At 36.8% G+C, this 133,916-nt stretch overlaps 4 protein-coding genes, 1 long non-coding RNA gene and 4 pseudogenes across 5 annotated transcripts; all 9 read left to right on the forward strand.

Annotated features, from left to right (window-relative positions):
• The first annotated feature begins 19,516 nt into the window (after positions 1 to 19,516).
• Positions 19,517 to 20,503, forward strand: LOC133248730 (olfactory receptor 9K2-like). The gene has a single exon (XM_061419057.1). It carries the CDS (start codon positions 19,532 to 19,534, stop codon positions 20,501 to 20,503), a length of 972 nt encoding a protein of 323 aa, XP_061275041.1. The 5' UTR covers positions 19,517 to 19,531.
• Positions 20,504 to 49,823: 29,320 nt separating this feature from the next.
• Positions 49,824 to 50,810, forward strand: LOC133248914 (olfactory receptor 9K2-like). The gene has a single exon (XM_061419187.1). The coding sequence runs from the start codon at positions 49,854 to 49,856 to the stop codon at positions 50,808 to 50,810; it is 957 nt and encodes a 318-aa protein (XP_061275171.1). The 5' UTR covers positions 49,824 to 49,853.
• Positions 50,811 to 54,237: 3,427 nt separating this feature from the next.
• On the forward strand, positions 54,238 to 55,226 carry LOC133248731 (olfactory receptor 9K2-like; annotated as a pseudogene).
• Positions 55,227 to 75,541: 20,315 nt separating this feature from the next.
• LOC133248915 (endogenous retrovirus group K member 25 Env polyprotein-like) lies at positions 75,542 to 78,297 on the forward strand (annotated as a pseudogene).
• A 1,265-nt stretch (positions 78,298 to 79,562) lies between these two features.
• On the forward strand, positions 79,563 to 80,554 carry LOC133248732 (olfactory receptor 9K2-like; annotated as a pseudogene).
• Positions 80,555 to 84,269: 3,715 nt separating this feature from the next.
• LOC133248733 (olfactory receptor 9K2-like) lies at positions 84,270 to 85,256 on the forward strand. The gene has a single exon (XM_061419058.1). The coding sequence runs from the start codon at positions 84,285 to 84,287 to the stop codon at positions 85,254 to 85,256; it is 972 nt and encodes a 323-aa protein (XP_061275042.1). The 5' UTR covers positions 84,270 to 84,284.
• A 10,517-nt stretch (positions 85,257 to 95,773) lies between these two features.
• LOC133247750 (uncharacterized) lies at positions 95,774 to 101,800 on the forward strand. Its single transcript, XR_009736479.1, has 2 exons — positions 95,774 to 95,971; positions 100,746 to 101,800. It is a non-coding gene; the product is annotated as an uncharacterized LOC133247750 (long non-coding RNA).
• A 5,985-nt stretch (positions 101,801 to 107,785) lies between these two features.
• Positions 107,786 to 108,807, forward strand: LOC133248916 (olfactory receptor 9K2-like; annotated as a pseudogene).
• Positions 108,808 to 113,006: 4,199 nt separating this feature from the next.
• LOC133248917 (olfactory receptor 9K2-like) lies at positions 113,007 to 114,280 on the forward strand. The gene has a single exon (XM_061419188.1). It carries the CDS (start codon positions 113,037 to 113,039, stop codon positions 114,006 to 114,008), a length of 972 nt encoding a protein of 323 aa, XP_061275172.1. The 5' UTR covers positions 113,007 to 113,036; the 3' UTR covers positions 114,009 to 114,280.
• Positions 114,281 to 133,916: the final 19,636 nt, after the last annotated feature.

Raw genomic sequence — 133,916 nt, forward strand, 5'->3', positions numbered from 1 at the left:
CAGCAGTAGATTAGATCTAACAGAGGAATGGATCGGTGCTCTAAAAGACAGATCATTCATAATCACACAAGATGAACAGGAAAAAAAGAGAAAACAAATTTTTGAAAAATGAGAAGGGTTTAAGGGACCTTTGGGATGACATCAGGTCTATCAGCATTCACATTATAGAGGTTCCAGAAGGAAGAAAAGAGAAAGGAGTCGAAAACTTATCTGAAGAAAAAAGTGGCTGAAATAGTCCCTACCTGGGGAAGGAAAAACACCCAGGTCCAAGAAGTACTGAGTTTCAAATAAGACAAACTCATAGACCCACACCAAGACACATTTTAAAATTAAAATGCCAACTATTAAAGATAATGACATGAAAGTCTCTCAGTTGTGTCCAACTCTTTGTGACCAATACTGGAGTGGGTAGCCTTTCCCTTCTCCAGGGGATCTTCCCAACCCAGGGATCGAACCCAGGTCTCCCTCATTGCAGACAGATAATTTACCAGCTAAGCCACAAGAGAAGCCCACTAAAGATAATGGAGACTCTTAAAAGTAACAAGACAAAAGAAAGTAATTATGTTCAAGGTAACTTGCATTAGAGCATGTGCTAACTTTTTAACAGAAAATAGGCCTGCCAGAAAGAAATAGCATGGGCATGATATAATCAAAATGATAAAAGGAAAAACCTAGGACTTAAGAATACTCTACCCAACAATGTTATCATTAGGATTTGAAGGAGAGAGCGAGATTTCTACAAAGAAAAGCTAAATTATTTAAGTATCACTAAATTAACTTTACAAACAATGATAAAGGACTTTAAGTGAAGAAGAAAAGGCCACACTAGAAATGGGAAAATTAAGAAAGAAAAAAATCTCATTGGTAAAGAAAAACAAAAGTAGTATATCAGCCACTTATAAAAGTAAAATCAGTAAAAGTAGTAGATCAACCATTTATAAAGCTATAGTAGGAATGTTAAAAGTAGAAAAATAATTCATACTCACAATATGTAATAAAGATACACAAAATAAAATGTGTAAAATATGATGTCAAGACCATTAAATATGGAACATGAATTAAAAATGTAGGGTTGTTAGAATGCATTCAAACTTAAGATATCATCAACTTGAAATAATTATATGTACAGAGAGAGATATCTATAGATAGGTAGATAAACAGAAATGTAGTTTAAAGTGTTATTATATATGAACCTCATGGTAAAAACAAATAAAAATCTTACAACACATATGCACACCAAACAAAGAAAGGAATCCAAAAATAGCTCAAAAGATAGTCATTAAATCACAATGGAAAGGAGCAAAAGAATAAAGGAATGAAAAGCAACCAGAGAATAATTACGAAATTGCCATAAGTATAAACATATCCATAATGACTTTAAATATAAATCGACTAAATGCTCCAATCCAAAGAGATAAAGTGGCTGAAATGATACAAAAACAAGATCTTATATATGCTGCCTACAAAAGACTCACTTCAGATCTAAAGATAGACTGAAAGTGTAGGGATGAAAAAAGGTATTCCATGCAATTGGAAACAAACAAAAGTTGAGGTGACAATACTTATATCAGACAAAACAGACTGTAAAGCAGAGATAGTAACAAGACAAAAAAGAACATTACAGAGTTATTAAAGTATCACTTGTGAAAGAAAATATAACAATTATAAATATATATATATATATATATATATATATATATATATGTATCCAGTGTCACAGCAACTAAATATACAAAGCAAATACTAACAAACATAAAGGGATAAATTGACAATAACACAATAGGAGTAGGAGATGATAACATCCCACATATGTCAAAGGACAGATCATCCCAAAATAATATCAATCAGAAAACACTGATCTTAAATGACACCTTAGATGAGAAGAAATGTATATGTGTATATATAGATATAGAGATAGAGATGATATAGATATAGATACGGAGGGCAAGGAAACCCACTCCAGTATTCTTGCCTGGAGAATCCCATGGGCAGAGGAGCCTGACAGAATCCATAGGTTTGCAAAGAGTTAGACACGACTGAAGCAACTCAGCACGCATAGATATAGATATTTGCTGGTGGTGGTTTAGTCAATAAGTGGTGTCCAACTCTTGTGACCCCTTGGACTTGTAGCCCACCAGACTCCTCTGCCTGTGGGAATTCCATGCAAGAATACTGGAGAAGGTTGCCATTTCCTTCTCCAAGGCATCTTCCTGACCCGGGATCAAAACCACATTCCACTACCTTTCAGGCAATTCTTTACTGCTGAACCACCAGCGAAGCCTATACATATATATATATATATATATATATATACACACACACACACACACACACACACACACACACACACACACACGCATATATATACTAAAAAGCCTCTTATGAAAGTGAAAGAAGAGAGTGAAAACGCTGGCTTGAAACTCAACATTCAAAAAATGAAGATCATGGCATCCGGTCCTATCACTTCATGGCAAATGTATGAGGAAACAATGGAAACAGTGACAGATTTTATTTTGGGGGGCTCCAAAATCACTGCAGATGGTGACTGCAGCCATGAAATTAAAACACGCTTGCTCCTTGGAAGAAAACCTATGACCAACCTAGAAAGCATATTAAAAAGCAGAGACATTACTTTGCCAACAAAGGTCCATATAGCCAAAGCCATCATTTTTTAGAGTCCCTTGGACTGCAAAGAGATCAAACCAATCAATTCTAAAGGAAATAAGTCCTGAATATTCATTGGAAGGACTGATGCTGAAGCTGAAACTTCAATACTTTGGCCACCCAATGCGAAGAACTGACTCATTCGAAAAGACCCTGATGATGGGAATGATTGAAGGCGAGAGGAGAAGGGGACGACAGAGGATGAGATGGTTGGATGGCATCACTGACTCAATGGACATGAGTTTGAGCAAGCTCTGGGAGTTGGTGATGGACAGGGAAGCCTGGTGTGCTGAAGTTCATGATGTCGCAAAGAGTTGGACATGACTAAGCAACTGAACTGAACTGATATATGTATCTGTGTGTGTGCATGTATATATATGTTATATATAAATTCACACCTTTTTCAAGTGTAACATATATATACACATATATATAACATATATATATATATATATAAAACATATATAAATTCACATGGTTTTCAAGTGTACACAGAGCATTCTTCAGGACAGTTCAAATACGAGGTCACAAAACAAGTCTCAGTATATTTAAGAAGATTGGAGTAATATTAAGCATCTTTTGTGACTACAGTAGTATGAGACTAGAAATCAACTATGGGCTTCCCTCGTGGCTCAGTGGTAATGAACCTGCCTGCAGTGAAGGAGATGCAGGACAACCAGGTTCAATCCCTGGGTTGAGAAGATCCCTTGAAGGAGGGCATGGCAACTCATTGCAGTATTTTTCTGGGAAAAATCCCATAGACAGAGGGACTTGGCAGGAGATGGTACCTAGGATCATAAAGAGTCAGACAAGACTGAAGTGAATCAGCATGAATGCATGCAGAAATCAACTATAATAAAAAATACAAATACATGTGGAGATGAAGCAATATGCTACTAAGTAACCAATGAGTCAGTGCAGAAATCAAGAGGAAATCAAAAGTAACGGGAGACAAACAAACGTGAGAAACAATGATGCGAACTATGGGAAGCAGATAAAGAAGTCCCAAGAGGGAAGTTTGTAATGGTACAAAGAAAGAAAAATCTCAAAGAAACTATCTAATCTTATACCTAAAGGAATTTTAAAATAAAAAAAAAGAAGAAAAAATAAAGACTACTACAAAGTGAGTAGTAAGAAAGAAAGAAAGGATTAGAACAGATAAATAAAATTGAGACTAACAAATAATAGAAACAAATGAAACAAAGATCAGTTCTTTGAAAAGATAAACAAAATTGATAAACTTTTGGTCAGACTCATCAGAAAAAAAGAGAACTCAAACATACAAAATCTGAAACCAAAGAGAAAAAATTACAGACAAACCACAGAAATATGAAGAATTAGGTGCTCACTGCTCAGTCGTATCTGACTCTGTGACCCTTTGGATTGTAGTCCACCAGCCTACTCTGTCAGTGGAATTCTCTAGGCAACAATACCGGAGAGGGTTGCCATGCCCACCTTCAAGAGATCCTCCTGACCCAGGGGTTGAACTCACATTTCCTGTGTCTCCTACATTGCAAGCAGATTCTTTACTGCTGAGCCATCAGGGAAGTCCCCCCCAAAATAATAAAACATTACTAAGAACAAGCATATGCCAATAAAATTAACAACTTAGAAGAACAAATTCCTAGAAATGTATAATCTCCTAAGACTATATCAAGAAAAAAGAAAAAAAATGAACAGATTACCAGTAATTAAATTTAATCAGTAATAACAACCTCCCAACAAGCAGGATTCCAGACCAGACACTTTCACAGGTGAATACTACTGAACATTTCAAGGAGTGTTAACACCTATCCTTCTCAAACTATTCCAAAAAATTGAAGAGGAAGGAACAACTTTCAAACTCATTGAATGAGGCCAATATCATCACCCTGATGACAAAACCAGGCATGACACCATAACAGAAGAAAAGTAAAGGCCAACATCACTGTTAAATATAGATGCAAAAATCTTCAACAAGATATTAACAAAAAATTTTCAACAATAGATTAAAAGTACCATACACTATCTTCAAATAGGATTTATCCACAGCATGCAAGGATGAGTCAGTCAACAATTCAGTCAATATGATCACCTCATCACCAATTGAAAATAAAAAGTTATATGATCATCTGACTAGATACAGAAAAATATTTTGACATGATTCAACATCCATTGTCCCTAAAATGATCAACAATGAAGATCTAGAGTAATCATATCTCAGCATAATAAAGGCCATATGTAATAAACCCCCAACCACCCTTATGCTTAACAGTGAAAAGTTGAAGGTACTTCTTCTAACTTAGGAATGGGCAAGATGATCAGACAAGGAAAAGAAAAGTAATCAAATTTGGAAAGAAAGAAAGAAACTGTTAGTGTTTGCAAATGATATGATGCTCTACACAGAAAATCCTAAAGATATCAGCAAAAAAACTATTAGACTTAATAAACAAATTCAGTAAAATTACCAGATAAAAAAGCTTAATATACAGAATTCTGTAGTGTTTCTATATACTAACCATGAACAAGAAAGAATTTTTTAAAAATCCAATTTATAATTGCATCAAAAATAATAAAGCATCTAAGTTTAAATCTAACTAAGGAGGTAAAAGATCTGAACTTGGAAAAATGTAAGACATTGATAAAAGAAATTGAAAACACAAACAAGCAGAAAGATACACTGTACTCACAGATTGGAAGAATTAATAGTTAAAATGACCTACACAAGAAAACCTACAGATATCCAGTGCAATCCCTATTTAAATGCTAATGGTATATTTAAACAGGATACAACAAGTAGTTCTGAAATTTGTATGGAAGCACATTAATAAAATTTTCCAAATTGCCAAAATTATCTTAAGAAAGGACAAAACTGGAAATATTGTGATCCTTTATTTCAACCTATACTACAGAGGTAAGTAATCAAAACAGTATAGTACTGGCACAAAAATAGACACATAGATCAGTGGAAAAGAATAAAAATCCCAGAAGTAGGTCCAGGCTTATATGTCAATTAATCTGTAATAAAGGAGGCAAGAATACACAATGGGGAAAAGGCAGATTCTTCAATACATGGTGTTAAGAAATCTGCATAGCTACATGCAAAAGAATCAGATTGATTTACTTCCTCATACTGTATACAAAAATAAACGGAATTGGACCTAAAATAGGATCTGAAACCATAAAATTCTTGGAAGAAGCCATAGACAGTTTGTTCTTTCACCTCAGTATATGCAATATATTTTTAATCTGTCTCCTCTGGCAAAGGTAACAAAAATAAAAATAAATGAGACTACATCAAGACAAAAATCTTTTGCAGAATGAAGAAAACTATCAATATAATGAAAGGGCAACCTACTGAAAAAGAGAAAATATTTGTAAAGAGTATATCTGATAAAAGGATAATATCCAAAAAACAAAAAACTAATGCCAACTTCATAAACAAAGCAAAAATGTAAGAAAACAACTTGATTAAAAAGCAGGCAGAGGACCTGAATAGCCATTTTTCAAAAAAACATACCCATGACCAATCAGTTCAGTTCAGTTCAGTTCAGTTGCTCAGTCGTGACCAATTATTTGCAACCCCATGGACTACAGCACGCCAGGTCTCCCTGTCCATCACCAACTCCCAGAGTTTACTCAAACATGTCCATTGAGTCAGTGACGCTATCCAACCATCTCATCCTCTGCCATCCCCTACTCCTCCCGCCTTCAATCTTTCCCATCTTCAGGGTCTTTTCTAATGAGTCAGTTCTTTGCATCCAGTAGCCAAAGTATTGAAGTTTCAGCTTCAGCATCAGTCCTTCCATTGAATATTCAGGATTGATTTCCTTTAGGATGGACTGGTTTGATCTCCTTGCAGCCCAAGGGACTCTCAAGAGTCTTCTCCAACACCATGGTTCAAAAGCATCAATTCTTTGGCGCTCAGCTTTCTTTCTAGTCCAACTCTCACATCCATACATGACTACAGGAAAAACCATAGCCTCGATTAGATGGAACTTTTTTAGCAAAGTAATGTCTCTGCTTTTTAATATGCTGTCTAGGTTATCATAACTTTCCTTCCAAGGAATAAGTGTGTTTTAATTTCATGGCTGCAGGCACCATCTGCAGTGATTTTGGAGCCCAAGAAAATAAAGCCCGTCACTGTGTCCATTGTTTCCCCACCTATTAGCCATGAAGTAATTGGGACCAGATGCCATGATCTTAGTTTTCTGAATGTTGAGTTTTAAGCCAACTTTTTCAATCTCTTCTTTCACTTTCATCAAGAGGCTCTTTATTTATTTATTTTTTATTTATCTATTATTCTTTTTTTAAATTTTATTTTATTTTTTAACTTTACATAATTGTATTAGTTTTGCCAAATATCAAAATGAATCCACCACAGGTATACATGTGTTCCCCATCCTGAACCCTCCTCCCTCCTCCCTCCTCATACCATCCCGCTGGGTTGGCCCAGTGCACCAGCCCCTAGCATCCAGTATCGTGCATCGAAGCTGGACTGGCAACTCGTTTCTTACATGATATTTTACATGTTTCAATGTCATTCTCCAAAATTTTCCCACCCTCTCCCTCTCCCACAGAGTCCATAAGACTGTTCTATACATCAGTGTCTCTTTTGCTGTCTCGTACACCAGGTTATTCTTACCATCTTTCTAAACTTCATATATGTGCATTAGTATACTGTATTGATGTTTTTCCTTCTGGCTTACTTCACTCTGTATAATAGGTTCTGGTTTCATCCACCTCATTAGAACTGATTCAAATGTATTCTTTTTAATGGTTGAGTAATACTCCATTGTGTATATGTACCACTGCTTTCTTATCCATTCATCTGCTGATGGACATCTAGGTTGCTTCCATGTCCTGGCTATTATAAACAGTGCTGCGATGAACATTGGGGTACACGTGTCTCTTTCCCTTCTGGTTTCCTCAGTGTGTATGTCCAGCAGTGGGATTGCTGGATCATAAGGCAGTTCTATTTCCAGTTTTTTAAGGAATCTCCACACTGTTCTCCATAGTGGCTGTACTAGTTTGCATTCCCACCAACAGTGTAAGAGGGTTCCCTTTTCTCCACACCCTCTCCAGCATTTATTATTTGTAGACTTTTGGATCGCAGCCATTCTGACTGGTGTGAAATGGTACCTCATAGTGGTTTTCACTTGCATTCCTCTGATAATGAGTGATGTTGAGCATCTTTTCATGTGTTTGTTAGCCATCTGTATTTCTTCTTTGGAGAAATGTCTATTTAGTTCTTTGGCCCATTTTTTGATTGGGTCATTTATTTTTCTGGAATTGAGCTGCAGGAGTTGCTTGTATATTTTTGAGGTTAGTTGTTTGTCAGTTGCTTCATTTGCTATTATTTTCTTCCATTCTGAAGGCTGTCTTTTCACTTGCTAATAGTTTCCTTTGATGTGCAGAAGCTTTTAAGGTTAATTATGTCCCATTTGTTTATTTTTGCTTTTATTTCCAATATTCTGGGAGGTGGGTCATAGAGGATCCTGCTGTGATGTATGTCAGAGAGTGTTTTGCCTATGTTCTCCTCTAGGAGTTTTATAGTTTCTGGTCTTACATTGAGATCTTTAATCCATTTTGAGTTTATTTTTGTGTATGGTGTTAGAAAGTGCTCTAGTTTCATTCTTTTACAAGTGGTTGACCAGATTTCCCAGCACCACTTGTTAAAGAGATTGTCTTTAATCCATTGTATATTCTTGCCTCCTTTGTCAAAGATAAGGCATCCATATGTGCGTGGATTTATCTCTGGGCTTTCTATTTTGTTCCATTGATCTATATTTCTGTGTTTGTGCCAGTACCATACTGTCTTGATAACTGTGGCTTTGTAGTAGAGCCTGAAATCAGGTAGGTTGATTCCTCCAGTTCCGTTCTTCTTTCTCAAGATCACTTTGGCTATTTGAGGTTTTTTGTATTTCCATACAAATTGTGAAATTATTTGTTCTAGCTCTGTGAAGAATACTGTTGGTAGCTTGATAGGGATTGCATTGAATCTATAAATTGCTTTGGGTAGTTTACTCATTTTCACTATATTGATTCTTCCAATCCATGAACATGGTATATTTCTCCATCTATTAGTGTCCTCTTTGATTTCTTTCACCAGTGTTTTATAGTTTTCTGTATATAGGTCTTTAGTTTCTTTAGGTAGATATATTCCTAAGTATTTTATTCTTTCCATTGCAATGGTGAATGGAATTGTTTCCTTAATTTCTCTTTCTGTTTTCTCATTATTAGTGTATAGGAATGCAGGGGATTTCTGTGTGTTGATTTTATATCCTGCAACTTTACTATAGTCATTTCTGGTGGAGTCTTTAGGGTTTTCTATGTAGAGGATCATGTCATCTGCAAATAGTGAGAGTTTTACTTCTTTTCCAATTTGGATTCCTTTTATTTCTTTTTCTGCTCTGATTGCTGTGGCCAAAACTTCCAAAACTATGTTGAATAGTAATGGTGAAAGTGGGCACCCTTGTCTTGTTCCTGACTTTAGAGGAAATGCTTTCAATTTTTCACCATTGAGGATAATGTTTGCTGTGGGTTTGTCATATATAGCTTTCATTATGTTGAGGTATGTTCCTTCTATTCCTGCTTTCTGGAGAGTTTTTATCATAAATGGATGTTGAATTTTGTCTAAGGCTTTCTATGCATCTATTGAGATAATCACATGGTTTTTATTTTTCAATTTGTTAATGTGGTGTATTACATTGATTGATTTGCAGATATTGAAGAATCCTTGCATCCCTGGGATAAAGCCCACTTGGTCATGGTGTATGATCATTTTAATGTGTTGTTGGATTCTGATTGCTAGAATTTTGTTAAGGATTTTTGCATCTATGTTCATCAGTAATATTGGCCTGTAGTTTTCTTTTTTTGTGGGATCTTTGTCAGGTTTTTTATTAGGGTAATGGTGGCCTCATAGAATGAGTTTGGAAGTTTACCTTCCTCTGCAATTTTCTGGAAGAGTTTGACCAGGATAGGTGTTAGCTCTTCTCTAAATTTTTGGTAGAATTCTGCTGTGAAGCCGTCTGGACCTGGGCTTTTGTTTGCTGGAAGATTTTTGATTACAGTTTCAATTTCTGTGCTTGTGATGGGTCTGTTAAGATTTTCTATTTCTTCCTGGTCGAGTTTTGGAAAGTTGTACTTTTCTAAGAATTTGTCCATTTCTTCCACGTTGTCCATTTTATTGGCATATAATTGTTGATAGTAGTCTCTTATGATCCTTTGTATTTCTGTGTTGTCTGTTGTGATCTCCCCATTTTCGTTTCTAGTTTTATTGATTTGATTTTTCTCCCTTTGTTTCTTGATGAGTCTGGCTAATGGTTTGTCAATTTTATTTACCTTTCAAAGAACCAGCTTTCGGTTTTGTTGATTTTTGCTATGGTCTCTTTTGTTTCTTTTGCATTTATTTCTGCCCTAATTTTTAAGATTTCTTTCCTTCTACTAACCCTGGGGTTCTTCATTTCTTCCTTTTCTAGTTGCTTTAGGTGTAGAGTTAGGTTATTTATTTGACTTTTTTCTTGTTTCTTGAGGTGTGCCTGTATTGCTATGAACTTTCCCCTTAGGACTGCTTTTACCATGTCCCACAGGTTTTAGGTTGTTGTGTTTTCATTTTCATTCGTTTCTATGCAAATTTTGATTTCTTTCTTGATTTCTTCTGTGATTTGTTGGTTATTCAGCAGCGTGTTGTTCAGCCTCCATATGTTGGAATTTTTAATAGTTTTTCTCCTGTAATTGAGATCTAATCTTACTGCATTGTGGTCAGAAAAGATGCTTGGAATGATTTCTATTTTTTTGAATTTACCAAGGCTAGCTTTATGGCCCAGGATGTGATCTATCCTGGAGAAGGTTCCATGTGTGCTTCAGAAAAAGGTGAAATTCATTGTTTTTGGGTGAAATGTCCTATAGATATCAATTAGGCCTAACTGGTCTATTGTATCATTTAAAGTTTGTATTTCTTTGTTAATTTTCTGTTTAGTTGATCTATCCATAGGTGTGAGTGGGGTATTAAAGTCTCCCACTATTATTGTGTTATTGTTAATTTCTCCTTTCATACTTGTTAGCATTTGTCTTACATACTGCGGTGCTCCCGTGTTGGGTGCATATATATTTATAATTGTTATATCTTCTTCTTGGATTGATCCTTTGATCATTATGTAGTGACCTTCTTTGTCTCTTTTCACAGCCTTTGTTTTAAAGTCTAATTTATCTGATACGAGTATTGCTACTCCTGCTTTCTTTTGGTCCCTATTTGCATGGAAAATCTTTTTCCAGCCCTTCACTTTCAGTCTGTATGTGTCCCCTGTTTTGAGGTGGGTCTCTTGTAGACAACATATGCAGGGGTCTTGTTTTTGTATCCATTCAGCCAGTCTTTGTCTTTTGGTTGGGGTATTCAACCTATTTACATTTAAGGTAATTACTGATAAGTATGATCCCGTTGCCATTTACTTTATCATTTTAGGTTTGAATTTATACACCGTTTTTGTGTTTCCTGTCTGGAGAATATCCTTTAGTATTTGTTGGAGAGCTGGTTTGGTGGTGCAGAATTCTCTCAGCTTTTGCTTGTCTGAAAAGCTTTATGATTTCTCCTTCATACTTGAATGAGATCCTTGCTGGGTACAATAATCTGGGCTGTAGGTTATTTTCTTTCATCACTTTAAGTATGTCTTGCCATTCCCTCCTAGCTTGAAGAGTTTCTATTGAAAGATCAGCTGTTATCCTTATGGGAATTCCCTTGTGTGTTATTTTTTGTTTTTCCCTTGCTGCTTTTAATATTTGTTCTTTGTGTTTGATCTTTGTTAATTTGATTAATATGTGTCTTGGGGTGTTTCTCCTTGGGTTTATCCTGTTTGGGACTCTCTGGGTTTCTTGGACTTGGGTGATTATTTCCTTCCCCATTTTACGGAAGTTTTCAACTATTATCTCCTCAAGTATTTTCTCATGGTCTTTCTTTTCGTCTTCTTCTTCTGGAACCCCTATGATTCGAATGTTGTATCGTTTAATATTGTCCTGGAGGTCTCTGAGATTGTCCTCATTTCTTTTAATTCATTTTTCTTTTATCCTCTCTGATTCATTTATTTCTACCATTCTATCTTCTAATTCACTAATCCTATCTTCTGCCTCTGTTATTCTACTATTTGTTGCCTCCAGAGTGTTTTTAATTTCACTTATTGCATTATTCATTATATATTGACTCTTTTTTATTTCTTCTAGGTCCTTGTTAAACCTTTCTTGCATCTTCTCAGTCCTTGTCCCCAGGCTATTTATCTGTGATTCCGTTTTAATTTCAAGATTTTGGATCAATTTCACTATCATTATTCGGAATTCTTTACCAGGTAGATTCCCTATCTCTTCCTCTTTTGTTTGGTTTGGTGGGCATTTATCCTGTTCCTTTATCTGCTAGGTATTCCTCTGTCTCTTCATCTTGTTTAAATTGCTGAGTTTGGGGTGTCCTTTCTGTATTCTGGCAGTTTGTGGAGTTCTCTTTATTGTGGCGTTTCCTCACTGTATGTGGGTTTGTACAGGTGGCTTGTCAAGGTTTCCTGGTTAGTGAAGCTTGTATCGGTATTCTGGTGGGTGGAGCTGTATTTCTTCTCTCTGGAGTGCAATGAAATATCCAGTAATGAGTTATGAGATGTCTATAGTTTTGGGGTGACTTTGGGCAGCCTGTATCTTGAAGCTCAGGGCTGTGTTCCTTTGTTGCTGGAGAATTTGCTTGGTATGTCTTGCCCTGGAACTTGTTGGCCCTTGTGTGGTGCTTGGTTTCAGTGTCAGTATGGAGGCATTTGATGAGCTCCTGTAAATTAATGTTCCTTGGAGTCAGGAGTTCCCTGGAGTCAGGGTTTGGACTTAAGTCTCCTGCTTCCGGTTATCAGTCTTATTTTTACAGTAGTTTCAAAACTTCTCCTTCTATACAGCACCATTGATAAAACATCTACATTAAAGATGAAAAGTTTCTCTACTGTGAGGGTCACTCAGAGAGGTTCACAGCGTTACATGGAGAGGAGAAGAGGGAGGAGGGAGTTAGAGGTGACCCAAATGAGATGAGGTGGAATCAACAGTGCAGACAGTGGGCTAGCCAGTAGTCACTTCCTTATGTGCACGCCACAACTGGACCACTCAGAGATGTTCACTGAGTTATACAGAGAAGAGAAGAAGGAGGAAGTTGACAGAGGTGGCCAGAAGGATAAAAGGGGGGAATGAAAAGGAGGGAGACAGATCCAGCCAGTAATCAGTTCCCTAAGTGTTCTCCACCGTCTGGAACACACAGAAATTCACAGGGTAGAGTAGAGAGGGGTTAGGGTGGAGACACAGGCGACCTGGTGGAGAAAAAGGAGAGTCCAAAGGGAGAGAGAGCAGTCAAGCCAGTAATCTCGCTCCCTAGTGAAAAATGGGTCCTGAAGATTGGGTTCTTAAAGGTACAAAATTGGTAACAAATACATAAAAGCAAAAATTAAAAATCTAGTGTAGAGTTTGGAATTTCAAAAATACGATGTTAAAGAAAAGAAGAAGGAAGAGAAAGAGAGAAAAAATGAACAAACAAAAACAAACAAGGTCGCAAAAATTATAAAGAAAATACAGGTACAAAACTGATAACTAATACCAAAAAGCAAACATTAAAAATCTAGAGTAGAGTTTGGAATTTCAAAAACACAATGTTAAAAAAGAAGAAGAAAAATAAAGAGAGAAAACAAACAAACAAAAACAAACAATGTCGCAAAAATTATAAAGAAATACAGGTACAAAATTGATATCAAATACCAAAAAGCATAGATTAAAAATCTAGAGTAGAGTTTGGAATTTCAGATATACAATGTTATGTAAAAGAAGAAGAGAAAGAAACAGAGAAGAACAAAAAAAAGTCACAGAAATTATAAAAAAAATCTCTAGGTACAAAATTGATAACATATACCAAAAAGCTAAAATTAAAAATCTAGAGTAGAGTTTGGAATTTCAAAAAATACAATATTAAAGAAAAGAAGGGAAAAAAAAAGGTCAAAAAATTATAATATATATATATATGAAGTTTGCTGAAGAAGAAAAAAATAGGGTCTTTTTTTTTGCAAAGTAATAGGTTATAAAAGTGAAAATTAAAGGAACAATAGAGGACTTAAAATTTTTTTTTTTTTAATTAAAAAAAAAAGAATGATCGTAAAAATAGTAAAAATATATCTAGGAATTTCTTTGGTTTTGTTGTGGGTATTGTGGGTTCAGTTCATTTTTGGCTAGTTCCTTGGTCCGACTTATATTTCTCAACATCTGTAGGCCCCTTCCTATGTAGTCCGTAGTAACCACAGGGTTTTGATCTATTGCCTGTAGCTTCCAAGGCGTTTCCCTCCGTTATAACTTCTTCTGTTTGCTGGTCTATTCAGTATCTGGTTTCCGCCCTGACACAAAGGGGATGGTGGAGGACACTTTTTTTTTTTTTTTTTTTTAGGCTTACTTGTTCAGTCGCGCTGTGGGGAGGGAGGGAGGGATGCTGCAAACAAATAACATTGGTGTGCGCTCTCAGTGCCTCAGCCACACTGGGTCTGCCCCCGCCCCGCTCACGGCGCGTGTAGCCTCCCTGCCCACACTGCTCGGGCTCTAGGTTGTTCTGCTGGGAACTATCCGAGGCTGGCCCTGGGTTGCATGCACATCCCAGGTCCAAGCCGCTCAGGTTCAGAGTTTCGGGTAGTCCTCAGAGGCGCAGACTCACTTGGGCCTGCGTTTTGTGCTCTTCCCAGGTCCGAGCAGCTCAGGTGATGAGGTGTTTGGTGAGTGCCAATGCTGTGACTTATCGCCTCCCCCCCACTCGGTTATCTGGGTGTAAAACCGGCTTACCTTCTCAGGCAGATGTTGACCGTCCATACCCCCAATAAGTTTTCGTTAGCAAAGAAGCCTGCTTACAGTTTTATAGATAATGTCTCTCTGGGGCTGCCGATTGCCCCCTTCCGGCTCTGGCTGCCTGTCACCGGAGGGGGAAGGTCTGCAGCCAGCTATCTCTGTTCAGTCCTTTGTTCCGTGAGCGGGCCTGGCAGTGTCTTAGGTTAGCGCTGGCTTTTCACGTGGTAGATATCCCACAGTCTGCTTTGTTAGCCCAAATTATTTCACTCAGATAGCGCTCAGGGTATTCAGGCCAGATTCTTACTCTCAGCGATGCAGCCTATGCCGCGCCTCCCTGCGAGCCCCCGCTTGCTAATGGCGGATGCAGGCATCTGTGCTGCTTCTCCGCTGGGGGAGTTACCATAGGGCTCGCAATCTGCGAGTTTTAATTGTTTATTTATTTTTTCTCCCTGTTATGTTGCCTTCTGTGCTTCCAAAGCTCGGCACAGATTCGACAGTGAGAAGGTTTCCTGGTGTTTGGAAACTTCTCTCTTTTTAAGACTCCCTTCCCGGGATGGAACTCCATCCCTCCCTCTTTTGTCTCTTTTTTTGTCTTTAACATTTTTTCCTACCTCCTTTCGAAGAGTTGGGTTGCTTTTCTGGGTGTCTGATGTCCTTTGCCAGCATTCAGAAGTTGTTTTGTGGAATTTACTCGACGTTTAAATGCTCTTTTGATGAATTTGTGGGGGAGAAAGTGTTCTCCCCGTCCTACTCCTCCGCCATCTTGGCTCCTCCTAAGAGGCTCTTTAGTTCCTCTTCACTTTCTTCCATAAGGGTGGTGTCATCTGCATATCTGAGGTTATTGATATTTCTCCCTGCAACCTTGATTCCAGCTTGTCCTTCATCCAGCCCAGTGTTTCTCATGATGTACTCTGCATATAAGTTAAATAAGCAGCGTGACAATATACAGCCTTGACATACTCCTTTTCCTATTTGGAATGAGTCTGTTGTTCCATGTCCAGTTCTAACTGTTGGTTCCTGACCTGCATTACAGATTTCTTAAGAGTCAGGTCAGGTGGTCTGCTATTCCCATCTCTTGAGGAATTTTCCAGTTTTTTGTGATCCACACAATCAAAGGCTTTGGCTTAGTCAATATAGCCAAAGTAGATATTTTTATGGAGCTCTCTTGCTTTTTTCATGATCCAGCAGATGTTGGCAATTTGATCTGTGGTTCCTCTGCCTTACCTAAATCCAGCTTGAACATCTGAAATTTCATGGTTCACATACTATTGCAGCCTGACTTGGAGAATTTTAGCATAACTTCACTAGCTTGTGAGATGAGTGCAATTGTGCAGTAGTTTGAGCATTCTTTGGCATTGCCTTTCTTTGGGATTAGAATGATAACTGACCTTTTCCAATAAGCCTTAACTAACCTTAGTTAACACTTCAACAATACATGAACCGTGAACTTCCTGACATTCAAGCTGGTTTTAGAAAAGGCAGAGGAACCAGAGATCAAATTGGCAACATCCACTGGATCATGGAAAAAGCAAGAGAGTTCCAGAAAAACATCTATTTCTGCTTTATTGACTATGCCAAAGCCTTTGACTGTGTGGATCACAATAAACTGTGGAAAATTCTGAAAGAGATGGGAATACCAGACCACTTGATCTGCCTCTTGAGAAATTTGTATGCAGGTCAGGAAGCAACAGTTAGAACTGGACATGGAACAAAAGACTGGTTCCAAATAGGAAAACGAGTTCATTAAGGCTGTATATTGTCACCCTGTGTATTTAACTTATGTGCAGAGTACATCATGAGAAACACTGGACTGGAAGAAACACAAGCTGGAATCAAGATTGCCGGGAGAAATATCAATAACCTTAGATATGCAGATGACACCACCCTTATGGCAGAAAGTGAAGAGGAACAAAAAAGCCTCTTGATGAAGGTGAAACTGGAGAGTGAAAAAGTTAGCTTAAAGCTCAACATTCAGAAAACGAAGATCATGGCATCTGGTCCCATCACTTCATGGAAACTAGATGGAGAAACAGTGGAAACAGTGTCAGACATTATTTTTTGGGGCTCCAAAATCACTGAAGATAGTGACTGCAGCCATGAAATTAAAAGATGCATACTCCTTGGAAGAAAAGTTAAGACCAACCTAGACAGCATATTCAAAAGCAGAGACATTACTTTGCCAATGAAGGTTGGTCTAGTCAAGGCTATGGTTTTTCCTGTGGTCATGTATGGATGTGAAGGTTGGACTGTGAAGAAGGCTGAGTGCCGAAGAATTGATGCTTTTGAACTGTGGTGTTGGAGAAGACTCTTGAGAGTCCCTTGGACTGCAAGGAGATCCAACCAGTCCATTGTGAAGGAGATCAGCCCTGGGATTTCTTTGGAAGGAATGATGGTAAAGCTGAAACTCCAGTACTTTCATTACCTCATGCGAAGAGTTGACTCATTGGAGAAGACTCTGATGCTGGGAGGAATTGGGGGCAAGAGGAAAAGGGGACAACAGAGGATGAGATGGCTGGATGGCATCACTGACTCGATGGACTTGGGTCTGAGTGAACTCTGGGAGTTGGTTGATGGACAGAGAGGCCTGGCGTGCTGCAATTCATGGGGTCGCAAAGAGTTGGACACGACTGAGCAACTGAACTGAACTGAACTGAACCTTAGTTAATTTTTTCCTGTTTAAAATTTCTAAAGTACCTTCTCGTCCTAAACTGATGGTGCTTAGTCGCTCAGTCATATCCGACTCTTTGCAACCCCATGGACTGTAGCCACTAGGCTCCTCTGTCCATGGGGATTCTCCAGGAGAGAATACCTGAGTGGGTTGCCATGCCCTCCTCCAGGGGATCTTCCCAGCCCAGGGACTGAACCCAGGTCTCCTGCATTACAGGCAGATTCTTTACCAACTGAGCCACCAGGGAAGCCTAAACGCATTAAACTTTTACTAATATTCAATTGTAATAAGGAAAATATCTGGTCTCACGTCATTTTTGCTCTCTATGCACTTAAGAAACCCAGATAAATTCTAAACATACTTTTTAATTTAAAAACTGATTCCAAAAAAAATGAAAATTGACTTAAAATATTTAAGAAAATGACAATATTATCAAATTTGACTTATTAAATAGAGTAGTATGTCTGTGATTTTAATGTAGTCTTTTAGTGACATTGTAGTTTTAAAGGAATTTTTAAGTAGAGATCCTAATCTCATAAATATATTTACTAAAGATATAAAGATAATTCAATTGAATGCTCATTTCCTCCACTATATTTTCTGTTTGGTATTTAAATATAAGAGAACAGAATTAGCAACCATTATCTGACTTTGAATTTGTGATTTAGAGGGCATTTGTCATAACATGAATTATAGCTATATCAAGAAATACAGGCGATCATAATTTCAAGTGAATTTTTCTCTTTTGAAAATAGCGAGAATAATTTACTACATAGTTTAAAGTATTTATTTATCTAAAATTTGTTTCATGTAGTACAAACATTTAAATCTCTTTTCTATGTCTATGAATATCTATGAGATAATACCGGAAAGTTTTTCTTTGTCAGTGAAGATAATGAAGTCCAGAAACCTTTCCCAAAGGATATGCACAACTAGAGAAGGGAAAGTCCCTTGCTTTTAACTATTATTAGACCATTTGTTTGTGCCTAAGGTTACTTAAGTCCTCATAGACAATAGCCCAAGAATCTGCACTTATGTTACCATAATTGACGTTACGATTGTGTATGTGCCAAGTCACTTTAGTCATATCCAACTCTTTGTGACCCTGTGGACAGTATCCCACCAGGCTCCTCTGTCCAGAGGATTCTCCAGGCAAGAATACTAGAGTAGGTTGCCAAGACCTTCTCCAGGGGATCTTCCCGACCCAGGGATTGAACCGGTGTTACTTATGTCTTCTGCATTAGCAGGCACGTTCTTTACTGCCACACCTCTCCCAGTGGAATCCGTGACAGAGAATGAGTAAAACCTCAGTGCTGAAATATCCTGAGGAAGGTTTCACAGGCTTATAAATAACTAAGTACATCATAAACATCACTGCTGATACTCTAGCTCATGATCATGGACTCTGGACAATACAAGTTGCTGTGGGCTTTAAATAACTGTAATTACCCACTTATCTTTATCTTAAGACACATACAGTATAACAGAATTTAGGAAAGGAATTTTCCTGTCTGTAAGTCAGTGAAGTTTACTTGCATTGTTTAAATAGTGAGATCTCTTAAATTGATGGAGCCTTGGTAGAAAGTCATTCATTGCAGTGTAAAGATTGGAATATTTGCTACCTTCTCTCTGCTTCAAAAAGAGGGCTAAATTATTATGATTTTTAATTGATTATTAATGGAAAAGAAGTATTTATAATGTTACAATAAAAATGTGTGTATTTGGGATAATGGTTTTGACCTGAGCAAAGAATAATATTTCAAAATAGCTTTGGAGAACTTTATCTTCTAAGTGTCATTTTTTTGTGTGTTATTAATTTTAACATACAAATAATAACTATTTTTATTCTGTTTTCAAAGATGGCTACAATAAGGGAAACTACATATATTGAGCTAAAACAAAGTAAAAATATTTTTTATATATTTACTACTGTCATGTAATGAGTCAAAACACTGACATAGCTATCATAATGGCTATAAATACTACCTTAAAAATTAGATTCATTACTCCTATTCATTACTCCTAGATAATATGAAATACTGCTATTTTAAATGAAGAAAATCTCTTACCTATAAATATACTGAGTAGAAATTTAAAATGTGAGTAATTTTAGGCAATAAAATAGGCTAATTTCTTGCAGAAGTCCATGCCACATATAATTTAATAAAATAACCAAAGAGAATCTTTCATTGCTTAATAGAATAACAGTTTAAGAAGCCTAATGACATCTACTTCAAATTCTTGCATGTTCCTGACATTAAAATTTATTTCTATGCAATGTCTCATTAAAATGTAAATAATTTAATTCTACATCTAGAGAGTATTAATAGCACTACAATCAAAGCCACAATTTCATTTATTTTGCTTTGTGCCTTTCAGTAGATTTCTGCCATGGGCCACAGGGAAACAAGCAACCACTCAGAAGTGACTGACTTCATTCTTGTCAGCTTCAGGGTCCACCCAGAGTTCCACATCCTCCTCTTCCTGCTTTTTCTACTTGTCTATGCCATGATCCTTCTAGGGAACGTTGGCATGATGATTATTATTATGACTGATCCCCAGCTGAACACACCAATGTATTTCTTCCTAGGCAACCTGTCCTTCATTGATCTCTTCTATTCATCTGTTATTGCACCCAAGGCTATGATCAACTTCTGGTCTGAGAGCAAGTCCATCTCCTATGCAGGCTGTGTGACCCAGCTGTTTCTCTTTGCCCTCTTCATTGTGACTGAGGGATTTCTCCTGGCAGTCATGGCTTATGACCGCTTCATTGCCATTTGCAACCCACTCCTCTACTCAATTCAGATGTCAACACGTCTCTGTGTTCAGTTGGTAGCTGCTTCCTACTTTTGTGGCTGTATCAGCTCAGTTATTGAGACCAGCATGACATTTACTTTACCCTTTTGTGCTTCTCGGGCCATCGACCACTTTTACTGTGATTACCGTCCACTTCAGAGGATTTCTTGTTCTGATCTCTACATTCCTAATATTGTATCCTTTTTCCTATGCAGCATTATCATTTTGCCTACCATAATTGTCATTACTGTGTCTTATATATATATTGTATCCACAGTTCTAAAAATACGCTCCACTGAGGGGCGAAAGAAAGTCTTCTCCACTTGCAGCTCTCACCTGGGAGTCGTGAGTGTACTGTATGGTGCCATCATCTTTATGTATTTCATCCCTGACAGATTTCCTGAGCTGAGTAAAGTGGCCTCCTTGTGTTACACCCTGGTCACTCCCATGTTGAATCCTTTGATTTACTCTCTGAGAAACAAAGATGTAAAAGAAGCTCTGAGGAAGATCCTAGGGAATAAACTATGTTTATTTAATTCTATATTAACTGAAAATAGAATTAAGTAAATGTAATATAACTGAAAGCACTAAGTTTTATAACAACCTGGGGAAGGACTGATTTAAAAAAAATGTACCCATTAATCTTAGAGACTATTTGAATCCTGTATACTTACTGCTAAAGAATACATTTGTACTATGTTCTGTCTGGCTGTTGATTTTGGAATGAAATGACTTTCTCTGTACTTCATTTCATGTTCATCTTCATTTTGGATAATGATCATGATTGCCTTGTAGTTTGTTTTTAGGAAGTACATATTCCAATTTTACTCCAAACTCTGAGATTGTTGTTTGGGATGTATTGTTTATCTTGAGTCAGTCACATATGTTATGTGGTTATATGTTTACTTGGTAGAGGTAATACAATCTGATGTATTAAGCAAGACAGAACAAAATATTAGATTTACTGAAGAAATCTTTGTGAATGTCTAGTGAGAGAATCAGATAGTCTGTAGTACATAGAGTCTGAAGTGTGAAATGTAAGTAGCACCTAATGGAGAAGGGAATGGCAACCCACTCCAGTATTCTTGCCTGGCAGGCTACAGTCCATAGGGTCACAAAGAGTCGGACATGACTGAGTGATTAACAGTTTCCAAATGGCTAAATGAATGGCACATTTATTTCATGGTTTCTCTGAGTTAAATCATTATTATTTCTCCCTTCATTTGAATATCTACTAAGCTGATAAATTATTTTTGAAAATTCTCCTTTTTCACAAGAAAACTAATAAAAATAAACTAGTACAGATAATTCACATTTTGCTATATATGCCTTAGTGAGAATTCATTCATCAAATTAATATTTATTGAATTTTGATGTACTCTTTGCTTATAAAAATTCATAGGTGTAAATAATTTCTGTACTTGAGATCACACTAATTGAGGGAAAATATCTAAGCAATAGTCATATGGTAAACCCAGTGAATAAAGGCATATGTAGAAATTACAAAGAGAGAGCAGCTTATACAGATGATGATATAAATTACTTTTTTCTACAGGCAGCAGAGAGCACTGGGGATTTTTTTTTTTAAAGATATTGTGTTCTAAAAAAAAATAAAGATATTTTGTTCTAATAGGCATTTTATAAAAATCACATTGGTAACTTGCAGTAGATAAATATTCATGGAAGGAGATAATCACAGAAAATGTGTGATTGTTCAAGTAAGAGGTTATGGTGGCTTTAAGGATAATAGTCTTACACAAGATGGTGAAAAGAGGGAATACCTTTAAAATTATTGATAAACTAAACTGAACACTGATTAATGGATGATAAAATAAGAAATAGGTGGAAGTGAATAATGACTTCTAATGTTTGAGGATCTCTGAGTAAACGCTGCCTCACAAACTGAGGAGGAAAATATGAGTAATAATAGTTAATCATTAAGAGTTAAGAAAATAATGTCAGATCAGACTGAGTTTTCTAATTCTGGTTTTGTTTATGTGCTCCATACTCAACTGTCTTTACTTTGCAGAAACTCCTATTTCTCAGTTTAATATAATTATGACACTAATGTCTAAAAGGTAAAGACTCTGTGCTTCGGATTTAGCTGAAGTGGAACTGAAAAGAATTAGGACTTTCTTTCTTTGAAGGCTTGTTCCATTATAGGACTCAGAATGTTGCATGAAAAATTCTATATTTTACATGCAAAAGAGTGCTAGTAAAATATGCCTAAATAGATTGAAGAGCACATTTATCTAAAACATTCTTATGTCTTTAATCTCATCTTATGACATCCCATTACATTTATAGTTATAGCTGATTGTAGAGTCATAACTAGTAAATTTTATTAAATTAAGTTTTAGAGTTCATGGTATTGAATCCTCACTCAGTTGCTGCTACACTAACAGCAATTATATTTAAAAATTTAGCCTCCTTTTATTATTCTGTTTTTATATAAGAAATATCTAAATAAATTGTTGATTAATAATGATAATGTTTTTATTATAATACATAATAAATATATAATAAATACACATAAATACATTTTCTATTTTCTTGAGTATCTTTCTATTTTTCAGGAGAAAATTAAACCTTTTTTAAAAAAAGATACTTCTGAATCATTGCTCAAAAATGCAAGTTCTCAGATCTAAAAAAGATCTGCTCATTATTTTTTAAAAAACACGTTATTGAGGAAGAATTTGTGTGAAATAAACAGTATGTATTTAAAGTGAACAACTCTATGAGTTTTGGTGTCAATAAAAACACCACATCTTCAAGATACAGAACATTTCCTTCATTTCCAAAAGGTTGATTATGCCTCTTTTCAGGCCATGCTTCCCTCCAAACCCATTTCTAGATAACCAGTGCTTTGGCTGGTTTATAATAGAGTCATACAGTATGTGCTCTTTTCTCTCAGGCTTCTTCATACTCTTCTTCAATTTACTCTGAGTAAATTGATTTTGAAATTTATTTTGTCATGTATAATATTCCAGTTTCCATTACACATGTATACCAATTTTTATGCACTCTTAAATATGGGCAATTGATGTTTGTTAAGCTTTTAGATATTGTGTATACAGCTGTTATAAGTGTTCATATGTGTTTGCCTAGTTTGTTTCCTTTATCTTTGCTGAATTTTGAGACTTGTTATTCTTAGATCTCATAATAAATATATATTTGACTTGAAGAGACTACCAGGGAAATATATAGAAATAAATAAAGAACAAACCCAACAAAATCTACTAAATCTCAGGAAGAATAGTGAGAATCTATGACATTTGAGCCAGGACCCACTCCCTCCCTGCCCTCTCTCATCCCAGCAGAGCTGAAAGTGCACTCAGTCAAGTACAGGCAGGAACATAGAGATCCCTCTGCTCCTGGATCCCAGTCAAAGGTTGCCATCTAAAAAAGATGGTACAGTCAATCCCCTTGATTGTAGTTGCTGCTAACATTACTTGTCCCCTCAAGCTCCACGTTGAAGAAAGTCTAATCAAGGCAAGAGTACCTAAAATGTCTGGTGATCTCTACCCAACCCCCATTCATGGATAAAATCTCTACCCTAAGCATGCCAGGCCAGGAGTACTGGGCCCCAATTCCAGCTGCTCCAGTTCTCTCAAAGGATAGAAATTTTATGCTCAGAATACCATAGGCTAGTGGCCTCCCTCAGAAAACTTCTCCTAAAGCAGGAGTGTCATTCTGAGCTAACTGGGCCACTATTCCTGCTCCAGTGCAGGTTTTACCTAGAACAAAATGTGTACCGTGATAACAGAGGGCTCCATAGCTCTCTGCATGTGAAATGACTCTATCTGTAAAAATGTGTATGAAATTCAAGCTTAAGTGAACTCCAAAACTTAATAAATATTTGGTGATAAGCAATTAAAAGGAGACTGGTGGTTCTATAAGAGCAAAAAGCTAACTGTAGACCAACTAAATGTTTATCAGAAAGAATCAAGGAAGAAAGCAGCTAAAAAAGGTCCTTCTAAAAGTGAAAGAAAGTGAAAGTGAAGTCGCTTGGTCGTGTCTGACTCTTTGCGACCCCGTGGACTGTAGCCCACCAGGCTCCTCCATCCATAGGATTCTCCAGGCAAGAATACTGGAGTGAGTTGCCATTTTCTTCTCCAGGGGATCTTCCTGACCCAGAGATTGAACCCAGGTCTCCTGCATTGCAGGCAGAGGCTTTAACCTCTAAGCCACCAGGGAGCCTTAAAAAAGGTCCTTCTATGGTTGGGTAAGCCTCAAGTTGTGGCCATGCCTCAGCCAATTAGGGCAGTACCCTGCTACCTGCCCCACTTACACAGAATTAGTGGCCCCACCACAGATAGTTATCTCACAGAGTTCACACAAGGGATGCCCCTTGGCTCTGGTGACCTAGAGGCATGGCACTTCCAGACCTCACACATCATCTACACAAGGCCATGCCTTCAAGACTGGGAGAGATAGCTGTTTCATCTGATGTATAGAAACAAACACAGAGAGTCAAGCAAAGCAAGGAGATAGAAGAGTATGTTTCAAATTATTTAACAGATAAAACCTCATTAAAAAGACTTTACAAAACAGAGATAAGTAATCTAGTTGATACAGAGATCAAAGTAATACTCATAGAGACACTGACAGACTTCAAGAGAAAGAAAGGATGAACACAGTGAGAACTTCAACAAGAGACGAAAAGCATAAGAAAGTACCAAACAGTCTTAACATTCAAAAAACTAAGATCATGGCATCTGTCCCATCACTTCATGGCAAATAGAAGGGGGGAAAGTGGAAATAGTGACAAAATTTTCTTTTCTTGGGCTTCAGACTCACTGAGGATAGAGACTGCAGCCATGAAATTAAAAGATGCTTGGTCCTTTTAAAAGAAGGAAAGCTATGACCAACCTAGACAACATATTAAAAAGCAGAGACATCACTTTGCTGACAAAGTGTATAGTATAGTCAGTATAGTCAAAGCTATATTTTTTCCTAAAGTCATACACTGATGTGGGAGTTGGATCATAAAAAAAAAGGCTGAACACTGAAGAATTGATGCTTTCAAATTATGGTGCTGGAGAAGACTCTTGAGAGTCCCTTGAACCGCAAAAAGAGCAAACCAGCCAATCCTAAAGGAAATCAACCCTGAATATTCATTGGAAGAACTGTTGCTGAAGCTCCAATACTTTGGCCACCTGATGTGAAGGCCAACTCATTGACAAAGACTGATGCTGGGAAAGATTGAAGGCAAAAGGAGAAGGGCAGCAGAGGATGAGATGGTTAGATAGCATCACCAACTCAATGAACATGAAATTGAGCAAACTCTGATAAATGGTGGAGGACAAGCAGACTGTTGTGCTACAGTCCATGGGGTCCAAAGAGTCGAACATGACTTAGCAACTGAACATCAAAAACAACAACCAAATAGTAGCCACAGAACTGAAGAATACAATAGCTAAACTGGAAAACAAAGCAGTGACACACTAGATAATTGGAGAATCAGATCAGTAGCCTGTGTTGATGAAAATTCAATTAACCAGTTAAGGAGGAAAAGGACTTTTATTCAAACCCATTATAATCTGAGAGACAGACTCTCAGGGAGCTTTGATAACTATTCCACTTGGTAGAAGTTGAAAACATAGTCAGGTACATCAAATACTGATATTTACATAAAGTTCACCAAAGATACATAGTCCAGATAATCACGTACAAGGCAGAGAGCAAGTCACTGTGACCCCTACACAATTGGGAAGGAACACTAACCTTTTAAGAAGTTACATTGCTTGCTTCAGGAGAAAAGAAGAGGATGATCTTTATGGCAAAGTAGTAGTCATTTCCATCTTTGAGGCCCTCTGGTTAGTGTATAAGGCAGATCCTCATTGCACATTAGGGAGAGAGGTAGGAGGCCAAATAGACACAGAGAGAGAGTTTTATGTTTAATTTTTCTTGTCCTACCTTTAAGTATAAATTTTGTTTTATCACCTGGAATAAAAGACAGAAATGTATCATCCAAAGGAACAGCAAAATACAAAAAGGCAAACAAGAACTTTAAAAAAGAAATTTAAAAAATGAAGAGGACCTATGGAGCAACTTCAAGCAGAATAATCTACACATTCTAAAGATCTTAGATGGAAAACAATGAAAGACTAATAGAATTATTTGAAAAAATAATGACTGAAAATTTCCATTAACTGGAGGCAGAAACAGGTGCAGGAAGCACAGAGTTCTAAGTCAGATAAATGCAAGTCAGATAAAAATACACCAAATACATTATATTTAAAATGTCAAAAGCTTAATATAAATAGGGAATCTTAAAAGTGGCAAGATGAAAGCATCTTGTTATATACTAGTGATAGTGATAGTGTTAGTAATTCAGTCGTGTCTGACTCTTTGCAAACCCATGGACTGTAGCCTGCCAGGCTCCTCTGTCCATGAAATTCCCCAGGCAAGAATACTGGAGTGGATTACCATTTCCTCCGCCAAGGGACCTTCTCAAACCAGGGATCTACCTGTGTGTCTTGCATTTCCTGCACTTGCAGGCAGGTTGTTTACCACTAGTCCCAAAGATGCTTGCTCCTTGGAAGAAAAGCAATGACAAACATAGACAGCATATTAGAAAGCAGAGACATTACTTTGCCTACAAAGGTCCATATAGTCAAAGCTGTGGTTTTTCCAGTAGTGATGTGTGGATGTGAGAGCTGGACCATAAAAAAAGCTAAGCACCAAAGAACTGATGTCTTCAAATTATAGTGCTGGAAAAGACTCTTGAGAGTCCCTGGGACACCAAGGAGATCAAGCTGTCAATCCTAAAGGACATCAACCCTGAATATTCATTGGAAGGACTAATGCTAAAGCTGAAGCTCCAATACTTTGGCCACCTGACACAAAGAGCCAACTCATTGGGAAAGACTGATGCTGGGAAAGATTGAGGGGAGAAGGGGATGACAGAGGATGAGATGGTTGGATGGCATCAATGAACATGAGTTTGAGCAAACTCCAGGAGATGGTGAAGGACAGGGAAGCCTGGTGTGCTGTAGTCCATGGGGTCACAAGACGTTGGACATGACTGAACGACTGAACAACTACTTGGAAAGCCCTGATCAATATGCACACAACAGTTCTAAAAATTTTTCAGTAAAATTCTGAGAAGGTATCTCAAGAATAGACAAATTGAGATGTAATATAATTGGCAACATTTTATTGGAACATAAGTCCATTTTATGTTCATCCTTTCTTGAAAAAGGGAGTGAGCTCTTACAGGACTTATTTTTGATGAGGGAAAGAACCAAAAGAGGGGAGGAAAAACAGATATGACAATGCCAGGGACAGTTTTATCTCAGAAAGCAAGGAAGTCTGGGGCTTTGCATGTTTCTAGTTATTTCTAGCCAACTTCCCCTCCTTACTACCATATGATGGGGATGGAAACCAGGTAACTAAGAAATACTTTGTTGTATTAACCGTTTTTCTGGAAGTTCCATTCTATCACTTTGCCTTATATTTAGTCAAAGTTGATAACAGCCATCAAATGGCACCAAACTGCAGCTGCATCAAGAGTTTGCTTCAGGAGCCAGAACCCTCCAGGTATCCTGAGCAGTTCTGCACACCCTTGCCTGAATCATATCATTGACTTCACAGTAATGGGGCACTTACTTTTAGTGAAAAATATTTTGGAATTCCATGTTATCATGTTAAAGTAGAATCTTAAAGCATTAGGAAATTGATCAGTATATAAAAAGAACATAAAACATTATAACAAAATTTATTATATTCCAGAAATACAAAGTTCATTTCATATGAGAAAATCAACTAAAGTAGCTCAACACACTCATAGAAAACAAGAAGGAAATCATAATATCAATTCAATAGAGGCATAAAAAGCACTTGGCTTCCCAAGTGGCTCAGTGGTAAATAATCTGCCTGCTAATGCAGGAGAAAGGAGACACAGGTTTGATTCCTCGGTTGGGAAGATCCCCTGAAGGAGGAAATAGTAACCCATTCCAGTATTCTTGCCTGGAAAGTCCCATGGGCAGAGGAGCCTAGAAGGCTACAGTCCATATGGCCGCACAGTGTCAGACATGTCTTAGCAACTGAGCACACACAATATAGAGGAGGCAAAATTTTACTTCTGCATTTTAGTGGCTAGCTGATCCTGATAATTAAATTGACATGAGACAGATTAATAGAAGAAAAGCATACAAATTTATTTGATATGTCTAATGTGACACAGGAGCACTTAAAAGGCATGAAGACCCAAAGAAATACAAAACCTATGCAGATGACACCACCCTTATGGCAGAAAGTGAAGAGGAACTAAAAGCCTCTTGATGAAAGTGAAAGTGGAGAGTGAAAAAGTTGGCTTAAAGTTCAACATTCAGAAAATGAAGATCATGGCATCTGGTCCCATCACTTCATGGGAAATAGATGGGAACACAGTGGAAACAGTGTCAGACTTTATTTTGTGGGGCTCCAAAATCACTGCAGATGGTGACTGCAGCCATGAAATTAAAAGACACTTACTCCTTAGAAGAAAAGTTATGACCAACCTAGATAGCATATTCAAAAGCAGAGACATTACTTTGCCAACGAAGGTCGGTCTAGTCAAGGCTATGGTTTTTCCTGTGGTCATGTATGAATGTGAGAGTTGGACTGTGAAGAAGGCTGAGCACTGAAGAATTGATGCTTTTGAACTGTGGTGTTGGTGAAGACTCTTGAGAGTCCCTTGGACTGCAAGGAGATCCAACCAGTCCATTCTGAAGGAGATCAGCCCTGGGATTTCTTTGGAAGGAATGATGGGAAAGCTGAAACTCCAGTACTTTGGCCACCTCATGCAAAGAGTTGACTCATTGGAAAAGACTCTGATGCTGGGAGGGATTGGGGGCAGGAGGAGAAGGGGACGACAGAGGGTGAGATGGCTGGATGGCATCACTGACTTGATGGACGTGAGTCTGAGTGAACTCCGGGAGTTGGTGATGGACAGGGAGGCCTGGAGTGCTGGGATTCATGGGGTCGCAAAGAGTCGGACACGACTGAGTGAATGAACTGAACTGAACTGAAATGTTTTGTTGGAGAAGGAAATGGCAACCCACTCCAGTATTCATGCCTGGAGAATCCTATGGACAGAGGAACCTGATAGTCTATGTTTATAGTCCATAGGGTTGCAAAGTCTTGTTCCTGACTTTAGGGGAAATGCTTTCAATTTTCCACCATTGAGGATAATGTTTGCTGTGGGTTTGTCATATATAGCTTTTATTACGTTGAGGTATGTTCCTTCTATTCCTGATTTCTGGAGAGGTTTTATCATAAGTGGATGTTGAATTTTATCAAAGGCTTTCTCTGCATCTACTGAGATAATCATATGGCTTTTATTTTTCAATTTGTTAATGTGGTGTATTACATTGATTGATTTGCGGATATTGAAGAATCCTTGCATCCCTGGGATAAAGCCCACTTGGTCATGGTGTATGATCTTTTTATTTATTTATTTATTTCTTCTTCCCATCCTGAACCCTCCTCCCTCCTCCCTCCCCTACCCTCCTTCTGGGTCGTCCCAGTGCACTAGCCCCAAGCATCCAGTACCGTGAATTGAACCTGGACTGGCGACTCGTTTCATACATGATATTATACATGTTTCAATGTTATTCTCCCAAATCTCCCCACCCTCTCCCTCTCCCACAGAGTCCATAAGACTGATCTATACTTTGCTGGATTCTGATTGCTAGAATTTTGTTAAGGATTTTTGCATCTATGTTCATCAGTGATATTGGCCTGTAGTTTTCTTTTTTTGTGGCATCTTTGTCAGGTTTTGGTATTAGGGTGATGGTGGCCTCATAGAATGAGTTTGGAAGTTTGCCTTCCTCCGCAATTTTCTGGAAGAGTTTGACTAGGATAGGTGTTAGCTCTTCTCTAAATTTTTGGTAGAATTCAGCTGTGAAGCTGTCTGGACCTGGGCTTTTATTTGCTGGAAGATTTCTGATTACAGTTTCAATTTCCATGCTTGTGATGGATCTGTTAAGATTTTCTATTTCTTCCTGGTCCAGTTTTGGAAAGTTGTACTTTTCTAAGAATTTGTCCATTTCTTCCACGTTGTCCATTTTATTGGCTGATAGTAGTCTCTTATGATCCTTTATATTTCTATGTTGTCTATTGTGATCTCTCCATTTTCATTTCTAATTTTATTGATTTGATTTTTCTCCCTTTGTTTCTTGATGAGTCTGGCTAATGGTTTGTCCATTTTATTTATCCTTTCAAAGAACCAGCTTTTGGCTTTGTTGATTTTTGCTATGGTCATCTTTGTTTCTTTTGCATTTATTTCTGCCCTAATTTTTAAGATTTCTTTCCTTTCACTAACCCTGGGGTTCTTCATTTCTTCCTTTTCTAGTTGCTTTAGGTGTAGAGTTAGGTTATTTACTTGACTTGTTTCTTGAGGTGTGCCTGTATTGCTATGAACTTTCCCCTTAGGTTGCTTTTACAGTGTCCCACAGATTTTTGGTTGTTGTGTTTCCATTTTCATTTGTTTCCATGCATATTTTGATTTCTTTTTTGGTTTCTTCTGTGATTTGTTGGTTATTCAGCAGTGTGTGGTTCAGCCTCCATATGTTGGGATTTTTAATAGTTTTTCTCCTGTAATTGAGATCTAATCTTACTGCATTGTGGTCAGAAAAGATGCTTGGAATGATTTCAATTTTTTTGAATTTACCAAGACAATATTTATGGCCCAGGATGTGATCTATCCTGGAGAAGGTTCCATGTGCGCTTAAGAAAAAGGTGAAATTCATTGTTTTTGGGTGAAATGTCCTATAGATATCAATTAGGTCTAACTGGTCTATTGTATCATTTATAGTTTGTATTTCTTTGTTAATTTTCTGTCTAGCTGATCTATCCATAGGTGTGAGTGGATATTAAAGTCTCCCACTATTATTGTGTTATTGTTAATTTCCCCATTCATACTTGTTAGCATTTGTCTTACATATTGCTGTGCATGTACCTAGGGACACCTTATCTTTGACAAAGGAGGAAGGAATATACAGTGGAGAAAAGACAATCTCTTTAACAAGTGGTGCTGGGAAAACTTGTCAACCACTTGTAAAAGAATGAAACTAGAACACTTTCTAACACCATACACAAAAATAAACTCAAAATGGATTAAATATCTAAACATAAGACCAGAAACTATGAAACTCCTAGATGAGAACATAGGCAAAACACTCTCCGACGTACATCACAGCAGGATCCTCTATGACCCACCTCCCAGAATATTGGAAATAAAAGCAAAAATAAACAAATGGGATCCAATTAAAAACAAAAGCTTCTGCACAACAAAATAAACTATAAACAAGGTCATATAAACACTGATGAAATCAAAGAGGACACTAATAGATGGAGAAATATACCATGTTCATGGATCAAAAAAATCAATATAGTGAAAATGAGTATACTACCCAAAGCAATCTATAGATTCAGTGCAATCCCTATCAAGCTACCAATGGTATTTTTCACAGAACTAGAACAAAAAATTTCACAATTTGTATGGAAATACAAAAAACCTCGAATAGCAAAAGCTATCTTGAGAAAGAAGAATGGAACTGGAGGAATCAACCTGCCTGACTTCAGGCTCTACTACAAAGCCACAGTCATCAAGACAGTATGGTACTGGTACAAAGACAGAAATATAGATCAATGGAACAAAATAGAAAGCCCAGAGATAAATCCACTCACGCATAGACACCTTATCTTTGACAAGGAGGCAAGAATATACAGTGGAGAAAAGACAATCTCTTTAACAAGTGGTGCTGGGAAAACTGGTCAACCACTTGTAAAAGAATGAAAGTAGAACCCTTTCTAACACCATACACCAAAATAAACTCAAAATGGATTGGAGATCTAAATGTAAGACCAGAAACTATAAAACTCTTAGAGGAGAACATAGGCAAAACACTCTCTGACATACATCACAGCAGGATCCTCTATGACCCATCTCCCAGAATATTGGGAATAAAAGCAAAAATAAACAAATGGGACCAAATTAAACTTAAAAGTTTCTGTACAACAAAGGAAACTATAAGCAAGTTGAAAAGACAGCCTTCAGAATGGGAGAAAATAATAGCAAATGAAGCAACTGACAAACAACTAATTTCAAAAATATACAAGCAACACCTACAGCTCAATTCCAGAAATAAACGACCCAATCAAAAAATGGGCCAAAGAACTAAATAGACATTTCTCCAAAGAAGACACACAGATGGCTAACAAACACATGAAAATATGCTCAACATCACTCATTAACAGAGAAATGCAAATTAAAACCACAATAAGGTACCATTTCATGACAGTCGGAATGGCTGTGATCAAAAAATCTACAAGCAATAAATGCTGGAGAGGATGTGGAGAAAAAGAAACCCTCTTACATTGTTGGTAGGAATGCAATCTAGTAAAGCCACTATGGAGAACAGTGTGGAGATTCCTTAAAAAACTGGAAATAGAACTGCCATATGACACAGCAATCCCACTGCTGGGCATACACACTGAGGAAACCAGAATTGAAAGAGACATGTGTATCCCAATGTTCATCACAGCACTGTTTATAATATCCAGGACATGGAAGCAACCTAGATGTCCATCAGCATATGAATGGATAAGAAAGCAGTGGTACATATAAATAATGGAGTATTACTCAGCCATTAAAAAGAATACATTTGAATCAGTTCTAATGAGGTGGATGAAACTGGAGCCGATTATACAGAGTGAAGGAAGCCAGAAAGAAAAACACCAATAGAGTATACTAACGCATATATATGGAACTTAGAAAGATGGAAACGACAACCCTGTATGAGAGACAGCAAAAGATACACAGATATATAGAACCGTCTTTTGCACTCTGTGCGAGGTGGGGGGAATGATTTGGGAGAATGGCATTAAAACATGTATAATATCATATAAGAAACGAATTGCCAGTCCAGGTTTGATGCATGATACAGGGTGCTCGGGGCTGGTGCATTGGGATGACCCAGAGGGATGGTATGGGGAGGGAGATGGGAGGGGAGTTCCGGATGGGGAACACGTGTACACCCGTGGTAGATGAATGTTGATGTATGGCAAAACCAATACAATGCTGTAAAGTAAAAATAAATAAATAATAAAATTAGAGATAAACTAAACTGAATATTAAAAATGGTTGATAAAGTTAAAACAAGGTAGAAGTGAGTAATGACTTCTAATGTTTGAGCATTTCTAACTGGGGAAATACCACCTAACAAAATGAGAAGAAAAGTATGAGTAATAACACTTAATCATTAAGAGTTAACAAAATAAAGTCAGATCAGACTGAGCTTTCTCATCCTGGTTTGCCTATGTGCTTGATAGTCAATTGTCTTGACTTTACAGAAAGTCTTATTTCTCAGTTTAATAAAAGAACACTAAGGTCCAGTGAGCAAAGAACATGTGCCTGGGATTTAGGTGAGGTGAAACTGAAAAGAATGACAAATTTCTTGAAGGCTTGTTCCATTATAGGACTCAGCGTGTTGCATGAAAGATTCTGTATTTTGCAAGCAAAAGAGTGCCAGTAAAACATGCCTAAATAAACTGAAGACACATTTATCTAAAACATTATTACTACTTTAATCTCATCTCATGGCATCCCATTACATTTTTAACCATAGCTGATTGTAGAGTCATAACTAGCTAATTTTACTAAATGGGAGTGTTCATGGTATTTAATCCTGACTCAGTTGCTGCTACACTAACAACAATTATATTAAAAATTTAGCCTCCTTTTATTTATTTTTTTTAATTTTATTTTATTTTTAAACCTTACATAATTGTATTAGTTTTGCCAAATATCAAAATGAATCCACCACAGGTATACATGTGTTCCCCATCCTGAACCCTCCTCCCTCCTCCCTGCCCATACCATCCCTCTGGGTCGTCCCAGTGCTCTAGCCCCAAGCATCCAGTATCGTGCATCGAACCTGGACTGGCATCTCATTTCATACATGATATTTTACATGTTTCAATGCCATTCTCCCAAATCTTCCCACCCTCTCCCTCTCCCACAGAGTCCATAAGACTGTTCTATACATCAGTGTCTCTTTTGCTGTCTCGTACAAAGGGTTATTGTTGCCATCTTTCTAAATTCCATATATATGCGTTAGTATACTGTAATGGTGTTTTTCCTTCTGGCTTACTTCACTCTGTATATTAGGCTCCAGTTTCATCCACCTCATTAGAACTGATTCAAATGTATTCTTTTTAATGGCTGAGTAATACTCCATTGTGTATATGTACCACTGCTTTCTTTATCCATTCATCTGCTGATGGACATCTAGGTTGCTTCCATGTCCTGGCTATTATAAACAGTGCTGCGATGAACATTGGGGTACACGTGTCTCTTTCCCTTCTGGTTTCCTCAGTGTGTATGTCCAGCAGTGGGATTGCTGGATCATAAGGCAGTTCTATTTCCAGTTTTTTAAGGAATCTCCACACTGTTCTCCATATTGGCTGTACAAGTTTGCATTCCCACCAACAGTGTAAGAGGGTTCCCTATTCTCCACACCCTCTCCAGCATTTATTACTTGTAGACTTTTGGATCGCAGCCATTCTGACTGGTGTGAAATGGTACCTCATAGTGGTTTTGATTTGCATTTCTCTTCTAATGAGTGATGTTGAGCATCTTTTCATGTGTTTGTTAGCCATCTGTATGTCTTCTTTGGAGAAATGTCTATTTAGTTCTTTGGCCCATTTTTTGATTGGGTCATTTATTTTTCTGGAGTTTAGCTGTAGGAATTGCTTGTATGTTTTTGAGATTAGTTGTTTGTCAGTTGCTTCATTTGCTATTATTTTCTCCCATTCTGAAGACTGTCTTTTCACCTTGCTAATAGTTTCCTTTGATATGCAGAAGCTTTTAAGGTTAATTAGGTCCCATTTGTTTATTTTTGCTTTTATTCCCAATATTCTGGGAGGTGGGTCATAGAGGATCCTGCTGTGATGTATGTCAGAGTGTTTTGCCTATGTTCTCCTCTAGGAGTTTTATAGTTTATGGTCTTACGTTGAGATCTTTAATCCACTTTGAGTTTATTTTTGTGTATGGTGTTAGAAAGTGTTCTATTTTCATTCTTTTACAAGTGGTTGACCAGATTTCCCAGCACCACTTGTTAAAGAGATTGTCTTTAATCCATTGTATATTCTTGCCTCCTTTGTCAAAGATAAGATGTCCATATGTGCGTGGATATATCTCTGGGCTTTCTATTTTGTTCCATTGATCTATATTTCTGTCTTTGTGCCAGTACCATACTGTCTTGATGACTGTGGCTTTGTAGTAGAGCCTGAAGTCAGGCAGGTTGATTCCTCCAGTTCTATTCTTCTTTCTTAAGATTGCTTTGGCTATTCGAGGTTTTTTGTATTTCCATACAAATTGTGAAATTATTTGTTCTAGCTCTGTGAAGAATACTGTTGGTAGCTTGATAGGGATTGCATTGAATCTGTAAATTGCTTTGGGTAGTATACTCATTTTCACTATATTGATTCTTCCAACCCATGAACATGGTATATTTCTCCATCTATTAGTGTCCTCTTTGAATTCTTTCACCAATGTTTTATACTTTTCTATATATAGGTCTTTAGTTTCTTTAGGTAGATATATTCCTAAGTATTTTATTCTTTCCATTGCAATGGTGAATGGAATTGTTTCCTTAATTTCTCTTTCTGTTTTCTCATTATTAGTGTATAGGAATGCAAGGAATTTCTGTGTGTTGATTTTATATCCTGCAACTTTACTATAGTCATTGATTAGCTCTAGTAATTTTCTGGTGGAGTCTTTAGGGTTTTCTATGTAGAGGATCATGTCATCTGCAAATAGTGAGAGTTTTACTTCTTCTTTTCCAATTCGGATTCCTTTTATTTCTTTTTCTGCTCTGATTGCTGTGGCCAAAACTTCCAAAACTATGTTGAATAGTAATGGTGAAAGTGGGCACCCTTGTCTTGTTCCTGACTTTAGAGGAAATGCTTTCAATTTTTCACCATTCAGGATAATGTTTGCTGTGGGTTTGTCATATATAGCTTTTATTATGTTGAGGTATGTTCCTTCTATTCCTGCTTTCTGGAGAGTTTTTATCATAAATGGATGTTGAATTTTGTCAAAGGCTTTCTCTGCATCAATTGAGATAATCATATGGTTTTTATTTTTCAATTTGTTAATGTGGTGTATTACATTGATTGATTTGCAGATATTGAAGAATACTTGCATCCCTGGGATAAAGCCCACTTGATCATGGTGTATGATCTTTCTAATGTGTTGTTGGATTCTGATTGCTAGAATTTTGTTAAGGATTTTTCTCCTTTTAATATTCCACTTTAATATAAGAAATATCTAAATAAATTGTTAGTTAAAATAATAAATATATCACTATTATGAATAAGCAAAACTAAATTTTCTATTTTATTGTGCAGCTTCCTATTCTTCAGGAGAAGATGAAACCTTTTCAAAAAAAAAAAAAAAAGATGTTTCTGAATCATTGCTCAAAAATATAAATTCTTGGATTTAAAGAAGACCTGAATATTATTTTTTAAACACTTTATTGAGGAATAATTGGTTTGAAATAAGCAGTATGTATTTAAATAAAACAACTCTGTGAGTTTTATGGCCAATAAAAACACCACTGCATCAAGATACAGAATATTTCCTTCATTTCCAAATGGTTGACTAGGCCTCTTTTCAGGCCATTCTTCCCTCCAAACCCATCTCCAGATAACCAGTGATCTGGATGGTATGTAATAGAATCATACAGCATGTCATCTTTTCTCTCAGGCTTCTTCACTGTGTAAAATGATTTTGAGATTTCTTCATTTTATCATGTATAAGTAACCCATTCTTTTTATTGAGGAGTAATTTTCCATTTTCCATTGTACATATATACCAAATTTTGTTTATGCGCTCTTAAATAAATGGGCAATTGATGTTTGATCAGCTTTTAGATATTGTGAATACAGCTGATATGTGTTCATATGTGTTTGCCTAGTTTGTTTTCCTTATCTTTGCTGATTTTTGAAGTCTGAGATTTTGAGATCTCATAATAAATATGTTTGATTTGAAGAGACTACCAGGGAAACATGTGAAAATAAAGAACAAACAAAAAAAAAAATATTTACTGAACAAAATCTATTAAATCTCAGGAAGACTGAGAATCTGACATTTGAGCCAGAACCCACTCCTTCCCTGCCCTCTCTCATCCCAGCAGAGCTGAAAGTGCACTCAAGCAAGTACAGGCAGGGACATAGTCATCCCTCTGCCCCTGGATCACAGTCAAAGGCTACGATGTCCCCTTGATTGTTGTTGCTGCAAACATTACTTATCCCCACCAGCTCCACATTGAACAAGGTCTATGCAATGCAAGGGTAGCTAAAACATATGATGATCTCTACCCAGCCCCCATTCAAAAGCTCTACCCTAAGAATGCCAGGCCAAGAGTACTGGGCCCCAATTCCAGCTACTCCCATTCTCTTAAAGGACAGAAGTTTTGTGATAAGAACACCATAGGCTAGTGACCTCACTCAGAAAACTTCTGCTAAAGCAGGAGTGTCATTCTAAGCAAAGTGGACCACTGTACCTGCTTGTTTCAGAACAGATGAACACAGGTTTTACCTAGAAAGAAAGTTGTACCATGATAGTGGAGGCCCCCACAGCTCTCTCCACTTGAACTGACTCTATTTAGAAAAGCATGTGTAGGCAATTCAAGCTTAAGTGAACTCCAAAACTTAATAAATATTTGGTATAGGCAATTAAGAGGAGACTAGTGGTCCCATGAGAGTGAAAGGCTAACTGTAGATCAACTACAAGGCTATGCTGTGCACAGGGCCATGCTCATTAAGTTCGGTTCAGTTTAGTCACTCAGTCGTGTCTGACTCTTTGTAACCCCATGACCTGCAGCACACCAGGCCTCTCTGTCCATCACCAACTCCCGGAGTCCACCCAAACCCATATCCATTGAGTCGGTGATACCATTCAACTATCTCATCCTGTCATGCCCTTCTCCTCCTGCCCTCACTCTTTCCCAGAATCAGGGTCTTTCAAATGAGTCAGCTCTTCGCATCGGGTGGCCAAAGTATCGGAGTTTCAGCTTCAACATCAGTCCTTCCAATGAACATCCAGGACTGATCTCCTTTTGGATGGACTGGTGGATCTCCTTGCAGTCCAGGAGATTCTCAAGAGTCTTCTCCAACACCACAGTTCAAAAGCATCGATTCTTGGGTGCTCAGCTTTCTTTATAGTCCAAATCTCACATCCATACATGACCACTGGAAAAACGATAGCTTTGACTACACAGACCTTTCTTGACAAAGTAATGTCTCTACTTTTTAATATGCTGTTTAGGTTGGTCATAACTTTCCTTCCAAGGAGTAAGTGTCTTGTAATTTCATAGCTGCAATCACCATCTGCAGTGATTTTGGAGCCCAGAGAAATAAAGTCAGCCACTGTTTCCCCATCTATTTGTCATGAAGTGACAGGACCTGATGACATAATCTTTGTTTTCTGAATGTTTAGCTTTTGGCCAACTTTTTCACTCTCCTCTTTCACTTTCATCAAGAGACCCTTTAGTTCTTCACTTTCTACCAGGAGGGTGGTGTCGTGTGAGTATCTGAGGTTATTGATATTTCTCCCAGCAATCTTGATTCCAGCTTCTGTTTCCTCCAGCCCAGCATTTGTCATGAGGTACTCTACATCAGTACAGTCATTTCAGTTGCTCAGTCGTGTCCAACTCTTTGCGATCCCATGAATCACAGCACGCCAGGCCTCCTTGTTCATCACCAACTCCCGGAGTTCACTCAAACACACGTCCATCGAGTTAGTGATGCCATCCAGCCATCTCATCCTCTGTCATCCCCTTCTCCTCCTGCCCCCAATTCCTCCCAGCATCAGAGTCTCTTCCAATGAGTCAACTCTTCACATGAGGTGGCCAAAGTACTGGAGTTTCAGCCTTAGAATCATTCCTTCCAAAGAAATCCCAGGGCTGATCTCCTTCAGAATGAACTGGTTGGATCTCCTTGCAGTCCAAGGGAGTCTCAAGAGTCTTCTCCAACACCACAGTTCAAGTACTCTGAATATAAATAAATAAATAAACAAACCAGGTGACAACATACAGCCCTGACGTACTCCTTTTCCTATTTGGAACCAGTCTGTTGTTCCATGTCCAGTTCTAACTGTTGCTTCCTGACCTGCATACAGATTTTTAAAGAGGCAGGTGGTCTGGTATTCCCATCTCTTTCAGAATTTTCCACAGTTTATTGTGATCCCCACAGTCAAGGGCTTTGGCATAGTCAATAGAGCAGAAATAGATGTTTTTGGGGAACTCTCTTGATCTAACTATGTGCTGATGGTTGCAGTTGCACTCCCAACCTGGTCGTTTTCTGGCCTGAGGTGATCCAGCCCTCAGGTCTACAGGCTCTATGGTCAGATTAATGGAAAACTCTAAGAGGGTTTACACCAAAGGGGACCTTTCCAGATATCTGCTGCCAGTCCCGTCGTCCCTGTGGTGAGTCCCTGCTGACTGATGCCTCCTCAGGACACCCTCCAACAAAAGCAGGTAGTTCAGTCTGTTTCCTGTGGAGTCACTGCTCCTTTCTTCCTAGTGTTGGTGCACAAGGTTTTGTTTGTCCTTTAAACTGAAGTCTCTGTTTGCCCTAGTCCTGTGGAAGTCTTGTAATCAAATCTTGCAGGCCTTCAAGGTCAGATTCCCTGGGGATTCCTAGTCCCTTTGTCAGGTCCCCAGGTTGAGAAGCCTGATGTGGGTTTCTGAACCTACACAACAGAAGGAGAACTACTTTGGTATTATTGTTCTCCAGTTTGTGGGTCACTGACCCAGCAGGTTTGGGGTTTGATTTTATCATGATTGTGCCCCTCCTACTGTCTCACTGTGGCCTCTTCTTTGTCTTTGGATGTGGAGTATCTTTTTTTAGTAGGTCCAGCATCCTCTTGGCAATGGTTGTTCAGCAACTTGTTGTGATTTTAGTGTTCTCACAGGAGGAGATGAGTGCACATCCTTCTACTCTGTCATCATGAACGGGAAGCTGCCTATATCTTTTTGAATTATGGTTATCTGTGGGGTGACTTTGAAGTAACATAGGTATTAGCAAGATCAGACTGTCATAGCTGCATCTGTGATTGCAAGGCATGAGAAGAGGTGGTATTAAAGTATCACAGAAGCCTGGCAATCTCTTCAAGACTGAGAACCATGGTGAGGTTTGCCCACTAGATGCTAGAACCAAAATAAGAAACAATCCAAGAAGCATACTGAAAGAGAAAGAAATACCTTCTCTTCTTATATCCTCACTTCTGCCTCTATACTGTTAAAGCAGCCATAGACAAAAGGTAAATGAATGAGGGCAAGATTTGCTCTAGAGGCTATAGTTGTATGATCACTACTCTAGAGTATACAAAGATTCCACAACAAGTATTTTGGGAAATAAGAAACCATTTCTTTAGTGCAAATTTGGCATAATGTATTCTGTTAGTTTCTGTTATCTAATGAGTTTATTATTTTGCCTTCAGTTCTAATATATTTTTCCTGGATATAGTGTTTTCATTTGGTCTTCCATTGTCCTGTATTTTAGCACTTTAAGGATAGTATTCTATTGTCTTCAGTTTTGAATTTTTCTGACCAAAATCTATGCTTTACTTTTTGCTTGATAATATATGTTTGTTTGTTTGTTTGTTTTCCTTCTTGTTGCTTTGACAGTATTTTCCATCCCTTTTCAGAAAATTTATCCTGCTGTGCATTCATTCCATTTTCTTTCTGTTCCTTTTCTTGGGTTTTTGTGAAGTTTCTTGTATCTGTGTGTTTAGAGTTGCTTCCACTTTCAAAAGAAAATTTCACCATTATAGTTACTAATATTTTTCTAATCACCTCCTTTCTAATTTTATTTGTAATATTTTCTCAGTTATCACTGAATGCCTGTCAGGTTTTTGTTTTTCATTTTTAACTTTATGATTGTGTTTGATTTGTTTCAATTGTTTTGTATTTATGTTTAAATTTTCCTTGAATTGTTTCCTTTTTCTCAGGTATCACAGTCATTTGCTGCTTATTATACAGTATCTAAATATGGTTGGTTCATTTAATTTCTACAAAGTTTACATTTTGTGATGGAAGCCAGGTCTTATAGTAATTACTTGTTCATGAGTAGATGTGGAAGCATCTTAAACTCTGTATTTTTTCCATGTTACCTGAATTTTATAAATGTAGTATAATGAGTTTATTAATATATTCATTTCACACATTCCAGTGAGAATGTTTTATTCTTTGTATATTGAAGTCCATTAGTTGTTAATATTGTGGATATAACTTTTGAAGCTAAATTATTGATGGGTGTTATGGCAAAAATGGCAGAGTAGGAAGACCTTGAGTTTACCTCCTGCCACAGACACACCAAAATTGCAACCACTTACAAAGCAGCTATCTATATAAGTAACCTAAGGACTGTCAGAAAAATTTTCCACATCTAAAGACCTGAAGGAGGAACAACAGTGAGGTGGATAGGAGAGGCAGAGACACATTATACTCAGGACTGACACCCCTGGGTTAGCAACGCACAAGTGGAAGGAGTATCATATGTAGACGTCGTTGCCAATTAACACACAGCTGTTCAACATCCCCACATTAGGCTTCCGAGTGCAGGAGGGCCTGCACAGGGAAGAAAAGCCCTCAGAAAATCTAGCTTTGACAGCCTGCAAGCTTTCTCTTTGGAAAAGCTGGAAGGCTATAGGAAGCAGAAACATCACTCTTTAACCATGAATACAAAATGTCACACACTCTAAGTCCCAGTACACAAGCAGTAATTTGAAAAAGCAAGGGTCAGACCCACCTGATCATCTTGGAGAGCCTCCTGGATAGGTGAAGGCAACTGAGACTCCCCCTTGGAAAGGGAACACTGGAAGTAGCAATTTTGAGGAGCTCTTTCTACTGTGATGACATCAGCCTACCAAGTGTCATTTTGGAAACTTAAACCTATCAGTACTGGAGGACATACCCACCCATGATCAGTTCCAGCAGGTCAGTTACAACCCAAACTCCATTGAGCTGTGCAGACAGCAAATCAGGGACCCATCGCCACCCCCAGGAGGCCAACACCAGCCTGACTACCCCTTGGCTAAGCAGACAGCTGCATGAGGACCTGGCCCTACTCTCCAGTGGGCCAGTAGCAGCACTATCCACCACCCCTGGCTACTCAACCAATCATGAGGATGGGATCCCTTACCCTCCAGTGGGTTCAAAGCAAATGTACAACGCATAGCCACATAGCCAACTCAGCTGGGCTCCAACCCCACCTGCCAGCATGCCTAATATACTAACTGCTACCATTACAGAAGGGTACATGCTTCCCATATGAGGGCAGCACTGGGCTTATACCTCTGATGACCAAATGAGAGAATGCTTCTGGACCTCATTGGATGTTTCCTGCACAAAGTCACTTCTCCAAGATTGAAAACTATAACTGATGTACATAGGAAAATACATAGAGAACTGGGCAAAATAAGGAGACAGAGAAATAGATTCCAGATGATGAAATAAGACAAAGTCTCAGAAAAAGAACTAAACGGAGAGGAGATAATCAATCTACTCGATAGAGAGTTGAAGGTAATGATCTAAAAGTGCTCATGGAACTCAGAAAGAAAATGAATGAACACAATAAGGATTTCAGCAAAGTTAGAAACTGTAAATAAAAATCAAACAGAGCTGAAGAATACAATAGCTGAAATAAAATCCACACCAGAAGGAATTATCAGTAGATTAGATCAGAGGAATGGATCAGTGCTCTGAAAGACAGGTAATTGGTAATTACACATGATGAACTTAAAATAGAAAAGAATTTTTTAATTATAATAATCTAAGAGACTCTGGGGATGACATCAAGTATGCCAATATTCACACTATAGAGATCACAAAAGGAAAAGAGATAAATGGAGAGAAAAATTATATGAAGAAATAATAGCTGAAAACATCCCTACCCCATGAAGGAAAAAGACCCCTAGGTCCAGGAAGTATAGCAATTCATGTTAGATTAATTCATAGATCCACAACAAGACACATTAACATTAAATTATCAACTATTAAAAATAATGAGAGAATCTTAAAAGCAGCAAGATAACAACAAATAGTTACATTCAAAGAAATTTGTATAAGACTATCAGGTGACTTTTTAGTAGAAAATAGGCAGGCCAGATGGAGAAGGAAATGGCAACCCACTCCAGTGTTCTTGCCTGGAGAATCCCAGGGATGGCGGAGCCTGGTGGGCTGCCATCTCTGGGCTCACACAGAGTCGGACACGACTGAGTGACTTAGCAACAGCAGCAGCAGGCAGGCCAGAAATGAGTAGCATGGGCATGATGCATTCAAAGTGATAAAAGGAAAAACCTGCAACTAAGAATACTCTACCCAGCAATGTAATTATTCAGATTTGAAGAAGAGATAAAGATTTTTTCCAGACAAATAAAAGCTAAAATGGTTAAGAATCATTATACTGGCTTTATAAGCAATGGTAAAGGAACTGTAAGCAGATAAAAAAAAAAAAAAAAAAAAAAAAACACAACAAAAAATGGGAAACTTATGAATGAGAAATATCATTGGTAAAAAAAAAATATAAAGTAGTGGATCAACCATTTATAAAGTTATAAGAAGGTCAAAAGACAAAAGTAGTAAAATATTTTATACTCACAATATGTGATAAGGATAGCCAAAGCAAAAAGATATAAAATATGGTGTCAAAACCATTATAGGTAGGACATGGATTTAAAATGTAAGGCTGCTAGAATGCAAAAGATTCCACCTACCAATGCAGAACATATGGAGATATGGGTTCAATCCCTGAGCTGGGAAGATCCCCTAGAGTGGGAAAAAGCAACATACTCCAGAATTCTTGTCTGGAAAATTCCATGGACAGAGGAACCTTGTGAGCTACAGCCCTTGGGTGGCAAAGACTTGAACACAACTGAGCGCTGAGCACACATACATGCACATTCAAACTTAAGAGATCATCCAGTTAAGCATATGTATAGAAAGAAAGAATGATAGGTAGATAATGCTGAGTTGCTAAATTTTGTCTGACTCTTTGTAACCCCATGGACTGTAGCCTACCAGGCTCCTCTGTCCATAGGATTTTCCAGGCAGGAATACTGGAGTGAGTTTCCATTTCCTCCTACAGGGGATCTTCCTGGCTCAAAGATTGAACTGATGTCCCCTGTGTCTCCTGCATTAGCAGGCAGATTCTTTACCTTGAGCCATCTGGAAAGTCAGACAGATAAATGTTGTTTTAAATATATATATATATATATATATATATATATATATATATATATATATGTCATCTTCCTATATATAGTAACCTATATATACCATCTTCAAGTAGTCTTTAACCCCACAATGCAAGGACATATAAATATCAACAATTCAGTCAGTGTGGTCACCTCTTAACTAATTGAAAATAAATGTTATCTGATCATCTCAATAGATGCACAAAAACTTTTGCAAGATTAAACATCTATTAATGATAAAAATGCTGAACAATGAGAGTCTAGAGGGACTATATCTCAACATATTAAATATAACATATGCAGAAATTTCATCCAAAAACTGCAGAATATACACTCTTTTCAAGTGGACACAGAAAATTCTTCAGGATAAATCACATGCTAGGCCACAAAGCAAGTCTCAGTAAATTTAGGAAGACTGAAATCATAATAAACATCTTTTCAGACCACAGAGATATAAGACTAGAAATCAAGTATAATAAAATAGCTGCAGAAAACCTTCAGAGACAAAATCATGTGGAGATGAAATAATTTGCCCTAAAATAAATGATGGGTCATTGCAGGAATCAATGAAGAAATCAAAATAACTGGAGACAATTGGAAAATGAAAAACAATGATCCAAATTGTAGGAAGCAGCAAAAGAAGTTCTAAGAGAGAAGATTATACTGGTATAATTCTACCTCTGGAAAGAAGAAAAATCTCAAATAAACAATCTTATACATAAAAGAACTTGAAAAAAGAATAAATTAAAACAATCAGACTACAAAGTGGGTAGTAAGAAAGAACAATGGTCATAGAAGAAATAAATAGAGCATAAAAAATGGAAAAGACTAATGAAGCAAATATCTGATATTTTAAAAGATAACAAAATTGATAAGCTTTTAGCTAGACTCACCAGAAAAAAAGAGAGAGAACCCAAATCTATAAAATCATAAATAAAAGTGAAGTTACAACCAACACCACAGAAACACAAATTATAAAACATTACTAAGAAAAACTGTATGCCATTAAAATGGACAATTTAAATGAAAAGGACAGATTCCTAGAAATGTATAATCTAAGACTGAATCAAGAAGAAAGAAAATGTGACAGACTGATTGCCAGTAAAAAACAGAATTCCAAGAAAGAAACAGCTTCACAGGTGAATACTACCGAACATTTCAAGGAGAGTTAACACCTATCCTTCTCAAACTATTCCAAAAATTAACAGTGTGAAGATTCCTTAAAAAACTGGAAAATACAACTGCCATATGACCCAGCAATCCCACTACTGGGCATGCACACTGAGGAAACCAGAATTGAAAGAGACACGTGTACCCCAGTGTTCATCACAACACTGTTTATAATAGCCAAGACATGGAAGCAGTCTAGATGTCCATCAGCAGACGAATGGATAAGAAAGCTGTGGTACACAAATGGAGTATTACTCAGCCATTAAAAAGAATACCTTTGAATCAGTTCTAACGAGGTGGATGAAACTGGAGCCAATTATACAGAGTGAAGTAAGCCAGAAGAAAAACACCAGTAGAATATACTAATGGATATACATGGAATTTAGAAATATGGTAACAATAACCCTGTGTGCGAGACAGCAAAAACAGACACAAATGTATAGAACAGTCTTTTGGACTCTGTGGGAGAGGGAGAGGGTGGGATGATTCAGGAGAATGGCATCGAAACATGTATATTTATCATATATGAAATGAATCGCCAGTCCAGGTTCAATGCATGAGACAGGATGCTCGGGGCTGGTTCACTGGGATGAGTCAGAGGGATGGGATGGAGAGAGATGTGGAAGGGGGGTTCAGGATGGGGAACATATGTACACCCATGGCTGATTCATGTCAATGTATTGCAAAAACCACTACAATATTGTAAAGTAATTAGCCTCCAATTAAAATAAATAAATTTATATTCAAAAAGCAAACAAAAATTGAAGAGGAAGGAACAGCTTTCAAACTCATTCTATGAGGCCAACATCACCCTGATGACAAAACCAGACAGGACACCACAACCAAACAAAAGGCCAGCATCATGTTTAACATAAATGCAAAGTCCTCAACAAGATATTAACAAAAAATTTTTGAACAATATGTTAAAAGTATCATACACCATCTTCAAGTGGGATATACCCCCAGCATGCAAGTATGTGTCAGTACCAACAATTCAGTCAATGTCATCACCTCCTAGCTAATTAAAAATAAAATCTATATGATCATCTCAGTAGATGCATAAAAGCTTTTAACAAGATTTAACATCCATTATGACTAAAATGATCAACAATAAGGGTCTAGAAGGACTATATCTCAACATAATAAAGGTCATATATTACAAGTCCCCATCCAACCTCATACCTAACATTGAAAAGCTGAAAATGCTTCCTCTAAAATTAGAAATTAGACAAGGATGATAAAACAAAAGAAAAGAAAAAGAATCTGAATTGGAAAGAAAGAAAGAAAACTGTCAATGTTTACAAAAGAATATACTATATAGAGAAAATCATAAAGATGCCATCAAAAATCTATTAGAAATAATATATGCATCAATAAAGTTGCACGATAAAAAAATTATATGCAGAAATCTGTGTAGCATAGTGTTTCTATATACTAACAGTGAACTACCAGAAAAAGAAATTAATAAAAATTAAATTTACAATTGCATCAGAAAATAAAGTACCTACACTTAAGTCTCATTAAAGAGGTAAAAGATCTGAACTTGGAAAACTAGATGCTGATCAAAGAAATTGAAGACATCGCAAACAAATGGAAAGATATGCCATACTCATGGATTGGAAGAATTAATATTATTAAAATGACAATACTACACAATGCAATCTACAGATTCAATCCAATCTCTATTAAAATGCCAATGGCATATTTGGGCAGAACTGCAACAAGTAATTCTAAAATTTGTATGGAAACACAAAAGATCCATATAGCTGAAACATTCTTGTGAAACATGGGCAAAACTGAAATTATTGTGTTTCTTTATTTCAAATTATACTACAATGCTAAGTAATCACAACAGTATAGTACTGTCACAAAAATATACACATAGATCAGTGGAACAGAATAGAGAGTCCAGAAATATGTCCAGGTTCATACATCAATTAATCTACAATAAAGGAGGAAGAATACACAATGGGGAAAGACAGGCTCTTCAATATATGGTGCTGAGAAACTTAGATAGATATATGCAAAAGAATCAAACTGGTGTACTTTCTCATACCATGTACAAAAGTAAACTCAAAATGGATAAAAATGTAAATGTAAGCTCTGAAACCACAAAACTCGTAGAGGAAAACACAGGCAGTAAACTCTTTGACATCAGTCTCAGTAATGTGTATATTTTGAGGAGGAAGGATCTGTTTCTTCTGTCAAGGGAAACAGAAGCAAAAATAAACAAATGGGACTACATCAACCGAAAACCTTTGCAGATGAAGGAATCTTTGAACAAAATGAAAAGGCAGCCAACTGCATAGGAGAAAATATTTGCAAACAATATATCTTATAAGAGGTTAATATTCAAAATATGCCAAAAAATACCATATACAACTCAACTTCAAAAACAAAAGTAACCAAACAAACAAAAAAGAACCAAAAAGCAATCTGATTAAAAGCAAGCACAGGATCTGAGTATCCATTTTTCACAAAGACATATGATTGTCAACAGGCCTTAACTAACCTTAATTAGTATTCTCCTTTTTAAAATATCTAAACAGCTTTCTCTTCCTCTACTGGTTAAACTTTTACTAATACTGTATTATAATAAAAAGAAGACTGGTTCCCACATCATTTTGCTGTCTATACACTTATAAAACCCAGATAAAATCTAAAAATTATTTTTTTTAATTTAGACAGTTATTTTCTAAAAATAAAATTGAATTACAAACATATTTAGTAAAAATGGCATTCTTAGAAAATTAGGCTTGTTAAGTAGCAAAGACTGTGACTTTAATGTAGTCTTTCAGTCACTGTGTAGTTTTGAAAGAATTTTCAAATATAGATCCTGATCTTAAACTGTTTTTACAAAGGATTTCTTTAAATGTGTTAAATACTATCATATCTTCCAAAATAACCTCTAACTGTTTTGTATTTAAATAAAGGAATACATAGAATTATCACCCATTATCTCACTTTGAATTTGTGATTTAGTGGGCATTTGTCTTATCATGAATTACACCTACATTAAGAAGCATAGATAATTACAAATTGAAGTGGGATTTTTTATTTTTGAAATCATAACTATAATTTACTACATAACTTAAAATATTTACTTATCTAAAACTTTCCTCATATGCAAACTTTTAAATCTCTTTTCTATGCTTACCGATATGTATGTTGAGATTATACCATAAAGTTTTTCTTTGTCAGTACAGAAAATAAAGTCCAGAAATATTTCCCAAAGGATATACACAACTATAGAAGGAAAAGTTCCTTGTATTTGGACTATTATTAAACTGTTCCTGAGGTTATTTCAGTCCTTATGGACGACAGCCCTGGAGTCTACACTTATGTCTCCATAATTGACTTCACGATTACTCCTCTCCCAGTGGAATCCATCATAGAGGATGAGTAAAAGCTCAATGCTAAAATACTCTTGAAAAAGGTATCAGAGATTTAAAAACAACTGAGGCCACTAAAACACCACTTTTGATTCACTAGCTCATGATCACAGACTCTGGGTGACACAAGGTTGCTATGATCTTTAAATATCCATAGTTATCCAGTTATCCTTACTTTAAGACATATCAGGTATACTAGAATTCAGGAAAGGGATTTTCTTTACATATATCACTGAAGTTTACTTTCTCTGTCTAAAGGGTGAGACTCTTGAATTGATGCAGCCTTGGTAGAAAGTTGTTCATTGCGGTATAAGGATTGGAATATTCACCAGCTTCTCTCTTTGCTTTAAAGAGAGGGCCAAGTAATTATGACATGTTTTAAAATTTAATGACTATTAATGCAAGTTCAACATTTGTAATGAAGCAATTAAATTCATGTATTTGGGGGAATGACTTTGATATGAGAAAAGTAAAGTATGTTTAGAAGTAGAGTTAGAGAACTTTATCTACTCAGTGATTTTTTATTTTACTTAACACACCAATATTGTCTAATCACATTGTTTTCAAAGATGGCTCCAATAGCAATGGAAACTAAATATATTGAGGTAAAATAAAGTAAAAATATTTCAAATATTTTTAATACTGTCATGTAATGACACAAATACTGACTTAGCTATCATAATGGCTATAAACACTACCATAGAGATTCCATGCAATATGCTTATTTTAGATAAGATGTAATACTCCTAATATGGATAAGATACTTTTTAACAATAAATATAGCAAGAATAGAAATTCAGAATGTGAGTAATCTTAGACAATAAAATATGCTAATTTCTTGCAGAAATCCTTGCCAATGTATGATTTAAATAAAATAAGCATATAACTTCTTTCATTGTCTAATAGAATAACAATTCCTGAAGTTTAGTAATATCTAAATCCAAATTCATGCATTTTATTGACGTTAAAATTGTTTTGTATACCTTTTTCATTAAGAGGTAAATAATGTATAGCTACATATAAGAGTGTATTGATGAATTGATGACTCAAAGCCGCAGTTTCATTTCTTTTGCCTTCTGCCTCTCAGCAGTTGTCTGCCATGGGTGACAGGGGAACAAGCAACTACTCAGAAGCGACTGACTTCATTCTTGCCGGCTTCAGGGTCCGCCCAGAACTTCACATTCTCCTCTTCCTGCTATTTCTGCTTATCTACACCATGATCCTTCTAGGAAATGTTGGCATGATGGTCATTATTATGACTGACCCCAGGCTGAACACACCAATGTATTTCTTCCTAGGCAACCTCTCCTTCATTGATCTCTTCTATTCATCTGTTATTGCACCCAAGGCTATGAGCAACTTCTGGTCTGAGAGCAAGTCCATCTCATTTGCAGGCTGTATTAGCCAGTTCTTTCTCTTTGCTCTCTTCATTGTGACTGAAGGATTTCTCCTAGCAGTCATGGCTTATGACCGCTTCATTGCCATCTGCAACCCACTCCTCTACTCTGTCCAGATGTCAACACATCTCTGTGTTCAGTTGGTGGCTGGTTCCTATTTTTTTGGCTGCATCAGCTCAGTTCTTCAAACCAGCATGACATTTACTTTATCCTTTTGTGCATCTCGAACCATTGACCATTTTTACTGTGATGACCGTCCACTTCAGAAGATTTCTTGCTCTAATCTCTATATTCATAAGTTGATTTCTTTTTTCTTATGCAGCATTATCATTTTGCCTACCATAATTATCATTATTGTGTCATATATATATATTGTATCCACAGTTCTAAAAATACGCTCCACTGAGGGGCGAAAGAAAGCCTTCTCCACTTGCACCTCTCACCTAGGAGTCGTGAGTGTACTGTATGGTGCTGTGTTTTTTATGTATCTCACTCCTGATACATTTCCTGAGCTCAGTAAAGTGGCTTCCTTATGTTACACCCTAGTCACTCCTATGTTGAACCCTTTGATTTATTCTCTGAGGAACAAAGATGTCAAAGAAGCTCTGAGAAAGAGCCTAGAGAAAAGATACTTAAATTCTATTTTTACAGTCATGTAAATGAAAGTCCTGGGAATTACAACAACTTGGGGAAGCAACTGACTAAAAAGTTGTACCCATTGATCTTAGAAATACTTAATCATAAAGTTTTCATTTATTAGAATTTCATGTACTTAGAGCTGAAAAGTACATTTGGACTCTGGTTTGCCTGTTTTGATTTAAGAATGGAATAACTTCCTCTGTGCTTCATCTTCAATTTTCTTGCATTAGTATCATGTGTTATGTGGATATAAATGTACTTTGTAGAGGTAGCACAAGCTAATGTAATAAGCAAATGAAATATCATATTTACTGAAGAAACTTTTGTGAACTCTTGATGAGAGAATCACTCTGCCGTTCACAGTGTGAAGGCTGACATGTAAGTAACTCTTAATTGCCCAGAGGCTAAATGAATTTATTTCATGGTTTCTCTGACAGGAATAATTATATCTGCCCATCATTTGAATATTGATTAATCTGATAAAATATTTTTGGATGTCCTTCCTTTTTACAAGAAAACTGTAATAAAATAAATGAGGAAATTTAATATTTTGTTATATGTGCCTTAGTGAGAATTATTTCAATTCAATATTTATTGAACTTTTATGTACACTTTGCCCTATAAAAATTCCTAGGCATAAGTAATTTCTCTACTTGAGGTCACAGTAATTGAGGGGAAAATATCTGACTAGAGAGCTAACATGCCATATGTTAAACCCAGTCATAAAAGCAAATATAGAAATATGTATAGAGTGCAGTCTTTAAAGATGAGTGATCTAAATGATCAAGGAAAATTTCAAAACTTCTTGAAATTTAGTTCTTGATTTTAATGCACAAGAGAGGGAGTAAGAGAAACCTAGAAGGCAATTCTTGGAACTCATACAGACCTATATAACAAGACAAGAAAGATTTCTTTTATTCTGCAGGCAGCAGGGGAAGCACTGTGGATTTTTAAAAGGATATATTGTTATCAAATTTGTATTTTAGAAAAATTGCATTTTAACTTTGGGTAGCTAAATATTCATGGAAGAAGAGAATCACAGAAAGCCTCTGATTATCCAAATGAGAGGTTATGATTGTTTTAATGACAGCAGTCTTACATGAGACAGTGAAGAGAGGGAATATCTTTAAAACCATGGATAAACTAAGTTGAATATTGGGGTGGTTAATAAAATGAGGTCTCGTGGAAGTGAATAATTATTTCAATGTTTAAGAATCTCTCACTGGGAAAATGCTGCCTCATAAGATAAAGAAGAAATTAGGATTAATAATATTTAACCATTAAGAGTTTGGAGAAGGAAATGGCAATCCACTCCAGTTCTATTGCCTGAAGATTCCCATGGACAGAGGAGCCTGGTGGGCTACAGTCCATGGGGTTGCAAAGAGAAAGACATGACTGAGCGACTTCACTACACTTCACTTCAATTCACTTCAACCATTAAAAGTTAAGAAAATATTCTCAGAACTCAGATTGAGCTTTCAAATTCTGCTTTTGCCTATGTGTTCCAAGGTCAACTGTCTTGACTTTGCAGAAACTGTTGTTTCTCAGTTTAATATAACTAACTATCCTTATTTAATATTTTCCATTTAAAATATCCAATCAACCTTCTCTTCCTAAACTGATTAAGCTTTTACTAATACTGAATTATAATAAAAGAGAAGGTCTGGTCCCACATCATTTTTGCTATCTATACACTTTAAAAACACAGATGAATTCTAAACATAATTTTTAATTTAAAAACTGGTTTTTAAAAAATAATATTAAAATTATCTGATAAAAATATTTTAGAAAAATTACATTCTTATCAAGTTGGGCTTACTAAATAGAGTAGTATGTCTCTGATGTTAATGTAGTCTTTCAGTCACACTGCAGTTTTAAAGGAATTTTTAAATAGAGATCCTAATCTCATAAGCATTTTTGCTAAAGATATAAAGTTACTTGTATGAATGTTATCTTTCCCTTCAGTATATTTTTTAACTGTTTGGTATTTAAATATAGGAGAACAACATTAGCAACCATAATCTGTTTTTGAATTTGTGATTTAGACGGCATTTGTCATATCCTGAAACATAGCTATATCAAGATATATAGGTAATAATTTCAAGTGAATTTTTCTCTTTTCCCCTTGTTTTTGACTATTATTAGACTATTTGTTTGTACCTAAGGTTACTTCAGTCCTCATGGACAACAGCCCAAGAGTCTTCACTTATGGCACCATAATTGACATTACGATTACTCCTCTCCCAATGGAATCCATCACAGAAGATGAGCAAAAATTCAATGCTGAAATATCGTGAGGAAGGTTTCACAGGCTTTAAATAACTAACACCATCATAAACACCACTACCCATACTCAAGTTCATGATCATGGACTCTGGACGATGCAAGTTACTATGGTCTTTAAATATCCATGGTTACCCAAGTATATTTATCTTAAAACACCTAAGGTGTAACAGAATTCAGGAAAGGGATTTCCATTTTGTATATCAGTGAAGTTTACTTACATTATCTAAACAGTGAGATGTCTTGAATTGATGGAGCCTTGGTAGAAAGTCATTCACTGCAGTGTAAGGATTGGAATATTCACTACCTTCTTTCTCTGCCTCAAAAAGAAGTTTAAATGACTGTGATATTTGTTAAATGAGTGTTAATGGAAATGAAATATTTTTAAAGAGGCAATAAAAATGTATATATTGGGAGAATGGCTTTGACCTGAGAAAAGGAAAATATTTGAAAATTCCATTAGAGAACTTTATCTTCACTTAGTGAATTTTGGATGTTTTCAATTATGCCAATAATGTCTATTTTATTCTATTTTCAAAGATGGCCTACATAAATAAGGAAAATGAAATATATTGAGCTAAAATAAGGTAAAAATATTTTCAATTTATTTACTACTGTCATGTAATGAATCAAACACTAACTTCATTTTCATGAGGGTTGTAAACACTATCATATAGATTACATTGGAGAAGGAAATGGCAACCCACTCCAGTGTTCTTGCCTGGAGAATCCCATGGATGGGGAAGCCTGGCAGGAGGCCGTCTATGGGATCTCACAGAGTCGGACATGACTGAAGCGACTTAGCAGCAGTAGCATAGATTACATGAGATACTTCTATTTTAGATAATGTGCATACTACAATTTTAGATGAAAAACGCCTCTAGGTTTAAACATTTTAAGAATAGAAATTTAGAATGTGAGTGATTTTAGGCAATAAAATAGGCTAATTTCTTGCAGAAACCCCTGCCAATTATGATTTAAATAAAATAACCAAAGGATATCTTTCACTGCTTAATAGAATAACAGTTTAAGAAGCCTAATGACATCTACTTCAAATTTTTGCATCTTCCTGACATTAAAATTGTTTTGTATGCAATATCTTATTAAGCAGTAAATAATTTAATTCTACATTTAAGAAAGTATTAACAGCACTGGAATCAAAGCCACAGTTTCATTTATTTTGCCTTGTGGCTCTCAGCAGATTTCTGCCATGGATGACAGGGAAACAAGCAACCACGCAGAAGTGACTGAGTTCATTTTTGTAGGCTTCAGGGTCCGCCCATAGTTCCATATTCTCCTCTTCCTGCTTTTTCTGCTTGTCTATGCCATGATCTTTCTAGGAAATATTGGCATGATGGTCATTATTATGACTGATCCCCAGGTGAACACACCAATGTATTTCGTCCTAGGCAACCTATCCTTCGTTGATCTCTTCTATTCATCTGTTATTGCACCCAAGGCTATGAGCAACTTCTGGTCTGAGAGCAAGTCCATCTCCTTTGCAGGCGGTGTGACCCAGCCGTTTCTCTTTGACCTCTTCATTGTGACCGAGGGGTTTCTCCTGGCAGTCATGGCTTATGACCGCTTCATTGCCATCTGCAACCCACTCCTCTACTCTGTGCAGATTTCAGCACATCTCTGTGTTCAGTTTGTGGCTGGTTCCTTTTTTTTTGGCTGTATCAGCTCAGTTATTGAGACCATCATGACATTTACTTTATCCTTTTGTGCTTCTCGGAACATTGACCATTTTTACTGTGATGAGCGTCCACTTCTGAGGATTTCTTGTTCTGATCTCTATATTCCTAATATGGTATCCTTTTTCCTATGCACCATTATCATTTTGCCAACCATAATTGTCATTATTGTGTCTTATATATATATATTTTATCCACAGTTCTAAAAATACACTCCACTGAGGGGCGAAAAAAGTCTTCTCCACTTGCAGCTCTCACCTGGGAGTCGTGAGTGTATTGTATGGTGCCATCATCTTTATGTATGTCATCCCTGACAGATTTCCTGAGCTGAGTAAAGTGGCCTCCTTGGGTTACACCCCGATTACTCCCATGTTGAATCCTTTGATTTACTCTCTCAGAAACCAAGATGTCAAAGAAGCTCTTAGGAAGATTCTGGGGGGAAAACCTATTTTTATTTAATTCTATATTAACTGAAAATAGAATTAAGTAAATGTAATATTCTTAAAGTGCTGAGCTTTATAATAATTTAGAGAAGAACTAATTCAAATCTTAAGAGACTTTATTTGTTTGAATCCCATATATGAAGAATATATACTTTGGAAGATGTATTTGGACCTAATCAGAATACATACATCAGGAAGATGGACTCTATTTTGTCTGGCTGTTGATTTTAAAATGGAATGACTTTCTCTGTACTTCCTTTTGGATAATGATAATGGTTTCCATGTAATTTGTTTTTAGGACATATATATTCCAAGTTCTGACTCTTTGAGGCTGTTGTTTGGGATATATTGTTTATCTTGAGTCACTACCATATATTATATATATATATATATATATATATATATATATATATATATATACTTGGTAGAGGTAACACAATCTGATGTATTAAGAAAGACAGAACAAAATACTGGATTTACTAAAGAAATCTTTGTGAATGTCTAGTGACAGAATCAGATACTCTGCAGTACACAGTCTCAAGTGTGAAATGTAAGTAACTCTTAATTGTCCAGGGGCTAAATGAGTGGCACATTTATCTCATGGTTTCTCTGGCTGAAGCATTATTATTTCTCCCCTTCATTTGAATATCTACTAAACTGATAAATTGTTTTTTAAAATTGTACCTTTGCACAAGGAAGTTTTAATAAAAATAAACAAGAGTAAAGATAATTCATATTGTGTTATATATGCCTTGGTGAGAATTCATTCATCAAATTAATACTTATTGAATTTTTATATACTCTGTGCCCTATAAAAATTCCCAATTTTAAGTGATTTCTGTACTTGAGCTCACACTAATTGATGGAAAAATAGCTAAATAGAGAGCTATTAATAACATGTCAAATGGTAAATCCATTTAATAAAGTGAGTGAAATTCCTCAGTCATGTCCGATTCTTTGCGACTGTATGGGCAGTCCATGGAATTCTCTAGGCCAGGATACTGGAGTGGGTAGCCCCTCCCTTCTCCAGGGCATCTTCCCAACCCAGGGATTGAACCCAGGTCTTCTCCATTGCAGGCAGATTCTTTACTGGCTGAGCCATAAGGCTAGAAATTACAAAGACAGAGCAGCTTCTACAGATGAGTGATATAAATGATCAAGGAAAACTTCATAAGTACATTGTAAACATAAATGAACTTGAGCAAGGTGAAATAGAAAAGTTTCTGGGCAAAGGCAATTAAATAATGATATGTAAAACTTCTAAAAATTTAATTTCTGATACTAATGTAAAAGAGAGGGAGTGAGATTTAAGACTTAAAAGGAAATTCATGGAAATTGTGTACATCTATATAAGAAGACAAGGAGGTTGACTTATTTTATGCAGATCACAGGGAAGCACTAGGGATTTTTCTTCAAAGAATACATTGTGTTCAAATCGACATTTTAGAAAAATCACATTGGTAACTTGTGGTAGATAAATATTCATAGAAGAAGATAATTACTGTCTAATGACAGTGGAGAGAGGGAATACCTTTAAAATTACAGATAAACTAAACTGAATATTAATTAATGGTTGATAAAGTTAAAACAAGGTAGAAGTGAGTAATGACTTTTAATGTTTGAGCATCTCTAACTGGGGAAATACCACCTAACAAAATGAGAAGAAAAGTATGAGTAATAACACTTAATGATTAAGAGTTAACAAAATAAAGTCAGGTCAGACAGCTTTCTCATCCTGGTTTGCCTACGTGCTTGATAGTCAATTGTCTTGACTTTACAGAAAGTCTTATTTCTCAGTTTAATAAAAGAATACTAAGGTCCAGTGAGCAAAGAACATGTGCCTGGGATTTAGGTGAGGTGAAACTGAAAAGAATGACAAATTTCTTGAAGGCTTGTTCCATTATAGGACTCAGCGTGTTGCATGAAAGATTCTGTATTTTACAAGCAAAAGAGTGCTAGTAAAACATGCCTAAATAAACTGAAGATCACATTTATCTAAAACATTATTACTACTTTAATCTCATCTCGTGGCATCCCATTATATTTTTAACTATAGCTGATTGTAGAGTCATAACTAGCTAATTTTACTAAATGGGAGTGTTCATGGTATTTAATCCTGACTCAGCTGCTGCTACACTAACAACAATTATATTAAAAACTTAGCCTCCTTTTAATATTCCACTTTAATATAAGAAATATCTAAATAGTTAGTTAAAAATAATAAATATATAAATATTATGAATAAGCAAAACTAACTTTTCTATTTTATTGTGCAGCTTCCTATACTTCAGGTGAAGATGAAACCTTTAAAAAAAAAAGATGTTTCTGAATCATTGCTAAAAAATATAAATTCTTGGATCTAAAGATTTTTTTAAAAACTTTTTTTTAAAAAAAGCTTTTTTTTTAAACACTTTATTGAGGAATAATTGGTTTGAAATAAACAGTATGTATTTAAAGTGAACAACTCTGTGAGTTTTGTGGCCAATGAAAACACCACTGCATCAAGATACAGAATATTTCCTTCATTTCCAAATGGTTGATTAGGCCTCTTTTCAGGCCATTCTTCCCTCCAAACTCATCTCCAGATAACCAGTGATCTGGATGGTATGTAATAGAATCATACACCATGTCATCTTTTCTCTCAGGTGTCTTCACTTTATAAAATGATTTTCAGATTTCTTCATTTCTTCATGTATAAGTAACCCATTCTTTTTATTGAGGAGTAATATTCTATTTTCCATTGTACATATACACCAAATTTTGTTTATGCAGTCTTAAATAAATGGGCAATTAATGTTTGATCAGCGTTTAGATATTGTGAATACAGCTGATATGTGTTCATATGTGTTTGCTTAGTTTGTTTTCCTAATCTTTGCTGATTTTTGAAGTCTGAGATTTTGAGATCTCATAATAAATATGTTTGATTTGAAGAGACTACCAGGGAAATATCTGAAAATAAAGAACAAACAAAAAAATATTTACTGACAAAATCTATTAAATCTCAGGAAGACTGAGAATCTGACATTTAGCCAGGACTCACTCCTTCCTTTCCCTCTCTTGGCCCAGAAGAGCTGAAAGTGGACTCAGGCAAGTACAGGCAGGGACATAGAGATCCCTCTGCCCTTGGGTCACAGTCAAAGGCTACCATGTCCCCTTGATTGTTATTGCTACAAACATTACTTGTCCCCACCAGCTCCACATTGAAGAAGGTCTATTCAATGCAAGGGTAGCTAAAACATATGATGATCTCTACCCAGCCCCCATTCAAAAGCTCTACCCTAAGAATTCCAGGCCAAGAGTACTGGGCCCCAATTCCAGCTGCTCCCATTCTCTTAAAGGACAGAAGTTTTATGTTCAGAAAACCATAGGCTAGTGACCTCACTCAGAAACCTTCTCCTAAAGCAGGAGTGTCATTCTAAGCAAACTAGACCACTGTGCCTGCTTGTTTCACAAGATGAACACAGGTTTTACCTAGAAAGAAAGTTGTACCATGATAGTGGAGGCCTCCACAGCTCTTTCCACTTGAACTGACTCTATTTAGAAAAACATGTGTAGGCAATTCAAGCTTAAGGGAACTCCAAAACTTAAAAATATTTGGTATAAGCAATTAACAGGAGACTAGTGGTCCCATGAGAGTGAAAAGCTACCTGTAGACGAACCACAAGGCTATCTGGTGCACAGGGCCTTGCTCAGTAAGTTGAATTCAGTTTAGTTGCACTGTGCGATTCTTTGCAACCCCATGATCTGCAGCACACCAGGCCTCTCTGTCCATCACCAAACTCCCGGAGTCCACCCAAAACCATGTCCATTGAGTCAGTGACACCATTCAACCATCTCATCCTCTGTCATTCCTTCTCCTCCTGCCTTCAATCCTTCCCAGAGTCAGGGTCTTTTCAAATGAGTCAGCTCTTCGCATCAGGGGGCCAAAGTATTGGAGTTTCAGCTTCAACATCAGTCCTTCCAATGAACACTCAAGACTGATCTCCTTTAGGATAGACTGGTGGATCTCCTTGCAGTCCAAGAGACTCTCAGAGTCTTCTCCAACACCACAGTTCAAAAGCATCAATTCTTTGGTGCTCAGCTTTCTTCATAGTCCAAATCTCACATCCATACATGACCACGGGAAAAACCATAGCTTTGACTAGAAGGACCTTTGGTGACAAAGTAATGTCTCTGCTTTTTAATATGCTGTCTAGGTTGGTCATAACTTTGCTTCCAAGGAGTAAGCCTCTTTTAATTTCATAGCTGCAATCACCATCTGCAGTGATTTTGGAGCCCAGATAAATAAACTCAGCCACTGTTTCCCAATCTATTTCTCATGAAGTGACAGGACCAGATGCCATAATCTTAGTTTTCTAAATGTTGAGCTTTTGGCCAATTTTTTCACTCTCCTCTTTCACTTTCATCATGAGGCTCTTTAGTTCTTCACTTTCTACCAGAAGGGTGGTGTCATGTGCATATCTGAGGTTATTGATATTTCTCCTGGCAAACCTGATTCCAGCTTGTGCTTCCTCCAGCCCAGCATTTGTCATGATGTATTCTGCATCAGTACAGTCAGTTCAGTTGCTCAGTCATGTCCAACTCTTTGCGACCTCATAAATCGCAGCACGATAGGGCTCCCTGTTCATCTCCAACTCCCGGAGTTCACACAAACACACATCCATCCAGTCAGTGATGCCATCCAGCCATCTCATCCTCTGTCCTCCCCTTCTTCTCCTGCCCCGAATCCCTCCCAGCACCAGAGTCTTTCCAGTGAGTCAGCTCTTCGCATGAGGTGGCCAAAGTACTGGAGTTTCAGCCTTAGCATAATTCCTTCCAAAGAAATCCCAGGGCTGATCTCCTTCAGAAAGGACTGGCTGGATCTCCTTGCAGTCCAAGAGACTCTCAAGAGTCTTCTCTAACACCACAGTTGAAGTACTCTGCATATAAATAAATAAATAAATAAACCAGGTGACAACATACAGCCCTGTTGTACTCTTTTTCCTATTTGGAACCAGTCTGTTGTTCCATGTCCAGTTCTAACTGTTGCTTCCTGACCGGCATACAGATTTCTCAAGAGGCAGGTCAGGTGGTCTGGTATTCCCATCTCTTTCAGAATTTTCCACAGTTTATTGTGATCCACACAATCAAAGGCTTTGGCATAGTCAATAGAGCAGAAATAGATGTTTTTTGGGAACTCTCTTGATCTAACTATGTGCTGATGTTTGCAGTTGCACTCCCAACCTGCTTGTTTTCTGCCCTGAGGTGATTCAGCCCTCAGGTCTACAGGCTCTATGGTCAGATTGATGGCAAACTCTAAGAGGGTTTACACCAAAGGGGACCTTTCCAGACATCTGCTGACAGTCCTACCATCCATGTGGTGAGTCACTGCTGACTGATGCCTCCTCAGGACACCCTCCAACAAAAGCAGGTAGTTCGGTCAGTTTCTTGTGGAGTCACTGCTTCTTTCTTCTGAGTCTTGGTGCACAAGGTTTTGTTTGTTCCTTTAAACTGAAGTCTCTGTTTGCCCTAGTCTTGTGGAAGTCTTGTAATCAACTCTTGCAGGCCTTCAAGGTCAGATTCCCTGGGGATTCCTAGTTCCTTTGTCAGGTCCCCAGGTTGGGAAGCCTGATATGGGTTTCTGAACCTACACAACAGAAGGAGAACTTCTTTGGTATTATTGTTCTCTAGTTTGTGGGTCACTGACCAGTGGGTTTGGGATTTGATTTTTTCATGATTGTGCCCCTCCTGCTGTCTCACTGTGGCTTCTTCTTTGTCTTTGGATGTGGAGTATCTTTTTTTAGTAGGTCCGGCATCCTCCTGGCAATGGTTGTTCAGCAACTTGTTGTGATTTTAGTGTTCTCACAGGAGGAAATGAATGCACATCCTTCTACTCTGCCATCATGAACGGGAAGCTGCCTATATCTTTTTGAATTATGGTTTTCTGTGGGGTGACTTTGAAGTAACATAGGTATTAGCAAGATCAGACTGTCATAGCTGCATCTGTGATTGCAAGGCATGAGAAGAGGTGGTATTAAAGTATCACAGAAGCCTGGCAATCTCTTCAAGACTGAGAACCATGGTGAGGTTTGCCCACTAGATGCTAGAACCAAAATAAGAAACAATCCAAGAAGCATACTGAAAGAGAAAGAAATACCTTCTCTTCTTACATCCTCACTTCTGCCTTTATACTGTAAAAGCAGCCATGGACAAAAGGTAAATGAATGAGGGCAAGATTTGCTCTAGAGGCTATAGTTGTATGATCACTACTCTAGAATATACAAAGACTCCACAACAAGTACGTTGGGAAATAAGAAACCATTTCTTCTAGGGCAAATTTGCATAATGCATTCTGTTACTTTCCTTATGTAATGAGTTTTTTATTTTGCCTTCATGATCTGAAACAGAACATGTTTTTCCTGGATGTACTGTTTTCATTTGGTCTTCCATTGTCCTCTTTTAGCACTTTAAGGATAGTATTCTATTGTCTTCAGTTTTGAATTTTTCTGACCAAAATCTATGCTTTACATTTTGCTTGATAATATATATATATTTTTCCTTTTTGTTGCTTTTATAGTATTTTTCATCCATTTTCAGAAAATTTTTCCTCCTGTCCCTTCATTCCATTTTCTTTCTGTTCCTTTTACTTGGGTTTTTGTGAATTTTCTTGTATCTCTGTGTTTAGTGTTGCTATCCACTTTCAAATAAAATTTGAGCATTATAGTTTCTACTATTTTTCTAATCAGCTCCTTTCTAATTACATTTGCAATATTTTCTCAGTTATCATTGAATGTCTGTTAGGTGTTTTTATTTTGTTTTTGTTTTTCATTTTTAACTCTATGATTGTGTTTCATTTGTTCCAATTGCTTTGTATTCATGTTTAAATTTTTCTTGAATTGTTTCCTTTTTCTCAGGAATTATAGTCATTTGCTGCTTGTTGTACAGTATCTACATATGGTTGGTTCATTTAATTTCTACAAAGTTTAGATTTTGTCATGGAAGACAGATCTTATAGTAATTACTTGCTCACGAGTAGATGTAGAAGCATCTTAAGTTCTGTATTTTTCTATGTTATCTGAATTTTATATTTGTAGTATAAGCACACATTTCAGTGAGAATGTATTCTTCTTTGTATATTGAGGTGCATTAGTTGTTAATATTGTGGTTATGTCTTTTGAAGCTAAATTATTGATGGGGGTTGTGGCAACGATGACAGAATAGGACCTTACCTTGAGCCTACCTCCTCCCACAGATACACCAAAATTGCAACCACTTACAAAGCAGCTGTCTATATAAATAACCTAAGGACTGTCAGAAAAAATTTTCAAATCTGAAGACCTGAAGCAGGAGCAACAGTGAGGTGGATAGGAGAGACAGAGATACATTATAGTCAGGACTGACACCTCTGGGTGAGCAACTCACAAGTGGAAGGAGTATCATATGTAGACGTCCTTGCCAATGAACACACAGCTGTTCCACATCCCCACATTAGGCTTCTGAGTAAAGGAGGGCCTGCATAGGGAAGATAAGCCCTCAGAAAATCTAGCTTTGACAGCCTGCGAGCTTTTTATTCAGAAAAGCTGGAAGGCTGTAGGAAACAGAAACTTCACCCTTTAACTGTGCATACAAAATGTCACACACTCTAAGTCCCAGTACACAAGCACAAATTTGAAAGAGGCATGGGTCAGACCCACCTGCTCATCTTGGAGAGCCTCCTGGATAGGCTGAAGGCAACTGAGACTCCCCCTTGGAAAGGGAACACTGGAAGTAGCCATTTTGAGGAGCTCTTTCTACTGTGATGACATCAGCCTACCAAGTGTCATTTTGGAAACTTAAACCTATCAGTACTGGAGGACATACCCACCCACAGGTCAGTTTCAGCCCAAACTCCATTGAGCTGTGCAGACAGCAAATCAGGGACCCATCGCCACCCCCAGGAGGCCAACACCAGCCTGGCTGTCCCTTGGCTAAGCAGACAGCTGCATGAGGACCTGGCCCTACTCTCCAGTGGGCCAGTAGCAGCACTACCCACCACCCCTGGCTACTCAACCAATCATGAGGATGGGATTATAGTCCCTTACCATCCAGTGGGTTCAAAGCAAATGTACAACGCATAGCCACATAGCCAACTCGGCTGGAGTCCAACTCCACCTGCCAGCATGCCTAATATACTAACTCCTACCATTACAGAAGGGTACATGCATCCCATATGAGGGCAACACTGGGGCCTATGCCTCTGATGACCAAATGAGAGAATGCTTCTGGACCTCATTGGATGTTTCCTACACAAAGTCACTTCTCCAAGATTGAAAACTATAACTGATGTACATAGGAAAATACATAGAGAACTGGGAAAAATAAGGAGACTTAAAAATGCAATCCAGATGATGAAATAAGACAAAACCTCAGAAAAAGAACGAAATGAAGAGGAGATAATCAGTCTACTTGATAGAGAGTTGAAGGTAATGATCTAAAAGTGCTCATGGAACTCAGAGAATGAATGAACATAATAAGGATTTCAGCAAAGTTAGAAACTATAAATAAAAATCAAACAGAGCTGAAGAATACAATGACTGAAATAAAATCCACACCAGAAGGAATTATCAGTAGATTAGATCAGAGGAATGGATCAGTGCTCTGAAAGACAGGTCATTGGTAATTACACATGATGACCATAAAAAAGAAAATTTTTTTAATTAAAATAATCTAAGAGACTTTGGGGATGACATCAAGTATGCCAACATTCACACTATAGAGATCACAGAAGGAAAAGAGATAAATGAATAGAAATGTTATATGAAGAAATAGTGGCTAAAAACGTCCCTACCTCAGGAAGGAAACAGACCCCTAGGTCCAGGAAGTATAGCAATTCAAGTTAGATTAACTCATAGATCCACATCAAGACACATTAACATTAAATTATCAACTATTTTTTTTGTTTTTTTTTTCCAACTACAATTTTATTTTATTTTTAAACTTTGCAAAATTGTATTAGTTTTGCCAAATATCAAAATGAATCCGCCACAGGTATACAGAATCTTAAAAGCAGCAAGACAACAACAAATAGTTACATTCAAAGAAACTTGCAGAAGACTATCAGATGACTTTTTTAGTAAAAATATGCAGGCCAGAAATGAGTAGCATGGGCATGATGCATTCAAAGTGATGAAAGGAAAAACCTGCAACTAAGAATACTCTGCCCAGCAACGTATTTATTCAGATTTGAAGAAGAGATAAAGATTTTTACAGACAAATAAAAGCTAAAATGGATAAGATTCATTATACTGACTTTATAAGCAATGGTAAAGGAACTTTAAGCAGAGAAAAAAAAAAAGACCACAACAAAAATGGGAAAATTATGAATGAGAAATATCATAGGTTAAAAAAAAAAAAATATATATATATATATATATATATATAGTGGATCAACTATTTATAAAGTTATAAAAAGGTTAAAAGACAAAAGCAGTAAAAATATTTTATACTCACAATATGTGATAAGGTTACCCAAAGCAAAAAGATATAAAATATGGTGTCAAAACCATTAAAGGTAGGACATGGATTTAAAATGTAAGGCTGCTAGAATGCAAAACAATCCACCTGCCAATGAAGAACATACTGGAGATATAGGTTCAATCCCTGAGCTGGGAAGATCCCCTGGAGTGGGAAAAAGCAACATACTCCAGAATTCTTGTCTGGAAAATTCCATGGACAGAGGAACCTTGTGAGCTACAGCCCTTGGGTGGCAAAGACTTGAACACAACTGAGCGCTGAGTGCACATACATACACATTCAAACTTAAGAGATCATCCACTTAAACATATGTATAGAAAGAAAGAATGATAGATAGATAATGCTGAGTTGCTAAATTTTGTCTGACTCTTTGTAACCTCATGGACCTTAGCCTACAAAGCTCCTCTGTCCACGGGATTTTCCAGGCAGGAATACTGGAGTGAGTTGCCATTTCCTCCTCCAGGGGATCTTCCTGGCTCAAAGATTGAACTGATGTCCCCTGTGTCTCCTGTATTAGCAGGCAGATTCTTTACCCTCAGCCACCTGGGAAGTCAGAGAGATAGATGTTTATATATATATAAACATATATATATATATGTCATCTTCCTATATATTGTAACCTATATGCCATCTTCAAGTAGTCTTTATCCCCAGCATGCAAGGACATATACATATCAACAATTCAGTCAATGTGGTCACCTCTTAACTAATTGAAAATAAATGTTATCTGATCATCTCAATAGATGCACAAAATCTTTTGCAAGATTAAACATCTATTAATGACAAAAATGCTGAACAATGAGAGCCTAGAGGGACTATATCTCAACATATTAAATATAACATATGCAGAAATTTCATCCAAAAACTGCAGAATATATGCTCTTTTCAAGTGGACACAGAAAATTCTTCAGGATAAATCACATGCTAGGCCACAAAGCAAGTGTCAGTAAATTTAGGAAGACTGAAATCATAATAAACATCTTTTCTGACCACAGAGATGAGACACTAGAAATCAAGTATAATAAAATAGCTGCAGAAAAGCTTCAGAGACAAAAACATGTGGAGATGAAATAATTTGCTATAAAATAAATGGTAGATCAATGAAGAAATCAAAATAACTGGAGACAATTGAAAGTGAAAAACAATGATCCAAATTGTAGGAAGCAGCAAAAGAAGTTCTAAGACAGAAGATTATACTGGTATAATTCTACCTCTAGAAAGAAGAAAAATCTCAAAAAGCAATCTTATATATAAAACAACTTGAGAAAAGAATAAATTAAAACAATCAGACTACAAAGTGGGTACTAAGAAAGAACAATGATCACAGAAGAAATAAATAAAATAGAGACTAAAAAAAAATGGAAAAACTAATGAAGCAAATATCTGATATTCAGAAAGATAACAAAATTGATAAGCTTTTAGCTAGACTCATCAGAAAAAAAGAGAGAGAGCCCAAATATATAAAATCATAAATAAAATGAAGTTACAACTAACACAACAGAAACACAAATTATAAAACATTACTAAGAAAAACTGTATGCCAATAAAATGGACAATTTAAAAGAAAAGGACAGATTCGTAGAAATGCATAATCTCCTAAGACTGAATAAAGAAGAAATATAAAATGTGAACAGACTGATTGTCAGTAAATAAGTTTAATCAGTAATAGTAGCATCCTAACAAACAGAATTCCAACGAACAAACAGCTTCACAGGTGAATACTACCAAACATTTCAAGGAGAGTTAACACCTATCCTTCTCAAACTATTCCAAAAATTTACAGTGTGGAGATTTCTTTAAAAACTGGAAAATAGAACTGCCATATGACCCAGCAATCCCACTGCTGGGCATACACACCGAGGAAACCAGAATTGAAAGAGACACGTGTACCCTAATGTTCATCACAGCACTGTTTATAATAGTCAGGACATGGAAGCATCCTAGATGTCCATCAGCAGATGAATGGATAAGAAAGCTGTGCTACATAAATGGAGTATTACTCCCCCATTAAAAAGAATACATTTGAATCAGTTCTAAGGAGGTGGATGAAACTGGAGCCTATTATACAGAGTGAAGTAAGCCAGAAAGAAAAACACCAATACAGTATACTAATGCATATATATGGAATTTAGAAAGATGGTAATGATAACCCTGTATGCGAGACAGCAAAAGAGACACAGATGTATAGAACAGTCTTTTAGACTCTGTGGGAGAGGGAGGGGGTGGAATGATTTGGGAGAATGGCATTGAAACATGTATATTAATCATATATGAAATGAATCGCCAGTCCAGGTTCGATGCATGAGGCAGGGTGCTCGGGGCTGGTGCACTGGGATGACCCAAAGGGATGGGATGGGGAAGGATGCTGGAGGGGTGTTCAGGATGAGGAACACATGTACACCTGTGGTGGATTCATGTCAATATATGGAAAAACCACTTCAATATTGTAAAGTAATTAGCCTCCAAAAAAAAAAAATTTATATTCAAAAAAACAAACAAAAATTGAAGAGGAAGGAACAGCTTTCAAACTCATTCTATGAGGCCAACATCACCCTGATGACAAAACCAGACAGGACACCACAACCAAACAAAAGGCCAGCATCATGTTTAACATAAATGCAAAGTCCTCAACAAGATATTAACAAAAAATGTTTGAACGATTTATTAAAAGTATCATACACCATCGTCAAGTGGGATGTATCTCCAGCATGCAAGTGTGTGTCAGTACCAACAATTCAGTCAATGTCATCACCTCCTAGCTAATTAAAAATAAAAGCTATGTGATCATCTCAGTAGATGCACAAAAGCTTTTAACAAGATTTAACATCCATTATGACTAAAATGATCAACAATAAGGGTCTAGAAGGACTATATCTCAACATAATAAAGGTCATATATTACAAGCCCTCAACCAACCTCATACCTAACATTGAAAAGTTGAAAATGCTTCCTCTAAAATTAGAAATTAGACAAGGATGATAAAACAAAAGAAAAGAAAAAGAATCTGTAATAGAAAGAAAGAAAGAAAACTGTCAATGTTTACCAAAAAATATACTATATAGAGAAAATCATAAAGATGCCATCAAAAATCTGTTAGAAATAATATATGAATCAATAAAGTTGCAGGATAAAAAAAAATATATGCAGAAATCTGTATAGCATAGTGTTTCTATATACTAACAGTTTGTATATAGTACCAGAAAGAGAAAGTAATAAAAATTAAATTTACAATTGCATCAGAAAATAAAGTACCTACACTTAATACTCATTAAAGAGGTAAAAGATCTGAACTTGGAAAACTAGATGCTGATCAAAGAAATTGAAGACATTGCAAACAAATGGAAAGATATACCATGCTCATGGATTGGAAGAATTAATATTATTAAAATGACAATACTATGCAAGGCAATCTACAGATTCAATCCAATCTCTATTAAAATGCCAAAGGCATATTTGGACAGATCAACAAATAATTCTAAAATTTGTATGGAAACACAAAAGATTCCAAATAGTCAAAACATTCTTATGAAAGATGGGCAAAACTGAAAGTATTGTGATCCTTTATTTCAAATTATACTACAATGCTAAGTAATCAAAACAGTATGGTACTGGCACAAAAATATACACATAGATCAGTGGAACAGAATAGAGAGTCCAGAAATAAGTCCAGGATTATACATCAATTAGTCTACAATAAAGGAGGAAGAATACACAATGGGGAAAGAGGCTCTTTAATATATGGTATTGAGAAACCTAGATAGATACATGCAAAAGAATCAAACTGGTGTACTTTCTCATACCATGTACAAAAGTAAACTCAAAATGGATAAAAACGTAAATGTAAGCTCTGAAACCACAAAACTCGTAGAGGAAAACACAGGCAGTAACCTCTTTGACATCAGTCTCAGCAATGTATATATTTTGAGGAGGAAGGATCTGTCTCTTCTGTCAAGGGAAACAGAAGCAAAAATAAACAAATGGGACTACATCAACCGAAAACCTTTGCAGATGAAGGAATCTTTGAACAAAATGAAAAGGCAAACCAACTGCATAGAAGAAAATATTTGCAAACAATACATTTTATAAGAGGTTTATATTCAAAATATGCCAAAAAAAACACATACAACTCAACTTCAAAAAAAAAAAGTAAACAAACAAAAAAGAAGCAAAAAGCAATCTGATTAAAAGCAAGCAGAGGATCTGAATATCCATTTTTCACAAAGACATATGATTGTCAACAGGCCTTAATTAACCTTAATTAGTATTCTCCTTTTTAAAATATCTAAACTGCTTTCTCTTCCTCTACTGGTTAAACTTTTACTAATACTGTATTATAATAAAAAGAAGACCTGGTGCCACTTCATTTTGCTGTTTATACACTTATAAAACCCAGATAAAATATAAAAATGCTTTTTTTTTTTAAATTTAGACAGTTATTTTCTTAAAAACAAAATTAAATTACAAACATATTTAGGAAAAATGACATTCTTAGAAAATTAGGCTTGTTAAGTAGCATACTATGACTGTGACTTTAATGTAGTCTTTCAGTCACCATGTAGTTTTGAAAGAATTTTCAAATATAGATTCTGATCTTTAACTATTTTTACAAAGGATTTTTTTAAATGTATTGAATACTATCATACCTTCCATTATATTATCTAACTGTTTTGTATTTAAATATAGAAATATATAGAATTATCAACCATTATCTCACTTTGAATTTGTGATAGGGCATTTGCCATATCATGAAATATACCTACATTAAGAAGCATCAGTTCAGTTCAGTTCAGTCGCTCAGTCGTATCCCACTCTGCAACCCCATGAATCGCAGCACAGCAGGCCTCACTGTCCATCACCAACTCCCGGAGTTCACTCAGACTCACGTCCATTGAGTCAGTGATGCCATCCAGCCATCTCATCCTCTGTCATCCCCTTCTCCTCCTGCCCCCAATCCCTCCCAGCATCAGAGTCTTTTCCAATGAGTCAACTCTTTGCATGAGGTGGCCAAAGTATTGGAGTTTCAGCTTTAGCATCATTCGTTCAAAAGAAATCCCAGGGTTGATCTCCTTCAGAACGGACTGGTTGGATCTCCTTGCAGTCCAAGGGATTCTCAAGAGTCTTCTCCAACACCACAGTTCAAAAGTATCAATTCTTCGGCGCTCAGCCTTTTTCATAGTCCAACTCTTACATCCATACATGACCACAGGAAAACCATAGCCTTGACTAGACGGACTTTTGTTGGCAAAGTAATGTCTATGCTTTTCAATATGCTATCTAGGTTGGTCATAACTTGCCTTTCAAGGAATAAGCTTCTTTTAATATAATGGCTGCACTCACCATCTGCAGTGATTTTGGAGCCCTAAAAATAAAGTCTGACACTGTTTCCACTGTTTCTCCATCTATTTCCCATGAAGTGATGAGACCAGATGCCATTATCTTCGTTTTCTGAATGTTGAGCTTTAAGCAAACTTTTTCACTCTCCACTTTCACCTTCATCAAGAGGCTTTTCAGTTCCTCTTCACTTTCTGCCATTAGGGTGGTGTCATCTGCATATCTGAGGTTACTGATATTTCTCCTGGCAATCTTGATTCCAGTTTGTGTTTCTTCCAGTCCAGCGTTTCTCATGATGTACTCTGAATATAAGTTAAATAAGCAGGGTGACAATATACAGCCTTGACGTACTCCTTTTCCTATTTGGAACCAGTCTGTTGTTCCATGTTCAGTTCTAACGGTTGCTTCCTGACCTGCATACAGATTTCTCAAGAGGCAAGTCAGGTGGTCTGGTATTCCCATCTCTTTCAGAATTTTCCACAGTTTATTGTGATCCCCACAGTCAAAGGCATTGGCATAGTCAATAAAGCAGAAATTGATGTTTTTCGGGAACTCTCTTGCTTTTTCCATGATCCAGCGGCTGTTGGCAATTTGATGTCTGGTTGGTCTGCCTTTTCTAAAACCAGCTTTGTTGGGAAGTGCAGTGCAAAATATCCTTGAAGGAGAAGGTCCTTGGGAAAATGGTGGAGGGCCAGAAGTACCCAGGCTTTGCGATAGCTGAAAAACATCTCCTGCTTTTAGCTATGCTTGGCGCCAAGATTTAATAGTATTAAAGATGTTGCTTGAGAAAATGGGTCATGGGATAAACACCTGGGTCATTTAGAATGTGCTGTCCTTGAAATATCTTTTACTGATTATGTCTTAAGCTCATACACGCTCTGCTAGCCATATACTCTATGCTCTTTGTTCCTGCTTCTATAAAAAGGCTCGACTGCAGAAATAAATTTGTCAGTCCTTGCAAGAGAGTGTCCGAGTGTTGTTCTTTCAGGTCTGTCATTTCCAAGTCGGGGAGAAAATCCCCATTAGTGGCGCCATGAACAGGGACATGAAAGGAAGCCTGAACAAAGCGACGAGCCCTGCAGAAAGAGGTAAGCAGGATGGGACAACATAGCAATAAGATTCCTTTCATTTCTATTATGCATCATTTTCTGAAACAAAATAGTATTAATATTTCAAGAGATCAATTTAACGACTGCTATCATATTTTACTGGAACAATTCATGGTTCCCAGAAGAGGGGACACTCAATCTAGACATATAGAAAAAGGTTAAAAGTAATGATTTTTGAGCATATCGGCAAGGGTTACATGATCACTCATACGGGCTATCATAGAACAAATTGAAGGGCATAACGTTGATTTGGAAGTAAAGACTATTCAGTCCCTACATGAATATGAGCTTAAGGAACAAGATATGCAAGGTGCTTTGAAATATAAGAATGTTATGCTCAATCAGACACAATCCTTAGAAAAACAACTTAGATACATATATATATATATATATATACAGGATGTGTCAAAACTGAAGCCACTTAGAACGGAAGTCATTTCATTCAATGGACAGCCCAAATCTGAGATTTTTCCTTCTGCTCCACCTGTAACAGCAGTTGCTAACTTTGCTCATACTAATCATTTCACTCCTCCTCGGGAGAGGCCTGCTTGTGCTTTTACTTTCCCAATACAGTTTAATCAACCTGCCCAAGGCCAAAATACTTGGGCTAATCTAGATTTTGGCATGTTGTCTAGCTTTAAGAAAGCATGCATTCTATATGGACCTACTTCTCCTTACTGTGTAGAATTCCTCAGAGGATGGGCTGATCATTGGATGCCATATGATTTTTTTCAAATAGCAAAGATGGTTCAAAATCTTCAACAATTACTTTAATGGCAAATATGGATTAATGATGAGGCCCAACAAATGATGATTGACCAACAATGTCGTGGTAACCCTTCCAATTTAACCTATGATATACTCACTGGAACAAGAGCCATGGCCTATATGATTACACAATTAGCTAATATTACGCCTCAGATGTTACATTTCATTAAAAAAACTGCCTACAAGGCGTGGCCAAGGTTGATAGCATGAACTCTGATGGTTCATTTGTTAAGATTATTCAAGGACATGAGGAGGAATATTCTCAATTTATAGGGAAATTAAAGGATGCAATCGAAAAATCTATTAAGGATGTGACTTTACAAAATATTATTTTAAAACAACTTGCTTTTGAAAACTCTAATGAGGAATGTCAATCCGTGCTTAGACCAATTCGAGAGACTGGCCCTCTTATGGAATATTTGAAAGCTTATAAGGATATCGGATCTATGTCCCATAGAGCACAATTGGTGGCATTAGAAACCTTTAATGTACAGAAAGCTGCTAATGCCAAATGTTTTAACTGCGGGAAGGCCAACCATATGAAAAAACAATGCCACCTGCCAACACAGGGCCAAAAAAAATACTACTACTTCTAATAAGAAGATACCCCCAGGAGTATGTCCAAGATGTAAAAAGGGGTTCCATTGGCTGAATGAATGTCATTCTAAATTTGATAAGGATGGAAACACATTGACCCCCGATGCACAACAAAAACAACAGGGAAACTAATAAAGGGGCCATCCTCTAGCCCCATTACAAAAGGAGGACCCAACGTATGATGCTACAAGCAGCTACATCTAAGAGTGCTTGCATTGATATACCTAGTCCTTATGACATGAATTAATGGAATCATATAACCCCCACAAAATTCCCACCGGATATTATGGCCCAATTCCATCTGGGATGGTGGGACTAATTTTGGGACATAAGCTGCACAATGAAAGGTTTAATGGTATTAACTGATGTTATGGATGAAGATTATAAAGGGGAAATACATGTTATGGTAAATATTGTGAAAATGGGGAATATACATTTACAAAAAGGGGAACATTTTGCACAATTATTACTTTTACCATATGTCAAACCAATGAAAGCATCTGATAAAATTTGGCAGGGAGGCTTTGGTAATACCAACCTTACTGCTGCACTATCCACCTTGTTAAAGGAACATCAGAAACCCATGCTCACTTTACGAATACGGGGAAAAAATTTCACAGGCATGCTAGACACCAGAGCTAACATTTTAATCATTAGAGGGGAAAAATAACCCCTTGATTGAGGTAAAATTGTGGCTCCTTCTAGACTACTAGGAGTGGATAAAACTGATGTAATAAAAAAGAAATCAAGAAAATGGCAAATGTTGATAGATCTAAGAAATATTTATAATACTATAATTCTTATGGGGCCATTACAACCTAAATTACCCTCCCCTTCCATGGTACCAAAAGGCTAATCTATAATTACTATTTTACAAGATTGCTTTTTTACTTAACTTTGCATCCTAAAGATAGAAAACATTTTGCTTTTTCAGTTCCTTCTATAAATCACATGGCTCCTGTTAAAAGATTTCAATGGAAGGTTCTACCTCAGGGAATGATGAACTCTCCTACCATTTGCCAATATCTCATATCTGTTTTATTACAACCCATTAGAGATAAATATCCTACTGCTTTCATAATTCATTACATGGATGGTATACTTCTCTCCATGGAATCTGAACTCTGTTTACAACAGTTATATAATGAAGTTACTATTACTCTTCAAAATCATGGCCTGCTTGTTGTGCCAGATAAAATTCAATTGAAAGCACCCTTTAATTATTTAAGACATGCTATGGAAGAATCTAAAATCAAACCTCAAAAATCTCAAATTTCTGTGCAGTCTCTACGCACGCTGAATGATTTTCAAAAGTTGCTAGAAGATATTAATTGGCTACAGCCATCTGTTGGCATCCCCACCTATGCCTTACAAAATCTATTTAAAATTTTAAAGGGATCCCTTAACCCTAATAGCCCTAGGCAGCAAACAAAAGAGGCCAGAGAAGAGCTAGCTTTAATGGAGGAACACATTCAACAATCTTTCTCAACTCGGCTAGATCATGATCAACCAGATTCTTTACATATATTCCCCACTGAACATTCGCCCACTGCAATTATAGCTCAACACAGCCCAATAGAATGGGTATATTTATACACTAAACAGTCTAAAAAAATCATATCGTATATTGAGAAAATAGGGCAATTAATTGTGTCAGGGAGAAGCCACGTACAAACTTTGTCTGGATTTGGTCCATATGCAATACACGTCCCCTTGACAAAAAAAGGAATTGCAAATTGCCTTACAGTATAACCTGACCATGCAAATAGCATTAAATGATTTTCAAAATGTTATCTCATTTCATTTGCCAAAAGGAAAATTATGGGACTTTCTACAATGTACAATTATAACTAATATCATTGCATCCCAGCCTATTTCCAATGCACCCACCTATTTCACTGATGGCAACAAGAAAGGCATAACAGGGATTGTCGGCCCTAATATCAAAGAGAAATTACCCACTACCTGTTCTTCAGTACAGAGAATTGAATTGTATGCTTTATATGCTCTTTTGTCTCTTCAACCATTATCCTTCAACGTATATACTGATTCCAAATACCTTGCTTCCCTTTTTCCCGACTTTGTTACCGCCTTTTTATACAATCTAGATGAAGAATTATATACTCTTTTTTCACAAACTCAAGCCTTAATTCACTCACGTACAGAACCTGTCTTCATTGAACATATACGTGCTCATTCAGGTTTACCTGGCCCTCTGGTTGCAAGAAATGATTCCATTGACAGGCTCATAGCTCCCGTCTTTACGTCTGCCGGTGACAAACATGCTAATCTTCATACCAATGCTAACAGATTGCACTCTAAATACCATATTCCTCTCACTGAAGCAAGGCATGTTATTAAAACCTGTGATGTCTGCGCCCCTCTGCACTTACAAACTACGATTTCAGGAGTTAACCCCCAAGGCCAACAGCCTAATTCCCTTTGGCAGTCTGACTTCACTCAGTGCTCCCTAGGAAAGTTTTCTTTGCTTTTTGTCTCAATAGATACATTTTTCCAGCTTTACCTGGGCAATACCTGTCTCTTCAGAATCCAGCAAACACGCCATTTCCACACTCTTACTCACCTTCCCCCTTATGGGGATTCCCTCAGTCCTGAAAACAGACATGGACCTGCATTTACCTCACACTCGTTTCATTCATTTTTATCGGAATGGAACATCACACACATTACAGAAAAAGCCTATAATCCCCAAAGTCAAGCCATTATTGAAAGAGCCCACCACACTCTAAAAACTCATTTATTAAAACAGAAAGGGGGAATTTAGAATAGGAGGTACACTTCTTATCCTATGAACCCTCAATTATTATTATCTTTAATTCTTTATTCCCTAAATTTTTTAAACTTAACAAAAAATAATTCTGACACTCGTGTAGATAGACATTTTGCAGAAGACAGAAACAGCAAATTAGAAATCAATACACCAATATGGTATAAGCAATTCAATCAATGGTTGCCAGGAATCTTATGACTCCTAGGCAAGGGTTATGGCCTTGTCGTTGCAGATGGAGAAGAAATCTGGGTTCGCTTCACCATGTCCATTACCGAGAAGGACCCCAAGACCGGACTCCCTTGGCAAGTGACGAAGCTGACGCGAAGGGTCTCGTCAATGACCTTGAAGGAGCCAATGAAGAAACGCCATTGTCTGAATCCTTACCTGACATGGGCTCAAGTGAAAAACATGACTCGTCAGGCTGAGCAAACACTGAAGAACACTGGAACTCCTATGACTCCAGATAAGCTGTTTCTGGCAATGTTAACTGTTCTTTCCTGTTCCTCTGGGGTAAGTGTGGAATATATTTATTGGACATATATACCTAATCCACCTTTGTTATCCATAGTGGATTGGGTTGACAAAGCCGCTATGGTATTCACCAACGATAGTCTGCACTTCCCTGCCCCATGGTCAATGCAGGGGTCAATTCATGAAGAAGATGAAGGAAAAGAGATAAATGTTTCAATTGGATTTAAGGCACTACCTATATGCTTTGGAGTTCACTCTTTGTGCATGACTATATTCCCACAATGGTGGGCTTACTCTGTACACAATGTTTCTGCCTACAGTATAGGAATGTTTGCAACTGCATCCTTCCTCTTAAATGGTTCTGAAAGACATTATCCTGGACAAATAGCTAACTATACAGACTCACTTTTCCAGCCTGCAGAACTAATATGTGATGCTGTATCTTGGAGAAAGAAATGATCAATTCAACCACTATATTGGTCTAACTGCCGGGAACAGTTCAGGAAGGTTTCTATCAAACAACAAAATTAGTCCATATTCAAATTCATGTATTGGGGGCCCCATGGGTTATTTGTGAATTGCTCTGAGGAGGAAGAAAAAAAATCATAGCTGTTCCTGGTATCATAGAGTCAACACGTGGGGATTCCATAAGACCAGTATTAGCTTTTGGACTGATAAGGATGTATTGTTAAACTGGAATAATGGAGGGTTATCTCCACCTCGGCCCAGAATTATAGTCCCTCTTATAGGACTTGAACAATGGCATATTTGGAAGATTCCTGCTGCACTGGAATGCTTTGCCAATGTACATGGGACTGTGAAGGCTTTAAAACCCCAAAACTATAACTTTATGTATAATAGTACAGGTTATATCCAATCCTGTGTGCACCTCCCGTACATGTTTATTGTAGGTAACTTTGATATACATCTTTCTGCTAAAATTGTTAACTGTACAGCTTGTGCTTTATATACATGTTTAAACCATACTATTTCTTACATAACGCCAACATCACTATAGTCAAGCAGAGGTCTAAACCATGGCTTCCTGTCAGTTTAACAGAGCCATGGACCGACTCTGTATTCCTTTCAGTTCTGCTCAGAAATGGTCTGAAAAGGTCGAAGCACATAATAGGGTGGATTATTGCTGGCATTCTTAGTCTAATATCCATTGTTACAGTAGGAACCCTGTCTGGTATGGCATTACACAATTCTATACAAAATCATGATTTTATCACTGCATGGCACAAAGACTCTCATGATCTTTGGACTCGACAAGCCCAAATAGATCAGCAATTACAAACACGAATTAATGAGTTACAAGCTGTGATAATCCACTTAGGAGATCAAATGCAGCAACTGACTTTCCAAACACATATACGTTGTCACTGGAATTTTACGTCTTTTTGTCTGACTAACATGCCTTATAATAGCACTGAATATCCTTGGGACAAAGTTAAAGCACATTTTCAGGATCTCACAAACAACTCAAGTTTAGACATCAATCTGTTGAAACAACAAATTGCTAATTTTCAAGTTGAGGTACCTAAGGAGTTGTACAGCACTCAGTTTTACGATACTTTAACGAAAACCCTATCATCCCTAGACCCTAGAACATGGTTTTCAGGAAGCAACATTTTTATATATGTATTAATCACCCTACTTTTTCTGTCATTGATTATAGGATACAGATGTCTCTACTCAAGACTCCATGCCTCTCACAACGGAGTCCAACTAGCAGCTGCCGTGCTTAAGCTAAAAACAAAAGGAGGATATGTTGGGAAGCACAGCACAAAATAGCCCCTGACTGAGAAGGTCCTTGGGAAAATGGTGGAGGGCCAGAAGTACCCAGGCTTTGCCATAGCTGAAAAACATCTCCTGCTTTTAGCCATGCTCGGCACCAAGATTTAATAATACTAAAGATGTTGCTTGAGAAAATGGGTCATGGGATAAACATCTGGGTCATTTAGAACATGCTGTCCTTGAAATATCTTCTACTGATTATGTCTTAACCCCGTACACGCTCTGCTGGCCATATACTCTATGCTCTTTGTTCCTGCTTCTATAAAAAGGCTTGACTGCAGAAATAAATTTGTCAGTCCTTGCAAGAGACTGTCCAAGTTTTGTCCTTTCAGATTCATCATTTCCAAGTCCCGGGGAGAAAATCCCTACAAACTTGAACATCAGGAAATTCAGGGTTCATGTATTGCTGAAGCCTGGCTTGGAGAATTTTGAGCATTACTTTACTAGCAGGTGAGATGAGTGCAATTGTGCGGTAGTTTGAGCATTCTTTGGCATTGCCTTTCTTTGGAAATGGAATCAAAACTGACCTTTTCCAAAATTACAAATTGAAGTGGGATTTTTTTTTAATCATAAGTATAATTTACCACATAACGTAAAATATTTCCTTATCTAAACCTTTCCTCATATGCAAACTTTTAAATCTCTTTTCTATGCTTACCAATATGTATGTTGAGATAATACCATAAAGTTTTTCTTTGTCAGTAAAGAAAATAAAGTCCAGAAATATCCCAAAGGATATACACAACTATAGAAGGAAAAGTTCCTTGTATTTGGACTATTATTAAACTGTTCCTGAGGTTATTTCAGTCCTTATGGACGACAGCCCTGGAGTCTACACTTATGTCTCCATAATTGACTTCACGATTACTCCTCTCCCAGTGGAATCCCTCATAGAGGATGAGTAAAAGCTCAATGCTAAAATACTCTTGAAAAAGGTATCAGAGATTTAAAAACAACTGAGGTAGTTAAAAACACCACTTTTGATTCACTAGCTCATGATCACAGATTATAGACAAAAGGTTGCTATGATCTTTAAATATCCATAGTTATCCAGTTATCCTTACTTTAAGACATATCAGGTACACTAGAATTCAGGAAAGGGATTTTCTTTATGTATATCACTGAAGTTTACTTTCTCTGTCTAAAGGGTGAGATCTCTTGAATTGATGCAGCCTTGTTAGAAAGTTGTTCATTGCGGTATAAGGATTGGAATATTCACCAGCTTCTCTCTTTGCTTTTAAAGAGAGGGCCAAGTAATTATGACATGTTTTAAAATTTAATGACTATTAATGCAAGTTCAACATTTGTAATGAAGCAATTAAAATTCATGTATTTGGGAGAATGACTTTGATATGAGAAAAGGAACGTATGTTTAGAAGTAGAGTTAGAGAACTTTATCTACTCTTAGTGATTTTTGATTTTACTTAACATACCAGTATTGTCTAATCACATTTTTTCAAAGATGGCTCCAATAACAATGGAAACTAAATATATTGAGGTAAAATAAAGTAAAAATATTTCAAATATTTTTAATACTGTCATGTAATGACACAAATGCTGACTTAGCTATCATAATGGCTATAAACACTACCATAGAGATTCCATGCAATATGCTTATTTTAGATAAGATGTAATACTCCTAATTTGGATAAGATAATTTTTAACAATAAATATAGCAAGAATAGAAATTCCAAATGTGAATAATCTTAGACAATAAAATATGCTAATTTCTTGCAGAAATCCTTGCCAATGTATGATTTAAATAAAATAACCATATAACTTCTTTCATTGTTTAATGGAATAACAATTCCTGAAGTTTAGTAATATCTAAATCCAAATTCATGCATCTTATTGATGTTAAAATTGTTTTGTATACCTTTTCTCATTAAGAAGTAAATAATGTATAGCTACATTTAAGAGCATATTGATGAATTGATGACTCAAAGTCACAATTTCATTTCTTTTGCCTTTTGCCTCTCAGCAGTTGTCTGCCATGGGTGACAGGGGAACAAGCAACTACTCAGAAGTGACTGACTTCATTCTTTTCGGCTTCAGGGTCTGCCTGAAACTACACATTCTCCTCTTTCTGCTATTTCTGCTTATCTACCCCAGGATCCTTCTAGGAAATATTGGCATGATGGTCATTATTATGACTGACCCCCAGCTGAACACACCAATGTATTTTTCCCTAGGCAACCTCTCCTTCATTGATCCCTTCTATTCTTCTGTTATTGCACCCAAGGCTATGAGCAACTTCTGGTCTGAGAGCAAGTCCATCTCATTTGCAGGCTGTATTAGCCAGTTCTTTCTCTTTGCTCTCTTCATTGTGACTAAAGGATTTATCCTGGCAATCATGGCTTATGACCGCTTCATTGCCATCTGCAACCCACTCCTCTACTCTGTCCAGATGTCAACACATCTCTGTGTTCAGTTGGTGGCTGGTTCCTATTTTTTTTGGCTGTTATCAGCTCAGTTCTTCAAACCAGCATGACATTTACTTTATCCTTTTGTGCATCTCGAACCATTGACCATTTTTACTGTGATGACCGTCCACTTCAGAAGATTTCTTGTTCTGATCTCAATATTCATAAGTTGCTTTTTTTTTCTTGTGCAGCATTATCATTTTGCCTACCATAATTGTCACTATTGTGTCATACATATATATATATATATATACATATATATATATATATATATATAGTATCCACAGTTCTAAAAATATGCTCCACTGAGGGGTCAAAGAAAGACTTCTCCGCTTGTAGCTCTCACCTAGGAGTTGTGAGTGTACTCTATGGTGTTGTATTTTTTATGTATCTCACTCCTGATACATTTTCTGAGCTCAGTAAAGTGGCTTCCTTATGTTACCCCCTAGTCACTGCCATGTTGAATCCTTTGATTTACTCTTTGAGGAACAAAGATGTCAAGGAAGCTCTGAGAAAGAGCCTAGAGAAAAGTTACTTTAATTCTATTTTTACAGTGATGTAAATGAAAGTCCTGGGAATTATAACAACTTGGGGAAGCAACTGATTAAAAAGTTGTACCCATTGATCTTAGAAATATTTAAACATAAAGTTTTAATTTCTTAGAATTCCATGTATTTACAGCTGAAAAGTACATTTGGAATATGATTTGCATGTTTTTATTCAGAATGGAATGACTTTCTCTGTGCTTCATCTTCATTTTGCTTGAATTAGCAACATGTGTTATGTGGATATAAATGTACTTGGTAGAGGTAGCACAAGCTAATGTAATAAGCAAATGAAATATCATATTTACTGAAGAAATCTTTGTGAACTCTTAGTGAGAGAATCACTCTGCACTGCACAGTCTGAAGGGTGACGTGTAAGTAACTCTTAATTGCCCAGAGGCTAAATGAATTTATTTCATGGTTTCTCTGACATGAATAATTATATCTCCCTATCATTTGAATATTAATTAATCTGATAAATTTTTTTGTATATCCTTCCTTTTTACAAGAAAACTGTAATAAAATAAACAAGCAAATTTTATATTTTGTTGACGCTAACTCCTTGGAGGGAAAGTTATGACCAACCTAGATAGCATATTGAAAAGCAGAGACATTACTTTGCCAACAAAGGTCCGTCTAGTCAAGGCTATGGTTTTTCCTGTGGTCATGTATGGATGTGAGAGTTGGACTGTGAAGAAGGCTGAGCGCCGAAGAATTGATGCTTTTGAACAGTGGTGTTGGAGAAGACTCTTGAGAATCCCTTGGACTGCAAAGAGATCCAACCAGTCCATTCTGAAGGAGATCAGCCCTGGGATTTCTTTGGAAGGAATGATGAGAAAGCTGAAAGTCCAGTATTCTGGCCACCTCATGGGAAGAGTTGACTCATTGGAAAAGACTCTGATGCTGGGAGGGATGGGGGGCAGGAGGAGAAGAGCATGACAGAGGGTGAAATGGCTGGATGGCATCACTGACTCAGTGGACGTGAGTCTGAGTGAACTCCGGGAGTTGGTGATGGACAGGGAGGCCTGGCATGCTGCGATTCATGGGGTCCCAAAGAGTCGGACACGACTGAGCGACTGATCTGATCTGATGTGCCTTAGTGAGAATTATTTTATCAATCCAATATTTATTGAATTTTGATGTACTCTTTACCCTATAAAAATTCCTAGGCATAAGTAATTTCTCTACTTGAGGTCACAGTAATTGAGGGGAAATATCTGACTAGAGAGCTAACATGCCATATGTTAAACCAAGTGAATACAAGCAAATATAGAAATACGTATAGAGTGCAGTCTTTAGAGATGAGTGATCTAAATGATCAATGAAAGATTAAAAACTTCCTGAAATTCAGTTTTTTATTTTAATGCGCAAGAAAGGGAGCAAGAGAAACTTAGAAGGAAATTCATGGAACTCATACAGACCTATATAACAAGACAAGGAAGATTTCTTTTATTCTGCAGGCAGCAGGGAAGCACTGTGGATTTCTAAAAGGATATATTGTGTTCAAATTTGTATTTTAGAAAAATTGCATTTTAACTTTGGGTAGCTAAATATTCATAGAAGAAAATAATCACAGAAAGCCTCTGATTATCCAAATGAGAGGTTATCATTGTTTTAATGACAGCAGTCTTACATGAGACAGTGAAGAGAGGGAATATCTTTTAAACCATGGATAAACTAAGCTGAATATTGGGGTGGTTAATAAAATGAGGTCTGGTGGAAGATAATAATTATTTCATGTTTAAAAATCTCTCCCTGGGAAAATGTTGCCTCATAAAATAAGGAAGAAAATATGATTAACAATATTTAACCATTAAGAGTTAAGAAAATATTCTCAGAACTCAGACTGAGCTTTCAAATTCTGCTTTTGCCTATGTGTTCCAAGGTCAACTGTCTTGACTTTGCAGAAACTCTGGTTTCTCAGTTTAATATACCTAACTATCCTTATTTAATATTTTCCTGTTTAAAATATCCAACCTACTTTCTCTTCCTAAACTGATTAAGCTTTTACTAATACTGAATTATAATAAAAGAGAAGCTCTGGTCCCACATCATTTTTGCTATCTATACACTTTAAAAACTCAGATAAATTCTAAACATAATTTTTAAATTAAAAACTGGTTTTTAAAAATAATATTAAAATTAACTGATAAAAATATTTTAGAAAAATGACACTCTTATCAAGTTGGGCTTACTAAATAGAGTAGTATGTCTCTGATGTTGATGTAGTCCTTTAGTCACACTGCAGTTTTAAAGGAATTTTTAAATAGAGATCCTAATCTCATAAGTGTTTTTGCTAAAGATATAAAGTTAATTGTATGAATGCTATCTTTCCTTCAGTATATTTTTTAACTGTTTGGTATTTAAATATAGGAAAACAGCATTAGCAACCATCATCTGTCTTTGAATTTGTGATTTAGAGAGCATTTGTCATATCCTGAGGCATTTGTCATATCCTGAAACATAGGTATATCAAGATATACAGGTAATAATTTGAAGTGAATTTTTCTCTTTTTCCCTTGTTTTTGACTATTATTAGACTATTTGTTTGTATCTAAGGTTATTTCAGTCCTCATGGACAACAGCCCAAGAGTCTTCACTTATGGCACCATAATTGACTTTACGATTACTCCTCTCCCAGTGGAATCCGTCACAGAAGATGAGCAAAAATTCAATGCTGAAATATCCTGAGGAAGGTTTCACAGGCTTTAAATAACTAACACCATCATAAACACCACTACCCATACTCTAGCTCATGATCATGGTCTCTGGACGATGCAAGTTGCTATGGTCTTTAAATATCCATGGTTACCCACGTATATTTATCTTAAAACACCTAAGGTGTAACAGAATTCAGGAAAGGGATTTCCCTTTATGTATATCAGTGAAGTTTACTTGCATTATCTAAACAGTGAGATCTCTTGAATCGATGGAGCCTTGGTAGAAAGTCATTCACTGCAGTGTAAGGATTGGAATATTCACTACCTTCTTTCTCTGCCTAAAAAGAAGTTTAAATGACTGTGATATTTGTTAAATGAGTGTTAATGGAAATGAAATATTTATAATGAGGCAATAAAAATGTATATATTGGGAGAATGGCTTTGACCTGAGAAAAGGAAAATATTTGAAAATTTCATTAGAGAACTTGATCTTCACTTAGTGATTTTTGGATGTTATTAACTATGCCAAAAATGTCTATTTTACTGTATTTTCAAAGATGGCCTACATGAATAAAGAAAATGAAATATATTGAGCTAAAATAAGGTAAAAATATTTTCAATTTATTTACTACTGTCATGTAATGAATCAAACACTAACTTCGCTCTCATGAGGGCTATAAACACTATCATATATATTACATGAGATATATTCATTTTAAATAATGTGCATTCTACAATTTTAGATGAAGAAAGTCTCTAGCTATACATAGTTTAAGAATAGAAATTTAGAATGTGAGTGATTTTAGGCAATAAAATAGGCTAATTTCTTGCAGAAATACCTGCCAGTTATGATTTAAATAAAATAACCAAAGAACATCTTTTCACTGCTTAATAGAATTACAGTATAAGAAGCCTACTGACTTCTACTTTAAATTCTTGCATCTTCCTGACATTAAAATTGTTTTGTATGCAATATCTTATTAAGCAGTAAATAATTTAATTCTCCATTTAAGAAAGTATTAACAGCACTAGAATCAAAGCCACAGTTTCATTTATTTTGCCTTGTGCTTCTCAGCAGATTTCTGCCATGGGTGACAGGGAAACAAGCAACCACTCAGAAGCGACTGAGTTCATTCTTGTTGGCTTCAGGGTCCGCCCAGAGTTTCACATCCTCCTCTTCCTGCTTTTTCTACTTGTCTATGCCATGATCCTTCTAGGAAATATTGGCATGATGGTCATTATTATGACTGATCCCCGGCTGAACACACCAATGTATTTCTTCCTAGGCAACCTGTCCTTCGTTGATCTCTTCTATTCATCTGTTATTGCACCTAAGGCTATGATCAACATCTGGTCTGAGAGCAAGTCCATCTCCTATGCAGGCTGTGTGACCCAGCTGTTTCTCTTTATCCTCTTCATTGTGACCGAGGGGTTTCTCCTGGCAGTCATGGCTTATGACCGCTTCATTGCCATCTGCAACCCACTCCTCTACTCTGTGCAGATGTCAGCACATCTCTGTGTTCAATTTGTGGCTGGTTCCTATTTTTTTGGCTGTATCAGCTCAGTTCTTCAGACCATCATGACATTTACTTTATCCTTTTGTGCTTCTCGGAACATTGACCATTTTTACTGTGATGAGCGTCCACTTCTGAGGATTTCTTGTTCTGATCTCTACATTCCTAATATGGTATCCTTTTTCCTATGCACCATTATCATTTTGCCTACCATAATTGTCATTACTGTGTCTTATATATATATTGTATCCACAGTTCTAAAAATACGCTCCACTGAGGGGCGAAAGAAAGTCTTCTCCACTTGCAGCTCTCACCTGGGAGTCGTGAGTGTACTGTATGGTGCCATCATCTTTATGTATGTCATCCCTGACAGATTTCCTGAGCTGAGTAAAGTGGCCTCCTTGTGTTACACCCTGGTCACTCCCATGTTGAATCCTTTGATTTACTCTCTGAGAAACAAAGATGTCAAAGAAGCTCTGAGGAAGATCCTGGGGAAAAAACTATTTTTATTTAATTCTATATTAACTGAAAATAGAGTTAAGTAAACGTAATATTCTGAAAGAGCTGAGCTTTATAATAACTTAGAGAATCACTGATTCAGATCTATTTTTAATATTTGTTTATTTTAATTGGAGGTTAATTACTTTACAATATTGTATTGGTTTTACCATACATCAACATGAATCCGCGACAGGTATAAACGTATTCCCCATGCTGAACCCTCTCCCACCTCCCTCCTTGAACCATTCCGCTGGGTCCTCCCAGTGAACCAGACCCAAGCATCCAGTATCATGCATCGAACCTGGACTGGTGATTCGTTTCATATATGATATTACACATGTTTCAGTGCCATTCTCCCAAATCATCCCACCATCTCCCTCTCCTACAGAGTCCAAAAGACTGTTCTCTACATCTGTGTCTCTTTTGCTGTCTCGCTTACAGGGTTATCATTACCATCTTTCTAAATTCCATATACGATTCAAAACTTAAGAGACTTTATTTGTTTGAATCGCATATGTGAAGAATATATACTTTGAAAGATGTATTTGGAACTAATCAGAATACATACATCAGGAAGATGGACTCTATTTTGTCTGGCTGTTGATTTTGGAATGGACTGACTTTCTCTGTACTTCCTTTTGGATAATGATAATGGTTTCCATGTAATTTGTTTTTAAGACATATATATACCAACTTCTGACACTTTGAGGCTGTTGTTTGGGATGTATTGTTTATCTTGAGTCAGTACCATATGTTATATATATATATATATATACACTTGGTAAAGGTAACACAGTCTGATGTATTAAGAAAGACAGAACAAAATACCAGATTTACTAAAGAAATCTTTGTGAATGTCTAGTGAGAGAATCAGATACTCTGCAGTACACAGTCTCAAGTGTGAAACGTAAGTAACTCTTAATTTTCCAGAGGTTAACCAAGTGACACATTTATCTCATGTGTTCTCTGGCTTGAATCATTATTATTTCTCCCTTTCATTTGAATATATACTAAGCTGATAAATTGTTTTTTAAAATTGTACCTGTTCACAAGGAAATTGTAATAAAAGTAAACAAGAGTAAAGATAATTCATATTTTGTTATATATGCCTTAGTGAGAATTCATTAGTCAAATTAATACTTACTTAATTTTTATATACTCTGTGCCCTATAAAAATTCCCAATTTTAAATGATTTCTGTACTTGAGCTCACATTAATTGATGGAAAAAATAGCTAAATGGATAGCTATTAATAAAATGTCATATGATAAACCCAGTGAATAAAGTGAGTGAAAGTTGCTCAATTATGTCCGACTTTTTGCAACTCTATGGACAGTCCATGGAATTCTCTAGTCCAGGATACTGGAGTGGGTATCTCCTCCCTTCTCCAGGGGATCTTCCCAACCCAGGGATTGAACCCAAGTCTTCCACATTGCAGGCAGATTCATTACCAGCTAAGCCACAAGGGTAAAAATTATGAAGACAGAGCAGCTTCTATAGATGAGTGATATAAATGACCAGGGAAAAATTCATAAGTAAATTTGTAAACATAAATAAACCTCAGCAAAGATAAATAGAAAACTTTCTGTGCAAAGGCAATTAAATAATGATATGTTAAACTTCCAAAAATTTAATTCCTGATATTAATGTAAAAGAGAGGGAGTGAAATTTAAGACTTAAAAGGAAATTCATGGAAATTGTGTACATCTATATAAGAAGACAAGGAGGTTGACTTATTTTCTGCGGACCACAGGGAAGCAATAGGGATTTTTCTTTAAAGAATATATTGTGTTCAAACCGACATTTTAGAAAAATCATGTTGGTAACTTGTGGAAGATAAATATTCATAGAAGAAGATAATCACTGTCTTATGACAGTGGAGAGAGGGAATACCTTTAAAATTATAGATAAACTAAACTGAATATTAATGGTTGATAAAGCTAAAACAAGGTAGAAGTGAGTAATGACTTCTAATGTTTGAGCATCTCTAACTGGGGAAATACCACCTAATAAAATGAGAAGAAAAGTATGAACAATAATAGTTAATCATTAAGAGTTAACAAAATAAAGTCAGATCAGACTGAGCTTTCTCATCCTGGTTTGCCTATGTGCTTGATAGTCAACTGTCTTGACTTTACAGAAACTCTTATTTCTCAGTTGAATAAAAGAATACTAAGGTCCAGTGAGCAAAGAACCTGTGCCTGGGATTTCGGTGAGGTGAAACTGAAAAGAATTACGAATTTCTTGAAGGCTTGTTCCATTATAGGACTCAGCGCGTTGCATGAAAGTTTCTGTATTTTACAAGCAAAAGGGTGCTAGTAAAACATGCCTAAATAAACTGAAGACCACATTTATCTAAAACACTATTACTACTTTAATCTCATCTTGTGGCATCCCATTACATTTATAATTATAGCTAATTGTAGAGTCATAACTAGCTAATTTTACTAAATGGGAGTGTTCATGGTATTTAATCCTCACTCAGCTGCTGCTACACTAACAACAATTATATTTAAAAATTTAGCCTCCTTTTAATATTCCATTTTTAATATAGGAAATATCTAAATAAATTGTTAGTTAAAAATAACAAATATATCATTATTATGAATAAGCAAAACTAAATTTTCTATTTTATTGTGCAGCTTCCTATTCTTCCAGTGAAGATGAAATCTTTAAAAAAAAACATGTGTCTGAATTATTGCTCAAAAATATAAATTCTTGGATCTAAAGAAGACCTGCACATTATTTTTTTAAACACTTTATTGAGGAATAATTGGTTTGAAATAAACAGTATGTATTTAAATTGAAGAACTCTGTGAGTTTTGTGGCCAATGAAATCACTACCACATCAAGATACAGAATATTTCCTTCATTTCCAAATGGTTGATTAGGCCTCCTTTCAAGCCATTCTTCCCTCCAAACCCATCTCCAGATAACCAGTGATCTGGATGGTATGTAATAGAATCATAGAGCATGTCATCTTTTCTCTCAGGCTTCTTCGCTGTGTAAAATGATTTTCAGATTTCTTCATTTTGTCATGTATAAGTAACCCTTCTTTTTACTGCTGAGTAATTTTCCATTTTCCATTGTACATATAACCAAATTTTGTTTATGCACTCTTAAATAAATGGGCAATTGATGTTTGATCAGCTTTTAGATATTGCGAATACAGCTGATATGTGTTCATATGTGTTTGCCTAGTTTGTTTTCCTTATCTTTGCTGATTTTTGAAGTTTGAGATTCTGAGATCTCATAATATATATGTTTGATTTGAAGAGACTACCAGGGAAATATCTGAAAATAAAGAACAAACAAAAAAATTATTTGCTGAACAAAATCTACTAAATCTCAGGAAGACTGAGAATCTATGACATTTGAGCCAGGACCCATTCCTTCCCTGCCATCTCTCGTCCCAACAGAGCTGAAAGTGCACTCAGGCAAGTACAGGCAGGGACATAGAGATGCCACTGCCCCTGGGTCACAGTCAAAGGCTACGATGTCCCCTTGATTGTTGTTGCTGCAAACATTACTTGTCTCCTCCAGCTCCACATTGAACAAGGTCTATTCAATGCAAGGGTAGCTAAAACATATGATGATCTCTACCCAGCCCCCATTCAAAAGCTCTACCCTAAGAATGCCAGGCCAAGAGTACTGGGCCCCAATTCCAGCTGCTCCCATTCTCTTAAAGGACAGAAGTTTTGTGCTCAGAACACCATAGGCTAGTGATCTCACTCAGAAAACTTCTTGTAAAGCAGGAGTGTCATTCTAAGCAAACTGGACCACTGTACCTGCTTGTTGGTTTTACCTAGAAAGCAAGTTGTACCATGATAGTGGAGGCCTCCACAGTTCTCTCCACTTGAACTGACTCTATTTAGAAAAACATGTGTAGGCAATTCAAGCTTATGGGAACTCCAAAACTTAATAAATATTTGGTACAAGCAATTAAGAGGAGACTAGTGGTCGCATGAGAGTGATAAGCTAACTGTAGACCAACCACAAGGCTATCTGGTGCACAGGGCCTTGCTAAGTAAGTTTGGTTCATTTAGTTGCTCAGTCATATCCGACTCTTTGCAACCCCATGACCTGCAACACACCAGGCCTCTCTGTCCATCACCAACTCCCAGAGTCCACCCAAACCCATGTCCATTGAGTCGGTGGCACAATTCAACCATCTCATCCTCTGTCATTGCCTTCTCCTCCTGCACCCACTCTTTCCCAGCATCAGGGTCTTTTCAAATAAGTCAGCTTTTCACATTAGGTAGCCAAAGTATTGGAGTTTCATCTTTATCATCAGTCCTTCCAATGAACACCCAGGACTGATCTCCTTTTGGATGGACTGGTTGGATCTCCTTGCAGTCCACGAGATTCTCAAGAGTCTTTTCCAACACCACAGTTCAAAAGCATCAATTCTTCACCACTCAGCTTTCTTTATAGTCCAAATCTCACATTCATACATGGCGACTGGAAAAACCATAACTTTGACTCACGGACCATTCTTGACAAAGTAATGTCTCTGCTTTTTAATATGCTGTCTAGGTTGGTCATAACTTTCCTTCCAAGGACTAAGGGTCTTTTAATTTCATAGCTGCAATCACCATCTGCAGTGATTTTGGAGCCCAGAGAAATAGTCAGCCACTGTTTCCCCATCTATTTGTCATGAAGTGACGGGACCGGATGCCATAATCTTAGTTTTCTGAATGTTAAGCTTTTGGCCAACTTTTTCACTCTCCTCTTTCACTTTCATCAAGAGGCTCTTTAGTTCTTCACTTTCTGCCAGAAGGGTGGTGTCATGTGCATATCTGAGGTTATTGATATTTCTCCCGGCAAACTTGATTTCAACTTGTGCTTCCTCCAGCCCAGCGTTTCTCATGATATACTCTGCATCAGATCAGTTCAGTTCAGTTGCTCAGTCGTGTCCGATTCTTTGCGACCCCATGAACCGCAGCATTTCAGTCCTTCCTGTCCATCACCAACTCCCGGAGTTCACCCAAACCAACGTCCATCGAGTCAGTGATGCCATCCAGCCATCTCATCCTCTGTCATCCCCTTCTCCTCCTGCCCCCAATCCCACCCAGCATCAGAGTCTTTTCCAATGAGTCAACTCTTCGCATGAGGTGGCCAAAGTACTGGAGTTTCAGCCTTAGCATCATTCCTTCCAAAGAAATCCCAGGGCTGATCTCCTTCAGAATGGACTGGCTAGATCTCCATGCAGTCCAAGGGACTCTCAAGAGTCTTCTCCAACACCACAGTTCAAGTATTCTGCATATAAATAAATAAATTAATAAATCGGGTGACAACATACGGCTCTGACATACTCCTTTTCCTATTTGGAACCAGTCTGTTGTTCCATGTCCAGTTCTAACTGTTGCTTCCTGACCTGCATACAGATTTCTCAAGAGGCGGGTGAGGTGGTCTGGTATTCCCATCTATTTCAGAATTTTCCACAGTTTATTGTGATCCCCACAGTCAATGGCTTTGGCATAGTCAATAAAGCAGAAATAAATGTTTCTCTGGAACTCTCTTGAGCTAACTATGTGCTGATGGTTGCAGTTGCACTCCCAACCTGGTCATTTTCTGGCCTGAGGTGATCCAGCCCTCAGGTCTACAGGCTCTATGGTCAGATTAATGGAAAACTCTAAGAGGGTTTACACCAAAGGAGACCTTTCCAGACATCTGCTGACAGTCCCGCCGTCCCTGTGGTCAGTCCCTGCTGACTGACGCCTCCTCAGGACACCCTCCAACAAAAGCAGGTAGTTCGGTCAGTTTCCTGTGAAGTCACTGCTCCTTTCTTATAAGTCTTGGTGCACAAGGTTTTGTTTGTTCCTTTAAACTGAAGTCTCTGTTTGCCCTAGTCCTGTGTAATCTTGTAATCAACTCTTGCAGGCCTTCAAGGTCAGATTCCCTGGGGATTCCTAATCCCTTTGTCAGGTCCCCAGGTTGGAAGCCTGATGTGGGGTTTTGAACCTACACAACAGGAGAAGTTCTTTGGTATTATTGTTCTCTAGTTTGTGGGTCACTGACCAGTGAATTTGGGATTTGATTTTATAATGGTTGTGCCCCTCCTACTCTCTTACTGTGGCTTCTTTGTCTTTGGATGTAGAGTATCTGTTTTTAGTAGGTTCTGGCATCCTCCTGGCAATGGTTGTTCAGCAACTTGTGATTTTAGTGTTCTCACAGGAGGAGATGAGTGCACATCCTTCTACTATGCCATATTGAACTGGAAGCTGCCTATATCTTTTTGAATCATGGTTTTCTGTGGGGTGACTTTGAAGTAACGTAGGTATTAGCAAGATCAGACTGTCATAGCTGCATCTGTGATTGCAAGGCATGAGAAGAGGTGGTATTAAAGTATCACAGAAGCCTGGAAATCTCTTCAAGATTGAGAACCATGGTGAGGTTTGCCCACTAGATGCTAGAACCAAAATAAGAAACAATCCAAGAAGCATACTGAAAGAGAAAGAAATACCTTCTCTTCTTACATCCTGACTTCTACCTTTATACTGTTAAAGCAGCTATAGACAAAAGGTAAATGAATGAGTGTATGATTTGCTCTAGAGGCTATAGTTGTATGATCACTACTCTAGAATATACAAAGATTCCACAACAATTATCTTGGGAAATAAGAAACCATTTCTTCTAGTGCAAATTTGCATAATGCATTCTGTTAACTTCCTTTATCTAATGAGTTTTTATTTTGCCTTCATGTTCAGAAAAACAGAACATGTTTTTCCTGGATATAGTGTTTTCATTTGGTCTTAAATTGTCCTATCTTTTACCACTTTAAGGATAGTATTCTATTGTCTTCTGTTTTAAATTTTTCTAACCAAAATCTATGCTTTAGTTTTTGCTTGATAATATATAATGTTTTTTTTTTCTTTTTGTTGCTTTGACAGTATTTTTCATCCATTTTCAGAAATGTTTTCCTCCTGTGACTTCATTCCATTTTCTTTCTGTTCCTTTTACTTGGGTTTTTGTGAATTTTCTTGTATCTGCGTGTTTAGAGTTGCTATCCACTTTCAAAAGAAATTTTGACCATTATAGTTTCTAATATTTTCTAATCAGCTCCTTTCTAATTATATTTGTAATATTTTCTCAGTTATCACTGAAAGTCTGTTAGGTTTTTTTTTTTTTTAATTTTTAACTCTATGATTGTGTTTGATTTGTTTCAATTGCTTTTTATTCATGTTTAAATTTTTCTTGAATTGTTTCCTTTTTCTCAGGAATTACAGTCATTTACTGCTTGTTGTACAGTATCTATGTATGGTTGGTTCATTTAATTTCTACAAAGTTTAGATTTTGTCATGGAAGCCAGATCTTATAGTAATTAATTACTCATGAGTAGATGTGGAAGCATCTTAAGTTCTGTATTTTTTCAATGTTATCTGAATTTTATATTTGTAGCATAACACACATTTCAGTGAGAATGTATTCTTTGTATATTGAAGTGCATTCGTTGTTAATATTGTGGTTATATCTTTTGAAGCTAAATTATTGATGGGGGTTGTGGCAAAGATGACAGAGTAGGAAGACCTTGAGCTTACCTCCTCCCACAGATACACCAAAATTACAACCACTTACAAAGCAGCTCTCTCTATATATATAACCTAAGTACTGTCAGAAATATTTCTCACATCTAAGGACCTGAAGTACGAAAAATAATGAGGTGGATAGGATAGGTAGAGAGACATTATAGTCAGGACTGACACCTCTGGGTGAGCAACTCACAAATGGAAGGAACATCATATGTAGACGTCCTTGCCAGTGAACACACAGCTGTTCAACATCCCCACATTAGGCTTCTGTGTCCAGGAGGGCTTGCACAGGGAAGATAAGCCCTCAGAAAATCTAGCTTGATAGCCTGCAAGCTTTCTATTTGGAAAAGCTGGAAGGCTATAGGAAACAGAATCTTCACTCTTTAACCGTGCATACAAAATGTCACACACTCTAAGTCCCAGTACACAAGCACTAATTTGAAAGAGGCATGGGTCAGACCCATCTGATCATCTTGGAGAGCCTCCTGGATAGGTGAAGGCAACTGAGACTCCCAGTTGAAAAGGGAATACTGGAAGTAGCCATTTAGAAGTACCAATTTTGAGGAGCTCTTTCTACTGTGATGACATCAGCCTACCAAGTGTCATTTTGGAAACTTAAACCTATCAGTATGGAGGACATACCCACCCATGATCAGTTCCAGCAGGTCATTTCCAGCTCAAACTCCATTGAGCTGTGCAGACAGCAAATCAGGGACCCATCGCCACTCCCAGGAGGCCAACACCAGCCTAACTATCCCTTGGCTAAGCAGACAGCTGCATGAGGACCTGGCCCTACTCTCCCTTGGGCTACTAGCAGCACTACCTACCACCCCTGGCTACTCAACCAATCATGAGGATGGGATCCCTTACCCTCCAGGGGTTTCAAAGCAAATGTACAATGCATAGCCACATAGCCAACTCAGCTGGGGTCAAACCACACCTGCCAGCATGCCTAATATACTAACTCCTACCATTACATAAGGGTACACATGTCCCATATGAGGGCTACACTATGGCCTATACCTCTGATGCCCAAATGAGAGAATGCTTCTGGACCTCATTGGATGTTTCCTACACAAAGTCACTTCTCCAAGATTGAAAACTGTAACTGATGTACATAGGAAAATACATAGAGAACTGGGAAAAATAAGAAGACAGAGAAATACATTCCAGATGATGAAATAAGACAACACCTCCAAAAATGAACTAAATGGAGAGGAGATAATCAATCTACTCGGTAGAGAGTTGAAGGTAATGATCTAAAAATGCTCATGGAACTCAGGAAGAGAATGAATGAACATAATAAGGATTTCAGCAAAGTTAGAAACTATAAATAAAAATCAAACAGAGCTGAAGAATACAATAACTGAGATAAAATCCACACCAGAAGGAATTATCAGTAGATTAGATCAGAGGAATGGATCAGTGCTCTGAAAGACAGGTCATTGGTAATTACACATGATGACCATAAAAAAGAAAATAATTTTTTAAATTAAAATAATCTAAGACTTTGGGGATGACATCAAGTATGCCAACATTCACACTATAGAGATCGCAGAAGGAAAGAGAGAAATGAACAGAAAACTTATATGAAGAAATAATGGCTGAAAACATCCCTACCTCAGGAAGGAAACAGACCCCTAGGTCCAGGAAGTATAGCAATTCAAGTTAGATTAACTCATAGATCCACATCAAGACACATTATCATTAAATTATCAACTATTAAAGATAATTAGAGAATCTTAAAAGCAGCAAGACAACAACAAATAGTTATATTCAAAGAAACTTGTATAAGACTATCAGATGACTTTTTAGTAGAAAATAGGCAGGCCAGAAATGAGTAGCATGGGCACAATGCATTCAAAGTGATGAAAGGAAAAACCTGCAACTAAGAATACTCTACCCAGCAATGTAATTATTCAGATTTGAAGAAGAGATAAAGATTTTTCTAGACAAATAAAAGCTAAAATGGTTAAGATTCATTATACTGACTTTATAAGCAATGGTAAAGGAACTTTAAGCAGGGGACAAATAGACCACAACAAAAATGGGAAAAATATGAATGAGAAATATCATTGGTAGAAAAAAATATATAAAGTAGTGGATCTACTATTTATAAAATTATAAGAAGCTTAAAAGACAAAAGTAGTAAAAATATTTTATAGTCAAAATATGTGATAAGGATAGCCAAAGCAAAAATATATAAAATATTGTGTTAATATCATTAAAGGTAGGACATGGATTTAAAATGTTAGGCTGCTAGAATGCAAAACAATCCACCTGCCAATGAAGAACATACTGGAGATATGGGTTCAGTCCCTGAGCTGGGAAGATCCTGTGGAGTGGGAAAAAGCAACATACTCCAGAATTCTTGTCTGGAAAATTCCATGGACAGAGGAACCTTGTGAGCTACAGCCCTTCGGTGGCAAAGACTTCAACACAACTGAGCGCTGAGCACACATACATGCACATTCAAACCTAAGAGATCATCCACTTAATCATATGTATAGAAAGAAAGAATGATAGATAGATAGATAATGCTCAGTTGCTAAATTTTGTCTGACTCTTTGTAACCCCATGGACTGTAGCCTACCAGGCTCCTCTCTCCACGAGATTTTCCAGGTAGAAATTCTGGAGTGAGTTGCCATTTCCTCCTCCAAGGGATCTTCCTGGCTCAAAGATTGAACCCATGTCCCCTGTTTCTCCTGCATTAGCAGGCAGATTCTTTACCTTGAGCCATCTGGGATGTCAGACAGATAGAATGTTGGGAGGCACAGTGCTAAATAGCCTTGAAGGAGAAAGTCCGTGGGAAAATGGCAAAGGGCCAAAAGTACCCAGGCATTTGTGTACTGATTGCTGAAGAACATTTCCTGCCTTTGGCTATGCTCGGTGCCTAGATTTAACAACAAACATTAAAGACGTTGCTTGAGAAAATGGGTCATGGATAAATACATGGGTCATTAAGAATGCACTGTTCGTTGAAGTATCTTTTACTGATTATATCCCAGCCTTGTACCTGTTCTGCTGGCTGTATGCTCTAAGCTCTTTGTTCCTTGCTCCTATAAAAAAGCTTGACTGCAGAAATAAACTTGTCAGTCCTTGCAGAGACTGTCCAAATGTTCTTTCAGGTGCGCCGTTTCCAAGTCCCGGAGACATATCTCCAACAAGTGGCACCCGAACAGGGACTTGACGGAAGACTGAACTAAGTGGCGAGCCCTGCAGAAAGAGGTAAGCAAGATGGGACAACATAGCAGTAAGATTCCTCTCATTTCTATAACGCATCACTTTCTGAAACAAAATGCTGTTAATGTTTCCAGAGATCAGTTGAATGACTGCTATCATATTTTACTGGAACATAATCCGTGGTTCCCAGAGGAGGGGACGCTCGATCTAGACATATGGAAAAGGGTTAAGAATAATGTTTTGCGAGCATATCGGCAAGGAGTCCGTATTCCCCCCCAATGGTGGCTTACATGGTCACTCATATGGGCTGTCACAGAACAAATTGAAGGACATAATGTTGATTCAGAAGTAGAAACTATTCGGTCTTTACATGAATATGAGCTTAAGGAACAAGATATGCAAGGTGCTTTGAAATATAAGAATGTTATGCTTAATCAGGCACAATCCCTGGAAAAACAGCTTGGAGACATATGTATACAGAATGTGTCAAAACTAAAGCCACTTAGAACAGAGGTCATTTTATTCAACGGACAGCCCAAACCTAAGGTTTTTCCTTCTGCTCCATCTACAACAGCAGTTGCTAACTTTGCTCGTACTAATCATTTCACTCCTCCTCGGGAGATGCCTGCTTGTGCTTTTGATTTCCCAATACAGTTTGATCAGCCTGCCCAAGGCCAGAATGCTTGGGCTGGTCTAGATTTTGGTATGTTGTCCAGCTTTAAGAAAGCATGCACTCTGTAAGGACCTACTTCTCCTTACTGTGTAGAATTCCTCAGAGGATGGGCTGATCATTGGATGCCATAGGATTTTTTTCAAGTAGCAAAGATGGTTCTAAATCCTCAACAATTACTTCAGTGGCAAATGTGGAATGGTGATGAGGCCCAACAAATGATGATTGACCAGCAATGTCGTGGTAACCCTGCCAATTTAACCTATGATATACACACTGGAACCGGAGCCATGGCCGATATGACTGTGCAATTAGATAATATTACCCCTCAGATGTTGCATTTCATTAGAGAAATTTCTTGCAGAGCATGGGCAAAGGTTGATAATGTTAACTCTGATGGTTCATTGTCAAGATTACCCAGGGACATGAGGAGGAATATGCCCAATTTATAGGAAAATTAAAGGATGCCATCGAAAAATCTATCAGAGATGAAACCTTACAAAATATTATTTTAAAACAACTTGCCTTTGAAAATGCTAATGAGGAATGTCGATCCGTACTTAGACCAATTTCAGAAACCAGTTCTCTTATGGAATATTTGAAAGCTTATAGAGATATCAGATCTATGTCCCATAGAGCAAAATTAGCGGCACTAGAAACTTTCAACGTGCAAAAGGCCGCCAGTGCTAAATGCTTTAACTGCGGGAAGGCCGGCCATATGAAAAAACAATGCCACATGCCAGTGCAAACACCGAAAAATAATCTTACTTGTAATAAAAAAAAAGGCTCCCGGGAGTTTGCCCAAAATGTAAAAGGGGATTCCATTGGTTGAATGAGTGTCGTTCCAAATTCAATAAGGATGGAAATGCATTCACACCAGAGGAACAACAAAAACAACAGGGAAAATAATAAAGGGGCTATCCTCTAGCCCCACTACAAAAGGAGGACCCAACATTATGACACTGCAAGCAGCTACCTCTAAGAGTGCTTGCATTGATATACCTAGTCCTTATGATATGGAATGGATAGAATTATACAATCCTCATAAAATCCCCACTGGATATTATGGTCTGATCCCACCCGGAACAGTTGGACTAATTTGGGGACGTAGCAGCTGTACAATGAAAGGTTTAGTAGTATTGACTGGAGTCATGGATGAAAATTATGAAGGAGAGATACATGTCATGGTGAATGTCGTAGAATTAAGAAATGTGTATCTACAAAAAGGGGAACGCTTTGCACAATTATTAGTTTTTCCATATGTCAAACCAATGAGGGCATCTGATAAAATTAGGCAGGGAGGTTTTGGTAGCACCAACCTTACCGCCACACTATCTACCTTATTAAAGGAACATCAAAAGCCTATGCTTACTCTAAAGATACGGGGCGGGGGGGGGATTTCACAGGTATGTTGGATACAGGGGCTGACATTTCCATTATTAGGACTGAAGAATGGCCCCTTGAATGGGGTAAGACTGTGGCTCCTTCCAGACTGTTAGGGGTAGGAGAGGCTGATGCTACATGAACTTTCATCAGTGCATCCTATTTACAAGCTTATGGTCCTGATCAAATTGTAGTTTACATCAAGCCATATATTACCAGTATCCCTATTAATTTGTTGGGAAGGGATTTTCTTGAACAAATGAAAGCCACAGTCTCTCTAAATGAGCCTTTTTGCTGGGGTCCATTGAATTAACACTGCTGCCTCTAGATTGGGAATCTGATGCCCCAGTATGGACACCTCAGTGGCCCCTGACTAAAGAAAAGTTGGCAGCTCTCACACAATTAGTAAATGAGCAATTATAGAAAAATCATATAGAGCCTTCATTTTCCCCATGGAATTCTCCCGTTTTTGTAATAAAAAAGAAATCAGGAAAATGGCGAACGCTGATAGATTTAAGAAATGTTAATAATACTATGATTCCTATGGGGCCTTTACAACCTGGATTGCCCTCCCCTTCCATGGTGCCAAAAGGATGGCCTGTAATTATTATTGATTTACAAAACTGCTTTTTTACTATACCTAAGCATCCTAAAGATAGAAAACGTTTTGCTTCTTCAGTTCCCTCGATAAATCGCATGGCTCCTGTTAAAAGATTTCAATGGAAGGTTTTACCTCAGGGGATGAGGAACTCTGCTACCATTTGCCAATATCTCATATCTGCTTTATTACAACCCAGTAGAGATAAATATCCTACTGCCTTCATAATTCATTATATGGATGACATACTACTTTCCATGGAAACTGAACTTTGTTTACAACACTTATATGACAAAGTCACCTCCACTCTTCAAAATCATGGCCTACTTGTTGCGCCAGATAAAATTCAATTGAAAGCACCCTTTAATTACCTAGGACATGTTATGGAAGAGTCTAAGATAAAACCTCAAAAAACTCAAATCTCCGTGCATTCTCTACGCACATTAAACGATTTTCAAAAATTGATAGGAGATATTAATTGGCTTCAGTCATCTATTGGCATTCCCACCTATGCATTACAAAATTTATTTAAAATTTTAGAGGGACATCCTGACCTTAATAGTCCTAACAAAAAAAGCAAAAGAAGAATTAAAATTTGTTGAAAGACACATTCAACAGTCTTTCTCAACTCGGCTGGACCATACCCAACCGATCTATTTATATATATTCCCCACCAAACATTCACTTACTGCAATCATAGCTCAAAACAGCCCGATAGAATGGGTATATCTACATACTAAGCAGTCAAAGAAAATCGTATCATACATTGAGAAAATAGGACAGCTAATTGTATCAGGAAGGAGCCATGTACAAACCTTAACTGGATTTGATCCATATGCAATACATGTCCTTTGACAAAAAAGGAATTACAAATTGCCTTACAGTATAACATGACCATGCAAATAGCATTAAGTGGGTTTCAGAACCTTATCTCATTCCATTTGCTGAAAGGAAAATTATGGGACTTCCTACAATTTACTAAATTTATAGTAACTAATATCATTGCCTCCCAGCCTATTTCAAATGCATTTACCTATTTCATTGACAGCAACAAGAAAGGCATAGCTGGGATTGTCAGCCCTGATATCAAAGAGAAATTACCCACTACCTATTCTTCAATACAAAGAGTTGAATTGTATGCTTTATATGCTCTTTTGTTTCTTCAACCATCATCCTCAATATTTATACTGATTCCAAATACCTTGCTTCCCTTTTCCCCGATTTTGTTACCGCCTTTTTATACAACCTAGATGAAGAATTATATATTCTCTTTTCAAAGACTCAAGCCTTAATTCGATCACGTACGGAACCTTTCTTCATTGCACATATACATGCTCATTCAGGTTTACCTGGCCCCCTGGCAGCAGGGAATGATGCTGTTGATAAGTTCATAGCTCCTGTCTTTACATCTGCTATGGACGAACACACTAATGTTCATACCAATGCTAAAAGTTTGCACTCTAAATACCATATTCCTCTCACTGAAGCAAGACATATCATTAAATCCTGTGATGTCTGCACTCCTCTGCACTTATGTACCACAGTTTCAGGAGTTAATCCTCCTGGGCAACAGCCTAACTCCCTTTGGCAATCTGACTTCACTCATTGCTCCTTCAGAAAGTTTTCTTTGCTTTTTGTCTCCGTGGATACATTTTCAGGTTTTATATGGGCAGTGCCTGTCTCTTCAGAATCCAGCAAACACGCCATTTCCCCACTTTTACTAAGCTTCCCTGTTATGGGAATACCTTCGGTCTTAAAAACAGATAATGGGCCTGCATTTATCTCTCACTCATTTCATTCATTTCTAATGGAATGGAATATAACACACATCACGGGGATACCCTACAATCCCCAGGGTCAAGCAATTATCGAAAGAACCCATTGTACTCTTAAAACTCATTTGTTAAAACAGAAAGGGGGAATATGGAAGAGGAGATACACTTCTTATCCTATGAACCCTCAATAGTTATTATCTTTAACTCTTTATTCCTTAAATTTTTTTAATTTACTAAAAGATAGTTCTGATACTCGTGAAGACAGACATTTTGCAGAGGAAAACAGTAAGAAACTGTTAGAAGCCAACACACCAATATGGTATAAGCAGTTTAATCAATGGTTGCCAGGAATCTTATGACTCCTAGGCAGACGTTACAGTCTCGTCGTTGCAGATGGAGAAGAAATCTAGGTTCCACTTCGCCATGTCCATTACCAAGAAGGACCCCAAGACCAGACTCCCTGGACAGGTGATGCAGCTGACGCGAAGGGTCTCATCAATGACCATAGAGAAGCCGAAGAGAAAACGTCAATGTCTGAACCCCTACCATAGGACGTGAGCAATGGTATGTGTGGAAGATTCCTGCTGCATTGGAGTGCTTTGCCAATGTGTATGGGACTGGGAAAGCCTTAAAAACCTCAAAACTATACCTTTTTATACAATAGTACAGGTTATGTCCAATCTTGTGTGCACCTCCCGTACATGTTTATTGTAGGTAACTTCGATATAGATCTTTCTGCTAAGATTGTTAACTGTACAGCATGCGCCTTGTATATGTGTTTAAACCATACTATTTCATATCATTAGGTCAATATTGCAATAGTCAAGCAAAGATCTGATTTGTGGCTTCCTGTTAACCTAACAGAACCATGGACCAACTCTGTATTTCTCTAAGTTGTGCTCAAATATGGCTTAAGGAGGTCAAGGCACATAATAGGATGGATTATTGCTGGCATTCTTAGTCTACTATCTATTGTTACAGTAGGAACCCTATCTGGTATGTCACTACACAATTCTACACAGATGTCTCTACTCAAGACTCTGTGCCTCCTACGATGGAGTCCAACTAACAGCTGTCATACTTAAACTAAAAACAAAAGGAGGATAAGTTGGGAGGCACAGTGCTAAATAGCCTTGAAGGAGAAAGTCCGTGGGAAAATGGCGAAGGGCCAGAAGTACCCAGGCATTTGTGTACTGATTGCTGAAGAACATTTCCTGCCTTTGGCTATGCTCAGCGCCTAGATTTAACAACAAACATTAAAGACGTTTCTTGAGACAATGGGTCATGGATAAATACATGGGTCGTTAAGAATGCGCTGTTCCTTGAAGTATCTTTTACTGATTATATCCTAGCCTTGTACGTGTTCTGCTGGCTGTATGCTCTAAGCTCTTTGTTCCTTGCTCCTATAAAAAGGCTTGACTGCAGAAATAAACTTGTCAGTCCTTGCAGAGACTGTCCAAGTGTTGTTCTTTCAGGTTCACCATTTCCAAGTCTTAGAGACATATCTCCAACATACATGTTGAGATATATATATATATATATATATATATATATATATATATATGTCATCTTCCTATATATAGTAACCTATATATGCCATCTTCAAGTAGTCTTTATCCCCAGCATGTAAGGACATATAAATATCAACAATTCAGCCAATGTGGTCACCTCTTAACTAATTGAAAATAAATGTTTTCAGATCATCTAAATAAATGCACAAAAAATTTGCAAGATTAAGTGAGTGAGTGAGTGAAGTTGCTCAGTCATGTCCGACTCTTTGCAACCCCATGGACTGTAGCCCCCCAGGCTCCTCCGTCCATGGGATTCTCCAGGCAAGAATACTGGAGTGGGTTGCCATTTCCTTCTCCAGGGGATCGTCCCAACCCAGGGATCAAACCCAGGTCTCCTGCATTGCAGGCAGATGCTTTACCATTTGCAAGATTAAACATCCATTAATAATAAAAATGCTGAACAATGAGAGTCTAGAGGGATTATATCTCAACATATTAAATATAACATATGCAGAAGTTTCATCCAAAAACTGCAGAATATACACTCTTTTCAAGTGGACATAGAAAATTCTTCAGGATATATCACATGCTAGGCCACAATCAAGTCTCAGTAAATTTAGGAAGACTGAAATCATAATAAACATCTTTTCTGACCACAGAGATGAGAGACTAGAAATCAAGTATAATAAAATAGCTGCAGAAAACCTTCAGAGACAAAATCATGTGGGAATGAAATAATTTTCTATAAAACAAATGGTGGGTCATTGCAGAAATCAATGAAGAAATTGAAATAACTGGAAACAATTGAAAATGAAAGACAATGATCCAAATTGTGGGAAGGAGCAAAAGAAGTTCTAAGAGAGAAGGTTATACTCGTATAATTCTACCTCTAGAAAGAAGAAAAATCTCAAATAAGCAATCTTATATATAAAACAACTTGAGAAAAGAATAAATTAAAAGACAATCAAAAAAAAAAAGACAATCAGACTACAAAGTGGGTAGTAAGCAAAAGCATGATCATAGAAGAAATAAATAAAATAGAGACTAAAAAAAATGGAAAAGACTAATGAGGCAAATATCTGATATTTAAAAAGATAACAAAATTGATAAGCTTTTAGCTAGACTCATCAGAAAAAAAGAGAGAGAACCCAAATCTATAAAATCATAAATAAAAGTGAAGTTACAACCAGCACAACAGAAACACAAATTATAAAACAATACTGAGAAAAACTGTATGCCAATAAAATGGACAATTTAAAAGAAAAGGACAGATTCCTAGAAATGCATAATCCCCTAAGACTGAATCAAGAAGAAACAGAAAGTGTGAACAGACTGATTGCCAGTAAATACATTTAATCAGTAATAGTAGCCTCCCAACAAACAGAATTCTAACAATCAGCTTCACAGGTGAATACTACCAAACATTTCAAGGAGAGTTAACACCTATCTTTATCAAACTATTCCTAAAATTCACAGAGTGTAGCTTTCTTGAAAAACTGGAAAATACAACTGCCATATGACCCAGCAATCCCACTACTGAGCATACACACTGAGGAAACCAGAATTGAAAGAGACACATATACCCCAATGTTCATCACAGCACTGTTTATAATAGCCAGGACATGGAAGCAACCTAGATATCCATCAGCAGATGAATAGATAAGAAAGCTGTGGTACATATACACAAATGGAGTATTACTCAGCCATTAAAAAGAATACATTTGAATCAGTTCTAATGAGGTGGATGAAACTGAGCCTATTATACAGAGTGAAGTAAGCCAGAAAGAAAAACACCAATACAGTATACTAACGCATATATATGGAATTTAGAAAGATGGTAATGATAACCCTGTATGCGAGACAGCAAAAGAGACACAAATGTATCGAACAGTCTTTAGGACTCTGTGGGAGAGGGCGAGGGTGGGATGATTTGGGAGAATGGCATTCAAACATGTATATTTATCATATATGAAATGAATCACCAGTCCAGGTTCGATGCATGAGGCAGGGTGCTCGGGGCTGGTGCACTGGGATGACCCAGAGGGATGGGATGGGGAGGGAGGTGGGAGTGGGGTTCAGGATGGGGAACACATGTACACCCATGGTGGATTCATGTCAATGTATGGCAAAACCAGTACAATATTGTAAGGTAATTAGCCTCCAATTAAACTAAATAAAGTTATACTCAAAAAAAAAACAAACAAAAATTGAAGAGGAAGGAACAGCTTTCAAACTCATTTTATGTGGCCAACATCACCCTGATGACAAAACCAGACAGGACACCACAACCAAACAAAAGGCCAGCATCATGTTTAATATAAATGCAAAGTCCTCAACAAGATATTAACAAAAAATTTTTGAACAATATATTAAAAGTATCATACACCATCTTCAAGTGGGGTATATCCCCAGCATGCAAGTATGTGTCAGTACCAACAATTCAGTCAATGTCATCACCTCCTAGCTAATTAAAAATAAAAGCTATATGATCATCTCAGTAGATGCACAAAAGCTTTTAACAAGATTTAACATTCATTATGACTAAAATGATCAACAACGAGGGTCTAAAAGGACTATATCTCAACATAATAAAGGTCATATATTCCAAGCCCCCAGCCAACCTCATACCTAACATTGAAAAGCTGAAAATGCTTCCTCTAAAATTAGAAATTAGACAAGGATGATAAAACAAAGGAAAAAGAATCTGAATTGGAAAGAAAGAAAGAAAACTGTCAATGTTTACAAAAAATATACTATATAGAGAAACTGATATAGATGCCATCAAAAATCTATTAGAAATAATATATGAATCAATAAAGTTGCACGATAAAAAAATTATATGCAGAAATCTGTGTAGCATAGTGTTTCTATATACTAAGAGCGAACTACTAGAAAGAGAAAGTAATAAAAATTCAACTTAAATTGCATTCAGAAAATAAAGTACCTACACTTAAGTCTCATTAAAGAGGTAAAAGATCTGAACTTGGAAAACTAGAAGATGCTGATCAAAGAAATTGAAGACATTGCAAACAAATGGAAAGATATGCCATGCTCGTGGATTGGAAGAATTAATATTATTAAAATGACAATACTAGGCAAGGCGATCTACAGATTCAATCCAATCTCTATTAAAATGCCAATGGCATATTTGGACAGAACTGCAACAAGTAATGCTAAAATTTGTATGGAAACACAAAAGATCCCAAGTAGCTGAAACATTCTTGTGAAAGATGGGTAAAACTGAAAGTATTGTGATCCTTTATTTCAAATTATACTACAATGCTAAGTAATCAAAACACTATGGTACTGGCACAAAAATATACACATAGATCAGTGGAACAGAATAGAGAGTCCAGAAGTAAGTCCAGGATTATACATCAATTAATCCACAATAAAGGAGGAAGAATACACAATGAGGAAAGACAGTCTCTTCAATGTATGGTGTTGAGAAACCTAGATAGATACATACAAAAGAATCAAACTGGTGTACTTTCTCATACCCTGTACAAAAGTAAACTCAAAATGGATAAAAATGTAAATGTAAACTCTGAAACCACAAAACTCTTAGATGAAAATATAGGTAGTAAACTCTTTGACATCAGTCTCGGCAATGTATATATTTTGAGGAGAAAGGATCTGTCTCTTCTGGCAAGGGAAACAGAAGCAAAAATAAACAAATGGGACTACATCAACCGAAAACCTTTGCAGATGAAGGAATCTTTGAACAAAAATGAAAAGGCAGCCGACTGAGTAGGGGAAAATATTTGCAAACAATATATCTTATAAAGATTAATATTCAAAATATGCCAAAAAAATACCACATACAACTCAACTTCAAAAACAAAAGTAAACAAACAAAAAAGAAGCAAAAAGCAATCTGATTAAAAGCAAGCAGTGGATCTTAATATCCAGTTTTCACAAAGATGTATGATTGTCAACAGGCCTTAACTAACCTTAATTAGTATTCTCCTTTTTAAAATATCTAAACTACTTTCTCTTCCTCTACTGGTTTAACTTTTACTAATACTGTATTATAATAAAAAGAAGACCTGGTCCCACATCATTTTGCTGTCTATACAGTTATAAAACCCAGATAAAATCTAAAAATGCTTTTTTTTTTACTTTAGACAGTTATTTTCTAAAAATAAAATTAAATTATAAACATATTTAGGAAAAATGGCATTCTTAGAAAATTAGGCTTGTTAAGAAGTACACTATGACTGTGACTTTAATGTAGTCTTTCAGTCACCATGTAGTTTTGAAAGAACTTTCAAATATAGATCCTGATCTTAAACTATTTTTACAAAGGATTTTTTAAATGTATTGAATACTATCATATCTTCCAATATATTCTCTAACTGTTTTGTATTTAAATATAGGAATACATAGAATTGTCACCCAATATCTCACTTTGAATTTGTGATTTAGTGGGCATTTGCCATATCATGAAATATACCTACATTAAGAAGCATAGATAATTACAAATTGAAGTGCGATTTTTTTTAATCATAACTATAATTTACTACATAACTTAAAATATTTACTTATATAAAACTTTCCTCATATGCAAACTTTTAAATCTCTTTTCTATACTTACTGATATGTACGTTGAAATAATACCATAAAGTTTTTCTTTGTCAGTAAAGAAACTAAAGTCCAGAAATATTTCCCAAAGGATATACACAACTATAGAAGGAAAAGTTCCTTGTATTTGGACTATTACTACAGTGTACCTGAGGTTATTTCAGTCCTTATGGACAACAGCACTGGAGTCTACACTTATGTCTCCATAATTGACTTCATGATTACCCCTCTCTCAGTGGAATCCCTCATAGAGGATGAGTAAAAGCTCAATGCTAAAATACTCTTGAAAAAGATATCAGAGATTTAAAAATAACTGAGGCCATTAAAAACACCACTTTTGATTCACTAGCTCATGATCACAGATCATAGACACAAGATTGCTATGATCTTTAAATATCCATAGTTATCCTGTTATCCTTACTTTAAGACATATCAGGTACACTAGAATTCAGGAAAGGGATTTTCTTTATGTATATCACTGAAGTTTACTTTCTCAGTCTAAAGTGTGAGATCTCTTGAATTGATGCAGCCTTGGTAGAAATTTGTTCATTGCGGTATAAGGACTGGAATATTCACCAGCTTCTCTCTTTGCTTTTAAAGAGAGGGCCAAGTAATTATGACATGTTTTAAAATTTAATGACTATTAATGCAAGTTCAACATTTGTAATGAGGCAATTAAAATTCATGTATTTGGGAGAATGACTTTGATATGAGAAAAGGAACGTATGTTTAGAAGCAGAGTTAGAAAACTTTATCTACTTAGTGATTTTTGATTTTACTTAACATACCAGTATTGTCTAATCACATTTTTTCAAAGATGGCTCCAATTAACAATGGAAACTAAATATATTGAGGTAAAATAAAATAAACATATTTCAAATATTTTTAATACTGTCATGTAATGACACAAATACTGACTTAGCTATCATAATGGCTATAAACACTACCATAGAGTTTCCATGCAATATGCTTATTTTAGATAAGATGTAATACTCCTAATTTGGATAAGATAATTTTTAACAATAAATATAGCAAGAATAGAAATTCAGAATGTGAATAATCTTAGACAATAAAATATGCTAATTTCTTGCAGAAATCCTTGCCAATGTATGATTTAAATAAAATAACCATATAACTTCTTTCATTGTCTAATAGAATAACAATTCCTGAAGTTTAGTAATATCTAAATCCAAATGCATGAATCTTATTGATGTTAAAGTAGTTTTGTATACCTTTTCTCATTAAGAAGTAAATAATGTATAGCTACATATAAGAGCATATTAACGAATTGATGACTCAGTCGCAATTCATTTCTTTTGCCTTTTGCCTTTCACCTCTCAGCATTTGTCTGCCATGGGTGACAGGGGAACAAGCAACTACTCAGAAGTGACTGACTTCATTCTTGTCGGCTTCAGGGTCCGCTCAGAACTTCACATTCTCCTCTTCCTGCTATTTCTGCTTATCTACACCATGATCCTTCTAGGAAATGTTGGCATGATGGTCATTATTATGACGGACCCCCGGCTGAACACACCAATGTATTTTTTCCTTGGAAACCTCTCCCTCATTGATCTCTTCTATTCTTCTGTTATTGCACCCAAGGCTATGAGCAACTTCTGGTCTGAGAGCAAGTCCATCTCATTTGCAGGCTGTATTAGCCAGTTCTTTCTCTTTGCTCTCTTCATTGTGACTGAAGGATTTCCCCTAGCAGTCATGGCTTATGACCACTTCATTGCCATCTGCAACCCACTCCTCTACACTGTCCAGATGTCAACACATCTCTGTGTTCAGTTGGTGGCTGGTTCCTATTTTTTTGGCTGCATCAGCTCAGTTCTTCAAACCAGCATGACATTTACTTAATCTTTTGTGCATCTCGAACCATTGACCATTTTTACTGTGATGACCGTCCACTTCAGAAGATTTCTTGTTCTGATCTCTATACTCAAAAGTTGGTTTCTTTTTTCTTGTACAGCATTATCATTTTGCCTACCATAATTGTCATTATTGTGTCATATATATATATATATATATTTATATATATATATATATATTGTATCCACAGTTGTAAAATATTCTCCACTGAGGGGCAAAAGAAAGCCTTCTCCACTTGCAGCTCTCACCTAAGAGTCGTGAGTGTACTCTATGGTGTTGTATTTTTTATGTATCTCACTCCTGATACATTTCCTGAGCTCAGTAAAGTGGCTTCCTTATGTTACACCCTAGTCACTCCTATGTTGAACCCTTTGATTTACTCTCTGAGGAACAAAGATGTCAAAGAAGCTCTGAGAAAGAGCCTAGAGAAAAGATACTTTAATTCTACTTTTACAGTGATGTAAATGAAAGTCCTGGGAATTATAACAACTTGGGGAAGCAACTGACTAAAAAGTTGTACCCATTGATCTTAGAAATATTTAATCATAAAGTTTTCATTTATTAGAATTCCATGTACTTACAGCTAAAAAGTACATGGACTATGGTTTGCCTGTTTTGATTCAAGACTGGAATGACTTTCTCTATGCTTCATCTTCAATTTTCTTGCATTAGTAACATGTTTTATGTGGATATAAATGTACTTGGTAGAGGTAGCACAAGGTAACGTAATAAGCAAATGAAATATTATATTTACTGAAGAAATCTTTGTGAACTATTTGTGAGAGAATCTCTCTGCAGTGCACAGTCTGAGGGATGACATGTAAGTAACTCTTAATTGCCCAGAGGCTAATGAATTTATTTCATGGTTTCTCTGACATGTTATTATATCTCCACATCATTTGAATATTGATTAATCTGATAAATTATTTTTGGATGTCCTCCTTCTTACAAGAAAACTGTGATAAAATAAATGAGTAAATTTAGTATTCTGTTATATGTGCCTTAGTGAGAATTCTTTTATCAATCCAATATTTATTGAATTTTGATGGACTCTTTGCCCTATAAAAATTCCTAGGCATAAGTAATTTCTCTACTTGAGGTCACAGTAATTGAGGGGAAAATATCTGACTAGAGAGCTAACATGCCATATGTTAAACCCAGTCATAAAAGAAAATATAGAAATATGTATAGAGTGCAGTCTTTAAAGATGAGTCATCTAAATGATCAAGGAAAATTTCAAAGTTTCCTGAAATTTAGGTCTTGATTTAAATGCACAAGAGAGGGAGTAAGAGAAACCTAGAAGGCAATTCATGGAACTCATACAAACCTATATAACAAGACAAGGAAAATTTCTTTTATTCTGCAGGCAGCAGGAAGCACTGTGGATTTTTAAAAGGATATATTGTGTTCAAACTTGTATTTTGAAAAATTGCATTTTAACTTTCTGTAGCTAAATATTCATGGAAGAAGAGAATCACAAAAAGCCTCTGATTATCCAAATGAGAGGTTATGATTGTTTTAATGACAGCAGTCTTACATGAGACAGTGAAGAGAGGGAATATCTTTAAAACCATGGATAAACTAAGTTGAATATTGGGGTGGTTAATAAAATGAGGTCTCGTGGAAGTGAAAATTATTTCAATGTTTAAGAATCTCTCACTGGGAAAATGCGGCCTCATAAAATAAAGAAGAAATTAGGATTAATAATATTTAATCATTAAGAGTTTGGAGAAGGAAATGGCAATCCTCTCCAGTGCTATTGCCTGAATGAGCCCATGGACAGAGGAGCCTGGTGGGTTACAGTCCATGGGGTCGCAAAGAGTCAGACACGACTGAGCGACTTCACTTCACTTCACTTCAACCATTAAGAGTTAAGAAAATACTATCAGAACTCAGATTGAGCTTTCAAATTCTGCTTTTGCCTATGTGTTCCAAGGTCAACAGTCTTGACTTTGCAGAAACTCTTGTTTCTCAGTTTAATATAACTAACTAAACATATGAGGTACCATTTCACGCCAGTCAGAATGGCTATGATCCAAAAGTCTACAAGTAATAAATGCTGGAGAGGATGTGGAGAAAAGGGAACCCTCTTACACTGTTGGTGGGAATGCAAACTAGTACAGCCACTATGGAGAAAAGCGTGGAGATTCCTTAAAAAAACTGGAAATAGAACTGCCTTATGATCCAGCAATCCCACTGCTGGACATACACACTGAGGAAACCAGAATTGAAAGAGACACGTGTACCCCAATGTTCATCACAGCACTGTTTATAATAGCCAGGACATGGAAGCAACCTAGATGTCCATCAGCAGATGAATGGATAAGAAAGCTATGGTACATATACACAATGGAGTATTACTCAGCCATTAAAACGAATATATTTGAATCAGTTCTAATGAGGTGGATGAAACTGGAGCCTATTATACAAAGTAAGCCAGAAAGAAAAACACCAATACAGTATACTAACGCATATATATGGAATTTAGAAAGATGGTAACGATAAACCTGTATACAAGACAGCAAAAGAGACACTGATGTATAGAACAGTCTTTTGGACTCTGTGGGAGAGGGAGAGGGTGAGATTATTTGGGAGAATGGCATTGAAATATGTATAATGTTATATATGAAATGAGTCGCCAGTCCAGGTTTGATGCACAATACTGGATGCTTGGGGCTGGTGCACTGGGACGACCCAGCAGGATGGTATGGGGAGGGAGGAGGGAGGAGGGTTCAGGATGGGGAACACATGTATGCATGTGGCTGATTCATTTCGATATATGGCAGAACCAATACAATATTTTAAAGTTTAAAAATAAAATTTAAAAAAAAGAAAAAAAATAATAAAATATCCAATTGACCTTCTCTTCCTAAACTGATGAAGCTCTTACTAATACTGAATTACAAAAAAAGAGAAGCTCTGGCCCCACATCATTTTTGCTATCTATACACTTTAAAAACCCAGATAAATTCTAAACATAATTTTTAATTTAAAAACTGGTTTTTAAAAAATAATATTAAAATTAACTGATAAAAATATTTTAGAAAAATGACATTCTTATCAAGTTGGGCTTACTAAATAGAGTAGTATGTCTCTGATGTTAATGTAGTCTCAGTCACACTGCAGTTTTAAAGGAATTTTTAAATAGAGATCCTAATCTCATAAGCATTTTTGCTAAAGATATAAAGTTACTTGTATGAATGTTATCTTTCCCTTCAGTATATTTTTTAGCTGTTTGGTATTTAAATATAGGAGAACAACATTAGCAACCATAATCTGTCTTTGAATTTGTGATTTAGACGGCATTTGTCATATCCTGAAACATAGCTATATCAAGATATATAGGTAATAATTTCAAGTGAATTTTTCTCTTTTCCCCTTGTTTTTGACTATTATTAGACTATTCGTTTGTACCTAAGGTTACTTCAGTCCTCGTGGACAACAGCCCAAGAGTCTTCACTTATGGCACCATAATTGACATTACGATTACTCCTCTCCCAATGGAATCCATCACAGAAGATGAGCAAAAATTCAATGCTGAAATATCCTGAGGAAGGTTTCACAGGCATTAAACAACTAACACCATCATAAACACCACTACCCATACTCAAGTTCATGATCATGGACTCTGGACGATGCAAGTTACTATGGTCTTTAAATATCCATGGTTACCCAAGTATATTTATCTTAAAACACCTAAGGTGTAACAGAATTCAGGAAAGGGATTTCCATTTATGTATATCAGTGAAGTTTACTTACATTATCTAAACAGTGAGATGTCTTGAATTGATGGAGCCTTGGTAGAAAGTCATTCACTGCAGTGTAAGGATTGGAATATTCACTACCTTCTTTCTCTGCCTCAAAAAGAAGTTTAAATGACTGTGATATTTTTAAAATGACTGTTAATGGAAATGAAATATTTTTAAAGAGGCAATAAAAATGTATATATTGGGAGAATGGCTTTGACCTGAGAAAAGGAAAATATTTGAAAATTCCATTAGAGAACTTTATCTTCACTTAGTGAATTTTGGATGTTTTCAATTATGCCAATAATGTCTATTTTATTCTATTTTCAAAGTTGGCCTACATAAATAAGGAAAATGAAACATATTGAGCTAAATAAGGTAAAAGTATTTTCAATTTATTTACTACTGTCATGTAATGAATCAAACACTAACTTCGTTCTCATGAGGGCTGTAAACACTATCATATAACTATCATATAGATTACATTGGAGAAGGAAATGGCAACCCACTCCAGTGTTCTTGCCTGAAGAATCCCATGGATGGGGGAGCCTGGTAGGAGGCCGTCTATGGGATCGCACAGAGTCAGACATGACTTTTATTTTAGATAATGTGCATACTACAATTTTAGATGAAGAAAGCATCTAGCTATAAACATTTTAAGGATAGAAATTTAGAATGTGAGTGATTTTACGCAATAAAATAGGCTAATTTCTTGCAGAAACCCCTGCCAATTATGATTTAACTAAAATAACCAAAGGATATCTTTCACTGCTTAATAGAATAACAGTTTAAGAAGCCTAATGACATCTACTTCAAATTCCAGCATATTCCTGACATTAAAATTGTTTTGTATGCAATATCTTATTAAGCAGTAAGTAATTTAATTCTACATTTAAGAAAATATTAATAGCACTAGAGTCAAAGCCACAGTTTCATTTATTTTGCCTTGTGCCTCTCAGCAGATTTCTGCCATGGGTGACAGGGAAACAAGCAACCACTCAGAAGTGACTGACTTCATTCTTGTCGGCTTCAAGGTCCACCCAGAGTTCCACATCCTCCTCTTCCTGTTTTTTCTGCTTGTCTATGCCATGATCCTTCTAGGGAATGTTGGCATGATGGTCATTATTATAACTGATCCCCAGCTGAACACACCAATGTATTTCTTCCTAGGCAACCTGTCCTTCGTTGATCTCTTCTATTCATCTGTTATTGCACCTAAGGCTATGAGCAACTTCTGGTCTGAGAGCAAGTCCATCTCCTATGCAGGCTGTGTGACCCAGCTGTTTCTCTTTGACCTCTTCATTGTTTCCGAGGGATTTCTCCTGGCAGTCATGGCTTATGATCGCTTCATTGCCATCTGCAACCCACTCCTCTATTCTGTCCAAATGTCAACACATCTCTGTGTTCAATTTGTGGCTGGTTCCTATTTTTTTGGCTGTATCAGCTCAGTTCTTCAGACCATCATGACATTTACTTTATCCTTTTGTGCTTCTCAGAACATTGACCATTTTTACTGTGATGAGCGTCCACTTCTGAGGATTTCTTGTTCTGATCTCTACATTCCTAATATGGTATCCTTTTTCCTATGCACCATTATCATTTTGCCTACCATAATTGTCATAATTGTGTCTTATATATATATTGTATCTACAGTTCTAAAAATACGCTCCACTGAGGGGCGAAAGAAAGTCTTCTCCACTTGCAGCTCTCACCTGGGAGTCGTGAGTGTATTGTATGGTGCCATCATCTTTATGTATGTCATCCCTGACAGATTTCCTGAGCTGAGTAAAGTGGCCTCCTTGTGTTACACGCTGGTCACTCCCATGTTGAATCCTTTGATTTACTCTCTGAGAAACAAAGATGTCAAAGAAGCTCTGAGGAAGATCCTAGGGAAAAACCTATTTTTATTTATTTCTATATTAACTGAAAATAGAATTAAGTAAATGTAATATTCTGAAAGTGCTGAGCTTTATAATAAATTAGAGAAGCACTGATTCAAATCTTGAGACTTCATTTGTTTGAATCCCATATATTAAGAATATATACTTTGGAAGATGTATTTGGACCTAATCAGAATACATACATCAGGAAGATGGACTCTATTTTGTCTGGCTGTTGATTTGGAATGGAATGACTTTCTCTGTACTTCCTTTTGGATAATGATAATGGTGTCCATGTAATTTGTTTTTAGGACATATATATTCCAACTTCTGACTCTTTGAGGCTGTTGTTTGGAATATATTTTTTATCTGGAATCAGTATCATATGTTATGTGTGTGTATATATATATATATATATATATATATGTACACACACACTTGGTAGAGGTAACACAGTCTGATGTATTAAGAAAGATAGAACAAAATACCAGATTTACTAAAGAAATCTTTGTGAATATCTACTGAGAGAATCAGATACTCAGCAGTACACAGTCTCAAGTGTGAAATGTAAGTAACTCTTAATTGTCCAGAGGCTAACCAAGTGGCACATTTATCTAATGGTTTCTTGGCTGAATCATTATTATTTCTCCCCTTCATTTGAATAAACTGATAAACTGATAAATAAAACTGATAAATTGTTTTTTAAAATTATACCTTTTCACAAGGAAACTGTAATACAAATAAACAACAGTAAATATAATTCATATTTTGTTATATATGCCTTAGTGAGAATTCATTCATCAAATTAACACTTATTGAAGTTTTATATACACTGTGCCCTATAAAAATTCCCAATTTTAAATGCTTTCTGTACTTGAGCTCAAACTAATTGATGGAAAAAATAGCTAAATAGAAAGCTATTAATAATGTGTCATATGGTAAACCCAGTGAATAAAGTGAGTAAAAGTTGCTCAGTCATGTCCAAATCTTTGCAACTCTATGGGCAGTCCATGGAATTCTCTAGGCCAGGATACTGGAGTGGGTAGCCCTTTCCTTCTCCAGGGGATCTTCCCAACCCAGGGATTGAACCCAGGTCTTCCACATTGTAGGCAGATTCTTTACCACCTGAGCCACAAGGCTAGAAATTACAAAGACAGAGCAGCTTCTACAGATGAGTAATATAAATTATCAGGGAAAACTTCATAAGTACATTTGTAAACATAAATGAACTTGAGCAAGGTGAAATAGAAAAGTTTCTGGGCAAAGGCAATTAAATAATGATATGTTAAACTTCCAAAAATTTAATTCCTGATATTAATGTAAAAGTGAGGGAGTGAGATTTAAGACTTAAAAGGAAATTCGTGGAAATTGTGCACAACTATATAAGAAGAAAAGGAGGTTGGCTTATTTTCTGCAGACCACAGGGAAGCACTAGGGATTTTTCTTTAAAGAATATATTGTATTCAAATTGACATTTTAGAAAAATCACGTTGGAAACTTGTGGAAGATAAATATTCATAGAAGAAGATAATCACTGTCTTATGACGGTGGAGAGAGGGAATACCTTTAAAATTACAGATAAACTAAACTGAATATTAATTAATGGTGATAAAGTTAAAAAAAGCTAGAAGTGAGTAATAACTTCTAATGTTTGAGCATCTCTGGGGAAATACCGCCTAAAAAAATGAGAAGAAAAGTATGAGTAATAACAGTTAGTCATTAAGAATTAATAAAATAAAGTCAGGTCAGACTGAGCTTTCTCATCCTGGTTTGCCTATGTGCTTGATAGTCAACTGTCTTGACTTTACAGAAACTCTTATTTCTCAGTTGAATAAAAGAATACTAAGGTCCAGTGAGCAAAGAACCTGTGCCTGGGATTTAGGTGAGGTGAAACTGAAAAGAATTATGAATTTCCTGAAGGCTTGTTCCATTATAGGACTCAGCGTGTTGCATGAAAGATTCTGTATTTACAAGCAAAAGAGTGATAGTAAAACATGCCTAAATAAATTGAAGACCACATTTATCTAAAACATTATTACTACTTTAATCTCATCTTGTGGCATCCCAGTACATTTATAATTATAGCTGATTGTACAGTCATAACTAGCTAATTTTACTAAATGGGAGTGTTCATGGTATTTACTCCTCTCTAAGCTGCTGCTACACTAACAACAATAATATTTAAAAATTTAGCCTCTTTTTAATATTCCATTTTGAATATAAGAAATATCTAAATAAATTGTTAGTTAAAATAATAAATATATAATTATTATGAATAAGCAAAACTAAACTTTCCATTTTATTGTGCAGCTTCCTATTCTTCAGGTAAAGATGAAATTTTTTCAAAAAAAAAATGTTTCTTTTTTTTATTTTATTTTATTTTTAAACTTTACAATATTGTATTAGTTTTGCCAATCAATGCTCAAAAATATAAATTCTTGGATCTAAAGAAGACCTGCACATTATTTTTTTAAACACTTTATTGAGGAATAATTGGTTTGAAATATACAGTATGTATTTAAAGTGAACAACTCTGTGAGTTTTGTGGCCAATGAAACCACCACCACATCAAGATACAGAATATTTCCTTCATTTCCAAATGGTTGATTAGGCCTCTTTTCAGACCATTCTTCCCTCCAAACCCATCTCCAGATAACCAGTGACCTGGAAGGTATGTAATAGAATCATACACCATGTCATCTTTTCTCTCAGGCTTCCTCACTGTGTAAAATGATTTTGAGATTTCTTCATTTTATCATGTATAAATAACCCATTCTTTTTATTGCTGAGTAATTTTCCATTTTCCATTGTACATATATTCCAAATTTTGTTTATGCACTCTTAAACAAATGGGCAATTAATGTTTCATCAGCTTTTAGATATTGCGAATACAGCTGATATGTGTTCATATGTGTTTGCCTAGTGTGTTTTCCTTATTTTGCTGATTTTTGAAGCTTGAGATTCTGAGATCTCATAATAAATACATTTGATTTTAAGAGACTACCATGGAAATATCTGAAAATAAAGAACAAACAAAAAAATATTTACTAAACAAAATCTACTAAATCTCAGGAAGACTGAGAATCTATGACATTTGAGCAAGAACCCACTTCTTCCCTGCCCTCTCTCGTCCCAGCAGAGCTGAAAGTGCACTCAGGCAAGTACAGGTAGGGACATAGAGATCCCTCTGACCCTGGGTCACAGCCAAAGGCTACCATGTGTCCTTGATTGTTGTGGTTGCAAACATTACTTGTCCCCTCCAGCTCCACATTGAAGAAGGTCTATGCACTGCAAGGGTAGCTAAAACATATGATGATTTCTGCCCAGCCCCCATTCAAAAGCTCTACCCCAAGAATGCCAGGCCAAGAGTATTGGGCCCCAATTCCTGCTGCTCCCATTCTCTTAAAGGACAGAAGTTTTGTGCTAAGAACACCATAAGCTAGTGACCTCACTCAGAAACCTCCTAAAGCAGGAGTGTCATTCTAAGCAAACAGGACCACTGTGCCTGCTTGTTTCAGAACAGATGAACACAGGTTTTACCTAGAAAGAAAGTTGTACCATGATAGTGGAGGCCTCCACAGCTCTCTCCACTTGGACTGACTTTATTTAGAAAAACGTGTAGGCAATTCAAGCTTAAGGGAACTCCAAAACTTAAAAATATTTGATACAAGCAATTAAGAGGAGACTAGTGGTCCCATGAGAGTGAAAAGCTACCTGTAGACCAACCACAAGGCTATCTGGTGCACAGGGCCTTGCTCAGTAAGTTCAGTTCAGTTTAGTTGCACTGTGTGATTCTTTGCAACCCTGCATCACACCAGGCCTCTCTGTCCATCACCAAACTCCTGGAGTCCACCCAAAACCATGTCCATTGAGACGGTGACACCATTCAATCATCTCATCCTCTGACATTCCCTTCTCCTCCTGCCTCCAATCCTTCCCAGAATCAGGGTCTTTTCAAATGAGTCAGCTCTTCGCATCAGGGGGCCAAAGTATTGGAGTTTCAGCTTCAACATCAGTCCTTCCAATGAACACCCAAGACTGATCTCCTTTAGGATGGACTGGTGGATCTCCTTGCAGTCCAAGAGAATCTCAAGAGTCTTCTCCAATACCACAGTTCAAAAGTATCAATTCTTTGGTGCTCAGCTTTCTTCATAGTCCAAATCTCACATCCATACATGATCACGGGAAAAACCATAGCTTTGACTAGAAGGACCTTTGGTGACAAAGTAATGTCTCTGCTTTTTAATATGCTGTCTAGGTTGGTCATAACTTTGCTTCCAAGGAGTAAGCCTCTTTTAATTTCATAGCTGCAATCACCATCTGCAGTGATTTTGGAGCCCAGAGAAATAAACTCAGCCACTGTTTCCCAATCTATTTGTGATGAAGTGACAGGACCGGATGCCATAATCTTAGTTTTCTGAATGTTGAGCTTTTGGCCAATTTTTTCACTCTCCTCTTTCACTTTCATCATGAGGCTCTTTAGTTCTTCACTTTCTGCCAGAAGGGTGGAGTCATGTGTATATCTAAGGTTATTTATATTTCTCCTGGCAATCCTGATTCCAGCTTGTGCTTCCTCCAGCCCAGCATTTGTCATGATGTACTCTGCATCAGTACAGTCAGTTCAGTTGCTCAGTCATGTCCAACTTTTTGCGACCCCATAAATAGCAGCACGATAGGGCTCCCTGTTCATCTCCAACTCCCGGAGTTCACTCAAACACACGTCCATCCAGTCAGTGATGCCATCCAGCCATCTCATCCTCTGTCATCCCCTTCTTCTCCTGCCCCCAATCCCTCCCAGCACCAGAGTCTTTCCAGTGAGTCAGCTCTTCGCATGAGGTGGCCAAAGTACTGGAGTTTCAGCCTTAGCATCATTCTTTCCAAAGAAATCCCAGGGCTGATCTCCTTCAGAATGGACTGGTTGGATCTCCTTGCAGTCTAAGAGACTCTCAAGAGTCTTCTCTAACACCACAGTTGAAGTACTCTGCATATAAAATAAATAAATAAATAAATAAACCAGGTGACAACATACAGCCCTGATGTACTCCTTTTCCTATTTGGAACCAGTCTGTTGTTCCATGTCCAGTTCTAACTGTTGCTTCCTGACCGGCATACAGATTTCTCAAGAGGCAGGTCAGGTGGTCTGGTATTTCCACCTCTTTCAGAATTTTCCACAGTTTATTGTGATCCACACAGTCAAAGGCTTTGGCATAGTCAATAAAGCAGAAATAGATGTTTTTCTGGAACTCTCTTGATCTAACTATGTGCTGATGGTTGCAGTTGCACTCCCAACCTGGTCATTTTCTGGCCTGAGGTGATCCAGCCCTCAGGTCTACAGGCTCTATGGTCAGATTGATGGCAAACTCTAAGAGGGTTTACACCAAAGGGGACCTTTCCAGACATCTGCTGCCCATCCCACCATCCAGGTGGTGAGTCCCTGCTGACTCACGCCTCCTCAGGACACCCTCCAACAAAAGCAGGTAGTTCGGTCAGTTTCCTGTGGAGTCACTGCTGCTTTCTTCTGAGTCTTGGTGCACAAGGTTTTGTTTGTTCGATTAATCTGAATTCTCTGTTTGCCCTAGTCTTGTGGAAGTTTTGTAACCAAATCTTGCAGGCCTTCAAGGTCAGATTCCCTGGGGATTCCTAGTCCCTTTGTCAGGTCCCCAGGTTGGGAAGCCTGATATGGGGTTCTGAACCTACATAACAGAAGGAGAACTTCTTTGGTATTATTGTTCTCCAGTTTGTGGGTCACTGACCCAGTAGGTTTGGGATTTGATTTTATCATGATTGTGCCCCTCCTACTGTCTCACTGTGGCTTCTTCTTTTTCTTTGGATGTGGAGTATCTTTTTTCAGTGGGTTCCAGCATCCTCCTGGCAATGGTTGTTCAGCAACTTGTTGTGATTTTAGTGTTCTCACAGGAGGAGATGAGTGCACATCCTTCTACTCTGTCATCTTGAACTGGAAGCTGCCTAATCTTTTTGAATTATGGTTTTCTGTGGGGTGACTTTGAAGTAACATAGGTATTAGCAAGATCAGACTGTCATAGCTGCATCTGTGATTGCAAGGCATGAGAAGAGGTGGTATTAAAGTATCACAGAAGCCTGGCAATCTCTTCAAGACTGAGAACCATGGTGAGGTTTGCCCACTAGATGCTAGAACCAAAATAAGAAACAATCCAAGAAGCATACTGAAAGAGAAAGAAATACCTTCTCTTCTTACATCCTCACTTCTGCCCTTACACTGTAAAAGCAGCCATGGACAAAAGGTAAATGAATGAGGGCAAGATTTGCTCTAGAGGCTATAGTTGTTTGATCACTACTCTAGAATATACAAAGACTCCACAACAAGTATGTTGGGAAATAAGAAACCATTTCTTTCAGTGCAAATTTGGCATAATGCATTCTGTTACTTTCCTTATATAATGAGTTTTTTATTTTGCCTTCATGTTCTGAAAACAGAACATGTTTTTCCTGGATATACTGTTTTCATTTGGTCTTCCATTGTCCCGTCTTTTAGCACTTTAAGGATAGTATTCTATTGTCTTCAGTTTTGAATTTATCTGACCAAAATCTATGCTTTACATTTTGCTTGATAATATATATATTTTTTTCTTTTTGTTGCTTTGATACTATTTTTCATCCATTTTCAGAAATTTTATCCTCCTGTCCCTTTATTCCATTTTCTTTCTGTTCCTTTTACTTGGGTTTTTGTGAATTTTCTTGTATCTCTGTGTTTAGAGTTGCTATCCACTTTCCAATAAAATTTGACCATTATAGTTTCTACTATTTTTCTAATCAGCTCCTTTCTAATTACTTTTGTAATATTTTCTCAGTTATCATTGAATGTCTGTTAGGTGTTTTTATTTTGTTTGTTTTTTTTAACTCTATGATTGTGTTTGATTTGTTTCAATTGCTTTGTATTCATGTTTAAATTTTTCTTGAATTGTTTCCTTTTTCTCATGAATTACAGTCATTTGCTGCTTGTTGTACAGTATCTACATACGGTTGGTTCATTTAATTTCTACAAAGTTTAGATTTTCTCATGGAAGACAGATCTTATAGTAATTACTTGCTCATGAGTAGATGAGGAAGCATCTTAAGTTCTGTATTTTTCAATGTTACCTGAATTTTATATTTGTAGTATAAGCACATATTTCAGTGAGAATGTATTCTTCTTTGTATATTGAAGTGCATTAGTTGTTAATATTGTGGTTATGTCTTTTGAAGCTAAATTATTGATGGGAGTTGTGGCAAAGATGACTGAATAGGACCTTACCTTGAGCCTACCTCCTTCCACAGACACACCAAAGTTGCAACCACTTACAAAGCAGATATCTATATAAATAACATAAGGACTGTCAAAAAAAATTTTCACATCTAAAGACCTGAAGCAGGAACAACAGTGAGGTGGATAGGAGAGGCAGAGACACAATATAGTCAGGACTGACACCTCTGGGTTAGCAACCCACAAATGGAAGGAGTATCATATGTAGACATCCTTCCCAATGAACACACAGCTGTTCAACATCCCCACATTAGGCTTCTGAGTAAAGGAGGGCCTGCATAGGGAAGATAAGCCCTCAGAAAATCTAGCTTTGACAGCCCGCAAGCTTTCTATTCAGAACTGCTGGAAGGCTGTACGAAATAGAAACTTCACTCTTTAACTGTGCATACAAAATGTCACACACTCTAAGTCCCAGTACACAAGCACTAATTTGAAAGAGGCATGGGTCAGACCCACCTGATCATCTTGGAGAGCCTCCTGGATAGGCTGAAGGCAACTGAGACTCCCCGTTGAAAAGGGAACACTGGAAGTAGCCATTTGGAAGTACCAATTTTGAGGAGCTCTTTCTACTGTGATGACATCAGCCTACCAAGTGTCTTTTTGGAAACTTAAACCTATCAGTATGGAGGACATACCCACCCATGCTCACTTGCAGCAGGTCAGTTTCAGCCCAAACTCCATTGAGCTGTGCAGACAGCAAATCAGGGACCCATTGCCACTCCCAGGAGGCCAACACCAGCCTGACTGTCCCTTGGCAAGCAGACAGCTGCATGAGGACCTGGCCCTACTCTCCAGTGGGCCAGTAGCAGCACTATCCACCACCCCTGGCTACTCAACCAATCATGAGGATGGGATCCCTTACCCTCCAGTGGGTTCAAAGCAAATGTACAACGCATAGCCACATAGCCAACTCGGCTGGAGTCCAACTCCACCTGCCAGCATGCCTAATATACTAACTGCTATCATTACAGAAGGGTACATGCATCCCATATTAGGGCAACATTGGGGCCTATGCCTCTGATGACCAAATGAGAGAATGATTCTGGACCTCTTTGGATGTTTCCTACACAAAGTCACTTCTCCAAGATTGAAAACTATAACTGATGTACATAGGAAAATACATAGAGAACTGGGAAAAATAAGGAGACTTAAAAATCCACTCCAGATGATGAAATAAGACAAAACCTCAGAAAAAGAACTAAACGGAGAGGAGATAATCAATCTACTCAATAGAGAGTTGAAGGTAATGATCTAAAAATGCTCATGGAACTCAGAAAGAGAATGAATAAAAACAATAAGGATTTCAGCAAAGTTAGAAACTATAAGTAAAAATCAAACAGAACTGAAGAATACAATAGCTGAAATAAAATCCACACCAGAGGAATTATCAGTAGATTAGATCAGAGTAATGGATCAGTGCTCTGAAAGACAGGTCACTGGTAATTACACATGATGACCATAAAAAAGAAAATTTTTTTATTTAAAATAATCTAAGAGACTTTGGGGATGACATCAAGTATGCCAACATTCACACTATAGAGATAACAGAAGGAAAAGAGATAAATGAACAGAAAAGTTATATGAAGAAATAGTGGCTAAAAACGTCCCTACCTCAGGAAGGAAACAGACCCCTAGGTCCAGGAAGTATAGCAATTCAAGTTAGATTAACTCATAGATCCACATGAAGACACATTATCATTAAAGTATCAACTATTAAAAATAATGAGAGAATGTTAAAAGCAGCAAGACAACAACAAATAGTTACAGTCAAAGAAACTTGCAGAAGACTATCAGATGACTTTTTTAGTAGAAAATATGCAGGCCAGAAATGAGTAGCAAGGGTGATGCATTCAAAGTGATGAAAGGAAAAACCTGCAACTAATACTCTACCCAGCAATGTAATTATTCAGATTTCAAGAAGAGATAAAGATTTTTCCAGGCAAATAAAAGCTAAAATGGTTAAGAAGTATTATATTGGCTTTATAAGCAATGGTAAAGGAACTTTAAGAAGGGGGAAAAAAGACCACAACAAAAATGGGAAAAATATGAATGAGAAATATCATTGGTAAAAAAAAAATATATATATATATATATATATAAGTAGTGGATCAATGATTTATAAAGTTATAAGAAGGTTAAAAGACAAAAGCAGTAAAAATATTTTATACTCACAATATGTGATAAGGATAGCCAAAGCAAAAAGATATAAAATATGGTGTCAAAACCATTAAAGGTAGGACATGGATTTAAAATGTAAGGCTGCTAGAATGCAAAAGAATCCACCTGCCAATGAAGAACATACTGGAGATTTGTTTTCAGTCCCTGAGCTGGGAAGATCCCGTGGAGTGGGAAAAAGCAACATACTCCAGAATTCTTGTCTGGAAAATTCCATGGACAGAGGAACCTTGTGAGCTACAGCCCTTGGGTGTCAAAGACTTGAACACAACTGAGCGCTGAGCGCACATACATGCACATTCAAACTTAAGAGATCATCCACTTAAACATATGTATAGAAAGAAAGAATGATAGATAGATAATGCTCAGTTGCTAAATTTTGTCTGACTCTTTGTAACCCCATGCACTGTAGCCTACCAAGCTCCTCTGTTCATGAGATTTTCCAGGCAGGAATACTGGAGTGAGTTGCCATTTCCTCCTCCAAAGGATCTTCCTGGCAAAAAGACTGAACCCATGTCCCCTGTGTTCAATGTCTCCTGAATCAGCAGGCAGATTCTTTACCCTTAGCCATCTGGGAAGTCAGAGAGATAGATGTTGATATCTATATATATCATCTATATATATATATATATACATATATATATATATATGTCATCATTCTATATATTGTAACCTATATATGCCATCTTCAAGCAGTCTTTATCCCCGGCATGTAAGGACATATACATATTAACAATTCAGTCAATGTGGTCACCTCTTAACTAATTGAAAATAAATGTTATCTGATCATCTCAATAGATGCACAAAATCTTTTGCAAGGTTAAACATCCATTCATGATAAAAATGCTGAAAAATGAGAGTCTAGAGGGACTATATCTCAAGATATTAAATATAACATATGCAGAAATTTCATCCAAAAACTGCAGAATATACACTCTTTTCAAGTGGACACAGAAAATTCTTCAGGATAAATCACATACTAGGCCACAAAGCAAGTCTCAGTAAAATTAGGAAGACTGAAATCATAACAAACATCTTTTCTGACCACAGAGATGTGATACTAGAAATCAAGTATAATAAAATAGCTGCAGAAAAGCTTGAGAGACAAAAACATGTGGAGATGAAATAATTTGCTGTAAAATAAATGGGAGGTCATTGCAAAAATCAATGAAGAAATCAAAATAACTGGAGACAATTGAAAGTGAAAAACAATGATCCAAATTGTAGGAAGCAGCAAAAGAAGTTCTAAGAGAGAAGATTTATACTGGCATAATTCTACCTCTAGAAAGAAGAAAAATCTCAAATAAGCAATTTATATATAAAACAACTTGAGAAAAGAATAAATTAAAAGACAATGAGACTACAAAGTGAGTACTAAGAAAGAACAATGATCATAGAGGAAATAAATAAAATAGAGACTAAAAAAAATGGAAAACTAATGAAGCAAATATCTGATGTTCAGAAAAATAAGAAAATTGATAAGCTTTTAGCTAGACTCATCAGAAAAAAAGAGAGAGAACCCAAATCTATAAAATCATAAATAAAAGTGAAGTTACAACCAACACAACAGAAACACAAATTATAAAACATTACTGAGAAAAACTGTACGCCAATAAAATGGACAATTTAAAAGAAAAGGACAGATTCCTAGAAATGCATAATCTCCTAAGACTGAATAAAGAAGAAATAGAAAACGTGAACAGACTGATTGCCAGTAAATAAATTTAATCAGTAATAGTAGTCTCCCAACAAACAGAATTCCAACGAACAAACAGCTTCACAGGTGAATACTACCAAACATTTCAAGGAGAGTTAACACCTATCCTTCTCAAACTATTCCAAAAATTAACAGTATGGAGATTTCTTTTAAAAACTGGAAAATAGAACTGTCATATGACCCAGCAATCCCACTACTGGGCAACACACCGAGGAAACCAGAATTGAAAGAGACACGTGTACCCCAATATTCAACACAGCACTGTTTATAATAGTCAGGACATGGAAGCATCCTAGATGTCCATCAGCAGACGAATGGGTAAGAAAGCTGTGCTACATAAATTGAGTATTACTCAGCCATTAAAAAGAATACATTTGAATCAGTACTAACGAGGTGGATGAAACTGGAGCCCATTATACAGAGTGAAGTAAGCCAGAAAGAAAAACACCAATACAGTATACTAATGCATATATATGGAATTTAGAAATATGGCCATGATAACCCTGTATGCGAGACAGCAAAAGAGATACAGATGTATAGAACAGTCTTTTGGACTCTGTGGGAGAGGGAGGGGCTGGAATTATTTGGGAGAGTGCCATTGAAACATGTATATTTATCATATATGAAATGAATCGCCAGTCCAGGTTCGATGCATGACACAGGGTGCTCGGGGCTGATGCACTGGGATGACCCAAAGGGATGGGATGGGGAAGGATGTTGGAGGGGTGTTCAGGATGGGGAACACATGTACACCCATGGTGGATTCATGTCAATGTATGGCAAAACCACTTCAATATTGTAAAGTAATTAGCCTCCAATTAAAATAAATAAATTTATATTCAAAAAAACAAACGAAAATTGAAGAGGAAGGAACAGCTTTTAAACTCATTCTATGAGGCCAACATCACCCTGATGACAAAACCAGACAGGACACCACAAGCAAACAAAAGGCTAGCATCATGTTTAACATAAATGCAAAGTCCTCAACAAGATATTAACAAAAATTTTTTGAACAATATATTAAAAGTATCATACACCATAGTCAAGTGGGATATATCCCCAGCATGCAAGTATGTGTCAGTACCAACAATTCAGTCAATGTCATCACCTCCTAGCTAATTAAAAATAAAAGCTATATGATCATCTCAGTAGATGCACAAAAACTTTAACAAGATTTAACATCCACTATGATGAAAATGATCAACAATAAGGGTCTAGAACGACTATATCTCCACATAATAAAGGTCATATATTAAAAGCCCACAGCCAACCTTATACCTAACATTGAAAAGTTGAAAATGCTTCCTCTAAAATTAGAAATTAGACAAGGATGATAAAACAGAAGAAAAGAAAAAGAATCTGTAATGGAAAGAAAGAAAGAAAACTGTCAATGTTTATAAAAAATGTACTACATAGAGAAAATCATAAAGATGGCATCAAAAATCTATTAGAATTAATACATGAATCCATAAAGTTGCTGGATAAAAAAAAATTATATGCAGAAATCTGTATAGCATAGTGTTTCTATATACTAGCAGTTTCTATAACTACCAGAAAGAGAAAGTAATAAAAATTCAATTTACAATTGCATCAGAAAATAAAGTACTACACTTAAATCTCGTTAAAGAGGTAAAAGATCTGAACTCAGAAAACTAGAAGATCTGATCAAAGAAATTGAAGACATTGCAAACATTTGAAAAGATATACCATGCTCATGGATTGGAAGAATTAATATTATTAAAATGACAATACTATGCAAGGCAATCTACAGATTCAATCCAATCTCTATTAAAATACCAAAGGCATATTTGGACAGAACTGCAACAAATAATTCTAAAATTTGTATGGAAGCACAAATGATCCCAAATAGTCAAAACATTCTTATGAAAGATGGGCAAAACTGAAAGTATTGTGATCCTTTATTTCAAATTATACTACAATGCTAAGTAATCAAAACACTATGGTACTGGCACAAAAATATACACATAGATCAGTGGAACAGAATAGAGAGTCCAGAAGTAAGTCCAGGATTATACATCAATTAATCTACAGTAAAGGAGGAAGAATACACAATGGGGAAAGTGGCTCTTCAATATATGGTGTTCAGAAACCTAGATAAATACATGCAAAAGAATCAAACTGGTGTACTTTCTCATACCATGTACAAAAGTAAACTCAAAATGGATAAAAATATAAATGTAAGCTCTGAAACCACAAAACTCTTAGAGGAAAACACAGGCAGTAAACACTTTGACATCAGTCTCAGCAATGTATATATTTTGAGGAGGAAGGATCTGTCTCTTCTGGCAAGGGAAACAGAAGGAAAAATAAACAAATGGGACTACATCAACCGAAAACCTTTGCAGATGAAGGACTCTTTGAACAAAATGAAAAGGCAAGCCGACTGCATAGAAGAAAATATTTGCAAACAATACATTTTATAAGAGGTTTATATTCAAAATATGCCAAAAAAACCACATACAATTCAACTTCAAAAACAAAAATAAACAAACAAACAAAAAGAAGCAAAAAGCAATCAGATTAAAAGCAGGCAGAGGATCTGAATATCCATTTTTCGCAAAGACATATGATTGTCAACAGGCCTTAATTAACCTTAATTAGTATTCTCCTTTTTAAAATATCTAAACTGCTTTCTCTTCCTCTACTGGTTAAACTTTTACTAATACTGTATTATAATAAAAGAAGACCTGGTCCCACATCATTTTGCTGTTTATACACTTATAAAACCCAGATAAAGTACAAAAATGCTTTTTTTTTAATTTAGACAGTTATTTTCTAAAAATAAAATTCAAATACAAACATATTTAGGAAAAATGGCATTCTTAGAAAATTAGGCTTGTTAAGTAGCATACTATGACTGTGACTTTAATGTAGTCTTTCAGTCACCATGTAGTTTTGAAAGGATTTTCAAATACAGATTCTGATCTTAAACTATTTTTACAAAGGATTTTTTTTAATGTATTGAGTACTATCATACCTTCCATTATATTATCTAACTGTTTTGTATTTAACTATAGAAATACATAGAATTATCAACCATTATCTCACTTTGAATTTGTGATAGTGGGCATTTGCCATATCATGAAATATACCTACATTAAGAAGCATCAGTTCAGTTCAGTTCAGTCGCTCAGTTGTATCCGACTCTGTGACCCCATGAATCGCAGCACTCCAGTCCTCCCTGTCCATCACCAACTCCCAGTGTTCACTCAGACTCACGTCCATTGAGTCAGTGATGCCATCCAGCCATCTCATCCTCTGTCATCCCCTTCTCCTCCTGCCCCCAATCTCTCCCAGCATCAGAGTCTTTTCCAATGAGTCAACTCTTTGCATGAGGTGGCCAAAGTATTGGAGTTTCAGCTTTAGCATCATTCATTCAGAAGAAATCCCAGGGTTGATCTCCTTCAGAATGGACTGGTTGGATCTCCTTGCAGTCCAAGGGACTCTCAAGAGTCTTCTCCAACACCACAGTTCAAAAGCATCCATTCTTCGGCGCTCAGCCTTCTTCACAGTCCAACTCTCACATCCATACATGACCACAGGAAAACCATAGCCTTGACTAGATGGACTTTTGTTGGCAAAGTAATGTCTCTGCTTTTGAATATGCTATCTAGGTTGGTCATAACTTTCCTTCCAAGGAGTAAGCGTCTTTTACTATCATGGCTGCAGTCACCATCTGCAGTGATTTTGGAGCCCCAAAAATAAAGTCTGACACTGTTTCCACTGTTTCCCCATCTATTTCCCATGAAGTGATGGGACCAGATGCCATGATCTTCGTTTTCTGAATGTTGAGCTTTAAGCAAACTTTTTCACTCTCCACTTTCACCTTCATCAAGAGGCTTTTCAGTTCCTCTTCACTTTCTGCCATTAGGGTGGTGTCATCTGCATATCTGAGGTTACTGATATTTCTCCTGGAAATCTTGATTCCAGCTTGTGTTTCTTCCAGTCCAGGTTTCTTATGATGTACTCTGAATATAATTTAAATAAGCAGGGTGACAATATACAGCCTTGACGTACTCCTTTTCCTATTTGGAACCAGTCTGTTGTTCCATGTCCAGTTCTAACTGTTGCTTCCTGACCTGCATACAGATTTCTCAAGAGGCAGGTCAGGTGGTCTGGTATTCCCATCTCTTTCAGAATTTTCCACAGTTTATTGTCATCCCCACAGTCAAAGGCATTGGCATAGTCAATAAAGCAGAAATACATGTTTTTCGGGAACTCTCTTGCTTTTTCCATGATCCAGCGGCTGTTGGCAATTTGATGTCTGGTTCGTCTGCCTTTTCTAAAACCAGCTTTGTTGGGAAGTGCAGCACAAAATATCCTTGCAGGAGAAGGTCTTTGGGAAAATGGCAGGGGGCCAGAAGTACCCAGGCTTTGTGGTAGCTGAAAAACATCTCCTGCTTTTAGCTATGCTCGGCGCCAAGATTTAATAATATTAAAGATGTTGCTTGAGAAAATGGGTCATGGGATAAACACCTGGGTCTTTTAGAATGCGCTGTCCTTGAAATATCTTTTACTGATTATGTCTTAACCCCATACGCGCTCTGCTGGCCATATACTCTATGCTCTTTGTTCCTGCTTCTATAAAAAGGCTCGACTGCAGAAATAAATTTGTCAGTCCTTGCAAGAGAGTGTCCAAGTGTTGTTCTTTCATGTCTGTCATTTCCAAGTCGGGGAGAAAATCCCCACTAGTGGCGCCATGAACAGGGACATGAAAGGAAGCCTGAACAAAGCGACGAGCCCTGTAGAAAGAGGTAAGCAGGATGGGACAATGTAGCAATAAGATTCCTTTCATTTCTATAATGCATCACTTTCTGAAACAAAATAGTATTAATATTTCAAGAGATCAATTGAACGACTGCTATCATATTTTGCTGGAACAATTCATGGTTCCCAGAAGAGGGGACACTCAATCTAGACATACAGAAAAGGGTTAAAAGCAATGTTTTGTGAGCATATCGGCAAGGGTTACATGGTCACTCATACGGGCTATCATAGAACCAATTGAAGGGCATAACGTTGATTTGGAAGTAAAGACTATTCAGTCCCTACATGAATATGAGCTTAAGGAACAAGATATGCAGGTGCTTTGAAATGTAAGAATGTTATGTTCAATCAGATACAATCCTTAGAAAAACAGCTTAGAGACATATATATACAGGATGTGTCAAAACTGAGGCCACTTAGAACGGAGGTCATTTCATTCAACGAACAGCCCAAATCTGAGGTTTTTCCTTCTGCTCCACCTGTAACAGCAGTTGCTAACTTTGCTCATACTAATCATTTTACTCCTCCTCGGGAGATGCCTGCTTGTGCTTTTACTTTCCCAATACAGTTTAATCAATCTGCCCAAGGCCAAAATACTTGGGCTAATCTAGATTTTGGCATGTTGTCTAACTTTAAGAAAGCATGCATTCTGTATGGACCCACTTCTCCTTACTGTGTAGAATTCCTCAGAGAATGGGCTGATCATTGGATGCCATATGATTTTTTTCAAATAGCAAAGATGGTTCAAAATCTTCAACAATTACTTTAATGGCAAATATGGGTTAATGATGAGGCCCAACAAATGATGATTGACCAGCAATGTCGTGGTAACCCTTCCAATTTAACCTATGATATACTCACTGGAACAAGAGCCATGGCCTATATGATTGCACAATTAGCTAATATTACGCCTCAGATGTTACATTTCATTAAAGAAACTGCCTACAAGGCATGGGCAAAGGTTGATAGTGCAAACTCTGATGGTTCATTTGTTAAGATTATTCAAGGAAATGAGGAGGAATATTCTCAATTTATAGGGAAATTAAAAGATGCAATCGAAAAATCTATTAAGGATGTGACTTTACAAAATATTATTTTCAAACAACTTGCTTTTGAAAATGCTAATGAGGAATGTCAATCTGTGCTTAGACCAATTCGAGAGACTGGCTCTCTTATGGAATATTTGAAAGCTTATAAGGATATCGGATCTTTGTCCCATAGAGCAAAATTGGCGGCATTAGAAACCTTTAATGTACAGAAAGCTGCTAATGCCAAATGTTTTAACTGCGGGAAGGCCAACCATATGAAAAAACAATGCCACCTGCCAACACAGGCCAAAAAAAATAATACTACTTCTAATAAGAAGAGATCCCCAGGAGGATGTCCAAGATGTAAAAAGGGGTTCCATTGGCTGAATGAATGTCATTCTAAATTTGATAAGGATGGAAACACATTGACCCCCGATGCACAACAAAAACAACAGGGAAACTAATAAAGGGGCCATCCTCTAGCCCCATTACAAAAGGAGGACCCAACGTATGATGCTACAAGCAGCTACATCTAAGAGTGCTTGCATTGATATACCTAGTCCTTATGACATGAATTAATGGAATCATATAACCCCCACAAAATTCCCACCGGATATTATGGCCCAATTCCATCTGGGATGGTGGGACTAATTTTGGGACATAAGCTGCACAATGAAAGGTTTAATGGTATTAACTGATGTTATGGATGAAGATTATAAAGGGGAAATACATGTTATGGTAAATATTGTGAAAATGGGGAATATACATTTACAAAAAGGGGAACATTTTGCACAATTATTACTTTTACCATATGTCAAACCAATGAAAGCATCTGATAAAATTTGGCAGGGAGGCTTTGGTAATACCAACCTTACTGCTGCACTATCCACCTTGTTAAAGGAACATCAGAAACCCATGCTCACTTTACGCATAAGGGGAAAAAATTTCACAGGCATGCTAGATACCAGAGCTAACATTTCAATCATTAGAGTGGAAAAATAACCCCTTGATTGGGGTAAAATTGTGGCTCCTTCTAGACTACTAGGAGTGGATAAAACTGATGTAATAAAAAAGAAATCAAGAAAATGGCAAATGTTGATAGATCTAAGAAATATTAATAATACTATAATTCCTATGGGGCCATTACAACCTAGATTACCCTCCCCTTCCATGGTACCAAAAGGCTAATCTATAATTATTATTTTACAAGATTGCTTTTTTACTATACCTTAGCATCCTAAAGATAGAAAACATTTTGCTTTTTCAGTTCCTTCTATAAATCACATGGCTCCTGTTAAAAGATTTCAATGGAAGGTTCTACCTCAGGGAATGATGAACTCTCCTACCATTTGCCAATATCTCATATCTGTTTTATTATAACCCATTAGAGATAAATATCCTACTGTTTTCATAATTCATTACATGGATGATATACTTCTCTCCCTAGGATCTGAACACAGTTTACAACAGTTATATAACGAAGTTACTATTACTCTTCAAAACCATGGCCTGCTTGTTGCACCAGATAAAATTCAATTGAAAGCGCCTTTTAATTATTTAGGACATGTTATGGAAGAATCTAAAATCAAACCTCAAAAATCTCAAATTTCTGTGCAGTCTCTACGCATGCTGAATGATTTTCAAAAGTTGCTAGAAGATATTAATTGGCTACAGCCATCTGTTGGCATCCCCACCTATGCCTTACAAAATCTATTTAAAATTTTAAAGGGATCCCTTAACCCTAATAGCCCTAGGCAGCAAACAAAAGAGGCCAGAGAAGAGCTAGCCTTAATGGAGGAACGCATTCAACAATCTTTCCCAACTCGGCTAGATCATGATCAACCGGTTTCTTTATATATATTCCCCACTAAACATTCACCCACTGCAATTACAGCTCAACACAGCCCAATAGAATGGATATATTTATACACTAAACAGTCTAAAAATATCGTATCGTATATTGAGAAAATAGGGCAATTAATTGTGTCAGGGAGAAGCCATGTACAAACTTTGTCTGGATTTGATCCATATACAATACACGTCCCCTTGACAAAAAAAGGAATTGCAAATTGCCTTACAGTATAACCTGACCATGCAAATAGCATTAAATGATTTTCAAAATGTTATCTCATTTCATTTGCCAAAAGGAAAATTATGGGACTTTCTACAATGTACTAAATTCATTATAACTAATATCATTGCATCCCAGCCTATTTCCAATGCACCCACCTATTTCATTGACGGCAACAAGAAAGGCATAACAGGGATTGTTGGCCCTAATATCAAAGAGAAATTACCCACTACCTGTTCTTCAGTACAAAGAATTGAATTGTATGTTTTATATGCTCTTTTATCTCTTCAACCATTATCCTTCAACGTATATACTGATTCCAAATACCTTGCTTCCCTTTTTCCCGACTTTGTTACCGCCTTTTTATACAATCTAGATGAAGAATTATATACTCTTTTTTCACAGACTCAAGCCTTAATTCACTCACATACAGAACCTGTCTTCATTGAACATATACGTGCTCATTCAGGTTTACCTGGCCCTCTGGTTGCAAGAAATGATGCCATTGACAGGCTCATAGCTCCCGTCTTTACGTCTGCCAGTGACAAACATGCTAATCTTCATACCAATGCTAACAGATTGCACTCTAAATACCATATTCCTCTCACTGAAGCAAGGCATGTTATTAAAACCTGTGATGTCTGCGCCCCTCTGCACTTACAAACTACGATTTCAGGAGTTAACCCCCAAGGCCAACAGCCTAATTCCCTTTGGCAGTCTGACTTCACTCAGTGCTCCCTAGGAAATTTCCTTTGCTTCTTGTCTCAATAGATGCATTTTTCCAGCTTTATCTGGGCAATACCTGTCTCTTCAGAATCCAGCAAACACGCCATTTCCACACTCTTACTCACCTTCCCCATAATGGAGATTCCTTCAGTCCTCAAAACAGACAACGGACCTGCATTTACCT

Source organism: Bos javanicus, chromosome 5, assembly GCF_032452875.1.
Source record: "Bos javanicus breed banteng chromosome 5, ARS-OSU_banteng_1.0, whole genome shotgun sequence".
NCBI lineage: Eukaryota > Metazoa > Chordata > Mammalia > Artiodactyla > Bovidae > Bos > Bos javanicus.

Coding starts and splice junctions, on each gene's coding strand:
- LOC133248730 (XM_061419057.1), top strand. CDS start 19,532: ATGGGCCACAGGGAAACAAGCAACCACTCAGAAGTGACTGACTTCATT.
- LOC133248914 (XM_061419187.1), top strand. CDS start 49,854: ATGGGTGACAGGGGAACAAGCAACTACTCAGAAGCGACTGACTTCATT.
- LOC133248733 (XM_061419058.1), top strand. CDS start 84,285: ATGGGTGACAGGGAAACAAGCAACCACTCAGAAGCGACTGAGTTCATT.
- LOC133248917 (XM_061419188.1), top strand. CDS start 113,037: ATGGGTGACAGGGAAACAAGCAACCACTCAGAAGTGACTGACTTCATT.